Consider the following 132,220-nt stretch of genomic DNA (forward strand, 5'->3'; position numbering starts at 1 on the left):
TTTTGTTTCTAGAAAACACAAAACTCAAATGTCTGAGGGGACTGACTGAGTAATGTTTGTTTTTATACCCTCTGCCCTGTTCTCTTAGGTGGAGGGGGATCCTGTAGTGATCAAAGCAGATGGTTTTCCCACCTATCACCTTGCCAACATCGTAGACGATCATTACATGAGGATCAGCCATGTGCTGCGGGGGTCTGAGTGGCTCATCTCCACCTCCAAACATCTCCTCATGTACCGTGCTCTTGGATGGCAGCCGCCCACTTTTGGACATCTGCCACTTCTGGTGAACAAAGACGGCAGTAAGCTGTCCAAGAGGCAGGGGGATATATTCATTCAAAGCTTCCAGAGAGATGGAGTCCTGCCCGAGGCTCTGCTGGACATCACAACCAACTGTGGGTCTGGATTCAACAGTGAGTGACGGAGGGGTTATCAGAGAAATGAGTTAAAACATAAACCATGTGAAGTAAAGAAACTGCTTTAAACTGCACTCACATATTGCGTTTAAAATGACATCTGGAAACAGTGACTTTCAAATAAGAAAATAAACTAAAATTTACTTATGTTGGGTTACAGCCAATCGAATTGGGCGCAGGATAGATGAACTGATCTCTGAGTTTAATCCGTCGAAGATCACAACACATTCGGCTCTGTTAGACCTGGAAAAACTACCAGAGTTCAACAGGTAAGTCAGAGCTCCTTGTCTCTCTTGTATTGTTATGCTATGTTTCTCACAATAATAGGACATACTGCTCCCTTTTCTGAGCATATCTTTGGCTTTGAATGGATACGTTGGATTTAGCTGTGTTGCTCTGTGAATGAATTACCATGGATTATAGACATTCATTCTCAGACGATGAGTTGTAATTACTGATGATCCCTTGGACCTCTCATCAAGTGCCACCGCTACAGCCAGCACATGGTTAGCTTAGCTTAGCACAAAGAATGGAAACATGGGGAAACAGCTAGTCAGCTCTGTCCAAAGGTAACAACATCTGCCTACCAATATCTCTAAAGCTTTGTGAGAAAACCAGGCTCGCTGTTCCCCCTGTTTTCAGTCTTTATGTTAAACTGAGCTAATCAGCTTCTGGCTGTGGCTTCATATTTACCAGAAAGGCGTGAGAGTGGTGTCAATCTTCCATCTACCTCTGTAAAAACAAAGTAAACAAATAATGGCATTTCCAAAATGTTAAACGGAGGGTGGTAATGTAGAGCCTCACAGGACTGCTAGCTTGGCTGTAAGTTTTCCCTTATGATGGTCACAGTTCATACATCAGTAATCTCTCTGACTGTGGCAGAATTCACCTGCAACGTCGTATTGAAGATGAGGAGCAGTGCCATTTGCTGATAAAGGATCTGCAGGGACAGATCCAGCAGGCCTGTACAGCTGAGATCCAGGACAAAGAAGTGCTACACGAGGATTATATCCGGCGGGTGCTTCATCATCGTAAGGTAACTGTAACAGCATACTTATGAACAGGGCTGCGACTAACAATTATCATCGACTAATCTACCAATTATTTTCATGATTAATCATTTAATTGCTTAGTCTCTAAAATGTCAAAAATAGTGAAAAATGCTCATCACAATTTTCCAGAACCCACATTTACATCTTTGATTTGTTTCTTTAGTCCAACCAACTGTCTGAAGACTCCTCATTTACCATCATAGATGACAAATTCTCTCATTTAAGATGCTGGAACCAGCAACTGTTTGACATTTTTGTTTATGAAAATGACTGATACGAGTAATAAATGATCAAAATAGTTGGCAATTTTCTTTCAATCAACTAATCGTTGCAGCTCTAGTCATGAATATGAATTGAAACCCTGTTACCATGTGGTCATATCATGTTTTAAACATGCTAAATCTTGAATGCTAACGGTTTGTTAGCATGTTAACATGTATTCGGTAGATGTAAGCATTGTGAGCCAAAGCACAACGGAGGCTTACAAAGTATAGCTCAGACTGAAAATAGTAGTGTAGCCGCTTTACACAGGATTTAGGAAAAAACTGCATCTTCCAGCATTCAGACAGAAACCTATTAGAATAAACAGTAAATACAGTCACAGTTTTTGTGAAGAAAAAAAGGGAGAAGTATGAAATGTTTGTGTTTGTCCCCTTGATGATGCTGTGTGTTTATTTTCAGTTCAGCACAAAAAGGAACATGGGAGGATTTTTTAAGTCAAGCTAATAAATTACTTAAAATGTTTTGTTATGTTGAAACCACAAAACCGATTAACATCAGTGGGTTAAATGTGAGGGGAAGGGAAAGAATGGATATACAAATGCCATGTATCCCATTTTGTTCATATATAAATTGTTAATACAGCAAATATAAATGAAGCATTTAATAGAATAACAAAATCAATCACTTTTTCAGTCCACTAGATACATTTTGCGGCATAAAAAAAAAGATTGAAGTGAGATGAACAGCCTGAAAACTTTTTCCTTTTAGATAAAACTGACATTGTCAAAGTTTTACTTTGTGGATATAATTTGCAGTTAAAAAAAAGGTAATATATTTGTTATACATTGTCTTTATTTTTGAATAATTTCTTAGCCCAACAACCTTTCATTTAGGTTTTACCAGCTGTTTCCTCCTGCACGTGACTTCTACTCTTTATTCTCAAAGCTGCTCCCTTGTCTCTCCACTAACACTGAACCTATCTTCTTCCCCTCTCTACAGGGCCACATAACCTCCCTGAAGGAGCTGTCAAGTCCTGCTTACTCTTACCTGTGGGTGCGTCCTTCCTTCTCCAGCCAGCAGGTGGCAGAACTCACTGCAGAGGCACAGCACATCGCTTCATTAGTGCTGAAGTATGAAGCTTTATTAATAACTCTCTCACTGCATGTTTCATGATAACTTACAAGTTCAGTGTGTTAACAGTTCTGTGTGTCTGCACTTCAGATTAATAGCTGAGCAAGGTGAAGAGCTGAAAATGGATCAACTCAGTAAAGATCTGAAGACCCTGGCTAATCAGGCTAAAGCCACCAAGTACAGAGAAGTGATGAAGCTGTTACGCCTGGTTCTCAGTGGTCTGCAGGTACCTGAACACATCGTGTTCATTTTAATGACTGATATTAATACAAAAACACTACACAAACACTACACAGATTCTTTGCAGTGTGTGACTGACATCATGCCTCAACAGTCTCTCTGTAGGTCTTGTGAAGTACTAAGAAAGCATGTGGGGGAAAAGTTGTATAAAACCTTTTGTGCATGGATGGATTACTGAATGGACCTACAAGGCACAGGCCCTGGGGCTCAAAGTGTCAGGGGGCCCCTGGTTCTTCACCTGCAAAATGTCAATCACATTAACATGTAGCAGCCAGGAGGAGACTCCAACTGATCTCAAAGAGGTGCAAAAGAACTGCAGAGAGACTCAAAATAATTACAAAAAAGTGACACAAATAACCTCAAAGCAGCACAAAATGGCTACAAAGAGACACAAAACAACTACAAGGACACAAAATGACCACACTTTGATACAAAACCACAAAAAGATGTATAACAACTATAAAAGGATGCAAAAGACAACCAAAAAAAGACAAAACCACACCCAAATGTGAGTTAGTGTGCTCCTAGGAGAGAGAGGTGGTGTGGCTCTTGGCTTACCTGTGCCCAGGGGTCCAATGTCTCTTGACTCGCACATGTTTTTGTGGCTCCAGAAGGAGCTGTGAGAACTCTGACAAACTGATCAAGCGATGTCACTTCAGTCAGCGCTGGTTTGCTAAAGACTACAAGTTTGAAAATGAAAAACAGTCTGGGGCTGTGTAGTCAGAGAGAAGTGAGCATACATATATATGATTGCTCTTTATAGAGGTTACTGTGTGTTTTCTCACTGTGTGGTTTGATTGCATTACTTCACTGACCCCTGATCCTCTGTTCACCTCTGACCTGCAGCAAGGACCCAGTGTAGCTGAGATGATGGTGTGTTTGGGGCCTGCAGAGATCAGCCATCGATTCCAGAAACTTCTGCTGCTTTCAGAGACAAATTAAAGACTGGACAGCATGTCAGATCACAGATCAATAGGAACATGATGAAGATAAGCTGCTGTTTAAGGCATGTATGTTGACAGTTACGTGCAACCACCTGGGGATTCTGCCAAAACGATCTGGGACACATTTAACGTGATCTGCACCCCACCGATATAATTTAAACAATACCTGAATTATTGTAACATTTTTTATAAAAGAGATGAAAACAGATTTTTCCTACATGGTCTGTTTGTGTTCATCAGCACTGTTTAGTAGAGTAGTAGAAACCAGAGTACCTAGAGAAAATCCACGCAGAGAAGGGCTCCCCTAGGGGTTGAAACTTTCACCCTGGATTCGAATGCTAACCTTGTTGTGAGGCAACAGTGCTAACCACTGTACCATTGTGCTGCACCATACCAGTGCGCATTGGTATAGTTGGGTACGGTGGTACCACGGTGGTACTGCACTGCAGCTACTCCAACTTCTTCGCCTTCTTACACATTTAAATCAGCATTGCAGTGTCACATCAGCTTTTCAGCAACCCTCACAGTATTCTACATTCTGAGTATCATTCAACTTTTCATTGACATTCATAGTAATTAGACCCCTTTCAACTTTTTAAACTGTTCCTATCACTAGACCTCCTCTTTAATCACTAAACCAGCATTGCAGTGTAGTGTCAGCTTTTCAAGAACCTTGAAATATTCCACATCCATCATACATTAATGGTATCATCAATGTTTGAAACCAGCCTTCAACAACCTTTACGTATTCAACAATATGAGTATCGTTCAACTTTTCAATGACATTCATATTAATTTGACCCATTTAAAGTTTTTCAACTATTCCTATCACTTGACCTTATTCTGAAACATTAAAACCAGCATTGCAGTGTAGCGTCAGCTTTTCAAAAGCCTTGAAATATTCAACAGAATTGGTATCATTCAACTATTCAATGACATTCATTCACATTAAAACAGCATTGTAGTGTAGTGTCAGCTTTTCAAAAAAACCTTAAAATATTCCACATCATTCACACATTAATGGTGTTATTCAACGTTTAAAGACAGCATTTCACTGTTGTGTCAGCTATTCAGGATGCCGCATTCACACCCGCAATTTCTTCAGCAATTGGACTCCCTAGTTATTTTTACTATTTTAAGGGCTTTTATTGCCTTTTTTGTAGAGCGGCTGGAGATTGACAGGAATGTTTGAAGAGGACTCATTCTACATGGTGATCTAGAGATCGCCCCGGGTCAGACCCACATTGAGGGTACTAAATGTCTAAAAGGTGACAATATTAATTTGTACAGAATGTATTATGAAATTGCAAATTACTTCTGTTTTAATTACATACATTTTTGCATACCAGCAAACATCATTGTAGAATAATGTCATTCAGTCGTGAGGTATGGCGAACAAACGTTTGCAAAACATCATAATGTAAACATCCACACAACGTGAAATTCTAACATTGGTAGACAGTTAAAATATCGTCAACCCGATGTTCATTCCAACCAAAATTTAATGTCTGTCCAACATAAGAGTCCGATGTCTTTCTGGTGTCAAATTGACATCCGGTCATAGCTGTGATAGTGCAGTACTTTAATCAGATTTTGAGTTATGTCGTCTGTTCAGAACAGTGACAAAATGATACATGCTCGTAAGGTCATTGTACTCTTAAAACATGGAGATGGAGGAAATGGAAAAGCTGTCCTCCCAGACCTGGATCAGGGCATCAGTGAGTTCCTGGACAGTCTGTGGCGGTACTTGGCGGCGTCAGATGCACCGATACATAAGGTCCCATAGGTGCTCAGTTGGATTTAGATCAGGCGAACAAGAGGGCCAGTCAATGGCATCATGCCTTCATCATCCAGGAACTGGCTACACACTGTGTCCACATGAGGCAAGGCATTGTCCTGCACCAGGAGGAACCCAGGGCCCACTGCACCAGCATAAGGTCTGACAAGGTCGGTACCTAACAGCAGTCAGGGTACTATTGGCTATGACACTGAGGTCTGTGTGACCCTTCAAGGATATGCCTCCCCAGACCATCTCTGACCCACCGCCAAACCGGTCATGATGGATGATGTATTATATTGTGTATTATATTCCATGGTCAGTGATTAAGCTTCAGGCTGAATTTTCATAATCATTTGTTGAATGGATTCCATTAAAAACATACAATCACTTTTTTATAGTGTAAGAAAGTAACAGCATGAAGCACGATACTGAAGGGAATATGAAAACAATTTTTCTTTACTCTAGTTAATGAAACACAGATGGATTACAATGCGCTGAGCGTTTATTGATCTGCTAATGTCACTGCTGTAATGTAAGTTGTAAATTTTCAAATCGTGTGGGATTTTTAATACTCACTGAAGTTCAAGGTTCTCCTTTTCTATGTTTCCTTGTCTTGTTTGGTCAGACTCATTTTTGATGATGTGACAGAGCAGCTCTCTCTAGCTTTCCTGAGAGTGCTGAACAGGGAGCCACATCAGTGTGTTTATTTTTTTTTGTGTGTGTTAACGTTGGCAGCCGCAGCATGTGAGGTTTGTCTTGGTGAGCAGATGGAAAAACAGGATGGGCTGAAATACTGTTTTTGACCATTGCTTTCCAACCCATAGCAGGTAGCAGGTTCAGTGCAGTGTGTTTAATGGTATGTTCTGTTCTATACTGTACTGCACATGCTCCAGGTGTTTCATCAGAATGTGTGAGACACTGAGTGATTAAGATGTATTTGAATTCAGAGTAACCACAGTTACTGTATCAGCAAAATTAGTAAACATGGCAGCACTCAGCTGAAGCAGGGATGATCCCAACAGTTGAAATCATGATCAGAGCCTGGAATCAAACATCAGTCCTGGATTATGAATATCTAAACTCTGTGGCCCATTAGATCCACAGTACTTCCAGAGTACAGATGGCCGCCTATTATCGACAAAGTCCTCATTCGTTCTTTTTTATTTGTGTCCTAATTAAAAGATTCAGGAGCAATAAAAAGCCTGAGAGGAAGGTAAGCTGCTTAACTTCTGCGTTATTTTTAATGAAGTCCCACATTTTAGAACACACAGACACACAATCCTCCTTAATCAGGGCACCACTCAGACAGGATGTGGTTTAGAGATTACGCTGGAGAATAATTGTTCCCACATTGCAGCAGCATCTTGATCAGACTAAGCTTAATTTATCACTCCGAATGTTTCCTTAAATCGGTCGAACGCCTCACTGCAGGCCAGGAACAATAGCTCCAGGGAGGCAACAGCACAGGGCCAAGATCAGGAATTAATTTCTAATGCTTCAGCGCATGATAAATGCGATCAAGAAAAACATTTGGCTTGACTGTACAGATGCACACACCTGCTAAACTGTATAGCTAAGGGAAAGACTGTATGCTGGTGTACTCTTAGAAGCAGCTAACAAAGGCATTGGGACTTTTTTGCGTTACTTTCTTTTAAACACTGACTAATAGAGATTGATAGTTGCAAACAGCCATGAATGAATGACTAAACGACAATCATATTACTCAGGTGTTTCACTCTTAGAGGTTCAGGTTGTGGTTATGAGTCCCTCTGTTCTGACTGTGAAGTTCGTCCAGTTCCTTGCTCTGCACATCCACAAAGTCTTTTGCAAATATTCTTTTGCAAAAGAAAATATTCTGACTCACTCTCACAATCAACTCATCCCTTCCTGCACCAAATCAGCACCACATGGTGATGCTGCAAATCAAATGTGCAAACGAGCCGAGTTACTGAATGTGAAGGTCGTGACTGCAGCTGTTTAGATCTGTGATCAGACTGCACTTGATTTTGTTTGGACAGAAATGCCAGACATTAAAAAGAGAACAGGGAGTGTGTAAGAGTGTCTGGGGATATGGGCATGACTGGATTTCCCTGATTCATTTAGTTTTGGGAATTGTGCATACTTGACCTTTGGAGAGACTTTGTGGTCATTGCGATTTATCTTGTGCAGCAACACATGCAGACGCACGGTGTGTTAGCAACTGAAGGTGGCGGCATGTTGACAGGGGCCATTATAAATGGAAAACAAAAATGGAAATGACGTTTTATTAGCAGCATGGCCTGAGGGAGGCATTATCAGTCTTTCTTTCATTTCAATACTTTGTCAAGGGCAAGAAATCTCCATGTGAAGATATGTTGTGAACTACAAGCCCAATTTCTATGATCTCAGGGGTCAAAACTTTTTGAGCAGTTTGATGTGCTGCTAGGATACACAGATGGATGACTAACAGCATAAAAGAGAAAAAACTGAAAGTGAAGTGTTAGTAAGGTGTTGGGCCGCCACATGCCACCAGTAGAGCTTCAGTGCTCCTCAGCGTTGATTCTACAAGCTTGCGAAGGGATGAACGCTGCAGCAGGACAGTGGCCATGTGCCAACAAGGTGCTTGGACAAAATGGGACCATGCATCTGCCTGGAAGATCACCTAGACAGTACTGTGGAACTAAGAACCAGCAGGACTCAAGTTTCTGACCCAGCCAGTGTATGATGTCCTCCCAAGCCCATCCAACCTGCATTGATGGGGGCTATCAGAAATCTCGGCATGTCCACTGTGCCCAGCAAAAGGTTCCCAAGAACACATCCTGAGCTGCTGCCCTAAAGCCCTGGGAGAGGGGAGGTACACCTGGCGCCATGACCAGGTGCTGAAGGCAGTGGCTGACACCACCTGCACTGGAATCCAGCAGAGCGTATGTCAGGTCTGAGCAAGGCACAACATCGCCTCTGTCAGAGCGCAAGGTCTCAACTGAGCTGCTAGCCTCAGCTTGTGAATGGCAGCTGAAAGTGGACCTTTGGAGGCACCTTAAGTTTCCAGAGCATATGGCAAGGACGTCTCGCAGGACAGATTTGGTCTTAACATCTGACTCCACAAAGCAAGTAGTGCTGCTGGAACTTACAGTGCAAAAGAAGGCCAAATACCTTGTGCTGTTAGAGGCCTGTAGAGGGAGTCGTTGAAGGGGCCTGCTGTGAGCCAACTGAAGTAGGCAGGGGTTTCCCAATCTGTGCACCGTGCACTCAGGCTCCTTGGCATCAGAGGGTTACAGGAGAAGAAAGCCACCAGAGACATCAGTGAGGCTGCAGAAAAAGCCTCAAGGTGGCTGTGGATCAAGAGGGCAGATCCATGGTGTAGCGCGCTGCTTGGACTCAAGCTGGGGACTAATCATCCTCAGATCTTGTAACTGCAAAGGTCATAGCACATGATTCAGATCATTTTCATATTCATACAACCATTCAGTGAGCCCTCTTGCTCTGTGGGTGGGGGCATTGTGATGCTGTCATCTCATGTATTTATTCAGGTTTGTCACATGTCTTAAGAGCAGTATGAGGTCATTTTCTGTGAGAGAAAAAGAAGAAGTGGTGAAGAAGGGTTAGAAGAAGTCATCCGTTTCCTTTCTTTAGAGAGGAGTCAGTTGCAGCCGTCTTCAGTGAGAGCAGCTGCTGTAATGTTTGTCTGGATTACAGAAAAGCACATACACATGGCAGGATATCAGCTGTTACAGTGCAACACCTCAACAGTAATTACTGTAGTGCAGCTGTTGTTTACAGTACTGCTTCTTAGAGCCTGAAGTGTGCTGATTGTCGCTTTGCTTCACTAACAGACATGCATTTGTATCCATTTTGTATCCCAAGTGTAAGACAATCACTTAGGACTGAAAAGCTTCAGAGAACACCTGCAGGATGCAGAAACGGTCACAAGTTGTGTCTGTACTACCATCTAGTGGCCAATGAGTGAAATGGGTCACATCAACTGCATCTTCTCTTCAGCACTAACAGTGTCAATTAAAACTCTCGCCCTGCTTCTTGTTAATGTTAGTGCGTGTGTGTGTGTTTGTGTGTGTGTGTGTGTGTGTGTGTGTGTGTGTGTGTGTGTGTGTGTGTGTGTTTGTGTGTGGCTTTCTTGGTGGACGTTTGTGGACGATCAGAACTTTTAATAGCAATTTAAATTAATTCAACCTGTGATGCTGTTTCTGGTAGCCTGTGTGTGGACAAAGAAAAAAAAGAAAGACGCTCTTCAGCCACAGCCTCACAGAAATGCTCACTGTGTGGACTCATGTCTCTCATTTAAAGCAGCTATAATCAATATTCCTATAATAACAATGTGTTGGATGACAATGTGAAAACAATGTGACACATGAGAGGGAGCTAGTGATGAGCCTACACAGAATTACCACCTGGACCTGCAGCATCCCTCGGCTTTACGGAGCTTTAGAGCAGTTTTAGCTCATTGCTTTTGAACTCAGCAGGCAGCTGTTTTCAGCCCAAACCTCTCAAACCCTCTGTACACTACCTGCTCAGCAGCAAATAGCAGAGAGACACATTTAGTCACTAGCTTCAACGGTTAGCAACAGAAGAGCCAGATATTACTTTATTAGGTGGTAGAGACCAAAGGCAGAGCTAAAAGGTGGCCAGAAGCACGACTCCAAATGAATGATAATGTTGCTAAACTGCTGGATGTTTATTTATTTTTCTGTAACTGCTTATCCTGTTGGGAGTCGCCAGAGTTCGGACACTGGGCCAGAGGCAGGGTACACCCTGGACAGGTCACCAGACTATCACAGGGCTGACACATAGAGACAGACAACTATTCACGCTCACATTCACACCTATGGACAATTTAGAGTCACCAGTTAACCTGTATGTCTTTGGACTGTGGGAGGAAGCTCGAGTACCTGGAGAAAACCCACGCTGACACGGGGAGAACATGCAAACAGAAGGGCTCCTCCACCCTGGGGTTCAGACCCCCCACCCTGGATTTGAACTGGGAACCCTCTTGCTGTGAAGTGATAATGCTAACCACTGTCAACTAATGGTGTTTTCACTTGTACTGCTAAGTAGCCAAAAACGGGTTTAAAGAAATGGAGAATCATGGAAGGCTGGGATGTTGCCCAAGGCCTCACCTGCCATCAAAGAGGAGGATTTTTTTTCATGTGTTTTATTTCAGACACCCCATCTACCTTTAAAAGTCCAATGCACACAATCTATAGTTAAATAAACGTAATGGGCATACTGCAATAAACACCTGATTTTGAGAGGAATCTGCAGGCTATGCTCACAGTCATATCATGAACTCAGACTGCTGGCTGTCACTTACTTTGAGACCCACACAGTTTATTTGTTCAGACTGCTGTGTAAGAATCAGAGACATGGATAACCAGATTGGTTACTCATGTGTCATTATATCCCACATGTCAAGGGCTTTTGGTTTGGTTTTAGAAGTGCGAAGAAATTATCCAACTAGTATGCAAGTGCACAAGTATGCAAGAAAGCAGGAAGGCCAATGAGCAAGTAAGCAAGTATGCAGGTAGGCAAACAGGCAAAGTAAGCAAGTGAGCGTTACACAAATGAGCATGTACACAAGTGGGCAAGTGGACAGGTAAACAAGTATGCAAGTGAGTGACTAAGCAAGTGAGCCTGAGAGCAATTAAGCAGGTAGGTAGGTGATAACGCAAGCAAACATTGGGATTTTTAAAGGGATAGTGTACCCAAAAATGAAAATTCAGCCATTATCTACTCACACATATGCCGATGGAGGAAGTTTCAGAGTCCTCACATCCCTTGAGGAGATCGGTGGGGGGAGCGGCCAGCACACCTAATGGCTGACGGCGCCCCAGACTAACATCCAAGAACACAAAATTGAATCCACAAAGTATCTCCAACGTGCTCATCCGTAGTGATCCAAGTGTGCTGCAGCCGCGACATGAAAAGTTGTTTCGAAAAACGTCATATGAACTCTGTTTTATCCTCACTGTAGCCTGTAGCTCTGACTGCTTTTCTGTGCTCCGCGTTCATGTGTGCGCGCGCTCAGGGTGATCGGTGATCTATGAAGAGCAGCAGTCTCGTCAGTACTGATGTCCAGATTCTCAAGTGCAGGCATCGCCAATTCCCAGTCTGAGCAGCAAAGACTTTCCTCATCCGTTGGCATTGCTTTGCATTTGAAACAACTACACCGCCAGGTTTCCAGTGCTCGACTCCGGTATTCTGCGGCTGGCTGAGGGTTAGGCTCATGAGCTGCGGCGGCTGCTTCGTCCAGTAGTCTGAGTTCCGTGCGTATACTCGTATACTCAAACAAATACGGCTCAACAAAGAAATGCTGTTCCTCCTCAGTTTCAAAGTCTTCAGACATGTTGGGCTGTCCTTTGCTAAAAGACTGTAGTGCAAATTATCTTTTAGCTCTGTGGTTACTGTTGTCTCTCCCTGCGGTGCACGTGTCACGTGATGTAAACACGGGTGAGCAAAGCTCATGCTTTCGCTGGTCTCACGCAGGCGCGCACACGTGAACGCGGAGCACAGAGAAGCAGTCAGAGCTACAGGATACAGTGAGGCTAAAAACAGAGTTCATATGACGTTTTTCGAAACAACTTTTTATGTTGGGGCTGCAGCACACTTGGATCACTACGGATGAGCAGTATGGAGATATTTTGTGGATTCAATTTTGTGTTCTTGGACGTTAGTCTGGGGCGCCGTCTGCCATTAGGTGTGCTGGCCGCTCCCCCCGCTGATCTCCGCAAGGGATGTGAGGACTCTGAAACTTCACCTGAGCCTCCGTCGGCATATAGGTGAGTAGATAATGGCTGAATTTTCATTTTTGGGTGCACTATCCCTTTAATATACCTGATACTTCTGATAAATGCTGATGTATTTGCATTTTTACTATAAAGGGCTTTGTGCTTTACAGCTTCGTCTGTGACTCATGTTCAATTCTAGTGTCTTTGTTTCAAGCACACTGGGGCCTTAAAGTGAGACTATGTAACTTTTGCTGAACAGCGGCCAGTGTGGCAGATACCTGTGGCTGCATGCTAAAAGTAGCACAACAGTAGCACAAGTACAAAGGAGTCCTGTCTGAACATATATTGCTGCACATAACTTGACATCGCTTCTTATACAGTGTGTTTTCACTGTAACGAATGGGGGAAAAAAGAATGAATAACTCATCAATCAATCATATCAACGCTTGAGAGATTATAATGCAAACACCATTCATTTATTGGTATAATATTTCATAATACTTTATAGGTATCATTCTGTTAAATACATATGTACGAAGCCTGTGTGTATCTATAGGCAGGCATTTCACATTCAAGTCCAGGTTCAGTGCAGTGATGACCAAACGTATCGTCTGTTCCTAACACCGAAAAAAAGGAGGAGCGGAGTAGATGAGCTATTGCTCAATACATCAGCTTATCATCTGTAATCATTTTTACTTTATTTCTATTCATCTTTCTTTTACTCCTCCCCTCTCCTTTATCTATTCTCATCATCCTTCACTTTAATGCTCATATCTGACATAAAATCATTAATCTCCCTGTCGTTTTATCCCTAGACAAATGCCTTTCCATTCACTAATTCATTTGAATTTCACTGGAGAAGGGACAGAGCGGTCTCCCTGAGGTCCTCCTTCATGGCGCCAATATGAACCAGCCAGGAATGCATTGTGGGTCAGCTGTAGAGACAGGCACGCGGGTCCGATAGGGTACAATCAGTAATCAGTTTAGGTCCAGATTGAGACAGTAAGGATAAGCTTAGGCTGGTTTAGTCCAGTTTTGATTCCACCTGAATCATCTTGGGGTGACTACGACAAATAACGTAACTAACTCAGGACCAGATGCTGTTGAGCTTGCAAGGTAACAAGGCAATGCAAAATAGATATCATCATGTATACCGTGTGTGGGAAGGAATACCTGAGTCAATTAGTTCTTGAACAGTGCTGATTGCTGTCTTGAATCTAACAGTAACGCATTTTTGGGCTTTCTGCGGTGATTCATTTGTGCCAACAAAGCTCAAGATACAATTTGACTCGTCAGAAAAAGAGGATTTATTTGAAGAACTCGCCTCAGGTGCTCTGCAGAATAGAATAGTTTGGAGTCTTGGGGGGTGGGATGCATTCATGCTTTCGTCGGTGAAGCAGCAGAGGTAAGGATCCTGGTGAATCTTGGTGGACAATCAAAGTATGTGGCTTCATCACGATCTTCTAAAGGAACAGTTCTGGCTCTGTGGGTGCTCAGACTTGTCACTGTGGATGGGGCAAAGGCATCGAAGGGACTGTTGAGATACACCCTGTTAGTTTGGTGGTGTGTGCATGTTTGTGTCTATGCACCCTTAAGTGCGCCTGAGTGCATGTGTGTGTGCGTATGTGTGTGTTAGCTTTTCTTCAAGAGTTCAGGTTATATAGCAGCTGATGTGTCATTAGACAGACACAAATACATCCAGTCCGAGTTTTATCCGCTTCAAGTGTGCACAATGACATCAGACCAGGATCCGCAGTCCAGTTCAGGCTCATTTAAACTAGTCTCATTGTAGTCGGCATAGATTAATCCAAAAAGAGTCCATCCTGTTGTCTCCCTCTGCAGACCAGAGCTGGAAAGATGCAAGAGGTCTCAGAGGAAAGGGTTGTGGCTGTGTGTCTGTGATTGAGTGCGCTGTGCCGGTCGTGGAGAAAGGGGGAGCAGGGGCTGCGGGAGGTTGGAGGGAAGGTCCAGGAGTCCAGCGGGAGGTTGTGTAAGAGAGGAGGGGAGAATGGGTGGCTGGTGGGGCAAAGGGAGAGGCAGCGATGGGCTGTAGGAGAGCATGTGGGGGGGTAACGGGGATGTAGACGATGGTCGCATTTGGTTGAGGGTGAGGCGAGGCTGGTCGCAGTGGAAGGGGTTGGTTGGAGACGGAGCACTCAGACCTGAGAAGACAGAATTGGGTGGAAAACTTTTTAGTAATTCCTCAATAATGTGTACGTACAGTGTGTGAGTTTTTGAATAGTTACCTGAGAGGAAGGGGTTGTTGTGCGTCTTGCTAGGGGGGTTGGAGGGTATCAGAGCATCTAAATTGACCAGCGAGGCCCCGGTGGGTCCTAGGAAGGCCTCCGGGGTTCGACATACACGTGTAGGTGGGGCGCTGAGCGGGGGTGCTAGCCGGGACAAATCAAACATCTCTGGGCTGGATGACTCTCGCCCATTGACCTGGGGTTTTACTGGTGGGTCGCTCCCAAATGGATCTGGCTTGGAATCTGCTCCAGCAAACAGGTCAGAGTCTGCCTTTACACCAAACAATTCTGCATCTGCATCAGGAACAGAAAACACAAGGTTTTAAAAAAATGATTATTGAGAGGATATAATGCAATATGAAGCATGGCTGATAGAGTACAGGAAATCCCAACATGAGATGCACAATACTCCAATATCAGTATCGATAATCTAAGGTTTTAATTTTCATGAAGGTGATACGGGAATTTGTTACAGCGTTATAGGATTAGATTATATTATTATTGTACAAGTGTCCTTGTCTCTGGGACATTTAATGCATTGTGGTATAGTGCAAATGCTGAATGTGACACAATCAAACACCACAGTAAACTACCTTTGTTTTCCTTCTTTCCTCCTTTGTTATCTTGTGTATTCTATCAGTCTACCTGCTGTCTATGAGCTCATGCTGGAGCAAGTGTTTTTTTCCATTCCATCCACTGTCAGTGCAGAAGACTAATTGCTTTGGTAAGATGAAATGTACAGTCAAATCCACAGTACTTCTGTCTTGTACTCAGTACCTGTGGGACTAGCAGGTATAGGAGAGGACACTTGAGGAACATCTTGTTTCTCCTCTTCCTGCGCAGCAAACGGATCTTTTCCATCACCACCTGCATGTCAAATTAAAAACAGTAGAATCTTAGGCAGAGTGCAGCGCTTATATTTTCTTTGACAGGTATTATGAAGTGTGTAAGTTTTGATGAGGCTGGTGTTTCTGAAAAACACCTCCGTCTGTTGGGCTGTCCCATGCATGATTGACAGGACTGGAGGAGACAGGTGCCGTTTCCCAGGGGTCTGTGCGTGAGTCCGCACATGGAGCCCAAGGATTGGACACGTTGGAGGATGAGGGAGGGGCCGTCCAAGGGCTACCGATCACAGGTGTGCTGGAGTGGACCGCTGTGACACAGACACAAAACACAATATTTAGTGTGAAGTATAAAAACACACAAACACAGAATGGGTGTGTCTGTGATAAACCACCCACCTACAGAGTCCCAGGGGTCAGAGGTGATGTCATTGGTGGGTTGGGCAGAGTTCCACGGGTCAGTAGGCTGAGGTGCGGCCTCAGATGAGGGGCCAAATATGTCCACTAGGTCGAGCATTGCAGACTACAGAGGGAGACAAAACCTTTCTGTAAATCTGTGCCAAACATTCTCAAGTCTGTGTTACTGGGTTACTGTGTTTGTGAAACATGCAAGACTCTCAGTAAGAGTAAACATATCAAACCCTGTCATGATCTGTGGAGAGGAGTATGGGAACTGCCAATTACTTTTTATAAAAATGGGCTGTCTATGCAGTAGAGTGATGCAAATACTTTTAACATTGGTGCGACATGATCTGAGAAAACAGAGACAAAGGGCTGTGGCATTCGCTTTTACTCAAGAGGTAGAAAACATACAACTACCAAAATGCACTCTGCTGCACCGAACCAATAAACGCTCTTGCTGGTGGATGACACAATGCAAGCTTGTCTGTTCTGACACAGGAAACAAAATGGCGGACAGCTTGAAAGTCAGAAGTTTGAATCATCAGTCTGAGACCCCTCAGTCGACTGAGATTGCTTCAAGTCAAGTAGGCTAGTGTGTAGTGTACTTATGGGGACGTTTTGGTCCACAGATACTTCTGCAGCATGAGCACTCTTTACTTTCATGCTGCTATTTGGTACAGACAGCTGCAGACACAGTGCAGCTGTCTGTAGGAGGAGAGGCTTTGCACCATAAGGCTCTGAAATAACATCATCCTCTGCCCTCTGCTTAGAAGTGGTGATTTACAGCTCAGAGTAACTCAATATGATACTGCCTCTGGCTTTTGTTTCACATCTAGTGTCAGCAAAAAATGTTGCACATTTCAAATCTGTCGTTAGCCTAGTTAGCTTGTTTACTATATTACTTGAATGTCACTGTCAGCCTGAACATCCCGCTGAAGCCTGTTCAAACTTTAAATCTCTATATCTAAATAAAGGAACAAATAGTTAAATATTTTGATTAAACAGCAAAATCTGATCTGCCAGACGTAATTATGAGTTGGGTACAGCCCTACTGGCTTGCAACAAATGCAACGCAGGAACATAATATTGGTTCATATTTGATCAGCACTGTGTAGTTGTAGTGATTGAGCTCAGTATTTTCAGCCTCTGTTTTTACAATACAGGAAACAGTATGGTGCCTACTTCCTGTTTCTCAAAGCCTCGTATTACAGCCAAACAGTGCAAACAAATAATGTTTCTGAAGATATTTTAGCTGAGAAATAGTAACAGGAACAGAAACTTTATAATTTATCAGCGCTGCTTAGTTTACTGTTGGAGTTTGGTCTGAGTTTGAGTAAGAGGGGCGTCTTTCTCTCTCTCTCTCTCTGCTTCTGTACTCTCTGTGCCAGTGGTGGCAGGTGTATGAAAATGAGAAGTACAATCAGTAGTTGGAGCAACAATCCCATCTGACACATTTGAGCTGGGAGATGAGCAAGGAAACCTGGGCGCTGGTAAGACGACGGGAAGTTTACCACAGTTCATTTGCACATACCACTCACACTGTTATGATACAGAGCTGGTTGAAAATCAGCAACGTATCCCTTTAAATGAAGTAGCTGAGACAGAACAAGTGTAACTGTCTTTAAAGTTACCTCTCTGGATAGTTATCTGCTTCTTCATGGGTTGAAGAACTTCTCATTTCGACTATGGATTCATCACCCTCCTTAAATCAAACCATCTCTACGGGGTTCATATGTTCACATGTTAATAAATATTCTTTTACCATAAAAACGAGTCTCCCCTGATTGAACTAATATCACACTGACAGTGCTGTCTCTGTGCACCTACCAGGAAAAGGTTAGCTCACTTTAAGAGCTATGTCGCTTCCTTTGAGAATTAATACGCACAATATTTCACTGGTGTCCTTGTGAGTTATCTAATCACTCATTGGGCTGGTTAATATATTAGAAAGCCAATATTAGGTAACATAGATGTGTACCATACCATTATACTTTTTTTGTTTGGTAGTGCGTGTATGTTAGCATGAGATTACATGACATAGTGCAAAAAGTAAAAATTGCTTGAGGGGATTCAGAAACTGTTTGTCAGGCTGCATCTGGACTCCACTCTTCAGATGACTGTGCAGTAGTTGGCAGAGCAGCATCTCACAGCAGAGTAGATAGCAGCGCAGTCAGCTGATCTTGTTTACTGTTCAACCTGAAAACACCCTGCGCATATGGTAACAACACTGACATCCGATTTGTGTACATACAGCACAGTATATACAAAATGTTGATATAACTAAAACTATTTTATACGGCAGCAGCCTTTCTTTATCAGTCGTAAGCCTTTGGGTGATTTAAACACAAACTAGAATTTTCACACCATAAAATATCCTTCTAATGTCACACCATACGTCAACATATGAGGTTGGCATTATCAAGTGAGGGCTCGTATGAGAGCATTAAACCCTTTTATATAACAAAAACCCTTTTCATATAAGATTATCAAGTAATTTCATTTTAGCACATAAATAAGTACTTAAAAGTGGGCACCTAATATTTTAAGAACTATTGTTAATTTAAATTATATCTATCACATTGTACATACACAGACATGTAGCGTGTAAACATCATGATTACAACAATGTGGATAGATCCATGCTTCCATTCAGACGGAAGCAGTAGTTCCATGTACTGTATACAGTATCTCACATAAGTGAGTACACCCCTCCCATTTTTGCAAATATTTCATAAGTTAAAGTTATATCAAAGTGTCATTTCTATAGTGTTGTCCCATGAAAAGATATAATGAAATATTTGCAAAAATGGGAGGGGTGTACTCACTTATGTGAGATACTGTATATTTAACAGCAACAACCACATATCACCACATGTATCATCTCTCTTGGATCCATCTCTGATCCCTCAACTCTGCACAACTACAATTTAATATAAACCTATTAAGTTACAGGAGGAGGACTGTCAATATTAGTTGTTCACATGTGAAACCTGAAAGTCTGTCTGACTGAAATGTCCATTTTCATGAGAATGATCTGTTTCTTCTCAATATTCGGTTGAATGTTAGCTATTTAAAGTCCCCCTTCAGTCAAAATGTGTTCTGCTTTTTGTTGCTTTACTTTGATGTTTGAGCTGAGTGTCACTGTGCAGTTTGTTTTCACATCCATCTGCTGATGAAGGAAAGTTTCTCTCTGTTCATCTTAATTATCAGTTTACGATGTGTATGTATCAGAAAAATTTGTGACATCACAACTTATTTTGAAGCCTATTGTGGTTCATTATGAAGCTTACACAAGTGTGATGTGGAAACTGAAACATCCAGTGAACATACACTAAGAATAGACTTTTCAGTGAAGTAAGGGACAGCTTGTGTTCAGCCATAATAAGCCATAGAATATCGTGACGCCTCACAAAGGAGATAACAGCACACAGTTACAATCCAAAGACTCCCTGTCCACCTGTCAACACTAAAAACAGAGTTTTAAGTGACCTAAAACACAACTTGTGTATGGACAACAGGCTAAAATGCATAGAAAAATATCTGTGTGCATGTGGACCAGGTCATAGATTCTGGATTCAATGAGGGAGAGCAAGTACATGTCATTTTAAGAAGCAGTGGACACAAACTGTTATTCCAAGTGGGGCATTTTTTTTACAGTTTTTAGGGTCCGGGCAGCTAAGCTGCCAGGACACTATTGTAATCCTAGGTATTCTTCTTCTTCTTTCGTCTTCTTCTTCTTCTTCTTCATATTTCCCATGGGTGAAAACTCACCAAACTTTGCACAAAGGTCCAGTCTCATGCCAGATATCCTCAGCTGTAAACTCAGCTTATTGCTTAAAATTGCCTGAGCATGACTGATCACTGTGCAGCATCTTCAAGTCTTTTTTCTGCTAGAAAATCTGCCTTCTCATGCTTGAAAATAAACCAAACTTTGCACAAAGATCCAGTGTCAATGCTTCAGTGTGAAACCATCTGAGGCTTCTCACTTTGCACATAGCTCAACTAGTTAAACATCAGTTTTTCACTTATGAAGCAAATCAATCATTGTTAAAATAAATTACCAACATCTTCATGCTGTATGTGTATTTTCAGATTTTTGTTTCGATAACTGAATTTTTTACAGTGATTTGAAATCTGCTTTTCCATGCTTGTTCGGCTGCTAAACCTGCACGTCTGGCTCAGTCAATTTGTGAAGCTACACATGAATTGTCACTGACTAATTAGCTCAATGAGAAATTGATTCATAGTCTCAGAGGTTGTGAGTTCAAGCCTCAGCTGATGCAAAAGGCAGATTGTGTTGCTAAATTCCTAAATGTCTTCCAATTCTTCTGCTTGTTGCTCAGAATTGCCTAAAAATGCCCGGACCCGACCCATGGCTGCACAGCAGCTATAATTTATTTCTATATCTCTTAAACCATATCCAGTGGGGATCTTTAAGAATTTAATCTTGCTACACCCTTTGCAAATTGTACACTAAGGCATCAGATAAAAGGCCATAAATTAAATGTCACATTTGAATGTGTGGTGATACAAGACACGATGATATATAACATCTATCTGACTTGTAAATATATCAGGAATTACAACAGTCAGAAAGCCATTTAGAAGCTCGCTTTCGCTGTTTTTTCCCTGGTCTTTATATCCATGCTTTTTCTATGGGGCACCTGAATGTACCAGGATTTCTGCGATAAGCAGCGTAATATGACCAATTACCAGCCATGAGGACCTTTACATAAGACAGCTGGTGACTCTGATTGGCTTGTTGACAGGCCAATGAGTAAAGGGGCTTGCGTGCAACACGATAAGGAGTATGCTTTCAGGGAAATGTCATGCTGAGCTCAAGGTTAGACAAGACAAAGTCATTATCATTCAGCAGGCACCTCTTTCTCCTCTCTCAGCTCTTCACCGTTTCTCTCTCAAACCTCCCTCATTATGCTGATCCATGTCTTTTTGTCTCGTTTCCCTCCATATCCCACAGTCCACACTATAAACTCCACTTCATTCTCTAAATGCCTGCCAAAAAACCACCTACAAATGCACCCGCCCACCTCTCCATGCACACACAAACACTCATGTAGCACGCATGCACCCACACTCATACTGTACAGCACACACATTTTAAAAACTCACCTCCTGTGTCCCCGACTGACTCTCTCTCCTGCTCTCATCCAGGGCCTTCTGTAACAGAGACTCGTCTCCTTGGCGACAGCACTGCTCCTGCAGGGGCGGCATCGTGACATCATCAACATTACCACCACGGCTATGAGCGTGGACGCACACGCACTCATGCACATACACACCAGCGTTAGTGAGATAGTCTTTGGTTTGGCCCAACAAAACGAAGGCAGCGCTGGTGGCTTTTTTGTGCTGTTGAAATATTTAGTTGACAAAGAGCAGAGGCTGGTTTAGAGCAGGAGAGGATGCAGAAGATGGTTTTTATGGAGAAGTTTAAACATATCTTGTGAGAGAAAAGAGAGATGTATGTTTGAGAGCCAGTGGAAGATACAGCAGAGGTCTTGGAGTGGGGGAAACTGGCTCAGGAAGAGGAAAGTTAGGTAGAAAGTCATTGGAAGGCCACAGAGAAGCATTTTAGTAAAGCTGTAAGAGCCATGTCACGCACTAGAGGGTTAATAAATGCTGACACTGAATGGTAAGGAGTGAAGTGGGTATCTGAGTGTGTGTGTGTACCTGCTCATGCTCCTTTTGGCTTAAGGCTTAAAGCAATCTGTGGTTGTATGTCTTCATCCATCTCTATGGTAACAGGGGAAGGAAGGGCTAGCTAGATGAAGGTGGGTGAATGTTCAGAGCGTTTGTAACAACATTTTCATTACTGGAATCATCAAGAGGCAATAAGACATGTGTGGCTCGATTGCAGGGGAAGAGCGTCTGTGTGGAGGGAGGGTATGCTGTCACACGCTCAAGGAGATTACCATAACATTATCATAACGTGTGTGTGTTGTTTTACCTTCTGACTCTCCTCCCTGCTCATGGCTAGAGCCAGCTGGAGCTGCAGCTCCTCCTCGCCGCTTGTCTGAGGTCGAGCCTGCTCCAGGTCTGAGGCGGCACGAGGAGACGAGGATGAGGCTGCAGAGGGAACAAGTGAGGGAGTTTGAGGGAGGAAGACATGACAGTGCGTGCGGAGAAATGGTCAGATTGACGTGGGGATGCATGAGCGGACGCAAAGAGACACAGAGCACAGGAAGTGTGGGGCCGATCCGATTTGAATATTTTCAGGCCTACACTGCAGTATTGATAATCTATGTGGCGGATTGTCCAGAGTGCTGAGCTACAGCGCAAAATGCATTTCATTAGGGATCAGCCTGAATACAAGTGTGTATTTTTAACACTTCATCCGTTTATTAATCGCCAACACATGAAATAAGCTGTTCAGTGCTCCAGATAACTTTAGACTTTAAACAGGCTTTAATATTTTTTCTCTATAATATTAACATATCAAATAACATCATGAAAACCAGAATTACCACTTTAAGGTTGTATGTCTCTGTGCACCTGTCAAGTTGCAGTTACAGTTTACATCCATGTCTGTGACAACATGGATGCTTCACACACATCTTCCCCCCGGCAACACAGAAGATCTACACAATCAGCAGAGTTTAAGGTGGGCACCCAAGATTAGTCACCAATTCAGTATCTGACCAAATGTTTCCCCATCTGTTCCTGATTTATGATGTTGGATAATGTCCAGGAAAGTATTTTGTGCAGAACATTATGATGTCACATTTAAGTTGACCCTTGAACTTTTAGATTTGAAATTTTATCACTACATCATTTTATCCTATTAGACATTTGTGTGATGTGTTGTCCTTCATCCTGGCCATAAACATGTTTTGTGAGGTCACAGTGACCTTGACCTTTGACCACTAAATAGAATGCCCAAATAATAGATCCTAAAACCTGGAAATGAGTTAGCATTTTAGCACTCATGGTCCCCTCGTCTCCAAGTCACTGGGTTGTCAGATGCCTGAAATTAGGTCTGCGGTTAACATAAGCTTGTGAGACTTTCATGTGTTGTTCAGCAACATAAAATATGTCAGTAAATATGCCAGCCAGGTATTTTAAAGCTCTTATGTGTCTTAAAAAAGGCGGTTGCTGACAAGTAGTGAAATGAAACTACAGACTGTCATCATGTCGTGCAACTGTGGTGTAGTTCGTTTATAGCCTAATGCTAGCTTTATTACTTCTGGGGTTTGCATTAAGCCCTCAAAAATCATAAAGTGATGTTCATTTATGAAGATTATATTGCTGAACAAAACGTGCAAGTATCATAAACGTTTGTTTGCCACAGAGCTTATTTTCTGCATTAATCCAAAATCCAATGGAAAAACTGTGTCCGTTTTATTCGGATGTTACGCATAGAAACGTTGCACACTGATTCCGATGTGTTTTACTGTTCTGTGTGGTCCACATCCTCCACCTCTTCTTCATCATCCACCTAATTATTACTATCTGACCTGTTGAAAGTGAGCTAAGTTATGAAATGATTCTGTGCGCCACGTTCCTCTGTCTTGTCGCTGTGCTCTACCAACACATTTTGTTCACTGATTCTTGGTCAAACAGGCTTTTGACAGATGCGAAAAACACAGATAATCAAACCTTTCGAACTCAGTGTGCATACGTGATTGACACAATGTGAGATCGTTTTTATTTTTTGATGTGCGATGAACAAAAACAGACTCAGTGTGCAAAGGCCTTAAGAGTCATAAGAGTGACTATTCTGGTCGTAGGTTTTACTTCGTCAACAGTTATCTCCTCAATTGTAGTTGACAACTATAGAATTCTGGTGATAATCATATCTAACAACCCAAATCTTTTCGGATGGAGGTCCCTAAAGTTAAAATATTATCACATAGGGGTCTGTGACCTAATCTGCATCACTTTAGAGGTCTTTGACACAAAAAATGTTGAGAACCACTGGCTTAGTGCACCACAATGAGGCGAAGAAGATACTGCACCAGAAAACGAGAAAGTGACCACAGGTGAGATTTAAGCTTCATAAGAAGTGTTTTCAAACACATGGAGTTGTACAAATCCACTGCACACTATTGTCTCAGCGCCAAAACAGCAGACAGACATAGTTAGCGACTAACTTAGCCAAAGAGAAAGATATTTCCCAAGTTGGGGAGATTGAATATTGGACTTACATTCATCAGGTGGACAGACAGACACATGACTCCAAATGAAAACTAATGCTCTGTAACTGCTGGATGTACAAATAAGTAATTGTTTGTTGACAAATTCAACATACTGATCCAAAAGGTGATAATGTATAAATATTGTATTTGCAACTTGTTTCTGCTGCCTCCAAGTGGCATAAAAAGAAATCAGTCATTGCAGGTTTAAATACTCAGAACACTCACAGTTAAAGGAGGATGGAGAGCCTCTGGAGCGGCTGAATTCCTCCCCGTACAGAACAGCCATGCTGGGCTGGCTCGTTCGTCTGCCAGGGTGATAGGATGGCGGTATCCCTCCGTACACCCCTCCGCCCCCACCACTGCCTCCCCCAGCCATTCGCTCCTTGGTCTTCAGGGCTTGACTTCTCTCCTGGCGGAGCCGCTCCTCATCCCGGAGGAGACACACCAGTTGGCGTGCTTTTTCTCTCACGTTGGCCCCCTGATCTCTGCCATCACGGTCCACATACTGGAAGTCTCGTAGCGTCTGAACCACACATAGACAAAAAAGATTTTCATGATCTTTTAGAGATCAACTTGAACTTTAAGAAAAAAAGTACTACTCAAGTTGTGGTTAAAAAGTTGCAGGAAAACATCAGTAACCTGGTCCTCAGGAACATGACAGTTTGTTTAGAAATTATAACAGACATTCAGAATATATATATATATATGTATATCAGGAAATGTTTTATAGTAATTTAGCATTTGTTGATTATACTTTACTATACCCCAGAAATAGAAGTGGTTGCCAAGGTAACACTAATGACAATCCAATCTCTGTTCCTGAGGCATTCAGATTGCTGAGGTTCACCTCTTGTTGCAGTCCAGTACCTGAATAGTGAATGCGTTCTCACGGCACTGTTGGGCCACTCGCTCTGATCCTGTCTTCAGCAGGTAATCCAACAGAGTCAGGGCCTGGAGTCAAATGTTAATTACCACACTGATACTCCAAAATTAATCTACACTCTACATATTGTAGAAAAATACATTAATATAATCAAATACATCTACTGTGTAGGAATACATGCAATGAGATGGATAGACGAAAGACAGAATGTCCACAGCCAGATGTAATGTTTACCATGTTTACCATGGCACAAAGTACAGCTGTGGTTGGCGAAAACATCATTCAGAAGTAAAAAGTCAACCTCATGAGGGCCAAAAAGGAAAAGTCAGAGGATCACCAAAGTCAGCAGGGTACATCATCTGTGCGCCATGGATATCTGTACCAAATTTTGTGCCAATCCATGGAGTAAATGTTGAAATATTTGACAGGATAAGTGAAACTTTGACCTGCTGGTGGCACTGGAAGAAAAGTCAACAGACCAGCACACTCATTAACATATATATCCTCTAGAGACCTTAAATATTTGTTGTACATTTAATGGAAATTCATCAACAGATGTCAAGATATTCCACTCTGAACCACAAATGTTAACCCAAGAGAATACAGTTAAATAAATTATTTAAGATGGGATGGAAGTGAAGGGAGGGAAATGGTGGTGAGTGGTCAGAAGGGAGCTAAAGAAATAATTAAAGTTAAGGTAAGCTGACAGAAATGCAGAGAAATCTGACAATTTGACAGAATTCTTTCACAAGGTCACCTTGTAGACATGTCTCCAGTTCTTGCCGCTGTCGTTGAGGCGTTTCCACACCATGCCCATGACCTCGGCAAACGCCACTACATTGAAGGTCAAGTCAGCAATCTCTGACATGAGAGACGAGGACGGGCCCCATGGATCATTCGAGGTGGCCTCTCGAACCTACACATCACCAAAGAATTTACACATGTACAGTTCATGAATTTAATGTTTTTTCTCACGCAGAATATTTGTATCACAAAAAGTGAGCAATTACTAGCATCACACTTAAGACAGAGAGGAGGCAGTGGAGAGTTTTGCTCTCATGTGTGTTGATCTGATATGACGTCAGTGTTCATTTAAGTGACTTTACCCTTCCTCAAAGTCTAACACATGAAAGCTACGGCATAAAAAAAAAAAATAAAAAAAAAAAATACTGTTCATTTATACTACCTTGATCTCTGCTTCTGAATAGTTGTGCACAATATTCTTCACCTGCCGGCGCAGGGCTGAGGTTGTCATGGTGACAGGTAATCGGAGGATGTAGAGGGATAGCAAGTGGAAAGCAAACAAACACTCAACAGGTGAAGAGAGGGAGTGAAAGGGGGAACGTGGACCGGAGGAGAAGAGGAGAGGAGAGGTAGCTATGGCAATGACGGCTCCTCTTCTCTGTCAGGACTTAAAGGATGCCCCTGGAAGAAAGAGATGGAGACAATATATGATTAAATATAAATATATCAATTCTAAAATCAATATAAAATCTCGTAGTTACTTTACGTCATTCTTGCCATTTTAAATTTGATCTAATTAGCAAATTCAAAGTCCCTACCCTGCCAATGGGACATTCTGAGTCTCTGTGTAGCTCAGGCTTTGGGATGTAAACAGTAAGTGCAATCCAGTAATACTATTAACTACTACCAGATTACTTTGATACTTAAGAAAACTTTAAATTGTGATTATTCTCAGGCAAGTTATGCAGTTTCAAGGGGTATCTTTGATTCTCTGATTTCTAACTTATGATGTTTAGCAGGCAGGCTATGATGTTTACCATCTCAGTTTAGCTTGTTAGCATGCTAATTAGCACCAATCACAAACTACAGCTAAAGCTGCCATTAGTTTTACAGGGATTTGGTCAGAAACCAAAGTATCAGACAAGTTGAAATTTTGTCTCCATGCGACCCAAGCTATTACATTTCATCCTGAAGACAACACTGTCATTTACAGGGCCATATTGCTAGCATGGCTAAGAACAATAAGTCACTGTAATGGCTGCACTCCATGATTTATTTCTTTGCTATTTACGTCAGTATGAACACACTGAGCAATACAAACAATGACTGATGATAGTGACTGAATGAGTGGCTCACAATTGGTGCCCGCTCAGGAAGTAGGTCATACAAAAGCTCTGGCACTCAGGTGTCTGATGAAGCTTCTTGGCAGCTTAATTTATTCAGGCCAACACACACACGCAGCAGCCTGTGTGTGCACGCGTGTGCACACACACACACACAGACACACACAACCTATTTTTCTCTTCCAAATTCATATTTCAGAGAGGACACAAGGGAATCGATCATTAAGGGTTCCTGTGATACTTCTCCCACTGCCTGCGACTAAGCCTTCACCGACACAGAGCACCCTTTACTCACTAAACCAAAGCTGCACTGGGGTGATCAACCCCTCTGATCTTAACCTCCTCTCATCAGTCATCGGCTCACTAAACTAAGTTACATGTTGACTGACAAGGTAATGTTCTGTTTCTGAGATTTTTTCCCCTGGGTGCATCAGGGCATCATCTGCATCAACAAAACCACCACAGAGAGTTTGTCTGTAAACCTAACGTACTTCAGTTACTGATCATTTCCTACATTATGTACGAATCACAGTATAAGAAATTTAGAAATTTTTCAAAGGGTACAGTATATTTTTATTTGATGATCTGATAATATTAGCTACAAGAATGAGGAGAATGGAGACTAAATCCCTTTTTGAAGTCATAGTTATGCAATGCTGTGATAATCTGATGCTTTTTCACTTGGTTTTTATTTTTATTTTTTAATGCCACATTTGGATTATGAGACAAAAGGACCCATAAAAGGCCCTCTGCCTTTCCTGTGCTCACAGTATTCGTGGCAGCATTTTCTGACGTCTTTTCCCAGCAGCATTTTGCAGCCTAACCACAATTTGAAAGTGCTGCTGCACCTGACATGTTCATGCTGGGGATGGAGAAAAAATCCTCTCCAAAGTCACACATTCAAATTTATTTTATCAGTTGTTTGTTATATTCTGTGTTTGTCTGTGTGGTTGTATTAAGATGGAAATAAATAAATAAATAAGAAAATAAGAAAATACAGTGGATAAGAGTAAGTATGGGTAGATGCTCTGTGTAAAGGAATTGGGATCAGATAAAAAAGCTGGGATTAGGACACCCCTACATTTGACTGAGCACTCTGACAGTCAATCAGTTCAAGAGCTCTGACTTAAAAGGTCCTGAGCTTGTGCCTAGTAAGGCCCCTCTGTGATCCAACCACGCCTTTGGCTCTGAATGTAATTATTAAACGACTGCTATAATCATGACGACTAATGATGATCATATTTAACAATTACTGACTTTTTAAAGACTCTTGTGCACCACTTTGATCAATTTAATTTTAACATCACAGTCCACTGCTGCTTCACAGCAGTTTGCAAAGGCTGTCAGTCTGAAACATGTCACAGGATGCCTCATCCTGCTGAAAAGGCAAACATCAGCAGAAGCACAGAAGAACCGAGATGCACACATCAGGGACACAGAAAACTCAGAGCGGAGGACAAGTCTGAGAGTGTGTGCATGTGCGAGAGAGCGACAGAGAGAGAGGGAGAGAGAATGAAGGGCATAAAGAAGAAAGTGAAGCTCAGCAACTTCATCCAGTATCACCTTTCTGCAAAATCATCTTCAGCTTTGTGTTCGGGCATAGACGCACATACAAAGGTTATCAAGGGCTGCTGCTGTTTGAAGCTATTGCTCTTTCCATCCTTTTATTTGACCCTCACAAATTCAGTGTGCTAGTAATGGGTAGGCTGACAGTCGCTATGTGACAGTGGTGATGGAAGAAGTCAAATCATATGTAAGAGCAACCCTACACTTCAACAATTATCCACTCCAAAATTAACTTATGTAAAAGTATGGAAGCATTAATAGCAACAGAATGTAGTTAACATATCAAAAGCAAATTTATTCATAATGAAAAGTGGCCTTAGTCACTGTTAAAACATTAATAATTACTATCACTGCATTGAGATGTAAGCTGCACTTTAAAGTTGTAGTTGGTTTTAACCACGTCATGTACTGAAGTTTAATCTATAACAATGCGTGATATTTTATGAAATGATTTCTGTCATGTAACATCTGAAAAGTATGGAGTAACTACAGCTGCTAAGTAAAAGTAGGCTTCAACAATCCCCCTGAAATGTATTTTAAAATTTTATTTTAAAATGTATTTTAATGTGATTACTGAGGTGTCGAAAGGCTACTAAGGAAAAAGTTCAGATATTATGACAAATTGTCAGAGTGCAACAATGAATGTGCCCAGTTCCACAAACACCAGTCTGTGTTCTTTAACCAGAGTTACATGAGTAAAATCCATCTACAAGTATCATTAATAAGACTTTTCTTAAATATTGTGCAGCTCAGTTTTAGTGTTTGTATTTGATCGAATCTCACGCAGCACAGAGACAGACAGTGGTTATGAAATCATCCAGGGACAAACTGTGGAGCTGAGGGTAACGCAACAACTTGACTACAATGACAACAGCTATGAGCTCTACGTTCAAATGACTCATTAATTCACTCTGAGCCACAGTCACTATATCAACATGGAGCAACTCAAACAAGAGTCAGCTGGTGAAATCATCAACTCAAGTCGTGATGCTCAACTCCAGGGACACAGTCATCTGTGGGTGCTATCATTTGAAGAGGACCAAGGGCACACGTTTTGATTCAACACTGGGGGGATCTTGTGAAATGGGGGTTTGGGGGTCCTCCACCCAAAACAATTTGAGCATCAAACACTTAATTATCTGCATTTTGGTGATTTTTTGTGCACCAATTGGTGTCTTTTCTGCATTAAATTATGTCTTTAATTTTGTTAAAATTAAAGTCCTGTGTCACGTTCATGTTTTTATTTGGGTGGGTTGGGGTAAATATTAAGGGGGACCTGTCCCCTGCACCCCCCGAAATCTACGCCTCTGAATAGCACAATGCAAATTCTACTTTTTCATTTTAAATATTACACCTTGATCACACCGACTTAGGAGCCGACATGGCCCGGCTCTGATGCGCCAACATAAAACCTACGTCACCCCGTCGTCAACATTTAAGGATGCGCATGCGTGCTGTGACGGCAGGTGTAACGGTAATTCAGGTGGCGATGGAGAGGAGGAGGAGGGCGCACATTGTGGGTCTGCATAATGCATTACCCAGCCTCCCCCTCTCCCCACCGCCACCCCCACACACTCACACACATACACACTCTTGCGGTGGATTCCCTGAGCGGGCTGCCATGTGTAGCACAGATTCCTGTGCAAGGCCAGCTGCCACTGGAGCTGTTTGTTACATGTATGAACGCAGCAAAGCTCAACATACTACAGACTGCATCTCGCAATATATATACCCGCTCATTGTGAGAATTATTGGCACAAAAAAACCAAGGACCTGACCCCCCCGGTCATTTCAGCGCGCCGCTTACCTTGCCCATTGCTCATCTCTCGCCGTGTCCACAGAGCATCCTCGCCTCCTCGCTGTCTCCTCTCCAAGTCCCGATAATATCCCCTCCGCTGGGATCTGCTAAGCAGGGCAACCACAATTATCCCCTCCGCTCCTGTATCCGGAAAACGTGAGAGAGCAGCCGAACAGTGAGTGTTTCCTTGAATGGGAAAGTCACCGTTGAGATTCCGGCCTACCCTGGATGATGCGAGCCGCTCGGGCGGGCAGTCAGTGGTGAAATCCGCATAGGACAAGGATAAGCCACAGCACACGGCTCACTCACTCCCTCTCCCTCACCCAGGCAGCGCCATCCACACACGCATACGGCACCGGCAGGCCACGCACGCATAGCACACACGATCACAACGGCGAGCGTAAAAGCAAAGGCATGGACGGGGGCGCGTCGTTTGCAGAGTCAGCTGTACTGTTAACCTATTATGATCCGCTGATGTGTGTGTGTATGTCTGTGTGTGTTTGTGACAGTGTGAATGAGACGGGATGAATGTAAGTCCACGGAGGAACAAACACTTTATTGATGTCACAACAAAATAAAAGGTATAAAAACGACAGAATTAGGAATAAAACATTCATGTGTAGGCTCCTGAGCCTGCTCTCACATGTTAATATTGTGTGTGTAGTGCTTCTGTGTTTCCCTCATTAAGGTCATCCATCAGGTCACACAGGTTATCCACCAGGTCTTCCATCAGAGCATAAACCTGCCAGATAGATAGAGATGAATAACAACAACAACAACAATAATAATAATAATAATAATAACTCATTTTATTTATAGGAGCCTCTTGGAGCACTCAAGGACACCTTACACGACACAGTTAAAACAAACAAGCAGCAATGTGTCCATGGATCATAAGGTTAAACAATTAAGTAATATACAGTAAAAGTTAATAAAATGACTCGACAATAATCCTAATTATAAATATTAGGTAAAAAATCATCATCAGAGCACGATGTGTGTGTCTCCATTCAGACCGAATATGGCAGCTTGAAAAGGTGTGTTTTCAGACGGGATCTGAAGGTGGAAAGGTAGTAAATATTGCGAATGTCGCGGTGGAGAGTTCTAGAGGCGGGGGGCAGAGCGGCTGAAGCCTCTAGAGCCCATGGTGGTCAAGTGGGGAGATGGTGATGTGAGCTGGACTGCAGAGCAGGATGTTAGAGTACAGGAGGGCGTGTAGATATGGAGGAGTTCAGACAGGTAGGAAGGGGCTTGATTATGAAGGGCCTTAAAGGTGAGAAGCAGAATCTTGAAATTGATGTGGTATCTAACAGGAAGCCAGTGAAGCTGCTCGAGAACGGGAGTGATATGATCTATGGAGGGGGAGAATTATTCATAGGATGTACATACGACTGTTGAACAACCTTTAAGTTGTTTTGTATTACACATTCACAAAGTTGGGGTGCTCATGAGAAAGAAAAAAAGAGGAGTCAAAATTAGCAGAGGTCCAGACGCTTTGACTTTTACAGTAATCACGAGTATGGAGCGGGCTCCACAGGAAGGAACACAGTATCCTACATTTCCCATAATGCAATTGGATAGTGTCTTTTGTTAGATATTCCCCTCCTAACTGTCCACTTCTTCCAAACCCCACACCTCTAGTTTGTAATGCATGATATCTGTTAACCTAATGATGATATCTGACATCATCTGGGTTATTTTCTCTAACTTGAGAAAACTCCCCCACGCCAAATTGTCTGCATGTGCCGTACACATTGTTTGTATGATCTGAAATTTGGAAAAAAAAAAAAAAAAAAACTCCACCAGATTCAGAGCAGATTATACAGCTGTCACAGGTTGAGTTGTGATCCTCATGACAAGTACACTGAACTTGGTGTGAGTGGCTGTTTAAAATACAAACTGTCAGATAATTAAAAGACTTGCCTTTACGTGCAGGAGTCTTGTATAAATGTCCATCACCTCCGGCCCTACACCTTGGCCATCAGGAGGTTGTTGACTGATGCTGTCTGAAGGGATATCAATCAGAGAGGCCGAGTCCTTCCCTTGCTTTTCTCTAGTGCGTTTCCCCACTTCCTCCCTTCTCTTCCCTTTCTTTTTGCTTTCCTGTACAAGGGACAGACAGACAGACAGACATACTGATTATTGATGAAGCATGCACGCTTGTCGAGTTGGCTGGTAAGTGGCTGTAGGCAGCTTACGTCATGAAAAACTACCTCCCCTGTATATCATGGTGTTCAACATGTTGGATGTCAAGTATTGGTTGAGTTAACGTATAGTTGCGTGCGCCACAGATGGCTTGGACTGGTCCGGGTGCTATTAATTCACACCCTGGCCACCCAGTTGGAGAGCAGGTGCACATTTTCACACAGAGTCCTGTTACCATGGTACCCTGTGAGTAATACGCTGTACCTTACCTATGACTCAACCATCATACAGGGGAGAAAATCACTCAGCAAAACACACAGACATACAGACAAGACTCAGTCTTTGGTCTATATTTTATATTACGTCTTTTTTTTGCGTGCTTCTGATGGCTGACAATGGAGACCAAACCATCAGGAGAGCAATGTAACAGGTCCTGGGGCAGACTCACACCCAGAACGCTGTTTCTGTGATGACTAAAAGCGCCACCAGGATGCAGCATCTAGTCTATGTTTGAACAACACAGTCAGCGTCCTCATTAAGGCTCTCAATCCCAGTGCCGGAAAGTTGCTGAAATTCAGATTTGTGAATAGGACAACGCAAAGTGGCTGAGTATAATGAGGACGGGTGCAGGAAAATAACTATCTGCCCAAAAATGAATGGGAACTAAATGAAGGTTTCTGCTCGTTATCTCACCCGACCAGTCACACTGCAAAAACATGAATAGCCACCACCATATTATTGCTTAGCTACTGTACAATAATGACTTTTCTGGGGGGACAAACCACTGGATGGTGAGCATTAGCTTTCTACATTCAGTGGGAGGACTGAATGTGGAATGGCTGGTTAACCACTACATATCAGATAGTTAGCAAACCATGCACACATGTGCTTACTTAGCTCACATTTGGGGGAATAAAACAGACTTAAATTCATTTGCTTAAGACTTACCTTAAAGCTGTAGCTGGTAACTTTTTAAAGAAAATAACTTTTGTTATACTTGCTGAAACTGTCATTATATTCACACAGCACTAACTGAGACGGATAATCTGTGATAAAAACATATTCCTCTGCCTACTCTCTTGCCTTGTAGCATTTCTAATGGCATTAGCACAAGTGAACAAAAACAACTAATCAGAGCCGGTGAGTCTCTAACGTAGCTGTTAATCATGTCAATTACTGCTTATGAACTGTGGTCAAACTGCCAAATGTGGCAGCACTGACCAAATATGAGTCAATATCCTGTAACTGCAATGCCTATGTCTCACTTTAAATGTTTCAGAAACATGTTTAAGTGTACTGTTTAGCTGTAAAATGATTCCATGTTGGAATCAGTTGAGCCGAAACAAAACACTGCTGGAGCAAACTTTGACATTTTACATCTAAACAGTGCACTGAAATAAGTCACTGAAAATATTTAATGTGAAAAATAGTCATAGTGGAAACAGAGTCTTGATTCATATTTGATCAGTGCTGCCATGTTTGGCAGTCTGACCACAGCTCATGAGCAGCGATTGACATGATTGACAGCTGCGTTAAAGATTCCTCAGCTCTGATTGGTTGTTTTTGGTGCACCACGTGAGATTCTAGCAAATGCCATTAGAAGTAGTAGGAAGAGGAGGACGGACTTAATTTTTTTCACAGATTATCCGTCTCGTGCTTTTTTCGGAACACAGGGAAAGTTTCAGCAAATACGACATAAAGTTTTAATAGAAGTTACTAACTGTAGCTTTAACCCTAATCATAACCACTACTTGCCTAACACTGACCTAACCACTGACCCAAAAATCTGCTTTATCCCTAACTGTTCACACACTCACACACACATACATACACAGAGGGTTGAATTAGTCACCAACACTAAAATATATACCAGTGGTTACACAGGTGTATTGGGTGGCACAGGTGCTCCTCCTATACTTTAAACCAACCCCAAAGTGTTATGGAGAAACCAGCACACACACACAACGTGACACACTGTTTCAGAAAACTAGCCGACAGAATAATACTGTAGGTTTGTGCATTACTGAGAACCAGGCTGTAGGTGGCTGGGTTGTGTGGATGAAATCAGCATTAACAAGAAAACAAGAGTTGTCTCATTGAATGGCAGATAAATGAATGATAACCTGACAGCTTGTCTGAAGTAGTGAAGGTGACTCATGGTTGGCTCAGCTGACAGTCAGCTGAAGTGAAGTGTCTTGATACTTCATTCATGCTCATAATTAAAACACTTTTGAATCTGCTGCCCCTCAGTGGCAAGACATTTTATAGGCGCATATTTCTGTATTGACAAAGGCAAAATAAACACATATACCTTTCGTCCCCTCACCTCCACTGATTTTTCAGTTGTTGCTGACTTGGACTCCCCTTTGTTGTCATCTTTAAATATGGACCTTGACCCATTGCTCTGCTCTTCAGCAGCTGCTCCTTGCTTTGTCTCACTCCTCTCATCTATGCTGTCAGCCATATCTGTGATGTTATAACACAATAGTAAGCAGCAGTGTGAATCCTCACCAATCTATGTCTGAGTGAAAGTCTGTGAGTCTCACCGGGATCAGAGACCAGGAATTCCTCCTTTTTATTGATCCATGTGTCTTTCTCTGGAAGGCCCAGCAGGTTTCTGAGCCACATGGCCTCACCAGCCATCGTGTCCAGCAGTTTCCTCCACAGCTGCTGCCTGCAGGGGGCACCATGCACCACCATAACCTACAGGCTTACTATACTGAGTGTGGTGTTTGTCTGACTGAGTCAAGATGCTGTGATAGAGATGGTGCATGACTCATGCGTGTTTATGCCTCACCCTATAGCTGTTGCTGTTAGCTGGCGGTGTTTCAGTTGAGAGGGTTCAGAAAGCTGCAGAAGCAGAGAGTTGAGTTGGGTCAGGCTGTTTTCCTGAGCTGACTCTTGCTTGGGCAGAGACAGCACAACCTTTAGAAAGGGAACAATTGAATGGACAAATATGTTATGTTTTTGATGTAACATCATGGTATGGAATTTTACAAAAGGGCACAGTGCATTCAAAAAGTCCCTTGAGATTATAACCGCAGATGAACATGCTAAATTCACTGCTACATGTATTTTCTTAGTTAGTTACTCTGCACCATAATGTCTCATAATGTCTCTACCTGTTGGAGTGTATCGACAGAGAGGTCCCAGGTATGTCCTGGATGAACCTCTTGCCACAGTCTCTTTAGATCCTCCACTGGCTGATGAAGGTACTGCAACTACAATGATGTATGGAACAGTAATTTAAGTGAGAGGTATAAACATGTGACCACAGGACTCCAATGAGGTAAAATTACTGTCACGCCACAGGATAATAATCATCACTGATAGTAATCCTCCTCTAATAACTATGATGAATGTCATCATAGTTATTTACTGCTCAACGGAGAATGAGGGAAATGCGTGCCACCCTTTGTGGTGATAAAATGTGATCACGTGAAAAGTTAATCATCCTAATATTTGGTAATGACAGATGTGATTTGGCAAGAAATGTTCTCCATTTATCCCAATTAGATGGCCTACAATTAGAGATGATATTTAACTTACTCTTTGCAATGCTTTTTTCAGTAATTTCCTCCCATGTCTGTTGATATTGTCTATTATAGCAAACGAGACCTTTAAGACCGTCATGCTCTATATTCACTAAACCAATCTAATCGGCCTTAAAATTAACCCAGTTAAAACCAGGTTCCTATTACACTGCCATGGCAACATACCCTCTTTTTTTACAGTGTAGAGGTAAGAGTGACTGGTTTAAGATATTAGCAGTTTGGATCTATTATTAGTTAATGAGCTACTATGAGTTAAGGTGACATTATTATAACAGTGGAGAACAAAATGAATGGGGACTAACATGTTGGAAAGGGGCAGCCATAATGGGTCGATCACACCTTTGCTTCCAGTCCGTGAAATGTCAGAAAAAACAACATGATGAATGGGCCCATTAACAGTTTATCTCACACTGAATGAGGTGGTGTGACTAGACTTATGCTGAACAAAAAGACTCTGTGCAAAGAAAAAGGCTTTATACATCTGTGACAGATGAAATAAGGTCACCCTGATGTGTGATGAGCAATGTGTCTCAAACTATACATGAAAAAAACTGACATGTTTTTTGGGGTCATTCTCTGGAGGCAACACCTAAGTCCCGAGGAGGGTTTATTCCCCAAAAAATAAACTCCAATGACCTGTAAGAAAAATGTGAATTGCTTTATGGACATTGCTTCCACTTGGAGGATTTACCTTGGGGTTTTTGCTTAAAAACTCCTGCTCCTCAGTGACATAAAGCTCTGCAGGAGAACTGGGTCTCTCTGGGGTGCGGACTCCCTGCAGCATCTCATACACAATGGACCAACACATTTTTACCTTCACTGTCTTTTCCAGCTTTGTCTGCTTGTGCACACACAACAGAAACACAAACAAAATATATGGGTTTCTCATCATGAAAACCTTATTTCTATCAGTCGATGCATTTTTCTGTCTCACTTTCAGACACAGTGTAATTGTACTTCACCTCTATGAAAAGCTTCTGGTCTGCACTTTTGTCCTGGTACAGAGCCACTCCCCTCAATGTGACCTGCATGGAGGCTCCTTGCAGCAGCAAAGGGTGGGTGAGGAGCTGCCATAGTTCAGTCTTTATGCCTGGCTCCTCAGACTTAAATATGAACTCCACCCGCTGGGTGTCACCTGGACGGATGACACCTGGATTGGGAGGGGAGAGCAGACAGGTGCATTGACTACTGGTTGAAAACCACAATATAATGGGCTGTCACAAGGACAAACAGCATATGACGTCAGGTTAATGTTAGGCAGCAGGTGTCTCATTATGTTTGTGTGTACCAGAGGAGGAGTTGAAGTAGAAGTGCAGGTTCTTTGTTTGTGATCGTAGTTTAGGAAAGCTGTGTGGCACTGGAAGCTGCTGCCAGCTGTAGAAGATGGCTGTGCTGCCCTCATTGTGCAGCTCCAGGTGGGATGATGCTCTGTCTCCAGTCAGGGCCTCAAAGAATATTGTGGCACTGATTCCTACTTCTCCCTGTTTTGGAGAGAGAGATGGTGTATTCAGATAATGTCCCAGTATCACATAACAGCCAACACAAACAAATAACAGCTGGTCGCTAATAAAGACCAAGTAGAAAACATGTAGATCAGCTCACACTGTAAATACAGTATAAAGGCCAGTCAACACAGTGCAGCTGTCTATTTTCTATAGAAATAATGTTGTCATACATGCATATATAATTCCAGATGTGGTGTTTTTCTTGCATGTAAAGCCTACTTAAAATGGGACAGCTGAAAAAGTCTTGTGAAAGGGTTTCATTCATGGTGGAAGGTTTGGGAGAACAGGCAAAGTACTTGTGGAATTATTCCCACAGTAATGGACATTATAATGCATTTACCAAGACAACAGGTGCACATGGAGCACGTGTTGAGTTTGCATTAACTTCGGAATAAAATAGTATCCCTACTGTAAGCCTTGTTTTCTCCGAGGTGAGTAACCATATTTGAGAATTTACCCAGGTCACAGCTTGAAATTCATACACACTGACCAACCTGCTGTGTTAACTACCTGGTTAGTTGTAGAGTTTCCAGTCCAGCTAGCAAGCTGACCACAGAACCTTAAGGCAGGAATGTGCAGAGCATCCAACCGAACATCATCATACTGTGTCTGTGGATCACTGTGGAAGACAATGAGAACCTCTCAGTTCATGGGTCCATCGCTCCAGAGATTGCTGACACAGACTCAGAAAGACTTAACTTCTATTTATAAAGAAATTATAACATTCACCTTTGTAAATTTGTAAATGTAGAAAGTTAATGTAAATTTAACCAGAGCTTTATATTTTTTAAAAGTTGTACTTGCGTAAGTCTATTTATACTGCTATTACTGTTTTTTTTAACTTTCTTTTATTTCATTGTTTTATTTTAACATTGCTGAGAGAAGCCTTGCAAATGTTTGTTGTATCAGAGTATAATGACAATAAAGATTATTTATTCATTCTTGAGTTAGAGAATTAATGAATGAATCATAAGCTGTGTCCTGCTTCCGGGGTCGGATGCTTCAAATAACACAGCCCACGAGCTGGAAACCAGACTGAGCCCTCTCCACTTCCCTACAGGAGACAGTCTGTCCATTTAAATGCCATGATGTATTTAAGTGTTTCTTGTCCAACTTGAAATTTCTAACCATAGCATCAGGAAGCTGGCCTCAAATGGGCAGCAAACTGAGAAGACCAGCGGCAAATAGAGAGCTTTTATGACACAGGTGTTTTTGTACGTGTTGGGACATTTAACTTTAACTCTTCAACATTGTGGGCAATGGAAATATATCCATATGTTTTCTTTCTGAATTATAAATATCTATAATGTTTACATAGTAGAGTTTATGAGTTGTTTTCCTTATGTCCATTACACTTTAAACAACATATTTAGCAGCAATTTACCAAACACCTGATGAATACAACATTCTCAGCTTAATTAATGCACCATTAAATTAATGGCATGTGGATACACTAATTGCATTTTGTGCCTTTTAATAAAGGGCAGCATTGTTGGCCTGATGTTGACATAGTCAGTCGTGAAAAAGCTGGACTTTAGCTAGGAACTTTGACAAATTGCTATCAAATCAGCTAGGCACAGCTTACATGTTCTCCTTCTTCATCATCTTGTGCTCTGCCTCCTCTTCCTCCTTGTCCAGTAAGGGACTGGGACACACTGTGACAGAAGTGAAAGGCTTTCCAGAGCCAATAACTTCCAGTCCATTGATGTCCTGTAAGTGACACAGAATGTTGGTTCTGAAGGAAGTGGCATGCTCTGTACATCCATTTAACATTCTGGTTCTTGTTAGTGAAAAGCAATACCAAAAGTTCTCTGCAGGATACGCATGTCTTTGTCACTCACATCCAGAGAGAGCAGCCAGAGAGGACAAAATGAGGTGTCTGAAACAACCAAATCGCAGAAATAAATGTTGGCATTGTACATTTCTGCACTAATAAGTGTTACATTTGTAGGGTTCATATGTAGTGCATACGTTGAAACTTTACGTTTTGATTTTCCATTTTATGTTGTGACAACGCTGTTGTTAATGTGTTTAGGTTTATTCACAAAAACAACTTGGTTAGGGTTAGGAAAAGACCATGTTTTGGCTTAAAATACCCAGTTTGGTTGCCACAAACACACAGCTGGAAATGTCACTGGTCTTGAGGAGTGGTGTGCTGCTTGGCAGACGTCTTGCCTAGGTTTCACGCCATCTGCCCACTATCCCCTCCTCCTCCTGATGAGAAACTCAGCTCATATACATGTAATATGCGTCACATTAGAAATGTTGATATAGGTACGAAATGTAGAAATATAACACTCCGGTGGCATGCAAATATGTACATGCCAACATTTTATTCTGGCGACTGGGCTGGATGAAACAATGTGACAGGGAGAGATGCTCTGGAACACACTGTGCAGTTATCAGTGGCTAAATTATAGCTTATCAATGTACACATACACTGTCCTTCAACCTCTTCCAACTTAATTGCAGCAGTGAACTACTAATATTACTGTAATTCCTTTACCTCCCCACTCCAAACGATATTACGCAATACTACACGTCTGTATGTTGCCATGAACTGAGCTCTTCCACTATATTATGTAACTAGCAAGGTGAAAAAAACAAATACAAATGCAACCTGCCGATCTCCCTCCTCGCCCGAACTTCAAACTTTTTCCACATTTTTAAGTAACACTGGAGGCTTGATTTTCCTCCACCACCTTCTCTTCTTCCTCCCCCTCCTACTTCCCTTCATCTCTCTTCCTTTCTCATCTAATAATCCCTCCCTGTCCCAATCATCTCTCTCTCCCTTTACACATATGTCACGAAGCCATGTCAGCTGCTGACAGGATGATCTGATACTGTCTGTGTGTTTGTCAGGAGGTACTTCAGACCTGCAAATCACCTCAGCATCACAACAGCCACCAGCACAACAGAATGCACTGCTACCATTTTCTCTTATGTCATGGGCACAATGTGTGTGTATGTGTCCGGTGTGTGTGAAAAAGGGGGAGGAGGATACTAGGCGCAGCCAGAAAAAAAAAATAACAATTTGAATACAATTTCCCATAATCAGCACATGTAACTTACAATGTTAATGAGATTGAATGGGAACTGGCTGTGCAAAGTGTTTACCCCAGAACCTGCTGTCCCTGCTGATGAATTCATTGTCATGCAGAGAGAGCAGTAAGGCAAGTTTGGTCAGTTTTCTTGTTCTCTGTTACCCCATTGATCTCAACAGTGCTACTCTATGACTGAACACACTCTAGATTTCATAACTGTGCTTTCTGTGAATAGACACGACTGTTTATGGAAGAGCTCCAGTGCCTCATTAATATCATTATGCATGTGTGTAATGAATGTCTATTTTACAGGTATTAAAAGGTAAAATGTACATGTGTGTGTTCATGCCCGTGCGCCTGCATGCATATGTCCATTTTTGTGGTCGTGCGTGTGCATGTGCTTGACTGCTTCGCTGATGTCCCGTTGTTTGTTCCTTGTACAGAAAACCCAGAACAGAGTGCCCCAGGCTTGATGATCACAGGCTGTTTGTGAAGATACAGACTGGTCATGAGCAGCTTGCAGCTCCAGCAGCTGAAGACAGAGTGTCCTGTGGGTGTGAGCAGCTTCAGTAGGCTGTGTGGTTGGACAGCAAGTGGTCAAATAATGAAGACGAAAGATGTGCAATCTGGATCTGCGCTGTGTATGTGAAATTAGGTTCTCATACATTGTTTGGGAGCACAGAAATAAAGTGTAAAGTAAATAATGTGTAAGGTTTGTCATTGTAGTTTGGACCACTGATTTGGCTGACTCAACAACATAGTCAGCAGTTGGAGCTGCAGCAGTGGTGGTGACAAACAGTCCATGGAGGCAACTGCATCAAAAATCGACATGGTACACACATCTTTTAGGTTTCGTGGGACTTGCGGGCATATTTTAGTGGTGCCAGCGTGGAACTTTGGATCTGCGTCAGAAATCGGAACATTTACTTGTTAGCATAGCCTCAGTTAGCATGCAAACCTGCTAATATTCTAGTCTGTCAGCCTAAATGAAAACTAAGTGTCCCCCACCCGTCCTCCATGTGTCCCCACCTGTCCCCCATGTGTCCCTCCTCAACCCCATCCTGACCTCTGTCTCTCCTCCGTATGTATTTTATTACAAAGATCAGAAGACTGAGGACGTGTCCATGAGGGACTCCATGTGTCCACTTGGATTTCTCTGTTTTAATGGATTAGACCATTACTCAAGGAGTTACACTGGAGGCATCAAACATTACAGATTCAATGATGTTGCATCAGACAATCAACCCAAGAGTACCAAAGAAATCCAACTTTGACATGTTTATATGTTTAATTAAAATCCTAAATAGAGCAGTTTGACTTGATAAAAATCTATGTGGGACATTTTACGGTTGAAAAACTAAATATAAACCTCAAACATACATTATCTGTGGCAATTCGGTTGTTCTTGTTACTTAACGGCCGGCATATACACTGATATTGATGTATCTGCCTATTTATTGGCTTTGCTCTAGTTAAAAACCTTTGACCATTTTACTGTTTTATGAGTTGTAAACAACAAGTCAGACAGAGCAGAGGCCCATTGCAAAGGTACAATAAGACCAAGTGTATTCATTTAAAGTTCTACTGAGCCAAAGCAGCATTCAGTGTTATAATTCGCATGCTTGTGTTACCGGCTTTTTGATGTCCATGTCCTGTAGAACTTCTCCGAGCTCCTGGCGCTGGTGCTTAAGGTATAAGGACTGTTCCCAAGTCCGAGAGGCTGGACGCAGAGTCTCAGCAACAAATATTCCTAAAGGATGAAAAATTTCCCACAGAGAGAATACTGTCACCATCAGTTTATAGTCGCGGCTCCTCCTGATCTTTTGTTGTGTTAAATTGTTTTTCATGATGTTATCTAAAGATTTGATGCCAAGTGTGGTTATCAAAATTTGAGAGCGCTTGACTGTCACTTCATAATTGACAAAGCAATTTCTTTTTTTTTTGGGACACCACTTGGTTTCAGGCGAGGGCACAATCAAAAGGAACATTACCAAGAAAAAGGCTGGGGGAAAAATTGGGACACAGTGTAAGTGTCTGTGTGTACCTGATTCCTGGCGTATGCTGCTCGGTTGTCCTATATGTGTGACAGGCTCCCATCTGCCCTGCTGTGTCTGAGTCAGAGTGGCTGTGATGCCACTCATTTCATCTCCATAACGCTGTGGGAGACTCCAAAACTCACTGCCCACACGGTAACCCTAAGACATAGGAGTAGAGACATGCATGAATAAAGAGGCTACAGAGAACAATATTATTGTAGCGATATAAAAAACATAAGATATGATTCTGACTGACAACTTAAGACACAATAGACCAGAGAAAGCAAATGTGTGTCATACATATCCAGGGTGGATGAGTGGCATGACTTGGCTTAGAAACTCCCTCTTCTCCTGAGTTTCTCTGAAGTGGTTAGCTTGGTTCATCAGTAAGTTTTCAACTGGCCTGTCGAGATGGTCTTGAAGGAGTTGAAAAGAGCAGCAGATGAATAGAGAGATAACTAGTGAGAGACAAGACGTTAATGCGTACTTGGGAAATCAAACAGTTGTTTTTAAATAAGAAAACTTCTCTTTAATTTACTTAAAATGAGAAAGCTCATTTGAGAGTATGCACAGGGTTTAAGTATGTTTTCTTTAATTATATAATGCCTGTTGTCGTACTGGTTTATTGTTAATGCTAATAAAAATGCAGGTAAGTCAGATTATTGTGGCTTCTCCCACATCCCTGCAATTGTATACAAGTTCAGGCTGTGATGATGACGCAAATTTTCTGTCTCTCTGGTGCTGGTTGCTGTCCAATCAGCTCACCAGATAAGAAGTCCTGCTGCCGCCTGCGCTGCGTCATCTGTGTATGCCAATGCTGCAGAGCATTACTTTGGATGTTTCTGTGGCCTGAGGAGATCCCACGCTCATTCTGCACAGCTTCGGTGTGATGCCTCCGTGGGGCCTCAGATGGATTATGTCTCTGGGACTTTGGTATTCGCTTCACCAACTGAATGACGGAGGGAGGACAGAAGGAAACAGAAAAGACAAACACAACACAGTCAACATATTTCTCTTGTGTTTGTCAGTTTACAGAATGTGAAGGGCTTTTGGTTGACAGGTATTTAAGGTCCAGTGTGTAGGATTTAGGAGGCTATATTGACAGAAGTGGAATATGATATAATAAGTATGTTTTCTTTAGTTTATAATCACCTGAAAATAAGACTTGTGTTTATACTACCTTAGATTGAGCCATTTATATCTACATAGGGAGTGGGTCCTTGTCCATGTAAGCCACCATGTTGTACCTTCATGTTTCAACAGTAGCCCAGAATGGACAAACCAAACACTGGCTCTAGAGAGGGTCATTCACATTTTGGTGTTGGCCACTGCTGTTAACAACACCTTTGCGTCTGGGATGAGCCAAACAGCATCAAAGAAACACTGATTTGTAAAGTGAAACTGCATTATTCAATGTCTTTATTGGTTTTAATCACCTGGTCCATGTGTTTTGAAAAGGAGGAGACCTCTGTGTATAATTTGAGTCATGATAAAAACCTCTTAAACAATAAACACTGAGAGAATCCAAACTGGAAGATCATACTTGGCACATGGGAGAAGTCTCAGCTGGTTGCAATCTGCAATCTTCACCCCCAAGATAGTTTTTTTCATGTACCTCTGTCTCCCCTTTGGCCTCCAGATAATCTCTGAAATCCTCTAAACTACCCAGGATGCTGTGTGGAAGAACCATCCCTTGGTCATCAAACCGCAGCCCTTCCATTTCTGAAAAAGAATAGGGACAGAAAAAAATCCTTATGGATGCATATTGTGACTTGGGGAATGTCTCCTTTTAGCTACAGGAAATATGAAATTGGCTATTGTGCAGTATTGTTCATGAGGGCAAAGGATTACAACTAACCTGTGTAGTCCAGAGGTTCAGAGTCAGGATCTAGATCCACTGGTTGAGTCAACGGCCATCGCACAGCATCTGTAACTTCCTCAGCAGGCTTTGTCTTACGCACACAAGCCATGGGCACTGGTTTTTGATGTCCCTTGGGTGGTTTTGGTGTATGAATCTGCAATCATATTCAAAGACTCGGTTACACAACTGCTTCAAAACAAAAGTAACATGATTTGTATTTTAATTGGGCAACAAACTAATTTTCCAACTACGGGTAAATACTGTATGGGTGAAGTGGGTTTACTTTATCGAGGTCCCGTGGGTGAAGGGTCAGAGGCTGAATATCCCCGCCTTCAAGAGAAGAGCTCTTGGACTGGTCAACATCCAAGTAGTACAACTCCTCTGATTTTGTTAGCTTCTTGTTATCTGGAGGAGAGGAGAGGAGAGGAGAGAAACAGGCAACAAAATGGTAACAGTTTATGTGTGTATGAGTAATGCTGTTATGTCAAACTGGATGCTACAATACTTCAAAGTCTTTCTGTAATCATGAAACAGATTATGATTCATGCTGCTTATTAGTGGGCCCCTAATTCTAAAATTTTAAAAAGCGAAAAGAGGCTCTACTTTATTGTGCACAAAGTACATCAGTGCTCTTGCACACACACACACACACACACACACACACACACACACACACACGTAGAGAAAAAAAGATTACCCTTGAACACTGCCATGGTTATGCAATGCTGTTAATTTCTCTTTATCCAGCAGTGCCTGGTTATAGTTTCCATGACCACAACAATGATTAATCCTTGACTTTTTATGTGTTTCACTCCATTCCTCCTTTTTTCCATCACAGACTCAATACAGTTTTTTCAGGTAAGTTATTTGCTGTGCCAGAGGCAATAGATGCCCTTTGCTCTTAAAGGAAATAAATTAGTGCAGTGCTTTTCAATGTCTCTGTAAATTCATTTATCAAAAGCACCAGTGATACTGACCTATTTTCTGACAAAGATCTTGTGTATTTCTTCCTTGCCTTTAGGTCATCAGACCTACACAGACTCATTGCTTTTCACTGAAGCTCTATAAAAACAGTTCTACAATGGAGCAGAGTTACCCAGGGACCGTATACTAGAGTATCTCCATTTTATTTACACTCCACTCCCCTGACACTGTATGTACTAGGTTACCTCATCAGGGTTTTTTTTTGTTTGTTTTTTTGTACAGAGTAAAATTATTGATAGAAATAAAAAGCAACATGTACAGAAATGATGTATCATTATTGGTTAAGATCAGATTAAACTTACTAATTGATTTCTGGAGGGAACATGCTACCAAGGAGCATATAACTAACTAATGAACTAATAATCATAGTTCAGTAACATGTTCATAAAATCAGTAGCCTACAACTACGAGTTTTGGTACTATAAACGTCAGCTCATTTTGATGCTCATAGTGCTGCATACGTTAACTGGTGTACATTTTTAAAGGCAGGACTTTAACTTGAAACAGAATATGTCTACACTGTGGTAACGTTGTCGCCACTTTTACTGAAGTAAAAGGTCTGAGTACTTCTTCTAACACTATAAACGGGGGTAATAAAGTTTCAGAGTAGAGCAGGCTATGTTATTCACCGTCACCAACGAGCTCCTACAACAGGCTGACAGATCACAATGCGACAAAACACGGCTAGCCGACAATTAGCTGAGAGAAGAGGGGAAGAGACGACATAGACTTTCTTTGAAAGGGAGATAAGTAAGGCTGTAGCTGACCTGCGTGACTCAGAGGTCTGAACTCCTTCCTCGGTGACCCGCCGCGCCTCATTTGGTCCGACTACCGTACCGTGAAAGCGATACTTATGTAGCATCAATTAGCTAACAGTGCTAACTAAGCTACCCTAAGCTACAGGTATGTTTTCTTTGACGGTAACCATGGCAACGGACGCCTCAAAGCCACGGAGCGACGGTGCTTTCTTTCTTTCTTTCGTTCTTTCTTTATTTATTTCTTTCTTTTTTCTTTCTTTCTTAAAACAATTTCCTTAACAAGAAAGGGAACAATAAAAAAACAAATGAAAAAAGAGGCACAATATATAAGCCTATACTGTATGAAGCAAAACAAACAGGAACAAGGCAAAACATATAAGTTATCAAGTGGGTTATCATGCAAATAAGAGACAATAATAACAATAATAATAATAAAACAATAATATTTTGACTTGGCCTTGGATCAGTAGGCTACACGGTTTTTAGGTCGTCGACGATGACATAGCCTACAAAATGTGCCAGTATTGGGGATTAAAAAACAAAACAAAAACATACTATGTAGCTGACCAAATGCATCAGGCTATAGGCTAATACTGTAGTGCCAAAATAAATAAATAAATAATAATAATCATAATAATAACAATAGCAAGTTATAAAATTTTGTTGTTTAAAAGAACAAAGGTGCTTTATTGAAACATAACATAAATTAAAAAAATATTGGCTGACCTACAGTGCCCATAGAAGTCCAATCCTTCCCACAAAAAGAATATTAATAATAAATGCACTTAAAAAAACTACAGAAATGTATTTAGAGAAATAGATTAATCACCTCTACTAGTCAATTATTTGCTTATTTGTTAAATTAAAGTTATGAGTTTGTAAAGTAAAAAGTAAATGTAATAATAATGATGATAATAATTATTTATTACATATAAAATCATATTGGACATACACTTCATTTATCAAGGAGCTTCAGAGAATCATGCAAGCAGACCGAAATGTAGTCATGCTCAGTCGCCCACGTTGTGTTTTCCTAAACACACAGTATTCTCCTGACGAACACAACAACCCTTTCTATCAATCAGCATGACGCAGATGCATCATGGGCTCGGTGATGGAGTATATAAAGACAAGTGGCATCAGCCACCGCGCTACAGACAAGCTTTAGCAGGCCTATGAAACGTCAGATCACAGATTCTGCCCACTTCGTTGCGCGGAACCCACGGACTAAACTCATACTAAAACGATGGAAAGAGGCAGCATCTCCACCGGCGCACAGACAGCATCCATCTCTGTTGCGCACCAGCTCAGCTGCTCCACCATAGATGGCCCCCAATTTCGTGGTAATATGGACGGACAGTGCGCGGGGTCCTCCAAAGTATTACTGGCTTACAAGAACGCATCGCAGCACCTGAGTTCATCGGGAATTAAAGCGGGCTTGGGGATACTTAAAGTGGCTTCGTCTCAGTGGAAGCAGGAAAAGAAGACGCGCTCAGGGGCAGCCGTGAGGCAACTCCCCACCGCCAACAACAGTCACTCCTGCAAGAGATCCCCACTGGACCAGCTGGCAGCTCTGGTTCTCCACGGTCAATCCCGGCAGCGCCAAATTGGCCAAGAGCCAGCACCGACCAAGCCACAGAACTGTAAGCGCATCGTAGTTCTTGGTGCGCCACGGGTCGGCAAGACCTCCATCCTAAGAAGATACCTTCGGGACGGATTTGTGGAAGAGTACAATCCTACCTCCGAGGATTTCCTCAGGAAGCTGTTTCGTATTCGCGGAGAGACCTACCAAATTGATGTCCTGGATGCGTCCAAGGAACGGGATTTCCCAGCCAAGCGGCGGCTGTCTATCCTCACTGGTGCGTAAAGGCTCAGTCATACTCTCTGTCCAGCAAAACTTTACAATTTCTTGTCAGTTTTTTATTTGTTCAAAGAGAAAAATCACTGAAAGCGACGGGTGCATGCGTAAATGTTTATCCTCTCTCCATAAGCATGGGGTGTCCATAATAATATCAACTAATGATTGATTTTCTTTCTCTTTTTTTGCAGGAGATATTTTTCTTTTAGTATTCAGTCTAGAAGACCGGAGCTCCTTTGAAGAGGTGTGCGCCCTGCGGTCGGAGATTCTAGCCGCTAAATCCAAGCTCACCAAATCCTCTGTGCCAGAGCAGTGCGCACAGCGGCAGGTTGCCCTGGTCGTCTGCGCCAACAAGGTTGATCTCCTGGAGTCCGAGAGACAAATATCCAAAGCAGAGGTGCTCCAAGCCCTCGGTGATGACTGTGCATACTTTGAAACGTCTGCAAAGGACAGCACGAATCTAGAGAAAGTCTTCGAGACTTTGGCAAAGCGAGGTGGGCTTCCTACTGAGACTGGCCCGTCTCAGCACCGCAAAGTTTCCCTCCGATCGTACCAGGCAATGCGTACAGGCCGTGCGCCGGGGACGGGCAGCCAGACACCTGGGCGCGATGATGCCTGTGGCGCCCTGTACCCACTGGCCCGCAGGCCGAGTTTTAGCACGGATCTCCGACAAGTCATTGGGCCACACACTGCAAGAAAACCCGGCAAACCACTGGAGAAATGTCAGATTCAGTGAAGGACTATTTAAATATGAGGGGAGCGAATAAAACAACGATTTAAGCACTGACATTCAAATGCGTCCTATTACAGAGATGATGTTTTCAAAATAAAATATTTTTTAATAGCATAATGGCTTTCTGATTAATACAAGAAACTGTGTAGTGTGCGTGTGACATCACCAATTAAGTTATTTACAAAAGATATTTTCATATTCCCTTTAAATTTCTATCTATCTATCTATCTATCTATCTATCTATGTGTGTATGTGATACCCATTCACGTAACTTAAGGAGAAAGTAGGAGGATGTTGAGTCAGGAGCTTGTATATTATTGTATGACTATTGCATAACCTATATTCAAAAATCTATTACATAGCAACTCTCTCACCCACTCTTTGTTTTATCTTCCTGTGTGCCAGTGTGTGTGTGTGTGTGTGTGTGTGTGTGTGTGTGTGTGTGTCTGTGTGTGTGTCTGTGTGTGTGTATGACTCTGTGTTATCCTGGAGTCGTGATTGCCAGGAGTCCACAGCCCGAATCCCACACAGAGTGAACAATCAGATTACAGCTGGGGGTTTCCAGTGGGCATATACCTTCCCATCCTACACTACTCTATAAATGGCCTCTTAGATAGATAGGCCTGTCACTCGGTCGGCTCGTCATGCCCGTCAACTATGAAATCAAGTTATTTAGCTTTCATGTGCATGATGACTGTCAGCTCACTCTTGATTTTGTCAGGCTGAGGAGGCCTCTGTAAAAGGTCACTGGACGAGGTCATGGCTGTGGAGGGAGAACGGATGTGAGGCAAGGTGTTGGTCTCATCTTCCCAAAGTGACGCAAAGAAACAACTAGGATGTAACTCCAACTACATGAAATATTGAGTGAAAAATAACAGTTGCATTGTAATAATTATTACCACGATAAGAAAGACATGTTGCTTCTTTATCGCTGTGAAAAAGATGGATGCTTTTGCTGTGTGTGCTGCACTGATTGAAGGTTGTTCGCTCCTCGTGCTGGAGGTACAGTCGATGAGTTTCCATGGTCACTGCTTTCCACTTCCTATTCAGAATCATTTGTGCAGTAGACAACAGACCACTCGGGCTTTACATTTACAACAGACTGCACATGATCCCTACCTACGAGCAGCATTTTTAACAAGCAAAACAAAATGACATAGTGCAGTGATGAATGGGTTAGTAACACCACACCCACACTGTCACACACTATAAAAGTGCTAACTGTCAAACCTCAAATGTAAGCGTCAAGGGTGATTATCAATGCCATGTGTCTACTGAGATCCAGTGTGTATTTTTCTAAAAAAAATAAAATGAAAAGAAAAAGTGTGAGAGTAGTTTCTTTATCACAGAGTGCTAATTGGGCGCCATTGTAAAGATGTGTGGTGCTGACATGTTAGTGATGCCCTCTGAAAGCATCGGGACAATGCTTGCTGTGGAAAGGTGCAACAAGGCTCTGAGAGATTTGGGGACCATAAACAAAACTTTTTTTTTTTTTATTTGGGAGTAAAAACATATTTCTTATAACACATGCAGGGAAGACTCAGGCTAATAGGCTATTCAGTAAAATGTCATAATATTCAGTGGACTAATGAAATGTCTGAAGACCTGTAACAGTTTCTTCTCTTATGTCAAAGGATGAGCGGTGAAGTTGGTTCTTCATACCTGCTGCTCACTCATCATCTGCCCTAAGTTTGCTACACTTCCTTGCTACACTGATCGGGCTTTCTGCCTGATAGGCCTGCTATATGTAGGCTCAGCAGCATACAATCATAACACTTCATAACAAGCATAACACTCACAATTCTTTCTTTTTTTTAAACAGTGGGACCTTGATGTCAGACAAAGGTGGACTGTTGACCTCATCACACAGTGACCTCCAGCACACACTGTGACGGTTTGCAGCTGAGACTGAAATGGGTGAATGGGTGGTTTGGTTACTGGGCACATCCAACTGGTAGGTGGCCCCGGGGAAGACCCAGAACACGCTGAAGGGATTATATTTCTTTTTTTTGTGACCAAGTTTTGTTGTTTTTTTTTTCCCTTTTTCATTCATCTTGGAGGTAACAATTCATATGAAAATGCCACAACGGAAGTTGAATTTACATAGCTCATCTATTCAGTTTGGCAGACCCATAAACCTTCTGTGCATTGCTTTCCATTCACATAATGGCTTTAAGGTGAAGGGAGAAGCATGCGTGTATACAGTATCACTGTAATCAAGCACAGACATAATTGCAGATTGCATGATTTAACTTTGACTAGCAGAAGAAAAACAGGATTTCTAGATACAAAACTCCAATTTTGACTTTCAGTTTGCTTTCTAGGTATTCCACATTTGCCTTAAAAGTGTCCCAAATATTTATAACATCAAGCATTTTCAATTGCAGACCCTGATATGCCTTGGATATGAGCAGTAGAATGGAAAGGCTACTCTTAGGTGACCTAGAGAACGGCAGCAGTTAATGTTAGCCTGAACTCTGATAGCATTAAAGGGATAGTGCACCCAAAAATGAAAATTAAGCCATTATCTACTCACCCATATGCCGAGGGAGGCTCAGGTGAAGTTTAAGAGTCCTCACATCCCTTGTGGAGATCCAAGGGGAGAGGAGGTAGCAACACAACTCCACCTAATAGAGGCTTATGGCGCCCCAGATTTAAACGTCCAAAAACACATAATTGAAACCACAAAATATCTCCATACTGCTCGTCCTTAGTGATCCAAGTGTCCTGAAGCCCCGACATAAAAAGTTGTTTGGAAAAATGTCATTTGAACTCTGTTTTTAGCCTCATTGTATCCTGTAGCTCTGACTGCCTCTCTGGGCACCGCGCTCATGTGTGCATGCTTGCGTGAGACCATGAGACATGGGCTCCACGTTCATGTTTTTGGACGTTTTTATCTGGGGCTCCGTAAGCCTCCATTAGGTGGCGTTGTGTTGCTACCCACTCTCCCCTTGGACCTCCACAAGGGATGTGAGGACTCTAAAACTTCACCTGAGACTCCATTGTCATATGGGTGAGTAGATAATGGCTGAATTTTCATATTTGGGTGCACTATCCCTTTAAGGACAGCTCCACACAGTGGAGAAATAAAACACATGTGGATGGATAGCCTTTGATGTTACCTCTAACCCCACAAATATAATGCGCTCTTTGGCATTGGAAGTCCTCAGTTACTGCTGTAGGTAGTAAGCTAGTACGCTGAACATGCCAACCACTGCACAAGTTAGAGCAGATAGACTAATCAGATTAGCAAACAGTCAATTAAATGAGATAGATGTCTCACATTTTAGATTCATACATATGTTTCTTATCATAATTAATTTGTGTTTATTTGAATTATCCTGAGTCAATGTTCTGTTTCTTGACAATAGTTTATCTGTCACATACAGTGCTGCTGATGTTGTTGTCCTTTATTTGTTTACAATCACATTTTGTAATCATACAATTCAATAAAGCTAATTTGAATTAGATTTAAGCAACATATGTAAAAAAAAAAAAAAAAAAGGTAGCAGCATTAAAGGACTTACAGTGAAAGAAACTGTTGCAAGTGAAGATATTTCTCAATGAAGTGATTTGGTAAACTGTGTAGTTTAACTGACATAAACGGCTGATGGGTCATGTTTTTCTGCCTCTACAGTGAAGCTGTGTGAACTTTGCGTTGCAGCTGTCGCGTGATGGGAAGTTCACATTGCAGGAAATCTGAGCCCTTTTCACTCCCCAATGACTACATTGCACGTGCGGTGACACTTGTCATCTCGGTCTTTGTTATTGCGATCACTGCACACAAAACACACACCTACAGCCAAACACTTCTGAACAAATGCTTCTGTCTGTGACTGCACGTGGGGAGGATTCACATATGTTCTCGTTGTTCTGTGTGTTTCTCTGACACACAGACACACACACAGATACACACACACGCACATGGGGTGATGGGCCTGCATCTAAGCACTACTGAAACGTGATGCGGTCTCCACACTCGGCCATGTCCTTCGCTGGAAAAATTGTTACTCAGGTGAGGTCGCTCACAATCACAAGTCCCCCAGTTCTACAAACCAAATGCATTGCTCTGCATTTTGTTATTCACACACTGTGGATGCCGTCTAGTTTTACTGACTGTTACAGATTTCTGTTTAGTTTTTGTGGCAGTCTACATCTCTTTAACGCTAATAGTCCATTTTCACTGATGCTCTGATGTGTTTGGTTTTGTTGAGAGCTTGGACTGGGTTGGACACACAAAAACACGGTGTAAAGTTGGGAACTGATGCTGATGCAGCCCACTGAGACTCGCATATTGGGATATGCATAAACATGAGTTGTCTCCTCATCTGGGAGGAGGCCTGTATGTATGTATGTATGTATGATTTCATATCTCCTGATGCACACGAATGATATAGGACCAGAACATCTACTGTTGTCATCACATCATTTCCGGATGTTCTATGACTGCAAACATGAGGTGGGAATGTGAGTTTGTCTACACCTAGTGTACGGAAAGTTGTGCTTGTCAACAGTCCAATCAATCTCTAGTTCACAGTAGCTGGGGAGATATCATGCCACAGAGATAAAGATGGAGGGAGGCAGGCGGCTTGTCACGCAAGTAGATGACAGGGAAACGAAATGATAGCGACGGAACAAGCACACACACACACACACACACACACACACACACACACACACACACACACACACTCCTCTCTATAATTAACCTCTTCTGGTTTGGCCTGTTCAGTGAATGTTTGCCATCATTACTCTGGAAGTACTATTTTCCAAGGAAATGAAACTAAATTACAAATGCTAAAGTGAAACCTGAAGCTAAAATAGTTCATCATCATTGTTATTTGACAGTTGGGTGTGTTCTGAATGTTGTGCTACAAAAGGCTCTCTCACCCACAAACATATCAGAAAGCTGAGGAAACACCTGCAGGTTATACACATATATCACCTATATAATGTATTTATTTATTATTATTATTTCATGATTTCCATCCTAATTGTAATGTTTAATTGTGTTTTGATTGTTTGCTGCCAATATTCCATTTGCATTCAAAGTTAAACTTTTCGGTTCCTAATAATTTTTTAATTTCACTATTTTTTCTTTTAAGAGAGATTACAGTCACAGAGATGTCACAAAGACAAGTTTGGATCTCAGGCTGCACCCTGCTTGTGCTGGTCACACTATGCAGTCAAATCCTTGGTGCTCACAGCCAAAAGCAAAACAAAGGTACAGTACATATTATTCACACATGACGTACAGATGGAGACTTTGCATCACCTTGGTACATAAATTTTTGGATAGATGAGCCATGGAAGGGCACAATAGGTCAGACAGGGGAGCAGAGTGAATGAGTGAGTGCCCCTGGTTCACTGATACATGTTGCCATGTTTCATAATGCTCACTAGAGGACCAACAGAGTTATTTTCTGGAGCCAGTCAATGAAAGTTTAAGTTGATCAAGTGAGATAATGACTAATTCTAATCAGTGACCCCATTGTTCTTTCAGTGGTTCTCAGAGAATGTAGTGGAGGACGACTGCAGAGGAAAACACTACACCAATAAGATGTGCTGTAGATACCAGGAGAAGTTTGAAGAGAAGGAGACAAGGAAGGAGGAGGTGGAAGAGGGAAAGGAAAAAGAAACTTTAACACAGAAGCTGTTCCAGTGGTGGCCTGACAAATCGAGTATCATGTCTTTTGTCCATAGTGCATCGGCATATATTTCTTCAAGGGCACAGTCATATCTTCCCTTTAAATATCCTGGAAGAAGTCAAAATTATTGTGATTGCGTTAAAGAAAGATGTAATACAAAATGGATCTCTGCAAGGACAGTCTTTGTTTCATGCAATTTCCCATCTCATTCTGTCCTCATTCCCTGTCCTCCCTCTGCTGTATTTCCATCCCTATACCGATGTGGTTAAAAGCAAGTGCTTGAAAAAAATGTAATTAAATGCCCTGCAGCAGACGCATGTTTGAAAAAGCAGACCTCTAATGATTTTTATTCTTCAAGATTTAGTTTCTGCGTAAAATTGATTGTGGTCTCATAATATAATTGAATAAAGTGCAATAAGTTCAGTTCAAGTGTCTTGGTATTCACTGTCTGTTTATTATTTAATACATCAGCTCTGACAGCTCTTTGTGTTTTTACAGATTAAACAGATGCAGCTGTAATTTTACAGTAGGAAATGTAATATACATTAAACTTCTAAACATACAAATTTGCTTTTCAATGCATTATGGGGATGTAGCTGTTGTTTAAAAATCTCAACAATTTTTTTTTTAAAAAAATATAAGAGCCCTCTATGTCTTTTTATTCTATTAAGATAAAGGGGAAAATCTTCATATTAAAACATTTTTAAAAAAAAAAAAAAAAAAAAAAAAAGGCATTTTCATGTTTGTGTCCATTGGAACTTTAACAAATAATTTAAAACTGTCACCTGTAGTTTAGTATAATCAAGTTGCTGTACCAGGTATGGTCTAACATCAGTCAGAGGTTATATACTTCAGTGTAAGGGAGAGTTTCCACAGCTGAAATTCCTTTCTTTATTTATAAGCGTTAAAATCTTTCATCAAATCTGTAATGACTAAAAAGTTTGATTAAGACAGAGGGTTGCTGTACTGATGATATGACAAACACAACAGGTCAGTTAATACAAACCATGAATTTAATGCAGCGGCACAAGTCCTGCACCTGAGAGAGGACATGAGAACAGTTTGTTAGTAATGTGGGCATGCAGGTGAGACTTGTGACTAAATAGTTCAAATAAACAAAAGAAAGTTTGTGCTCCAGAGAAAGGATCAGCACTCAGTGAATAACCTCCTAAGCCCTATGATAAGCTATTATGGCAAGGCTTAACTATACAGACCAGTGAGCAGTGATAACTAACATGTCTTTGGGGTCATCAGGTGGGAACCTCCTTTCACCAGTGTTTTGTCTAGTTGGTCCCACGACACCTCCAGGAGGCTAGACAGTGATCTCTGGCATACCAGAGACACGCCCCTAATGCCAGGTCTCACTGCTCCCCTCACCGACCCAACAACCTCCTTTACCTTACCTTACACATGGCTTTCTCAGCCCAAACAGCACCGCCACCTTCAACAAACTGACCTCGGATAGTTCCCTGAGACTAAATAAGTAAATGTATTGTATATGTCTGCGCTAATCAAAAGTGCAACTAGCATGTAAATGAAAATACACAGTGTATAATGTTATTTCATCTGTAAATTCTTTCCTTGGCAGTTACTATATACTATATAATACACTGGCTAAACTGAAAAATCAGACAGCTGATTGTTATATGTTTTAGGATAGAGGCACATTCATGTGTTCCGAATGGGGATCCTTGAACCAGCAAACATTATTTCCTTATATTACCTTTAACGGAGTGAATGTACAATGCTTTCATGTGACATTCATCTGAATCATCAGGGCTGCCCTTCAGCTGCGGTTTAGCTGAACCTGGGCTTGTTTTGACACTGCAATCAGGTCCAAGTGCGTTTCAACCCCAGCACCTGAACCCACTAAGCTAGTCAGATGTTGTACTTGGAAAAAATAATTAAAAAGCTATAATGATAGGTGAATTAATGAAATTGATTTTGATACTGTGAATAGTGTGATCAAAATAAAGAGAATGTGCTGTTTGCAATATTTAAAAAAAAAATGGTAGGATGAAATGTACTTTAATTAAGTTGTGACTTTGAGCCAGTCTACCCATATGTTTCTTTATAAAGTTCTTAGGTTTTGGAAACCACAGCTTAAATATAATTTTTTTCCTTATGATCTGAAACAGTCTGGAAATGGGAATAGTTGCCGGGCAGAACTGCAGAAAGTTACTGAGTCCAGGGGACTCAATAAAAACATGGGGTTTCACCCAGATTGTCATGGTTTTGCAGGACATAAGAGTGCAGACTTTGGCAAGCTCCATGACCGCCTCAACCCGCGCTCTGAGTGCACGTTCACACTTTGTACGATAACCCATCTGCAGCTCTGTAGGAATGCAGAGCAAAAATCCTGAATTATTTTGATTTGATGAAAATACTATACACTCCTACATAGTATGACTAATTTTTTTTTGTGGTTGAACATAATTTAGTCAATCTTTACATCAATATATTTTAGCACTAGTTAGTTATACACATTTTCCAGTATGGTTAGTTTGGTTAGTTATAGCACTCAGGTAAGTTATTTAAAGGTATGCAGGAAACCTAATCACAGCAGTAGCCATGCCAGCAAAGACCAAAAATCAAGTCCATGTTCCACACTCAACTTCTTGACCGTTTTGTAGTGCACCATCCGGGTACTCATAGTGCACTGCATTTTTCCATACTTCTCAGTGTGTGAACACACTTATGCACTCAAAATATTTAGTGTAAGTACAGAAGTATACGTTCTGAAAAGTCTGGCACACTGTTGTCCATAAAAACGGCTAATTGACGCTTTTGCACAGATCAAGCAAACAAATTATAACCTGTTAATCAGCGGGCTTTAAATGTGCTGGGAGCCAGGCTGCTGCCCCCTTGTCTTCATGCCAAGCTACTGCTGACCAAAAATAGTAACTCCAAAAATAATCATTTTTTCCCATAAATATCTGGATTAAAACCAACAACTTGTCACCCCTTGCATGACAAAATGTTTCCATTGCTTTATGTTGAATTTCACATAAAACGTTGAGCTGTTTGGGCAGAGTTCCTACATGCAAATGGTAGGCCTACATTTCACAAATCTTTGAGATGAATGAGTGACAAAAGAGCCCAGAAAAGCCCTGCTTTGACTTTCAATTATTTTATTAACTTGTGCTTCTTATTCTTGTAATCTTAAACAGTTCAGTTCCTCCTGCCACCAGTGGATGGCTCCCTCCTCTTCAACTGCAGTGGTGAAACTTTCTATTTCCAGGAAAATGAAACTAGATCCCATGATGTTCAAGTGATGCCTGAATCTGATGCATAACCAGCTCAGCATTGTCTTATCTGACAGTTGGGCGTGCTCTGATGGTTGTTCTATAAAAGAATGCCTCCAACTGCAAACATATCAGGCAGCTGAGGAAACACTTATTGTACAGGTACGTGAAAAATATCTGCTTTAATGTAAGAAGAGAGCTTTGTTTACATGGTTGGATTACACAGCCAGACAATTAAGAGAACCATTAATTCAATCATGTCTGTCTTAATTAAAATGCTAACCTGCCACATGCTTTGATAGATAGTTTTGTTGTTTGTTTAGCTGTCTTTTCTCATGTATAACCACCTCCACTGAACATTGTGTGATTGTATATATTTATTTCAGTCTAAGTTCTAGTTTTATTGTAAACCTTGATGCATATACTTCCATATTATGATGCACTTAGTTACTTTAACCGGAATTAGCCTTGATTATGGGTGGGATGATGTGAGGGAGGGGAAAAGGGGAAAAAATAAGGGAGAGACACCATATCTGTAACTGTAGCTGTTGGCCTATTCCTGTGCTGGTCTCTAATGTAACAAACATTTGATTGCCACCTGCTGTAATAGATGTTCTTTAATCTTTTTTTCTTATTTTCTTAGGTTTCTGACAGAGATTACTCTGCTCTTAGAGATGTTGGAGGGAAAAGCTTGGATCCCAGGTTTCATCCTGCTTGTGCTGCTCACATTATGTGGTGAAACTGCTCGCTGCCAAAATCAACACAAAGGTATGTGATGTAACAGCAAACAAGGTCACTGTCACTACAGGTTTGTCATGAACTATTAAAACAGTGGCTAAAGCACATCAGCTGCCAAGCTAGCCTTGTACATGTGTGATTTAACCCCTGTATGATGTTCAGGTCTGCGGGATGAGAAAAATGATACGATTAATTATTTTTTCAAACTCAGACTCATTGGCCTTGGCTCTTTTTCTGTGAAGAACATATATCAGAACATATTTTCTATGACCACACACTATCCCCTCCCTATCATTTATATTACATACAGGATGTTTGGGTCTGCTGGACCTGGGGCAAATAATAGTGTGCAAATTGTAGGCCCTGTGTACCTTTACTCTGTCCTCCTCCTGTCTGGGCCTGCTGTTAGTGTGTGTGCTTTGTGTTGCCCCTGCCTTTCCCACACAAGGCTGCAACATTGTTGAAAATTCAAGCACCAACACCTTTCTCCTCTCTCACAGTCCTTTTACCCTCTGTCTTGCGGGAACCAATCTTTATTTTCTCATACTCTATCCCAGCTGCAAACTGGGGTCAGGACACAATACATATAGCTTTGCCAGTGTGGTTCCTTATCACAACTGGTCAAGATGGCCAAAACATTCTCTGCTCAGAAGGCCTTGCAATTGATTTTGGAAGAGAGAGACAGCTTTGGTAATGATGTAGAGGTAGACTTACATGGCTACTGTCTGTGTTCAGCTTGTGTTGTGTAAACTCACCTGAATGGGTTCAATTTCTAATGAAGTTCAAAAAAAATAAAAATCAACACATCAATCAATAGTTATGAAAAACCTTGCTTCATTTGTAAATTTGGTGATTTTTTTCCCACTCATATCTTGATTATAATTGATTTTCTTTTTTTATTACGTTTTATTAAAAAACAAGTAGCACGTGTGATCTGACAAAGGTGAAGGGCAAATATTAACCATAAATGCTGTTTATATTGCTTGTAATTGAGATGAAGTAAACATCCATTGAGTATTTTCACATTAAAATTGTTTGATTGTGTTGAATTAAAAACCTAAAAATGCAGCGGGTCCACCAGACCCACAAACACTGGCTGAACAACAAAAATACCGTCATTCCGTCGCATATCTCTTAAACCGTTCGCCGGACTGACCTAATTTTTGGTACATACCTTCCTCAGGGCATGTGGGTGTGCCTTTTTTGACTTTTAAATTGTTGGAATGAGAAATGAGAAACGCGCAAATAAAAGAAGCAAAAAGTGCAAATCATTGGACACTGCCTGCGGTGGCCACACCCCCTGACAGTTGTAAACATTGCAACAAATAAGCTGAATGACTATGACAGTGTAAAGTAGATATGTGACACATATGTGGGACACACAGTGGGAGAGCACTGGTCACGCATCACGGTGTGTAAGTTTATACCGTCCTATGTGGGAGAGACAGACCTAGCTTTTCTTTTACAGATCTTCACGAAATATATAGTCATGACGGGCACTGCACTAGTTAAACAAATGAACAAGTCTCCGTCAAATCCAAATCTAGAGTGCAAAAAATCCAATTTTTGATGTCATCAAGTATAAAGTCTGGAGCTGCTCCATAGACAATGAATGATAGAAGATGTTCTAGACAACACGGAGAACACACAGGACAATGTTCTGAGTATATGGATATAATTTCTGTTTTGCAACTGAGAATAAAGCTCATTTGGGTATAAAAAACAAAACAAACACTCTGTGGGACAAAGTCAGTCTCCCACAAATACTACAAAATTTGGTTTCGATCCGATATCAAATCACACAGGGCCAGAATTACTGATATTGATACCAATACCATCCTGTTTATTGTTAAAAGTGGCTTTTTTGATGTGGGGGAAAAGCAGTGTGTCATGATTGATGAGGTGAATAATCAGTCTGCTTAAGTAACATTAGGTGATGACCTGTTGACCTTTCGCTAAGCCCCATCTTTTGTGATGGTCTGTCAAACTGTCAGAGTAAGCATGGAGCCCACACTGTCACTAACTGCACTCCCTGAAGAAATATTATCATATTTTTGTAAAACTGAAAGAGTGATTCCAGAGAGAAGCAGACAGAGGGGTCTACAGTCTGCGTTTGAAGGATATATCCAGGATGTCAAACTGACTCAGCAGCAACAACAGGTTAAAAAGACAAAGATAGTTAGAAGCTAAAGCCTATATATAACTATAGGCTACAGATCACAGTTTAAAGTGAACCACCACATCACTGCTGATCGCCACAGAAGACAATGAATATAAAGGGAAACTTTGCTGATATTGAACCAGCTGTGTGGCATCACAGTGTGCGCAGATGAACAGTGTTTGGCTTCCCCCCGTGCCGCTGCCAGCACCCGGACCTCCACTGCTGGATGGGCAGGGATCTCTGGGGGAAGTCAAACAACATTCATCTGCACACACTGCGATGACACACAGCTGGTTGAATATCAGCAATTTCCTGCTTCCCTTCACTGGTTCCTGTACAGCAGGATCGGTCTTTGTTTCAGTACAAAGCATGTGTATACATTCAGTAGGCTATATCTTCAGTAGCTAGCTAGCTAACTGTACACTTTCCATGGTTTGATTTTGGCTTTTGAAGAAATGTACATCTTTTTCCAACCTCTCCAGGTAACGAGTATCATTAATACACGACGTGCCCCAGGCACAACATTTAGCTCCAAATCCACAAAACCAGCCTGAAAATGAGGGAAATCTGAAACGATTGCCTTAGAGTCAATGGAGCACAGCTGTGTTGTTGTCAGACCCTGGTCTGAGCCGGCCCGATGCTCCATGATTGGCCAGTCTGCATCCAGGGCAGGACATAATGACAGTTTGAAAATGTAACATTAACCAATACTGAAGATTTGACTTGACTAAAATTTGAATTTTGCTAGGCTACTTTAAACCTGTTTATTCCTTGTCTGAGCCTCTCTGAACAGACTGTCAGTGAACTCTGTCTGTGTCAGGTCTGGATGCTGAGGCATTTCCTTCCTTCCTTCTTTTCAGTTGCAGCTCCAAGGTGTCTTTCTCATGATTTTTCCTCTTTAGCTCATCACTGCTATGATAAAGCTAGTCAGGCTCAGACATACTATCCACACTGAATATCAGCGGACAGCTATGGTCAGGCAGATGTGCATGTGGTTCTTTCATAGTACAGTTGAGGGTCCCAGCTCCCAGCAGTAAACGGAACGGATGGGAGGTGGCCTTACCGTCCTCTTACTGCCGACATCTGGTGAAAGTGAAACTAAGAAGACGCTGCTGGAACTAAGTTGTATAAGTACAGACTACACAAAAGCAGGGGAGAAGCAAAGAGCACACACACTAGATGTGTTCATGACAAGGGAGCATTGTTTGCACAGACAGTTTTACTTGTGAAATACAAATATGTATGATTAAGAAGAGACAAACAATGCCTTTTTTGATATTGATCCTGTTGAGGGACTTAGTATCAAGAGTATCAATATTTTACGATTGATCCACCAACTCCTAACCAGACTTTCTACTGGATGACATCACAAGTTTGAGACTTACTTCTCTGGTTTCTGGCTTTGAGGGAGTAGCTCATGTTCACAAATACTGATTGAACTTTCCTAGACCATGGATATTAGAATTCTTAATTTAGTTGGGGTTTCTCTTTAATGTCTAACACTCTAAACTTAAAACCTCTAAGTAATGTGAGCTAGCTAACTTTGTAAGCCTATGCTTGCCAGCTAAAACGCCTTAGAGACTGTAACCATAATTTCTAGAGTGACGCTACAGCAGATAAGTATGTTCATGATTAACACTGGCTGGTGTTGCATTTATGATTTAAGTTACCTTCAGCCAGGCTGATGCTCTATGTGTACTCAGTATTTTAACAGTTAGCACAAAGCTAGCAAATATTTCGGGGCTCCTAATGACCATGAATGGGAATGTTGTATAGGCTAAATAGAGTCACATCATGGATCCAACCACACATTTAATATTTTTTAAAATCAAAGCAGTCATGTAGTGTAAATTTATCAAAAATTCTTGACAAATGACTGGATATGATTTAACAATTAAACACACACATCTCATACACAGTGTTGGAAGGGTGAGCCTACTTTTGAAATGTAGCCTCATAGGTTACAGTGTTAACTGTTAAAAATGTTTTAAGTAATGTAAATATTTTAATTACTTCATCAGAGGGATGTAACTTATTACATTAGATTCCTCTTTGATTACAAAAGTTGTTTTAAACTGGGCAGTAAAGCTGAAAAATCCTTAAACTTAAGTGAAGAAATATTGAACGCAGAGTTGCACCAATAACTTTGCTGACCTACTTTGTCTAAAAATGGAATGGATGTTATATTCTACTGTAAGCTTTTTACCAAAAGAAAATATTTGGGTGTAACCCCTTTGTAATTACCAACATTTTGATTAATAAATAATTTAATTACATATTTTTCTTCATAACTGTATTTATTTTGTTATTTAATTACGCAACTCTGTTACATCTCCAACACTGCTCCTGAAATCAACTATTTTAATTACTGAAACTAATGTTTTATGAACTGTTGACAGGTTCGACACATCTGACAGACCTGAGACTCATTCTGGTTGGAAAAACGGGATCAGGAAAGAGTGCTTCTGGAAACACCATCCTGGGGAGAGAAGATGCCTTTAAAGAGGAAGTCTCACCTGAGTCTGTGACTAAAGACTGTCACAGAGAAGAGCTAAGCGATCATGACAGGAACATCGTTGTCATTGACAGCCCAGGACTGTTTGACACAAACAAAACACAAAAAGAAGTCAAACTGAAAATTGAGGAGTGTGTTAAGCAGTCAGTTCCTGGACCTCACGCTTTTCTGTTAGTGATCAGTCTGAAGTCAAGATTCACTGATGAGGAGAAGGCAGCTGTGAAGTGGATCCAGGATAATTATGGCAAAGATTCTTCCATGTATACCATAGTCCTGTTTACACATGCGGACTTGCTAGAGGGTAAATCTGTGGATGACTATTTGGCAGAGAGCAAACATCTACAAAGACTGATAAACGAGTGTGGAGGACGATACCATTCACTCATCAATGACCAGAGAGAAAGCAGAAACCAGGTCAGAGAACTTCTAGGTAAGATAGAGAGAATGGTGAAGTCCAATGGAGGAAAACACTACACCAATGAGATGTACCAGGAAGCTCAGAGGAAACTTGAGGAGGAGAGGAGAAAGATGGAGGAGGAGGAGAGAGAGCGAAGAAAGCGGGAAGAGGGGCAAAATTATGCCTGGTTTAAAAAGATAGCTGCCGCCGCTGGAATTATTGGAACAGCAGTGTTTTACTGTAATAGGTGGACTACTTGGACTAACTCAAGGTTATAATTGCACAATAGATATGTTCATGTAGTTGTGGGACCTGTGACAAAAATAAATATGGAGGAGGCATTAGAAAATGGCTAAGCCTATGAAACCCGTTAACTAAATCTTTAAGGCATACTATGTAGTATTTACCACTGTTGTAAACACAACATTCAGACAAGCTAGAGGGCGAATCAAAAGAGGGAGTAGTAGTGACAAGAACAAAGCCATGAACCAGAAACATGAAATGCTCTTTTCTGATTGTTTCATGGCGGTTCTGCTCCAAAGCACAAATGAACACATCGACACCTCATGCACAACCCTGCACAAAGGTGCTGTGTGGATTTTGTGTGAATTCGGCTGAAGCGCAAGTGTGACCTGGTAGCTACATTTTTACAGAATCTGCATGCTGCTGTTGGCTGGGGGCTACACAGCACTACACAAAGCTTGACACCCAGAAATGTCTTGAACAAACCAAAATGAGAAAACAATGTGAAAATACAGGCAGAGGGCGGGTTCTCCACATATACACACAGCTAGCATGGGCCGATTATGAGTCCATGGGCCCCTGGGCACACATATCCAAAGGACACCACCACCTCTCCTACACAGGAGCAAGGCACACAGATTTCTGGGGTACATTTGTGTATCTTTGAAGTCATTATGCATCTTTTGTGGGTTTGTGTCTCTTTGTAGTCATGTTGAGTATCCTTAGAGTTGTTTTGTGTTTCTTGCAGGTAAATTTGAGTCTCTTCCTGGTTGATATGTGTTAATTTGACATATTAGGCTGGGGGTGGACCCTGACAGTTTGGGCCTCTGGGCCTTTGCCTGGTAGGCCTGTTCAGTAATCTATTCATGACTGCTGGTGGATTATAAGTGATGGTTGAGAGGGAATACCTTTGTGTCAGTCTATATATTGTGTTCTTGTTTTTTTTAGGAAAATCCTGCGTGGTATGCCGTTAATATAACAGTGGGAATTGGGAACTTGTTATTCACTTATGTTTCATAGTGTGATTGTGTGGGCTAAAAAAAATCTCAATAAAGTCTTAAATTCAGTTTACAGTCTCCAGGCATTTATTGCTAATTTCATACATTTACTTTTTGGCTTATTTTGTTTATGCCATAGCTTTGATGGCTCTTCATATGTTCATCATGTAGTCGTGTGTGTCAGACCAGAGACATGCTATGCTATATGCAATATTTAAATGTCTAGTGTAGGATTTGGCAAGGCTGTAGCCATGGAGTGAACACTGGGGGGGACCAAATCTGCACGCCCCCCCCCAAACACACACACCCTTACTTCCTACCATTGAAATTCTAAAGTAAAATATGTACAAATTCACTAACACATGAGATACGTTTATGTTTTTTTAATGTCTAAGTGCATTAGACTGGGGATTAAGGATTAATAAAGTACAACTTCACCCATAACCATATTGAAGTGTTTTGATCCATAGAAAGGTAAGTGAACATGGAAGAAATATTATCAGATAACAAGTGGTGTCTCTTGTGTCTCTCAGATAGCTGACAAACCATTTCTGATCTGAATGACACTACTCATACTCATACTCATAACACTACTCATTTTCTCACTGCTCTTAACTTGCTTTGCTTCTTTTCTGAGACTGGCCCAAAAAAAGCCGAATGTCTCTGCCACCCTTCCTCTTGCTCATGACGACCCACTGTGAAATTACACATGCAGCGCTAATGGAAGTGTCTTTAATGAGAGACACTTCCAAGTTCAAACTTCATGCAGGCTTGTTGTTAGCTAGCTAGTTAGCTAGCTATCCAGCTAGCTATTGTAACGTGGTTACATTTGGTGGAACATTGCAAAGCAATAACCATTAACGACATCAAAATTTCACATCACTTTACAAAATCACAATAAACAGTTACAATATAGCCTACATAACGCTCATATTATATTCTCGTTTTCCACTTTTATTCAGTAATGAATAGAGAGACAAATTTACATTGCCTGCCTGGAACGTCATACAGCAGTCTGGCAACAACGTTGATTGCAACCATGGCAACCAGCCTTGGCATTCTAATATGGCAACTCCACTTGGACCGATAGTAATAATAACGGGGATTTGTTATGTTTAGTTATAATTATGATGATTACATTATTTCGGATGGTGGTATGTGGTTGCCTATCGTAGAATAGCAATGAAAAAAAAACAACACATTTTTTTTTGTTGTTTTTCAGTTTCAGTTATATATGGGGGGACATTTTGGGCATATCTGAACATTTGGGGGGACGTGTCCCCCTCAATGTATATGGTGACTACTGCCCTGGTATTTGGGGGCATCTTGTGGTGAGATTGCAAAACTGAACCTTCTCCCATGTGTAGTGGCTACTGTGGCTGACCAAATATACTAATGGCCATATCTCGAGTCTGTATTTGATTTGGTCCATTCTGCGCTTTTGTAGAACAACATGGCGTACTCTACAGAGGAGGACCTACCCCATATGTAGATATAAAGGCTCATTCTAAGGTAATGCAAACACAACAAAGCTTATTTTGAGATGGTTATAAGCAAATGAAAACATAGTTATGAATAATATATACCATTTCTGCCAATAGATGCCTCTTAATCCTACGTACTGGACCTTTAAAAAATGGTGGGATTATATTTATTTTAATCTGTGACTTTAAACCAAGCATTTACCACATTTGTATAACTGATGGCAAATAGATGTACCTGTTTTAAAGGATTACGATAAAAATATATATTGAAGATATTTAGGTTTGGTTTTTTTTAAAGATTTATTTTGGCTATTTTTGCCTTTATAGATAGGATAGCTAAGCGTGAAGAGGGGAGAGAGAGAGGGGGAGTGACATGCAGCAAAGGGCCACAGCCTGGAGTCAAACAACAGCAACAGCCTTATACATGGGGCGCCTGCTCTATCCACTGAGCCATCAACGCCCCAAGATATTTAGGTTTTGATGGAAGATTTCAGCAATGGAAGTATGTGGTGTTGTTCATGTTTCCTCTCTTTTAAACAACCAGGCCTCGTTATATGGTAACAATAAGATAATCTAGTAACAGTTAAAGAGCCCGAGTTCTCATGTTGCTCATGTTATAAAAGTACCAGCAATGCCCACACACAAACCTGTGCAGCACATTCACAGAGCTGCGGACAGCCTCTTCAGGGATGCAGGTTTTCAGATGTAAACCAAAGACAATACAAGGAAATAGGAAGCCCCCTGTGCATAGGCAAGGCTTCCAGAAGTTTCCCAGAAAATCAATGTCTACAGTCAAGCCACAGAGCTTCTCTACGTTCACAACTCAGTCCTGGAACGTATTTGGTCACCTGGGAACTGGAAAAAGTGAATCCGAAGTAATGGCTGAAGGTAAGACGATTTATCTGACCTGTGATAAAAATCAAAACAGCATTGATCTTCTGATTACTGTGATGTAACACCTGCTGTGATACTGTGACACTGGAAAGAGGACAAGAGGGAAACTGTAAAAACGTAGACCTTGATAATGATGTCAGTGACTGATAGTCTATTTTTATTTGTGTCTCAATGGTATAATTTCACATCGCAGCAATACCACTCCGAGAAAAGAAGCAGAGAACTCTCCCTCGGTCTGATGGGTGTGGTCTGAATAACTTTGACGGTATGCTCACTCATTGTCTCTGTAATGAAACCTCTCAGTATAATTAAGACATACTATATCTGTACCAACCTCTAACAAGGAACACTTTCTTTAGGCTTAAACTAATACATGTGTTATTACTGCTTTTAAATCAGTAACACATTTGGGGTTGCCAGGTTGTGAAAAATTCCTTTGTCTGGTGTTTTTTCTTTTCTAGTATTACATCCTCTGTCTTTGTAGCTTCTCTTTTCTGATGGTATATCAGAAAAATACACACAAAACCTTAGTTAATGACATTCTAACGCAACTGCAGACTTAATTGTTTAGCAATAACTTTTTGACTTATGAGTTCTTGCATCTTAAAACAAGTATCAGTGTCACTAAGACATTAATAAAGGGTTCCTCCACTACAATAACACATAGAAGTCTGCAATTGTGAATGTAATAAATGATTTATAAACAGATTTTGGTTCCAGCTGAATGCTCTAGCCACATTTAACGTTTTTCAAAACAGTCTGTGTGTATCCCTGAGGTCTAGGAGACATGCTGAATGTGTTTCCTTACTCATAAGTCACGCACAACACTAATTTTAACAATAGTTTTAATTGTGAAATGTTTATGTTTTGTAAGAACTGGATACCTGACAGCACAACTCATTCTCACCTGCAATTTGTCAAATACAGATACTAGGTCATTGGCCCTACAGGTCAAACTATTACACTATTGGTAGTTATAATCATTATTATAATAATAATTAGAATTTATTTATTTGTTATTATTATTATTATCATTATAGTAAAGATAATACACTTTGGTAATAATAACACACTTTATTTAATAGCAAATTTCAAAACACAGTTACAAAGTGCTGTACAATAAAAATATTTCAAACACAAGGAGAATTAAACAAATAACATGTCATAAAATGTCACCAGTAAAAGATAATATAGGGAAGGCCTAAAACAAAATCAAGATAATAAATGGGAAATAAAATCACTAAGACAGACAAACGGACAGCTCAGACAAACTCAGGATATGCTTTTCGATAGAATTATGTTATAAGGAGAGACTTATTTGAAGCCAGTGACTCAGACAGCCTTATCTTTTCAGGCAGGTCATTCCAGAGTCTCGAGGCCCTGATTGCAAAAGCTCTGTCCCCTTTAGTCTTCAGCCTTGACTCTGGAACAAGCAGAAGACCTCTGCCCGAGGACCTCAAACTACGCATAGGTTCATAAAGGACTAACAGGTCTGACATGTAATCTGGACCCAGGCCATGAGGAGCCTTAAAAGTAATCAATAAGATTTTAAAGTCAATCCGAAAACAAACAGGGAGTCAATGTAAAGCGGCTAAAACTGGTGTGATGTGGTCATATCACACGTGGTTCCCCTCCAGGGTCAGTATTGGATGCTCAGGGGCTCTGTGTCAGTTTACGATTGTTACATGCAATTTCCAAATAAACTCAGAATTTTTAGGCTTTAGGTTGACTTCCTTCGGTGTAGGCAACAAAAGCATGTGGTTAGGTTTAGAAAAAAACATTATGGTCTGGCATAAATAAGTGTGTTTGTTTGTCATATAATGTAACTTCAAGTATCATGACATACGTAACATACAGTATGTCATTAGTGCAGTGACATTACCTTGTCATTAAAATGAGTCAGTTGACTTTTGGTTTCACACAGGACATGAACAGTGGTTTCCTGGGTGAAAGTCCTGAGTTTCTTGCTCTTTATACTACAGCAGATGCTTGGAGCATTAAAACAATAACCACCGTCCAGTGCATCTCAAACCTCTGCTAAAAGGTGCCTCAGTGCATTGACGCCAAGTGCCACTGACCGAGCGTTGGTATTTGACCATTAGGGAGTTAGACTTTAAGACAACACCCTGCTATCTGAAGTAAAATCACTGAGCCAAGTACATGTGCTTTAGTGTTTTTGCTGCTGGCCCCGTCCACGTTGCCCCACTTGCCCTGTAGACCTTTAATAGGCTCAAATTTCTATTTTATCTCCATGATTTTAAAATCACAACAGAGTAATGATCAATCTTATTCACTGTTTAAGGTGTCCTGTAAACGTTTTAACAGACATCTCTTTTGCAATGCTTTTTTGGCTACTGGAGAACAAAAACATTGCTCCATAGCACGACTAGTGGTCAAGAAATCAAGTTAGAGCGAGACTGTCACCATTCAAAGAGGTCTTTCACAACCTACGCAACCCAAGTGGTGCCAATAAGGCAGAACGCTCACTGCAGACTAATGTGCCACAAAAAAAAATAAAGGAAGACAGGAATGAATTCCCTTTGCCTTGTGCTCAACTTTAATTTTGCTTCTGCTGTTACAGCTGTGGATTTGTCCGGAGGGTTAAGGATCATCCTGGTGGGCAAGACTGGATCAGGCAAGAGTGCGTCAGGAAACACCATCCTTGGGAGAGCTGCCTTTAAAGAGGACCCGAGCCCCGTGTCTGTGACCAAACACTGTGAGACACAGAGTGGGGAAGTGGATGGGACTATGGTCCAGGTGATTGACACTCCGGGTCTGTTTGATACAGGCATCACAGAGGAAGAATTAAAAACCAGGATAGAGGAGTGTGTCAAGATGTCTGTGCCCGGCCCTCACGCCTTCCTACTGGTGATCAGGCTTGGAGTCAGGTTCACCGAAGAGGAGAGAAATGCTGTGAAGTGGATCCAGGATAACTTTGGAGACGATGCCTCCATGTACACTATCATGCTGTTTACATGTAAAGATCAGGCCAAAGCTGACAATGCTCTGAAGGAGTGCAAGGAGCTGCGGAGACTCTCTATTACATTTGGTCGCAGGTACCATTCCTTCAACAACAACAACGCAGACGACCAAGTACAGGTCAAAGAGCTGATCACCATGATAAAGGAAATGATACAGGAGAACGGAGGGAAACACTACACCAATGAGATGTATGAAAAAGCCCAGAGGAAGCTGAAAGAGGAGGAGGATCGGAAAAAACAAGAGGAGGAAGAGAAGAAAGAAGAGGAGAGGAAAATATGGGACGCAGAGAGGGAGAAGAAAGAGAAGGAGAGAGAAAAGGAGAAAAGGGTTAAAAGAAAGAATATACGGGTTGCCTCGGCTATTGCTATTGTGTTGGTGTTAGCAGGGGTGGTTATAGCAGTGGGAGCCAACACCTCAGTGGCTTTGGCACTAGGAGCTCCTGCGCTCTTCCTGGGGGTGTTATGTGGTGTAGTTGCCTTTTGCATATGGAAGGGCATTAGATGCAAAGGCAAAGCAAATGTTCCAGTATAACTACGTGGAGGCTAGTGACGAGGATGTGTTGATCCATCTGCAGTATGTGACACTGAATATATAGTCATAGTACTGCACACATTACTATTTAGAACTACTCAGTGAATGATGTTGTTTTGGCCTATTCTCCAAACTTTTTAAGTTTTGACACAACACTGCAATAACAGCTGTGAATTTAATGCTGACAGTAAACAAACGGTATGAAATGCAATACTTTTCTTTTTGGTTGTTTTCTTTTCACTCATTTATTGTATGGAGCTTATATATAAAACCCACGTCATGAGTTCTACTTGGAGAGATACAGTTTGAATCCCCATAAATAACAAAACCATTGCCAGAAAGAAAAGTTGGCATTGTCCTTTTTCTGCAAACAACAGGTGTGTTACATCTGCACATTTTCATGAAGCGGATACGTTGAAACTTTACATAATGCGTGGTAAGGTATAGGCACAAAAAGCACTTGGTTAGTGTGTAAATATCATGTTTGGGTTTAAGATAACCACTTTGGATGGCACAAATAAGGCCAGAGCTTTTTGTGGCACTGTACTGGCAGGAGAAGAAAAACAGCCGCTTTACGCAGCACCATTCCAGCAGGAAAAGCAGTGATGTCTTGATAAAAAAAACCAACCACTTTTCACGCTTAAAAAGCTGCTGGAAACACAGTAATGAAATCACAACCTTTTTTTGTTGTTGTTGTTTGTTTGTTGGTCTCTAGCAGTGGTCTGCAGCTTGGCAGGCGTCTCGCCCAGGCATCACGCAACCCACCATCCCCTCCACCCCCAAATGATAAATTCAACAATGTGACGTCATTTTAGAAATGGTAATATGATATGAATGAAGTGTGTAAATGTAACATATTCATGGTTTGCAGACACATACAATGCCAACATTTTCCTCTGGTGACTGGGCTGTAAATAATGTTTGAATGTATTGACATATTGTGCTACTTGTTTACACAATTTATACTCTCATAACTTATGCAATAACTGCTCAGATAAAATGTTCATGCAGGTTCATTACTGTGACGTGCAGTTTCCCTCGCTTTATTCTTAGCAACATTATGAGCTCACTTCCCTAAAGGAAATGAAAGACAATGGTAAACGTCCGGCTGCTGATCACATTTCACTAAGGAAGCATTCTTAACAGAGCGACCCCCTCACTATACTGCTGCCACATCCCTGCCGGAGCATTTCATCTACGGCAAAATGACCAAGAAAGGCCTAAAAATCGTGAACTGTGGGCCAGTCTGTGTCAGCCACATGTTGACTGGAGCAAGGGCACTGTAGCTTTTAAATGTAGCGATGAAGCTGAATCCCGTTTCCTCACAAACTGTTTGTACAATGAAAAAAGCGATCACAGAGTTCCATTAGCTGCAGTAAAGTAGTCCAAACACTGATCCACTGATACTTTTGGGAATATGAAATGGTTGTAAAGTGACATGTGAGTGTAGCTATCTCTGTTTCAGACATTTTGCAGGTCTGTCACATTAAGGCTTTATACACAAACGGAAAGAACAAATAAATTAATAAAAATGGATTCTTCTGAAGATTTACAGTTTCCACATAATTTCAAACTTTCCATTTTTGCTAGCCTCTTAATGCAGTGTATTTTCATTACATATGGAAAAGTAATTCTGATTTTTATCTTCTATATCTATTTCTTTGTTCAGTAGAAGAAAGCTTTGCGTGATGTTTTTAATGACTCACTATCAGAGGTGTAAAATATTCAACACTGGCATTTCCTCTTCATATTAAAAAATGTAACATTTAAATTATGTGACAGGCCATATTTCCCATTTGATGGCTTGATATTTATGTTTTATATTGGTTAGCACTGTCGCCTTACAGCAAGAGGGTTCCTGGTTTGCATGTTCTCCCCATGTCAGCATGGGTTTACTCCAGGTACTCCAGCTTCCTCCCACAGTCCACAGATATGCAGGTTAATTGGTGACTCTCCATAGGTGTGAATATGAACGTGAATGGTTGTCTGTCTCTATGTGTCAGTCCTGTGGCGACCTGTCCAGGGTGTACCCTGCCTCTCGCCCAATGTCAGATGGGATAGGCTCCAGCAACAAATGTATCTGAAGGATTAATGCTGAGCTTTGTTGTCATTCTACTTTTTTTTTGTTAGATTATTTTTTGGTTGTTTTGCCTTTAATTGATAGGACAGTTGAGTGTGAAGGGGGGAGAGAGAGGGAGTGCCACGCAGCAGGCTGGAGGGAACCTGGGCAACTGCAGCAAGGATGAAACCTTTGAAACCTTTGCACATGGGGCGCTCTATCCACTAAGCCGCTGACGCACCATCATTGTACAAATTAGTATGTGAACAAAATGCAAAGGTTAGATATGAACTATTACAATTGCTCAAAAAAAAGTAAAGTCCTTTGTGAGTTCAGACAAAAAGCTGGGCTGTAGCCTATCCCAGCTGACATTGGACAAGTTGCCAGACTATCACAGGGCTAACACAGAAACAGACAACCATTCACACTCACATTCACACCTACGGACAATTTAGAGTCACCAATTAACCTGCATGTCTTTGGACTGTGGGAGGAAGCTGGAGTAGAAAACCCATGTTGACACAGGGAGATCATACAAGCTCTAACTTGGAATTTCATGTGATATAGATTTTGGTACAACAACACAACACTCTTTTTGAAGTTGTTGTCACATTGTTTCATTTTATTCTTAAAAATCAAACAGAACAATTACACAATTGTTTTGTTCTCCACACAAAACAATATTCAGGACCAGAGTGTGCAGCATCAACATTTTAAAGATTTCTCACAAAAGGTTAACTTTGGCAAGCTGTGATTAATATATATGAATGTACATGAATGACATAAAGAAATACAATAAACTTTACACAAAAAACATTTCAGATCTGAATTTGCACTCATGTATGAAAGCTTGTTACATTATTATTCGGGGGTGGAAGTAACTCAATCCATAGAGAAATAGGTTGGGAACCGGAGGGTTGCCAGCTCAAGCCCCCGTCCACACCAAATATAGAGTGTGGACTGGTAGCTGGAAACTGCAAGGTGCTTCTGAGCAAGGCACCAAACCACCCGTCCATATATGGACAGCCCCCTTGCTTTGACATCTCTCCATTTAATGCATGTATAGGTTCTATGTGCATACACAGGCCCATGTGTGAAGAAAAAAAATTCCCTTGGGGATTGATAGTACTTCCTCATCACAAGCTTGCCTAAAGGATTGTGGATTGAAATGACTCAGCTGTCTGTTGTCGGTTTCATCCATCGACTGATGGCTTTAGAAATTCCTGCACCTGCGACCATTAAAACTGGTCTTATGGATGTAGCTGCAGCAGCAGCAGCACCAGCTACAGGGGCATTAACTACAGCTGTGACTACTGCTGCCACAAACAACTGATTACCCACAGTGTTCATATAGCCTCCAAACCTGCTCCACCGTTCCTTTGAATTCTTCTTTCTCTGGGCCTCTTCATACATGCTTCTGGTGTAATAGTTACCATTTAACTGCACTGTCTTGTCTATCAGTTCAAACAGATCAGCCACCTGAGTGCGATTTTCCATAGATGTGTTGTCAAATACAGTGTACCCAGCTGTACAGCCACTTATGACTTCCCAGAGGCCAGAATTTTGGTCTAAGTAATCCTGGATGGATTTCCCCTTGAGCTCATCTCCCCTAGTGAAAAGCACCAGCGTGTATTTGGAGGCTTCCTCACCGAAGTTGTTCTTGATCCACTTTATTGCATTCTTCTCCTCTTCTGAGAACGGTACATTCAGTCTGATCACCAGCAGGAATATATGGGGTCCTGGGTCAGACAGCACGATACATGTCTCTATTTCACCTTTCAGCAGGCCATCCCCTATCGATGTGTCAAACACACCGGGGGTGTCGACCACACTGACAGTTCTGTTATCAAAGTGGCCAGTTTCTTTTTTACATGTCACTGTCACAGAAGATGGAGAAATCCCTGAGGTAAAAGCTTGTCGTCCCAGGATGGTGTTCCCTGTTGCGCTCTTTCCTGATCCAGTCTTCCCCAGCAGGACAATCCTCAGGTTGTTGACAACTGGAGAGCTGTGTGAGTCTGTGGACAAAAACACAAAGAGACAGTTCATTTGAATTCATGAGTTTTTGGCCAGCTTACATCACTAGTGTGAAAGTCCTGCATATATGCACACACAAGTAAAGACACTCACCTTCAGTTGAAATTAAACCCATGTTGCAGAAAAAGAAATACCAGGAAACACTTGTCAAACCTGTCTTTGAACCACAAAATCTGTCTGTGTTTCTCAACCCTTTCTTCCAGATCACAGTACATCCGTCCATCTGTGTGCTAGTTACTACCCCCGCCCCCCTTCCCTCCCTCTGTCTCTCTCTCTTTCTCAACCTCAGTGGTTTCCTGGAAAGTGAAACTACAACTTGCAGAAGGCCTACATGGAAACTTCGCTCATGCCAAAGGAGGTGACACCCTTATCTCAGCTTTGGCACACACTCTAAAAGGAGACTTGGCATCATAACTCATTTGCATTGCCGTTTTGTAGACAGAAACATTCCTCCCTCTCTCTCTGTCTCCAACTTAGTGTTTCCAGTGAAGTGAAACTCTCCCTCTCTCTCTCTCTCTCTCTCTCTCTCTCTCTACCAGCGGTTTCCTGGAAAGTGAAACTACATCTTTCAGAAAACTGTTGACATGAGGCTCAAACCATTATTAAAATAATTCAGATGGACATTTCTTGCATGCTAAAGCAGGCAACCCCCAAACTTCAGCTTTGGCACAAATTCTTAAAGGAGTGTTGACATCATCTCTTTGTAGACAGAAAATAGAGATCTAGTTGAATAACTTCTCTATGGATATGCCACTTTAATCAATGATCAAGATTCAAGGTTTATCTGTATTTGCATTACACAACACAGAACTGCACAATGAAATGCAGCTGTCGCCGCTCCATGTTGCACACTGGGAAGTTGTGTAAATTAAATTAAAATATGAAAAATAAGTTAAAAAAAAAAAAAACAGAGGAAGGTAGAATAAAGACAAGAAACACAACACAAGCTATTCTTCATCCATCAAGTATGCACACTTATATTTGTTTAGCCTCTTTTAGTGTCCTTGATTTGCATCTCTTTGTAGCCAGAATGCATCTTTTTTTGTGGTTTTGAGTCTTTTTGAGGTAACTTTTGTAGTTATTTTGTGTGTCTGCAGTTCCTTTGAATTTCGTTGCGTTGATTTTTAATCTCTTCCTGATCAGCACATGTTAATTTGAGTGACATTTTCAAGTTCAACTTTGAGCCCCTGTGCCCAGTATACCCGTTCAGTATTCCCGCCTTGACAGGGAAATTCGCCACGAAAACAATACGTAATTATAACAGAACAACACAATGCAGATTCACAGATAAAATGTCTGTATGTTTATACATACTACTCCCTGTATTGAGTAGAAATAGACAGTTAAACAATTGCAGAGCATTTTGGTGTCCTTTTTTTGTAAACGGCATCCCAGTTTTTGTGTCTAATCATCATGCACTGTCAGAAGTTTCCATTGAAATGTCTTACTACTGAAGAAATAGTCTGTACGAAAAGAGTAAAGTGAAGTCTTCTGATTATACTGACACTATCAACGTTAGACAGTGGTTTCCTGGAAAGTGAAACTACAACTTGCAGAAGGCCTACATGGAAACTTCGCTCATGCCAAAGGAGGTGACACCCTTATCTCAGCTTTGGCACACACTCTAAAAGGAGACTTGGCATCATAACTCATTTGCATTGCCGTTTTGTAAACAGAAACATTCCTCCCTCTCTCTCTGTCTCCAACTTAGTGTTTCCAGTGAAGTGAAACTCTCCCTCTCTCTCTCTCTCTCTCTCTCTCCCTCTCTCTCTCTCTCTACCAGCGGTTTCCTGGAAAGTGAAACTACATCTTTCAGAAAGCTGTTGACATGAGGCTCAAACCATTATTAAAATAATTCAGATGGACATTTCTTGCATGCTAAAGCAGGCAACCCCCAAACTTCAGCTTTGGCACAAATTCTTAAAGGAGTGTTGACATCATCTCTTTGTAGACAGAAAATAGAGATCTAGTTGAATAACTTCTCTATGGATATGCCACTTTAATCAATGATCAAGATTCAAGGTTTATCTGTATTTGCATTACACAACACAGAACTGCACAATGAAATGCAGCTGTCGCCGCTCCATGTTGCACACTGGGAAGTTGTGTAAATTAAATTAAAATATGAAAAATAAGTAAAAAAAAAACAAAAAACAGAGGAAGGTAGAATAAAGACAAGAAACACAACACAAGCTATTCTTCATCCATCAAGTATGCGCACTTATATTTGTTTAGCCTCTTTTAGTGTCCTTGATTTGCATCTCTTTGTAGCCAGAATGCATCTTTTTTTGTGGTTTTGAGTCTTTTTGAGGTAACTTTTGTAGTTATTTTGTGTGTCTGCAGTTCCTTTGAATTTCGTTGCGTTGATTTTTAATCTCTTCCTGATCAGCACATGTTAATTTGAGTGACATTTTCAAGTTCAACTTTGAGCCCCTGTGCCCAGTATACCCGTTCAGTATTCCCGCCTTGACAGGGAAATTTGCCACGAAAACAATACGTAATTATAACAGAACAACACAATGCAGATTCACAGATAAAATGTCTGTATGTTTATACATACTACTCCCTGTATTGAGTAGAAATAGACAGTTAAACAATTGCAGAGCATTTTGGTGTCCTTTTTTATAAACGGCATCCCAGTTTTTGTGTCTAATCATCATGCACTGTCAGAAGTTTCCATTGAAATGTCTTACTACTGAAGAAATAGTCTGTACAAAAAGAGTAAAGTGAAGTCTTCTGATTATACTGACACTATCAACGTTAGACAGTGGTTGACAGGAAGTGACTTTTCTGAAGTGATGTCTGCTCTCCTGCAGAACCAGTTTTCCTGCTCACTTTGACATCTTTCAATAAGGTTGTGCTTCCACTCTCTCTTTGTTGCACCTCTCTCGTTAAATGTCTTCACATACCAAGTACACTGAATGTAGGTGTGGTGGTTACCAGGATCAACTGCGATCAGTATGTTCTTTTCGCTTGAACCAAACTACAAATCATCATAAAGGCATTTTGGCAGCTTTAATATTTCCCATTGTGCAGAGAGCACCATGATGTTCAGGAAACCGTATGACCTTTTGTGTAAAACAAACCTGGTATTATAAGCATACTTGCTATGCTGTGTGAGTGTTATATGACACTATAATATCTGCGTTCAAAGGCGTAGATTTCAGGAGGGAGGTGAAGCACATTTCCCCCTCAGTGTTTAGAACATGGGCATTTGCCCAGCCCACAGAGGTTAGCATTGTCATCTCACAGCAAGAGGGTTCCTGGTTTGACCCTGGGTATGGGGGAGCCCTTCTGTGCAGAGTTTGCATGTTCTCCCCATTACCCTTAGGTTTGAATGCGAAAATGAATGGTTGTTCATCTCTATGAGTCAGCCCTGTGACAGTCTAGCAACCCATCCAGGATATACACCCCCCCACCCCCACCCCGCCCTTTCATGTACTATAGATTTTTGTACAATGACCTAAGACACTTGACACTGACAAGTTGTTGTCATATTTCTTTATTTTATTCTTACAAATCCAACACACAATATGACGTTCAGGATAAGAGTGTGCAGCATCAACATTTAAACATTTGTCATAAAAGGTTAATTTATGGTTCAAAGCAGACAAGCTGTGATTGATATGTATGAATGTACATAAATGGAGCAACATTAAATATTTACAAAAGGGCAAATATGAATGTAATGTGTGAAAAGGAAATCAATGGAATGACTTTACACAAAGTATCATGGCTTGACATGACTCAGCTGTCTGTTTTAGGTTTCACCCACCACCCCATGACCTTAGAGATTCCTCCACTTGCAGCCACTGAAATCACTCTCATGGATGTAGCTGCTGTAAACAAAGCACCAGCTACAGGGGCTGCTTCCTCTGCCATTACAGCTGCACCAGCTGCAGGGACAGCTGTGGCTGCTGCTGCCACAAACAACTGATTACCCACAGTGTTCATATAGCCTCCCACCCTTTTCCACCATTCCTTTGAATTCTTCTTTTTCTGGGCCTCTTCGTACATGCTTCTGGTGTAATAGTTACCATTTAACTGCACTATCTCGTCTATCAGTTCAAACAGATCAGCCACCTGAGTGTGATTTTCCATGCATGTGTTGTCAAATACATGGTACCCAGCTGTACAGTCATCGATGAACTCCCTGAGTTCAGAACTTTGGTCTATATAATCCTGGATGGATTTCCCCTTGAGCTCATCTCCCCTAGTGAAAAGCACCAGCGTATAATTGGAGGCTTCCTCACCGAAGTTGTTCTTGATCCACTTTATTGCATTCTTCTCCTCTTCTGTGAACCGTACATTCAGTCTGATCACCAGCAGGAATATATGGGGTCCTGGGTCAGACAGCACGATACATGTCTCTATTTCACCTTTCAGCTGGTCTTCCTTAATCGATGTGTCAAAGACACCGGGGGTGTCGACCACACTGACAGTTCTGTTATCAAAGTGGCAAGTTTCTTTTTTACATGTCACTGTCACAGAAGACGGAGAAATCTCTGAGGTAAAAGCTTGTCGTCCCAGGATGGTGTTCCCTGTTGCGCTCTTTCCTGATCCAGTCTTCCCCAGCAGGACAATCCTCAGGTCGCTGACAACTGGAGAGCTGTGTGAGTCTGTGGACAAAAAGATAGATGGTTCGTTTGAATTCTTGAGTCTTTGGCCAGCTCACATCAGGAGTGTAAAGCATATATGCACACACAAGTAAAGACACTCACCTTCAGTTGAAATTAAACCCATGTTGTTGCAGAGAAAGAAATACCAGGAAACACTTGTCAGTCCTGTTTTTGAATCACAAATTCTGTGCGTGTTTCTCAACCCTTTCTTCCAGATTACAGTACCTCTGTCCTTCTGTGTGCTTGTTATTCCTCCCTCCCCTCCTCCCTCTCTCTATATACCTCAGCGGTTTCCTGTAAAGTGAAACTACAACTTGCAGAAGGCCTGCATGTGAACTTCCCACATGCTAAAGGCGGTGACATTTGGCACGCTCTTAAAGGAGACTTGGTATCATGAGTCACTGGCATTGCCTTGTTGCAGACAGAAACCAGAGATCTGAACTTTTCTATTGAACATGACTCGAGCATTGATAATTAAGTTTAATGTTCAGGGGTGCACAATGAAATGCAGTTGTGGCCACTTTCATGCTGCACACTGAGAAATTGTATAAATGAGACACAGGCATTATATTACCATACAATTAAACCTGCATCAAATGATTTTCTGGACTCTTGGAGGGCACGGGAAACAAACATGGAATGCAAAAAATGTCAACAGGTTTGGCCTTTCAGCCTGCATTGCAGCAATCAAAGCCAGATGCACTTTGATTCCAAACTCTCCTGTCAGGCCTCTTTCTGCAACAAATAATGAGCATGCTTTGCTCAAGCACCCGGAAGAGAGGATGTTGAAGCCCAGTAGGAGAATGGTGGCTGTCTAATGCCATCTAGTGGCTATGCAGAGCAACTTCACCCAGCATGCCATCAAAATGTCCAAAAATAGTCACTAAATTCAATATATTTTCTTTTTAAAGATATTTTTTGGGCATTTTGCCTTTAATTGACAGGACAGGTAAGCGTGAAGGGGGGAGAGAGAGAAGGGGGGATGACATGCAGCAAAGGGCCACAGACTGGATTCGAACCCAGGCCGCTGCGGCAACAGCCTTGTACATGGGGCGCCTGTTCTGCCACTAAGCCACCGACACACCGAAATTCAATATATTTTCATGCCTCTGTGCCGGCGATAGCTGTGCCAGTGCCATTATATTTTCAAATTGTTCGCCTGTCCGTCCATCTGTAAGTCTGTATAGCCGTCCGTCCATCCCATCCTTGTGAACACGATATCTCAAGAAAGCCTCAAGGGAATTTTTTTTCAAAGTAGGCACAAACGTTAACTTAGACTCAAGGATGAATTTATTAGATTTAGGTGGTCAAAGGTCAAGGTCACTGTGGCCTTGAACCCTCTTCTGAATGCAAAATCTCAAGAACAGCTTGAGGAAATTGCTTCAAATTTGGCTTAAATGTTCACTTGTACTCAACAATGAACTGAATGGATTTCAGTGGTCAAAGGTCAAGGTCAATGCGACCTTGCGTCTGTCTCATTGTCATGAATGCTATGTCGTAAGAACACCTTAAGAACATTTCTTTAAATTTGACTCAAAGATCCACTTAGACTGAAGAATAACCTGATTGGAATTTTGTGGTTGAAGGTCAAAGGTCAAGGTCAGTGTGACCTTGCAAAATATGTTTTTGGCCATAACTCAAGAAGTCATGTACTAATTATGACATAACTTCACACAGATGTCTGATAAGATAAAATGATGACGTGATGACAGTTTATATCAAAAAGATCAAAGGTCAGGTTCACTGTGACATCATAATGTTCTGCATAAAATACTTTTCTGGCCATTATTCAACATTATATCTCAGGAACAGAAGGTGAGACATTTGGTCAGATGCTTAATTGGTGACACTCATCTTGGGTGATTGTGTAGATTTTCTGTGTTGCCGGGGGGAAGATGTGTGTGAAGCCTCCATGTTTTCACAGACATGGATGTAAACTGTAACTGCAACTTGAGAGGAGCGCAGAGGCATAAAATCGCAGGGTGGTAATTCTTTTTTTATCTTTTTCACCAAAAAAAGTTACAATTTCCACTAGTTTTGGTAGATTTACACTCTAGTATGACATAGAGGTTGTTTCATGCTGCGCTTGTCAGGTCTCCAGTCAGCTCTCTCCTCCTCGGCTCCATCCATTGCCTCATTATGGCCGCTCCAACTTCAAGAAATGACAACATGGTAGCAATCAACAACGTCTATAACAAAGTGTCCTTGTGCTGTCATTTTTTGCATAACTAGCTATGTGTGTGTGTGTATTTAGTATGCAGTATTACACACTGCTGCCCTCCCACACCCCTGTGTATGAGTTTCAGAGAGACAAACCGGCCAGTCATAACAGAAGAAAGACACCAACTACTCACATCACACGACTATACTGCCAAGAAACTCACTAAGGATCATCAACACGGTATCTGTGGACATCTGGTTCTTTGATTACTAATTGAAAGGTGAGTTTTATTTTGCTGGGACTGTGAAAGTGAATGGATAGCTTGAACCAAAGAAAACATGTCCAGATGGAGCGAGTTTAATGCTCTCATTCTTGCTTACTTTACTATTATACTGCACAATTTCTGTATATGTTTTACTAATATTAAGTTCATTTAAATGTGCCTCTATAAAGTTACACTATCATCTTAACAGCGTTAAACAAGAAAGGATACCGAGGAAAAGAGGGGACTCCTCTCAGCAACTCAATCACTGGACTGAATGTCTGAGAATATACTCTGGGCAGCACTGGCTTTTGTCTACTGAGTGCTCACTATCCTCCTCAGGAGAAAGACAAGAAAAAAAACTGAGGTTTATCTGAGAGACATTTTTGTTGACCTTAAAGTTTCCTCAGCAACAATGGCATCAACTGGTCTTCAGCTGCTGGGCTTGGTCTTGGCTGTGCTGGGTTGGGTGTGCGGGGCGCTGGTGTGCGCGGCTCCTCTGTGGCGTGTGTCGGCCTTCGTGGGTGGAGAGCTGGTGATTGCTCAGGTGCTGTGGGAGGGACTGTGGATGAACTGTCTGTCTCAAACCACAGGCCAGATCCAGTGCAAGACCTATGACTCCACCCTGGCCCTGCCCGTGTCTGCCCAAGCCGCCCGAGGCCTCACTGTTCTCTCCCTGCTCCTCTGCCTTCTAGCCCTCATGCTTGGGGTGGCCGGGGCCAAGTGCACTCACTGCATGGATGACGGTAACCAGGCCTCCAAAGCTCGGCTGGCGAGGATAGCAGGGGTGCTCTTCCTTGTAGCTGGCTTGGCCTACATGATACCCATCTGTTGGACTGCCCATGCAATCATCAGGGACTTCTATGATCCGAATGTTGCGGCGCCTTTAAAGAGAGAGCTGGGGCCAGCGCTGTACCTGGGCTGGGGGGCCAGCTTGCTGCTCCTGGTGGGCGGCTCCCTCCTGCACGCAGGCTCCTCTCCACCAGGTGGAAGAACGCTGCCTATTTTGGGAGGAGCAACCAAAGATAACCCACATACAGGGGCAGCAGGAGAGGTGAAGCAACAGGAAAAATCTTTTGTATGAGATGATTTCATTGGACATGTGAGGTACAAACAAGTACAAAGGTCACAATCTCATCAGACAACCTTCTGGAAACTACAAAGTCACCATCGATTAGAGGATATTCAGCAGATATTATGTTTTATATTTTTCAGACTTTGTATCTTTGTATATGCTTCTTCAAGTAATAATATGGATTTAATTACACTTTAATAAATATTTTTTTAGATTTATTAATACATTTACATGATAAACTACATAGCAAAGGGTTTCTAATATAATTTATATCATTATCAGATTTCGGTCAGAGTGGGAGTTGACATGAATTGTGGGAGGATTTAAATGTTTAGAGGTTTAGTAATGTGTGTGACTTACATTTCTTAAATTCCACTCTGCCTCTGCTTCTGTTTGCGTGTGTGGGTGGTCTGTGTACAGAAGACCAGTGTGCATAGTATATCTTTGTGTGCTGGTGTGTTCACTGAAAACGCGTGGGCAGTCGGAGCAACGCTTGTTTATTTACTTTTTACAAATGTTTCTGAGTATTTGGGGTTTTCAGCAAATTTACTCTACATTTTATTTTTCCATTTGGATTTATTTATTCTTCTTCCTCTTGTTTATATTCATTTTTACTCTGCAATATGTATTTCTACTGTACCCTTTTATTGATATCAGCTCAAACACCCCTGTCCAAGTTTTAGAGCTTGTTTCTTTTGCCTACACTGGATGAATTATGACTAATGTTTATGTAATATTATCATTTCTAGCATGAGTAGTTTTGTTATTTAATTTAATGACAACCATTTGTTGCTGATCTAAATAAAACTGCTATACTTTTTGACCTATATGTTCTTTATGTGTATAGTTTACACATTTTCAACATCACTGATCATTAACTGTGTGTCTTACATTACCTTGACATGTAGCAAGACTTATGTTTTATCTAGCTTTTGGCACACTTGACTTAATAACACCATACAGCAGTGATACTCATGGCCCCTCATAGGGTGCAGGGTGTCACTGGGGAGATTAAATGATTCACACTGGGATTTTTTTTGTGTACTTTTAATATACAATAAGCTGCCTTTACACTGCTGTACAGCAACCATCCTGGCAACCGCCTACCCACAAGAGCGTTTCCCCCCAAAACATGAAGTGTTCTTAAAAGCAGCTGCTGCACTACAATCCAGGGCTGTGCTGACAAGGTGGTGCTTCAGTGAATGGCACCGACAGAAGTAGCATGGCGCCATGATTTCTACATATATGGACAATTTGCCAGCCATCTGAAGTTTGATGGAAGTGTTATTGCAAGCCCAGTTTTTCTTCTGGTTGTTCTTATAAGTTGCTAGTGCTGTGTTGCACAACGCCGCATATTCAGACACCATTGTCAGCCCCTCCATCTTGTTATCTTCCTGCTTCTATAACACTGGGCTCCTTCTATTTGATTGTCCAGAACTAAGTGTCTACTGCCAGAACTCTGCGTGGCACAGCAAAATCTATGCGCAGTCATGTCGGTGGCAACTGCTTCAAACCCCGAAACCCCCATGTTCGAAATCACTTCCCCTCTGCTACCTTCCTCTCATTGAAATGACGAGGCTGAGAGTTACCACAAGACTGTTAGAGCAACTTAAGGTGTCAGAGTGCATAAAAAAGCATCAAAATAGAGCTTGTTCATGAAAAAAAGTGGCCCTTGGACTATGCAGGTTGAGCATCCCTGTTGTATACATTAGTGTGACACGTGGCATCACATTTTCCACCTTTAATCTTTTCTATTGTCTGACTTTTAACCACAATATGCACAATAAACACATGTGTTTTCATTCCCCGACTACTGTTCTTCATTATTAGAAGTATGACCCATGTGCTGGGATGGGTCATGAGTTTATGTGCAGAATAAACAGTGTCCCGTGTTACGTCTTTCACTTTACTCCAGTCTTTTTTCAGGACACTTCATGGTCACAGAGGAATGGGTCAGGAACAATAAATGAGCGTAATTTCACACAGGTCAGCTGTGGGAGCAAGGCTAGTGGATATCAGCCATGACTGTGCACTTACTTCACTTCTTATCAGTGTTGGATCCCAAACCGTTAATTCTAACCACTATGAGTGGTGGCAGCAGAGATAGTACACTTGGGGGCAGTAAACACTCAGTAACTGATGCACTCTCTAGCATAAACTGTCACATGGCCCTGTGGCAAGGCTCTGTACAAGTAGCCTAAACATCTGTCTCTGACATGCCACACCAGCTGAAAAAAAAACTGCCAAATTATTTCTTACCTTTCCTCAGTAGAGTTGCAGCCTCCTTATTATCTGGTCCAGTCCCTTAGAGAGACAGATCACTATAAATCAGCTTTGTAGCTTGTTGCGATCTACACAATCTAATGAGTATGTGTTTGTATGTGTGTGTTTGTGTGTCTGTTACTGGTCGACCAGTTTCTCTTGCTCCTGGGTGTATTTGTGGTGTATTTGGCTTTCTGCATAACTCTTCTGCAAATATGACCTCGGGCTGCAGTAATTGCTCTGTAAAACCTGGCCTGCTGGCTGGTGGTAAATGTGTATGGCAGGCTAATGTTTTATGGTGATGTTATATCTGTAACTAACATTACCATAAATGCACTCAGTCAATCTCTTCCTCTGCTGTTCGTTCCCTCTGTTGCTGAGTAGACTGCTTATGTGTGTGCAGTGGCGTAAGGAAGCTACGACCGCCCCCAGTGCACACTATCATGACGGGCCCTCAAGGCCATAACTACCATTGAGGACACCGAGGTCATGACCTCGGTATTTTTTCCCGACCTAAATGAATGAATAAAATGAAAATAAAAATAAACCATTTCATTTGTGCGGTGAAAGTACGTGGGAGGACCGATGGAAGGTGATTGAGCGACTCTCTCTTCTCTATAATAACAATTATTTAAAAAAGAAAATTCTGGTACTCTCGTTTGATCGACGCAGCTTTCATACAGCTTTGCACACACATTACTCTTGGATGGATTACTCGCGAATGCAGGGTCGCACAGAAATGCCACACATATCATATGAAAGTGCAGGACCAGAACTTTCCGAGGATACCACACACATCATTGTGCCGTCATCCCATCACGCTATAAATACAAATCAATTGTCTACAAAATAAAAACCTGATGAATTTCTTTACAGCCCATTATACAGATCTTGTTATCAGTCACTTCATATAGTGAGGAATATCGTATCTTACCACGTCTCAGGCTTGTGTGTGTTTCTCCCTGTCTATCCACATTTGTAGTCCGGCTTTCAAGATGCAAATATCTCCATATTGTCCAGTTGACACTCCATCAAACTTTGTATGACAAGACCAGCCACTTCACCTTTGCGCACCCAGACAACAGTAGCCTAATTATGCATGCGTGACAGGGCCGTAGTCACCATATACATTGAGGGGGACACGCCCCCCCCCCCAAAGATCATGTCGACAAGAAAACGTCCAGAATTTTTTTTTACTGCAAAGTGGCAAATATTATCTTGGAGGAGATCATTGCACTTGGTTGACTATTTTTCTATTATCTTAGATGTAAATATTGCATGTTTATTTCAAATGAAACACGTTTTTGACTTGTGAAAGAGTCAATGGAATTTCTTGCAATAATGAAAAAATACTGGCAATCATGTCCGCCTGGCACAAACCACATGTTTTGGACAGCTGTGAAGTGACAGAATGTCCCAGCATCATGGTTCTTATATTGCCAGATTCCAGAGAGTCTCCCCTCTTCATATATGGCAGAATATGTCAACTTCCAACTTGCTATGGTGAGATACATGTAAAAATGTAAGAATTTAGTAACACGGATTTGTTTTTTTCATTGATATAAAATTAATATAACTGACAACTGACAGATGAAGAGAAGTACTTCCTGCTAAAGTATAAACGGTTCAAACATAATTATAAATACCCACAAACAAAGTTTGGTGAAAGGCAATTACGCTATAGTATGAAGTGGAAAGAGAAACATGATAAGATGGGATTAATCTAATATGATGTGTGTAGTTCAAGTACACCAGATTGAAGGCTTTTGATATATAATTGACAAAAATTTCTGACCCCCCCACATGCACCACGACTAAATGACCTCGGTATTTCAAAAATCCTGCATACAGCCCTGCGGGCCCTGGTGCATGCTATCGTGCATATATTGTCTTGACACTAAGGGAGACTTGCAACATCAATATACATATTACCCAGCAATCATCAATGCATATCTGACAAAGATATCAAAGTAAGTAAGAAATTAGTCATTTTAATTGAATAGTTGTTACAGTATATTATAGATTTTATAGTCGATGTAGAAAAAGCATATGATTTTGTGTTGTATAGCTACTGATTATTTAAAAAATAAAAAATAAAAACCATGACGCAGATGGGTTTGCCTTTTTGAGGACAATGTGTGGCAAATGGCAGGCTTCTAGAATTATTATTTTTTTTATCATTTCACTTTAAACATAAGTATATTTCCGGCGTGGCAATCTGAATCACTTGCAAGGGCCCACTCTCTCTACGACCCCTCCAGCCCAGGGGCCCCAGTGCAATCACACGGCCTGCACTGTCTGTATTTACACCCCTGTGTGTGTGTGCATGAGAGTTTAGACATTGAAATAGAATCCTGTCGGCGCTACTGCTCAGTTTCATTATGTTTTACACTGGACTTTCGTTCACTGAGAAGTCAAAACCTTTTGTTTATGCTGCAATGGCCCGAACTTTCAGCGCCTTTTGTGTCGTGCACTAAGTGCCTCATTCTGCACTGCTCCCTCAATGTCAAAACAGCCTCCCATGTAGGAGATAAAATCACGTAGGTAGGAGATAAACTCTGTTTCACCTCGCTTCTCAGGGCTTCTGTCAGAATGACATCTGCCTTAGACACAATCATAAAACAACCGGTGTAATAAATCTGTTTCATTCTTAAACAAGACAAAATACTCAAAAATGAAATATCCTATTCTGGATTTACTTGACCTTATACTTCATTCTACTTAACTTCGACCTATTGTCCTCGTTTGTGGACACTTTTCTGTGCCATCTAGTGGTTGTAAAAGCACAATACACTAATCCATGTAAAAACAAGATGGCAGCCATCTCTGCCAAGTCAGTCTGCAGCTGATCCAGACACAAATGTGGACAAGGTCCAAAACCTGATCACATTTTAGGGTTGAAAGTGGTTTATTTTACTGTTGTCCCTCTAGAGGACATTGGGACTTAATTATTGTTAACAAGATTTCATTTTTTTTTTTTAATAATTATCGGGTCCTACTGATCCCACATAGTTACGAGCTTGGTCTGTTTTACACCTCTTTTATTTTGTCTCATGTGTTTTATCTCCTCTTTGATCATCATTTCCAAGTGACACAGTTGTTTGATCAGATACAAAAACCTTGGTGTCCCATGTTTGTTGACTGCCTTACAGACTTGATTATCCTCAACCATTTCTACACTTACTTAAAAAAAAAAATTGCTTTAGGGCTCGTGGATGGCACTGAACTGAGCTCCATCACATGTAGACACATGTTACAAATAATCTCACCAGCACAGGGGTTTTTGGGCTGTAGTCTCTGCTTGAGGATGACAGCTAACGTTACTCCACGAGTCCTCTTAAAGAGACAGAGTGTATTTCCACTGCGTACAGCTGCAGAAAGGATGCGTATCGCTTTAAAGCCCGCATGACAGTCTGTAAGGGGTGAAAGTGGGCTGTGTGTGTGAGAGTCGGTGCAGTTCGGGGTTTTAGCATTCTCATACACCGCAGTCGACCTTTGGATCTCAGACCCCGGGGCGAGTAGGCAGCTCCGCCGTTCACGGTGCCAATTGGCTGCTCTCCTCTCCGTAGCTGCTCCCTCCTCCTGCATGTTGTGGCCCTACACAGCCCCACGCGCACGTTATGTGGCACGAGTGTGCGCGATGCTGCTGGAGCCCAAAGTCCCCTCGGTCCGTAGCGCAGTCTCTTATCGGAATGTTTGAAGATTAACGAGGTTATCCGTGTCCTGTAGACCACAAGCTACTGCCAGCTGCAGGCGAGGAAGCCGACAGAGCAGAGCGAGCGGGCAGCGTGTCGAAGGCGGACCGACAGGACGGAAGTCACCGCGGTAGCTGCATCAGACAACGGCACATCACGGGACCATGACCGAGAAACGGATGTCGCGGTGGTATTTCGGTGGGCTGGCGTCATGCGGTGCTGCCTGCTGCACGCATCCTCTGGACCTGCTGAAGGTGAGCGGAAGGGGTGCTGGACAGTGTGTAACCCTCCGCCTGTGTGCAGAGGAGAGCAGGCCTGAACACCAGGCTACAGCTGTTTCCAGCAGCAGCAGTCCCCCAAAACAAGCATGGTCACTGTTATTCGCTGACATCGCGGCATTAGACAACCCCTCTGCGTGCTGTGGCTGCAGTTAGCTTTTAGGGGGCATGCCATGCCATGCTCTGAGGTATCACATGTCTGCTATGGCATCACTGCAATGTCTGTTAGGATGTGCAAGGCTTTTGAAATATAGGGCACAGGTTAGGACGAGTTAAAGCTGGTCAACTGCTTATGATGAAGGAAAAATAACTGAAAATAGTTGCTGGAGTCATTGCAGAATAAACAGAATGACCCAATGTAGCTTTAACTCTACATTTAATTATGTTTTTTTTTATTTTTTTGAGAATATGGTAACTGTAAGATCACACTGACTATAGGGAATATATGCTTTCCCCAGCCTGTCATCACCTGACAGCAGATGTGAGTCTGCCGCCAGTGGGGTCATGCATGTTCACTCTTGTAAATGTTTGCCTGGCTATGCTTCACAGAAGAGTAAACCAGTATTACATCTCTACCTGATGTCAAAATCCTTCCTCGCCTTACTTGCACCTCTCTTATGGTTGCACTGAAGACAGCAGCACATGACCTTGAGAACACTAAGTTGCAGTCATGGGGTGTGTAATTATGTAGGCAAAGCCAGTAATCAGGAGTGCTTCATTCGGGCCCTACCTTGTTTGGTAGCTGGTGATGCCATATAAAATTATAGACCTGGTAGTGGAAAACTAAGGAATTCAACTTTGAATGTGGTGATTCTTTTGCTTCAATTCTCATAAAGTCCTTAAAGTAATTCACCTTTTCCATTTTCTACAGACATTATTTTGTCTACACGTGTAGTAATACTGCTGTACTTGTACTATTGAGAATATCCTTACTGATAAAACTTGATCCCAACCTGGCCATAGAGACCAGCAGACACGGGCAGACCCGGTGGCCTCTAGAAGACTGGTTTTATCAGCTGTGTCCTCAGAGGCAGATGGAGACCGAGCAACATTTCCTGCTACAATTTGGCACGTATAATGACAGCAGAACAAAGTTATTTACAAAATCAAATGTAAACTCCAAGATTTTAATTCACTCTGAGATCAGGTTAAAATGCAGCGTCTACTTGGTGAACTTAGTGTCAGTGCCACAGATGCAGCAAAATGTGTCAGTGCATGTCACCAACACATCAGCATGTACAGACAGATCACACTCTGCCTTTTTATTTACTTATTCACCTAATATTTTTTCTTTAAAATGTATGCCTGTGATTTTGTATCAGTACATTGTTTTTAATTGTTTCTATAATGATTTAATTACCTATTATATTCCAACACAGTTCATAGAATTCACTGTCTTAAATTGTAGTTGTGCTGTGGCAACACATGAAATGTCAAAGAAGCTTACTGAATTGAACTGACATGTTTTCACATATGACCTCTACCAAAAAACATACAAACTACGGCCGTAACGGTACATGTATTTGTGTCGAACCGTTCGGTACGCGACTTTCGGTTCGGCACGACCCTGTACTGAATTATTGGGTGCAGGATATTATTTTATTTTATTTTGTTTTATTTTCATTCCATTTTTGCGAGCCGAACCATTTAAAATATCTAGTTCCCCGACGGACATAATTGAGTGACGGACCGACCGTAAATCTCCGCTTTCACTTTGTGCATTCTCGCATTTTGACAACATGGCAAGTGAGCCTGACGAACCTGACGACCCACCTGCAAACCTTAAGTCCTCCGTTTGGGAACACTTTGGTTTCAGGGTAAAATACGAAGATGGAAATAAACAAGTGGACAAGACAAAAGCAGTGTGCTGACACTGCAGAACAGTGGTCGGGTATGTACTTGGAAACACGTCTAACATGCTAACGCATCTAAAGCGACACCACCCGAGTTTGAACGTTAACCGGCACGACTAGAAAAAGCAATCTGGTGCAAACTACGATATCATCGTCGTTTAAAAAGAAAGAGCGTTTCCCTGACCATCGCGCTAAAGAAATAAAGTTGAGTAAAATTGTTTAAGCTACACTTTAGATATAACCATGTTTTGTTTACTGCACTTTAACAACAGGATTTTATATATATTTGTTTCATTCAAAAATTGTGTAAAAAGAGTTAACTGCTATGGTGGTATGTTTTAATAAGGTTACCAATAAGTAAAAGATATTTAATAGTTGTCTATTTTTTTCATTACTGTACCCAAAAAAAAACCGAACTGTGACTTGTGTACCGAGGTACGTACCAAACTGAGATTTTTGTGCACTGTTACACCCCTAATACAAACTATGAAAAAGAAAAACTAATCTCATGTACAACGCAGTTAACAAAAATGTGTTTCTGTATATGTATGTCAGTATTCAAAGAGGAAGAGAAGCCTGTTTTGTGACTGTTAGGAATCTTAATTTCACCAAGACTTATTTTCAAAGTCAGTTTTCATCTTCAGTGTTTTTGCTTTGTCAGGACTAAAACTAAAGTGAGGTTAACCATCAAAAGACCTAATGACCCAACATGTTCTCATTGGTTTAGGACTAGATTGAGTGCACATGATGTGGGTCAACATGTGAGAGTTCTTTAAAAGTCTAGTTGTTTTTCATGGGAAACCTTAGAGTGAATGTGAGACTCGTCAATTAATCTACAAAACCACAAAATGTGATATTCTCTGCCAGTCCGAGACACAGTAGGTGTGTACTTGCTGGAGTTCTGATCAAATCTATTGAAACAAAACAAGCAGAATCTCTTGGGGAGATATCAGCATGAAGAACAACCTTGTCTGGGTTGCAGGCATGCCTCACTTTATCTATTCACTTATTCATTTTGTGTGTAGGAAAAAAGTTTACCTACAGGTTTTTAGGGTAAAAGCAACTGTTACATTTCCCCCTAGGCTACACACAGTGTAGACAAACAGCATCCAGTGACTCGGGTGTGCAAAAGAGCCAGTGTTTATTGGCTGTTTAATTTGGAACCAGTTTTCAGCTGTAACTGGTCAAAAATCTGCTAAGCTTGCCTGCGAGGCACTGATGTTGGTGTAACATAAGCTATTTACCCTTGGTAATGGACGGTTTGCTCAGTTGGGAGGCAGTGGCACTAGTGTTTAGAGTTTTAAATACACTACACTTCTGGAATTTAACTCCATGTTTTTAGTGTACTGCTGGTGTTTTCACCCTTGGTTACAGACATTACAAGCAGCACTGTCGTCATCTGTGTATGTGAAATGAAGCCACACTCCAGACCATTTCTTCCTCTCTGCCATGACTCATGCTAGTTGCAAATTTCCATCAGCATAGGCGCACGAGTTTGACATTATTGTTTTGCAATGTGCAACTGTCAGAAGAGCACGCCAGCAGGCCTGGAATTTCAGAATTTAGGGGCAAGGCCACTTGGCCTGCTGTGGAGCAATTTTTTTGAGGGCACAAAGGCCACATGCAAGGACATCAAGGCCTTGAGTAGGGGGAGTTGAGTCTATAAGGATATGTGTGTGTGAAAGACATATACACTGTATGTACTTTACATACTTTGTCAGACTTATGTATCGTATTGTTCTGTTTCATTTAATAACATTCCGAATTAAACAACGGAGTTGATGATGGAGGGAGCTTAGCGAGCCATTGTGCTTCCTGTTGGGAGTTGCACATGGGCAGTACCGATCGGTCAGGGCGTGTGGATCAGGTAGCAATCGAACTGTCACTTTTCCCAGTCCTGTCACGTGTCGATCATGTTACCATAACCAATCAAGTACATGTAGAATGAAGAGTGGGGTATCAAGGCCACAGTGACTGATGGGCATACAATTTTCAAAAGGACATCAAAGCCAGCTGGTGAAACTCCTGCCCTGCATGCCGGTGTCAATGGAAGGAATTGATATGTTCGGAGGCATAAAATTCTGATGGATTAAACAATTCTGAATTGGTTCATAGCTGGAACTCATTTACCACCCCTACTGGTGAATGGTTTCTATCCTTGGGTGGGTAAAAACTACTTTAAAGAATTGTAGAATGAATGTTTTCATCTCTATCACTGAGGACGTCCTTTAGACAGACTCAGATTGACTTACAGAAAAGGTTAGCATTGAGACAACTGCAGCTTGAGCCGTGAATTGAAAAAGCGAAAATGCTGCTGTAACTTGAGGCCTCTTGTTTTTTTGCCTATACCTGCCAAATTGGCACCAGTAAAGGTATGCGGACCTACCTTTTAGCAGTTCCTCATTGCAGTGCATCCATGTCTTTACAGACAACTATCACTGGATTACTCTGATACTGAGGAAAATCTTAAAATGTAATGTTTCTAAGGCATGTTCAGGAGTTTTAACGAGCAGCTTTTTTCGGTGCCTCTGCTGCAGCTCTAACTGATGACCATGTTGCTAAGTGGGTCAAATCTGTATTCCAAACTACAATAACTAACTGCCCCATCTTTTCAGAACAACATCATGCGCCTGTGCCCTTCACCTTACGGAGATTCCTAAAACTGAGAGTCAGTATTTGAACCTCAAAGTCATTCAGGTCCATTGTGTGAGTACAGAGGCAGCAGAACAAAAGAATGCGTCGCTGTCCAAATACTCACATACTATGCCGCATGTAGCTATGTGGCTTTACACCAATCAAACTGCTAAAGTGGCAGACAGGTGAGGCGTGTTACTGATGTTGGATGAAGGTGAAACCATATGTGGTCAACTATCAGGACTGGTGCTTTCATAAGGAGGTGCTCAAGCTTTTTTCTCATAAGATTCTAGAAAGTGTTGTTGATTAAAAAAGTGCTCTAAAAATCTCAGAGAATTGGAGAATATGTTAAAGAACACAACAAAATGTTTTTAGAAATCCTTCATACATGCTGGAACTGAATCATTATGGATATGGGTGTGAGAGCCCTGTTTGGCCCATATTTAGTGAGATCAGCTGCAGCACAGTGAACATACAAACTGTTGACACTGCAGTGATAACACTGTGTTAGTTATGGATAATTTCATGACTTTCAAGGACAGCTAATGTTACAAATGATTAAGAATGTGATGAAAACTGCAGGTAATGCTGTCTTTATCACTCTCATCTACTGCTGCATTTTGGATTGGCGCTTACATGGTGAACATTGGTCACTTTTATGAATCATGAAGTGAATTTGAACAGCTATTGCACCCTTTTCTCTGTGCTGCAAGCTTGGTCTGCGTGAGGACTGGGCTGTATATCAATATATCAATATTGTGATATGAAACTAGATATTGTTATTGATTTTGGGTTTCATGTTGTCTTTTCCTGGTTTTCCTGGTTTTACAGTGAGGGAATGTAATTTTCTGAACTAACTAGACTGTTGCAGCTGCTCTATTGTTGGCCTTTACCCACTTAGTCATTGTATCCACATTACTGATGATTGTCACAAATTTTATTGTGTAAATATTTTGTTAAAGTACCAGTAGTCAACCCTACAATATCGTTGCAATATCGATATCGATATCGAGGTATTTGTTCGAAAATTTCATGATATTTGATTCTCTCCTTATCGCCCAGCCCTACTTACGTTGCAGTGTCTCCCATCACAGCTTGAGCAACAAAAGCTTGAATGGTACGCAGAATAAATGGAGGTAAATGGCAACAATAATTGCTTGTTTTTGTGTGCTGTGATACAGTAGAAAGTATTCTCACAATAGTAATAAGGATTTTTTTGAGAAGGCAAGGCACAAGGCAAAGGTATGAAAAATCCCCTGGAAAATAATTTCATCTGATCTGTGCTGCACTGTAATGTAGGCTACTACATGAGACCAAGCTTTTCATATGTTTAAAACAAAGACTTCAGTAACTCATTTTGTTATTTTGTAATTAGGCCTACATCTTGCGTAGAATCATTTATTCAGGAAACAGAGATTTGTTAAATGGTAACATGTCAAGATTGCTCAACACCAGATGAGTCTGCAGAAAGTTGTTCAACAGTAAATATCAAATGATTGACCCAGTTTTATTGTGCAGCCTGAGTAGCACATCTGTATTTTACTCTTGGATGATTTAACCCTGGATGGTCTGAAATGCTAGCCTGACATCACCACACTAAATTGTAAATGTAAATAAGTCTGGAACCTCTAAGTTCATTTTTTTGTTTCTAACCGGTTATCAAAAGATCGACGAGGTCTGCCTGTTTTAGACGGCCAATCACAGCACAGTAGTTAGTATGCGAACAGGCTACAGCATGCAGATATGAGTTGTTACATTATGAGTTGGTAGATAAAACTTCTGCGAAACCCTTTTGGAAGTACTCCAAACACATCTTTCTTTTCAAGGGAACTTAAAATGCAGTTGATTTTAGCGACTATACACCACCCAGTTTGCTCAATACTAAGGTGGTAACAGCTTTAACAGAAAGTTCCACGTCAGCTTCAACAGCATTGGTTTTTTGAAAATGTCAGAGCAGTGCACCTCTTCGTCTCAAACACGCCCCATATGAGATAAGCTGTTGTGATCGGCCTGGCACGTTTCAGGCTGCTGGGAGTCTGCCCAAAGTGGCGGCGGACCAGACACATCTGACAGAGTGGATGCACCAGTTGAAAAATGTTATTGCAACATTTTGTTGTGATTGCCCTGAGAGCTGCCATTGCAGAATGAAATTAAACTAGCAAACGGTCCACCTCCAAGCTGAGCTGCTCCAGATGATGAATATCCCTCCTTACTCATAAAGCACTTTTAAAAACTTTTCTTTTTACCAACATAGCATATAAAACACACACACACACGTGAACCCAAAGTTTGCTCTGTTCTCTGTCAGCACATTGTTGATTTTGTTGCAACAGCTTATACAGCTTAAAAAGTGAATGGCCTCATAATGCTGCACACTCAGCAGAGCATCTAAATTTAGGACTGAAGTGTAATTTAGAGTAGAGAATATGTGAATGTGGTTTTGAGCAGGGAAGTAGGGTTTAAGCAAACACACATATCACATGAGCAAAGATTGCCTAGTCATGTTACATTGATTTCCTCTTTGGTGTTAACCCAAGACATCCATTATATCAACAGATAGACTGCTCTATTGTCCCAAACAGGATTTACCTGACCTCACCCTAAAAGACTTTTTCAGCCAGACACTTATCAACTCATCTGGGTTTAATATTTCACCATGTTGTGTGTGTACTTGTGTGCAAGGGTGTTTCTGTGCACATTAGCTTGCTGATGGCTCAACACACATTTGCACAACACTCTGTGGTTCACTTTATCAGAGCTCTAAGGAAAATACCAGAGTTACGTCTAGATTAAATTCCCTGAAGTAACTGTGCAAGTATTTTGATTTTTCCCCCACACTATGACCCTGGCTCAAAAGTAGACTGTGTAGTGTTATCAAAGACAGTTTTTGAAAGAGTTAAGTTTGTAAGATTTTCTACGTCATGTGAGCTCCCTGGCTCTATAGATACCAATGCTTATGGTTGGTCCACCACTTTGGACGAGCGATTAGTCATCTAAACAAATAAATGTCCACCTCCTCGCTAGTCGGCACCAGAAATATTAGTCGGTTATACCAATCAGCATTTTATTCATGTACAAGGCTGCTCAACTGTCATGCAGCCGCCCACCACTAGTGGGTGCTACAGAGCTGTCAGACAGCAGTTCCTATCCCCGTGGTAATGCTCGAGTAGACTGGAGTTTTAAAACAGCACAGTGGGAAATCCGAGAGATGTCCTCTCATCGCCGTTTGGCAGTACTTTGATCTAGAAAATGAAAACAATGGAGGCTGTGTCAGAAAAAACTGGCATATAATCACTCGACTGAAGCAATGTGCAATGTTAGCATGCTAATATGATAAACATGGTAAACGTCGCCTTGTAAAAATTGGCATGTTAGCGTTGTCATTGTTAGCATGTGGATGTTAGTATTTAGTTTCTTGTGGGGTCTTGTTTTCATTCTGTCTTGTGATGATGGCACCGTGTGCACGAGTATAACATGGCAGAAAATGTAAGAGAAATTTTAAAGAAGAAATTGGTAGTTTAGGCCAATGTCTCGTCACCTGAGGCATCATTTTATGCTAGGTTTGTAATACATATACAAACATGTTAAAAGTTATGAAAAGGTAATAAATACAAATATCTAATGACCTATGACCTGCAGTAAATGAGGGTATAATTTATGTAAATTTAATAAAGGATAGTAAAATGTGTTTGCAGCGCTTAGTAGCCTTGAAACTCAAATACTGATTAGAACAGAGGACAAAGGCCATGTTGTAGAGCTGCTGATGACCTCTGACAGGGACAACACACACACACACACACACACACACACACACACACACTCTCCTCCTCCTCTTTACTCATTGTGGTCAGTATTACTCAGCTTGTGAAAACAGTTGCATGACTTCTTCTGTAACTTGGGAAACTTTTTCAAATCCGAGAAACTAACCCAGATGATGTCATAGTAATGTCATCAGGGACTGAATCAAGTTAATAGAAAGCCTGTGTTGTAAACTGGAAGGTTGGAGTTTCAAAGACTCGTGACAGCAAGGGACTAATTAAAGAAGTGCAGGATCCAGTATTTTTGGAGTTTGACCTACAGTAAAGACTGAAATTAAGGATATCTCACCCTCTCCTGACTAGATTTTGGCAACTGGTCTTACAGCTTTATGGAAGTGCGATAAAGTGGTTCAGGGATGACTTGTTTTTTTTGTTTTTTTTTAAAATTCCAACCCGGAAGTTAGCATCGCCCTGGTACCCTACCCCCCCCTTGGATTTTGGATCATTGCAGACAATAAATTTTGTGGCAAACAAAAGTTTATGATACTTACACATTTTGTTGAGCAAGATAATCTTCACAAGTGAACACCACTTTTATGATTTCTGAAGCCGAAATGCAATTGGCACAAGTACGAAGCTAATGTAAGGCTATAAACGAACAACACAGCAGTCGGTGAAGTCACATGACTTCATCGTCTCTACTATGACAAGGCTGTAAAACTGTGTTCAGCATGATGTTGCTCTTAAGGCTCATTTAGCTACTTGTTAGCAACTGCCATTTTTTATGACAGGTAAATATGTCAAAATTCACAGGGGGGGTATTTACAGATGTATTTTATGCCGTAGAACAAAATGTGAGAATATTTTATCCTTTCAGGCATGCTAATCAAAGCCCTTTTTTAAAAAAAAAAACAAAAAAAACAAAAAACCCATCGTCTTCAAGACAAGCAAACCAGAAGAGCAAAAATCTGGGTTTCTGGGTTTTGAAACTAATTGCTGCACAACCCTTCAGCCTACTGTACCACTTAAGTACCCCTTGACACATGTAGCTCTTTGACACATTTAGTTGCCCTTATATGTAAACTTGTGTCTAAATTGCCCCACAAAAGAAGTTGTTGCATCTGTGTTTTGTCAAATGTTTTCTTTATCATGTTGTTGAGTGCTAATTCATGACGGTCTCTCCAGGTACACCTGCAGACACAGCAGGAGGTGAAGAAGAGGATGGTTGGGATGGCCATTCATGTGGTGAGGAGTGATGGTGTGCTGGCTCTTTACAATGGCCTCTCTGCCTCCCTCTGCAGACAGGTATGTGTTTCTGTGTGCATGCACAAGACTGTTCTTGAGCCTTTGTATGTTGTTGTGTTTATTAGTTTGTACTTTCTGTTTGTTTGTTTGATTTTTTTTTTAACCTGCAACCGGTAAGTCACATTTAGAGTGGTAAGCTAGCTAAGATGATAGCAATAAAATGTTGGTAAAAGACAGGTAAAACTATACTGAAACAGACAGTAATGCTAAAATAAGGCTAAAGGTGGGTGAAGAACAGACACAATTACCACAGAGTTTATAACAGTCTTGACTTCGAGCAGAAACATTGACGCTTGTCACTGTTTACATTTGAATTTGACCCTTTTCTTTATCATTATCCCATCTTTTTAAAATAATCATAATGATGAACTCTATTTATACAGCACTTAAAGCTTCAAGCTTTTCAATACTGCAATAAAAAAACAGACAAGTGAAAATAAGTTAAGAATACAATTGAGTAAAGCATCCACCAATAATGACAGATGTGTTTGAAATAAATCTGTAATACTAGCATTAATAAAAGGTTATCTTCAAAAGAAAAGTTTGGAGAAATTATTTTATACTACCACTCTGCTTTCTTTTGTGTACATGTAAAGTCCAAAAAAAGAGTGTTTTTTTTCTCAGTTGTTTCTCTAAACATGATGTACTTATTAAGCATGTTTCTGGTTAGAGAAGAGAGAGTATGGCAGACCACATTAGAACAGTTTATGGGTAACTTAACTGTGACAGGTCTATTCTAATGAGATTCAAATACATTCATTCATTCATAAATATTGCATCCTGTTTACTTTTAATAATAAAACTGGTAGATTTGCCAAAGGCTCCTCCTAGTGGTTGAAAGAAATAAAATGTTAGATAGTGAGGACAGTTGAGGATACTCATCCTTTTACCTCTCCTCTGCTCTCAGATGTCCTATTCCCTCACCAGATTTGCCATCTATGAGACAGTGAGGGACATGATGGGGAGCACAAGCCAGGGCCCCATGCCCTTTTACCAGAAGGTCCTGCTGGGAGCTTTCGGAGGTGGGAACACACACACACACACACACACACACACACACACACACACACACACACACATTCCTGTAATTCTGTCTTCGTGAGGACCCTCATTGACATAATGCATTCCCTCGCCCCTCACCCTGACCTTAACCATCACAACCAAATGCCTATCCCTAACCCTGACCTAAACCTAATTCTATCCTAAACCATAAAACCTAGTCTTAACCCTCAAAGAGACCTTTGAAAAAGTGGGGACCAGCCCAAATGTCCTCACTTTGCAAAAATGTCCTCACTAAAATACATTTTGTTGGTCCTCACTGTGTAGCATGTACAAGTAAAGATGCACACACGGATGCACACACGCAGGCACGCAGGCACGCATGCACGCATGCACACATAAAATTCAAACAATATTCAAGGTGGTAAATTTCTATGGCAATTAATAGAAATTTATGGGAATTATCGGAAAATAATGAGAATAAAGCTCATGCTGGCTTTAAAATCGAACATTTTACCCCATCATAAGCGGGCATAATCCACTCATTTGTCAAATAAATCCCATGTATTTGTCAGAAAAATAGCCACAGTGTGAAATGTGCCATGTGGTGAGTTAGCTAGCTAGAAACGCAAATTTGCGTGACGGAATGACTCGTAACTAACACAGAAAGATACTGTGAAAATCTGAGCGCACAGTGTAGGCTGTGTGCAAACTTTAAAGTCAACTAATTTATAAAAAAATGTTTTGGCATAAAGAATGAATAAACACAGTCTACACTCATCAAGTAACATGCTAAGTCAAGCTACATTCAACAGGGTGACAGCTAGCTCGCAAAAGCTAAAAGAGGGTGTCATAAAGTGAACTTTGCTTTAGACTACTGTATGTTGGTTGACTGAAATATATGAACTGTAAGTGGCACCTGTTCAAAATTGTGTGCTAACAAAATTTCTCTGCTCACAGGTTTCACTGGTGGGTTTGTTGGCACGCCAGCTGACATGGTGAATGTCAGGTAACATGCTGTGATGTCTCATTAATCTCATGAATATGAACACATTTAAAATCATTCCAAACAAGCAAACCAGTCTTAACCCCTTTAATTACCTCCAGGATGCAGAATGACATGAAACTACCACCAGAACAGAGGAGAAAGTGAGTGTTGTAACTTTCTGTAGCTAAACTTGTTCAGTTTAGATGCTCTAAGTCTCTCATTGTAATTTAATTTTTCTTTCTTGCAGCTACAAACATGCCGTTGATGGGCTCTTTAGAGTCTTCAGAGAAGGTAAATCATAGTGGATGTAACTTCATGTGAAGCACATAGCAGCATCATGTTTGACCTCTGACCTGTGTCCTGTCCCCCAGAGGGTGTGAGGAAACTGTTCTCAGGAGCCACCATGGCCTCCAGCAGAGGAGCGATGGTCACTGTGGGACAGGCAAGTCACAGATATAAAATCTGTAGCTTTAAAAACTTCCTTTGAAATGTTTACACCAGTTAAGAGCAATGTCTGTTTCTTTATCTTTGTATTGCACTTTATTCCACCTGAGTTAACACAATCACAATTTAATTAATTCTTTCTCTTCAATACATTAAGAGGGTATTTGTTAATAATGTGAAATGGTATGTCAAGTTCAGAATCCATTAAGTCCTTTTAATAAGATAATGGAGTTAAATTGAGTTAAATTAAAGGTACATTCATTTATCAGTGCTGAATCAATCTTGGAGATTACATTGCAGCTTGTTCAGATGATTCCATTTAAATGATGCATTATACATTAATCCATATAACCTCAGCCTCAGTTAACTTTCTAGAGTCTGTGTTGGCAAGCATATCCAGGAACCTCAGATTGTAGCGCTAACACAACTGAGCCCAAAAATGCCCACGTTTTTTCTCTAAACCAAGCGCATAGTTTTTTCATCCAGACCGAAGGAAGTAAACCTGAAACAAAGCCTTTCACCTACATACTAAGTTTATTTTGAAAAGAGACTTCATGCATTTAATGAGTTAAAACTCTACATTTCCTGTGACAGCAGGAAGAAAGAAAGTCACAATGTATGTAACACACATACATTAACATGCCGTCCCTGAGCGTACAAAAGTGACATTGCAGTTTGACGTGTAGGGCCACTAACCAAGCTTCAGTATTTGATGAGATGGGAGTGAGAACGTGTCAGTTGATCCTGCATGTATTTGTGAACCAGTTAAAGGCCAACATCAGTCGCATTCACCCATTCACACACACATTCACACACTGGTGGCCGAGGCTGCCATACAAGGTGCCACCTGCTACTCAGTTATTAACACACTCACACACCGAACAGGCATCAGGAGCAATGTGGGGTTCAGTGTCTTGCTCAAGGATACTTCGACATGCAGACTGGAGGAGCCGGGGATCGAACCACTGATCTTCCGATTAGTGAATAACCCGCTCTCCCTCCTGATCCACAGCTCAGTCACAGCCAGTGATCCCAGTATGTACAAGATTTTGGTGGATTCCAAAAGTCATGGTGAAGGTGAAGGAGTGGAGGATTGTGGGTATTTGAGCCTTTGTTAATAATAATAATGACACAGGGGTGGTACACAGTGAGGTGATTTCATTCATTCTCAGAGCTGATCCCATGTCTAACATGTGGCCAGTTGCTTTATTATCTGTGGCTCATTACTCAGTTATATAAGTTGTATTGAGAATGACAGATGGGGTTTCGATCAGGAGAAAAGAGATGCATCAGCAAACTGATCGCTGAAATGACACAAGTTTTTCTTCTCTTACTTTCCCCGCCTTTAGCTGGCGTGTTACGACCAGGCCAAGCAGCTCGTGCTGGGAACAGGCATGATGGGAGATAACATATTCACACACTTTCTCTCCAGCTTTATTGCTGTAAGTATCAGGTTTTATTTGTGTGCGAGTCAGTGTGAAGTCTAAAGGGCTGTTACGTAAACTGATGGTCTGCTGCTCTGCAGGGAGGCTGTGCTACATTCTTGTGTCAACCTCTGGATGTACTAAAGACGAGGCTGATGAACTCAAAGGGAGAGTACACAGTGAGCGCCCACTCCCCTCCTCTTCCCTATTCGTTTTCTTTTCTAATCCTGTCATTGCTTTGTTTCTCTCTGTCCATCTTCTTCATTCCTCAGTGTCCATTGTAACCCAGTGTGTCCTCTCCTCAGGGGGTGATCCATTGCTTAAGAGAAACTGCCAAGCTCGGTCCGCTGGCTTTTTACAAGGTAAAAAACAGCTTTACACATGATAGATTAACACCACTGTGGTTATTTAGTACCACTTCTTATTTTTGATAAATGTATGTGTTCATTTAACAGGTACAGTTGAATATAATGAACATGGAGGACTCATCCCTCATAAAATTTCTATGACTGCAATTAAAAAGATAAAAAATCATAATTGAATGAATGTGTTGTACTGCTATATTTTTTTCAAACAGGAATAAAATCCCTGTTTTTGGTTTTTATTTTGATCAGTCTGTTTTTCATAGAACATACCAAGATATATATCATGTATCACCAGTCAGCTTGTAAACACAGAGATATTAATTTTGTCCATATCGCTCAGCCCTATTCTCAAGTTGAATTAATTTTTCTCCAGTTTTAAAAACATAATGAGATGTTTGAGCCAAAATGGCAACTTCCACTCCCATAATATTCTTCTATGTGCTAATAAAGATGCAAACGCAATACTGTTCCTTGGTTTCCTCCATTTAGTGCTGCTCCTAATCAGATCTTTAAAAAACATGTTATCGGAACAGTATAAATAAATCTTACAGAATATTCCCAAACATGCTATTGCATACTGTAATTGTCCAAAATCTAAAAGATATTGACAGACAAATTCTGGTCTGAACAGAATGTCTCCCTTTTATCTACATGCATGGACACACGTCTCTTCTATTGCAGGCTCTATAGCCAGTCAGCTGTTCCACTTTTAGCAGTTTCAAAACATACCTGCCATCGTCATGATATTTTGTGAAGCTAAATGGTGTGGTCCTTTTGCTCCAGCACCAATGTTAACTGCCTGCCCATGGCTTGCAAGCTACAGTCAGCAGTGCAACTTTATTTACATTGTCCCACCCGCTTCTGCTAGCTCAGCTGCTAATCCAGCACATGAACAGTAGAGACCCGCCCACTCAGAGGCATGAAGGAGCATCTCTCTGATGTAGCACCAAATAATTCTATTCTAAAATCAAACCATGAAAAAGTATTAAAAATCTGTCAAATTACTTCATCATGATGTTGGACAGCAGAAGTTTTAGTTGACATTTAAAGGCACGCTGGCCGCACGTCAAGTGTGATAAATTACCTGCATTTACAGCCACTGGCAATCCATCTTAATGATGAAGTACCTGTTTTATACTAAAGTACTTTTTAGGCACAGTAGCTTTAAATTGATTGATGTAGTGGCAGAAAACCACAAATAGTAATCTCATGCCAATTTCTGTTGCAGGGTCTCGTCCCCGCAGGGATCCGCTTGGTTCCTCACACAGTGCTCACCTTCATCTTCCTTGAGCAGCTCAAGAAAAACTTCGGCATACGCATCATCTCCTGAGAATGCTGTTCAATTCCCCCCCTCCGACACTGCCACCACACTTCACCCTGTCATGACTCTACTTTTGGCATTTACAAGAAAACAAGGGAAGAAAGGGACTCATGTACAGTGTATTATGGACCTGTACATGTTTTCCTTCTCCTTTTTCTTCTACCTCTATCTCACGGCTAGTAATGATATTGATTATTTTGAGCACAGACTTTTATCAGGCAATTTATTCTATCAGCATAGATTATCAATATGATGTTAAGAAAGAGCATGCTTCATATAAAAGTGCTTCAAATTGGATGTTTAGGAAGGGGACTGTCCATTGTTTCAACGTCCCAAAATTCCAAATCCCCATTAGTCTGAAAAATGTCCCAGTGGACAGAAAGCCCATTTCTTCGACAGCCCGTTATCCCACAAACAGATGCCCATTGCTCCGAAGTCTCGTTTGTCTGAAATGACACACTCCCTGTAGTAAAACAACCCAATTGCCAGAAAAAGTTTTCATTGTATGTTTATGTAAATCACAGATATTTGTGAACAACACTGTGGATATTGTGGACATCGGTTTTGGTGCAAAAACCATGTGGATATGGTTTGGAAAGGATCATGTTTTGGCTCAATATACCCACATTTGATGGCACAAAAGTTGCTGGAAAAGCAAGGACGGATTGATGATCAACACCATGAATCAGTCGCTCACGCTGCTGAGAAACACAGCGAAGACTTGGTAAAAACATGGGATTGGTGGCTCAAACACCGCTGGGAAATGTGGCGAAGGACTGATAAAAACACCCAGGCTCAGTGGCTCAAATGTAGCTTGGAAACACTGCAAAGGGTTTGTAAAAACATTTGGGATTGGTCGTTCAAACATTGCTGGAAAACTGAAAACTGTCTGCGGGGAGTGTGTATTTTTGGGGAAACTGGATTTTGGAGCCATTGGCATTTTGCGGATAACAGGCTGTCGTAGAAAAGGATTTCAGTCCAATGGGACATTTTTCGGACTAATTGGGCTTCGGAATTTGGTGCCAAAACAATGGCATGGCACCCATTGGAATGACCTGCCAAATATAGAGAGAGGATTAAAGTTAGCTGTAGCGGATAGTTATTGTAGTTGTCCAGTGTAATTTCAGGTGGGGTTGGTTACGTGACCGGCTGAGACTAATTGAGATTAAGTGTTCATTTTTGAGCAATTGATCTGTCATGTTGACAGACCAAATGCTGACTTTAAACTTTATCTAATTCCAGGTCAGATTTTGTGATCTATGTTTTATTTTCAGCAATACTTTAAACCCGTTTCTCCAGTGGTGTGCAGCAGCACCTTCAGAGCTCACACCAGTGTGTAACCATCAAGGCCCAAAAAGTTAGTGCCAGGAATGTGTTTCCTATTAGTCCTCTGCAAGACGTGTCACATTAGGCCAGAACAGAGTTTGTGATATAACAGGAGTGCAAAATGCAAACAAACACAGCGTAGCCTTGTCATCAGTGCCATTCTTCCCAATCTATACCATTTCCTAGAAGCCATTGCTAAAACATGACTGAACACAACTGTTATGTAATTACACAGTAATCATTCCCAACAGCGGTGACCAAATGTGATGCACCCTGGATTTAACAGTTCGTTTGTTTGCTTTTTCTTCATGACGTTGATGTTTTATGACTGGAAATCAACCACTTGCAGGTTAACATGTGGTTAACTTTGACCCGATTCTCCTTTAATTCATTCCTCTGCCATCGTGTCACTCTCAAATCTCTCAAAGGAGAAGGGGACCAAGTTTTGTCTCGTGTTTTTAAGTAAGAAAATGAGTTTATGGGCAGGCTGCTGAAACCACGATGAAGATGGCTCTTTTTAGTTCTAGTTCTTCTAGTCTCAGTGAAATTCTGTGTGACCACTTGATCTCTTAAAAGTTCTTACTGTTAGAACAGAGATGCCTGTAGAGAACTGCTGGATTGTACAAGTGTACATGTAGCATTTCTGTCCGTATTGTTACTGTTTCTTTTAGGACACAGGATGCTACTCTGTTTCATGAGGCACTTTATTTCCTGGACTCATACTGACTAACCTGCTGCGTAGAAACACACATGCTGCATACTGTAACATGTTCTGAAAGTAAAAATGTTTCCAGATATTTTGAATTTACAATGTTAATGGTTCCAGTTGAGGTCAACTTGTTGTGTGTTTCGTGACTCTTGACAGTTGTTGGTTCAGCGACATAATACATAATACTCTATGTGTTGTGCCTGCTCTCATGACTGAGACCTTGTCAAGTTATGTTGCCTTACAATATATGTCCTCCAGGGGGCAGTATAGTAATGTGTGAGTGATACAGACGCCGTCTCTTTGGCATCCTGTGGAGCCCAGGACCTTCATTCAAGAATGCATATAAAGAATAGTAGCCAGATAACCACTGTAGATCTGCATGTTGTAATGCTCTAGTGTCCCTCAACAATGTGAGGTACTGTAGATCAGCCATACTGAGTAATGTAAACCCCAGCTTTATTTAAAATGCACAGGAATGAATCTGGAGGGACCCACAGTTCTGAGAGTTGTGAATTTATATTTTGTAGATTACTAACTAATGAATTTTGGAATTAAAATACTAATGGAAAATATGTGTTGTGTTGTTTCACCATCTACTTTAAAACAGCATCTCAGGCTATTAACTTTATCTTGGTCATAAATCAGATTTGCTATAAGTCACACCACATTTCCTTGGCCATTTCATAAATTAGCTGCAGGCCCTGTGGTTAGTGTTATTTAAACCTATGTCATAAAGCAAACAGGGTGATCTTTAGGCACATAGTACAAGGATGCTGGCTGCGATTGTGAATCAAGCTTCACCCTCTGGGGATCTGCCCTTATCAGAACAAGGACATATTTTAATGAGAGCTCCGCTGGTCTTGCACACCAGCCCACAGAGCTAAGATCATTTCTTATTTTGCAGAATTATGGCCTCCCAGCCTACACCACGTGGCAGCACCATCTACAATTAAGCAATGATATTCACCTGTCATGATGAATGGTGTCAGTGCGACTGTTCCTGCACCTAAATGAACATTGCTGTCTAATACATTATTAACACTATCCATCACATGCAAAGCATTAATGACCATGAGTACTCACCTCTATCATTACATGCATGTGTGGGAATTTGTGAGCTTTGTGCCTGTGTATGTACCGCTGTTTTCACACAGCCGAGGCATACGTTGACTGCATGAAAAGGATAATCAGGCTGTAGGCCTGCGCATTGTGATGATCTTATTTCAGAAATGTGCTTTGATTTCAGGAGGAACCATCATCCTATCAACCACACTCACTGACAATAAAGCAATGCAGGTTCTGTTTCTATAAATATCTGACGCTTTTCATAAACAATAAGCAGAAATTATGATCATTACAGTATGAACACAAGAACTGAAGATTCAATTTAAGACAGCTCGGGTTCGGTTCATTTTTGCTATTCTAAAAACGCAAACCATAAAAACATGTACAGAACACTAAATAATGTCAGCAACATTCAGAGATACATCTACTGCTGACGACTGTCTTCAGTTTCTTCTTGGCCAAAAACAAAGAATTCTTTGGTCCTATCTATTTTTCCATTTAATGAACACTGACATTTTTCTGAAGAATTCTGTATATTGAAAATACCAACACTAATTTGTGTTCTGTGTTCTCTAACTGAATTTCCTCACGTCATGGCTGTGTTATAACTACACCTGCGCAATCTGCTTTTAGCAGGTAACAGAAAGCAGTTTTTTGCCTGCTACATGGAAGTTAGTTGTGTTCGTAAGCAGCATTTCATCCATTCATGTTGATAGAAAGTAAAGCTACAGTAAGACGCAACATTGATAAACAGATGCAAGTTCTTTACATCTTTATATTTCTCTTCAGCATATTTGTGTGAGTGGGTGTAAAAATGTGAAAGAGTGCTGATGAGAGCAGTTGTGAAGGTGTTTTGTAACGTTCTCAGGGTAACCTTCTAGCAGGAGGCAAAACGAACTAAACAAAATTTGCCAATAGACCATTTCAAACTTGACAACACACAGTGTGCGGCCCTGGCACAGTTGGTGCCCCAGGTGCACTCCTCTCTCAGTAGTGTAGTTGAGTGGGCACCAGAGAGCTTTTGTTGTTTGACATGTGACGTTGGAGAACTTGCCCATCTCCCCCAGAGAGCAGGTAAAGTGTAACAAGCTGGGGTGGGGGGCCTGCGGGCGACAGGAACCCAGAAAAAAGGACCTTTCTATTATTTAGAAGGCTTTGCTATGTAGTTATGTTGTTGTGGCCTTATGTAATATTTCAAAATATAAGTGTTAATAGTATTAGTAAAAATAGTAAAAGATATACATTTTGATTTTATTTTTTTTCCCCCATTTATTACGCCCCCTATGAATGATGATGCTGTGAGCATTCGCCTGTAGCCTACTGCCTATGCCACTGGCCAGCACTGACAACATGAACACTCCAAATGTGTATTTCCTGTTGGAATATTTGTTAATGCAGTAGCTGAAGAGGAATCTATATGATGTTATAGGTTCCTTAGTAGCTGACAGACATAAACAGGGACCAGCGCTGTTCCCCTTTTAACAGAATAATGAAATGGTCTACACCAAACGTGTGTGGCAGAAATAAAGTGTAGCATTTGTTCAGGGGAGGCAGTGAGGTCATGCCTGTATTCACTGATTAGTGTTTCCAATATGCTTCATAATCACTGATTCATTCACAACTGTGTGGCTAGCAACATTAGCTATATCTGTGGACATCAACATGCTAGCATTGCTACACGTGTATTATCATGCTGTGCCTAAGTACAGTCTCTCAGAAGTAGTAGCCAAATCTAACTGTATGACCATTTGCTATTAAAATGGTTAATTCCTTGACATAGTGTCTGCAACTGAGAGTTAACTGATATTTGATTAAAGTCCACATTCGGATTACAGTTTTGTTTCCTTGGATACAATAGGTACATACAGTGAAGTATTTTCTGGGATATTTAGCCTACAACCAAAAATGACTTCCAAGTAATGCTAATATTGCTCAGTGTCTTCTGGATGTGTAAATATGCAACTGATATCCATTACAACTTTACAAGACAAAATGTCAGGCTGAAATTAATGCAGCTACAAATTTTACTGTAATTATAATAATAACATAATAATGATAATTTTATTTGTATAGCCCTTATCTAAACATGGTTACAAAGTGCATGACAATAAGACAGCAATAACAATACAATATTTTTTAAAAAAATTTAAGAGCTGGGAAAATGGTGTGTACAGAGACAAAAATAGGACAAAAGGAAATAAAACACAAACGTACAAATTTAAAAAAGTACAAATTCAGCATCAAAAGGGAAAGCTTTCCAATAAAAATATGTTTTAAGCTATGATTTCAAAATAGGTAATGTGTTAAAGCCAAAACACACTGGCGGCGTCATATGACGGCAGCGTCATTGACGCGAGTGAAGTGCCGCCCCCATCACACACAAAAAGTGTTGCACTGCGGGGCGTCAACCGGATTTCTATTGCACACTCCAGTCTGCTAGGCTTGGAAATACAAAATAGTGCTTTTTCAAGGATGGCGACGCTGGAAAAATAGGACAATAGGACAAAATAGGACGCGCGGCACGTTGACGCACGTCGAGCCGTCGCCGGTGTGGGTTTGTAAATAGCAAATAATGGGGGCGGCTGTTTTGATGCATGTCGTATGGCGCCGGTGTGCTTTGGCCTTTAGCCAGCCTAATCTTCTCAGGTCGAGAATTTCAGAGCCTTGGGGCCTTGATGGCAAAGGCTTGGTCACCTTTAGTTACCAACCTCGATCTAGGGATGACTAGCGAGGGTAGGCTTGAGGATCTCAGGTCAGGACCTGGAGCACAGGTAGTCTGAAGCTGTGCTATATAACTGGGGGCTAAACCATGTTGAGTCTTAAAAGTTAATAACAGATTCTTAAAATCATTTCTGAAGTCAACTGGCAACCAGTGGAGGGAGGCAAGAATTGAGGTGACATGTGACCTACAATTTGTCCCAGTTAAAATACGAGCTGCAGCATTCTGCACTAGTTGAAGCCGAGCTACTGAAGATTTACTGACGCATGTAAGCAGTGCAATGCAGTAGTCAAGGCGCAAGAATATAAAAGCATGAATACGCTTTTCTAGGTCAGGAAAAGACACATCTGATTTATTTTGGTAATATTTCGTAGGTAGGAGTAGCAGGATGTTAATGAGATTATTGATATGTGGTTCAAAATCCAATGGAGATTCAAAGGTGATGCCCAAATTTCTCCCTGTAGATTTTATATTAGTTGCCAGAGGTACAATAAACAGTAATTTTCTTGCCAGGTGACCAGGACCAAAGACTATTACATCTGTGTTGTCTGAGTTTAGCTGCAGAAAATAACAAATCATCCAATTCCTAATAACAGTGAAGCACCTCATTAAAGTGCTCAACAGCTAACATTACCAGGCTTAAATGACAGGTAGATTCGGGTGTCACCAGCCTAACAGTGGTAGGATACCCCATCAAAATGGCTGATTACACATCCTTAGGGAAACATATAAAGTGAAACCAAATAGGACCAAGAATAGATCCCTGTGGCACCCCACATGTCAGTGGAGCTGAAGGTGAAACAAAATTACCAATGAACCCAAAAGCTCTCTGAGAGATATGATTCAAACCATTTAAGAGCAGCTCCAGATATACCTACACACCAATGTAGTCTATTGATGAGAATGGAATAATTGCCAGTGTCGAACACAGCACTGAGGTCAAGAAGCAGTAAAGTAGAACACTCCCTAGCATCAGCACCCATCAGTAAATCGTTAGTGATCCCTAGGAGAGCAGTTTCAGTGCAATGTCGTCGCCGGAAAACAATGCGTTATCTCTGGTCTGCTGCCATCTCCATGGTTTGGTAGTATTATGTACAGCCTTGCCCGCCAATTAAATATGTGGCTTAACAAATAAGAGTAATAACATCCATTCACTCTGCTCTGTAAAGGTTGTGGGTGGGTTTGTTTTCACTCAGAAATGTCATCTGCCTAAGAGAGACCATTGATAGTACTGGATGGAGTAGGAATAATAAAGAAATTCCTCACTTCAGTGGCCAGTATGTGATTCTAAAGGCCAGCTACAGTTCAGTTTAATCTGAGCACGGTCGAGGGCTCAGAGAAAAGTGATTGTGGGCTTTGAGCTGAAGCTGATGGAGAAACAGCATGTTATCTCAAAGGCCACAGTGAAACCCTGGAGACAGTGAAGGTGGGCTAAGGATAAAGTTTTCTGCCTGTTGCTAAGCATATGGTAACTGGGCTGTAAACAGACAAATATGCAATATGATTTACAATTGATTTAATTATTACCTAAAGTGAAATGATTCCCTCTCATTTGTGCACACACTTAATCTATACTTTTATATTAACACTGGATCAAATGACTGTATGTAATGTGACAGGGGTCACAGCACTCCTGTTGACAAACCCACAGGGAATAATTTGACATTCCCTGGTGCTTTTTAAAGAAACATTTGTTGTAGAAAGGTCAGTGGAGTTCATTCAGGAGGGCAGATGTAATCATTTGCCTTTTCATGCCAGCCTGCTACCGAATTGATTTAATTCATCAAGATGTTTGAGGTCACCAGTGAGAGTAAGCTACCAGCAGGAGCTAACTGACATCAGACTGGTAACTAAACTAGCTGACAAACTGCTGAGCTTCGGAAAGATATCAAAAACTGTTGGATACTTTTGCTAGCTATTATATCACATGCAGATAAACATAATGAAGTGATTATCCCTCTCCGACTCACTTCTTGTTCCCAGCTTTGCTTTGCTTGACAGGGAATTAGCACCCAAGTCTGCAGCTCCCCTCAACTCTATGGAGCTTCTATATAGCAAACACTGACACATTGAATGACCACTGTTAGTGTTAGTGTCAAGACGGCCTGTTCAGAAATTTAGTTCCAAAATGAAAGTTGTACCAATGTCCGAGACGTTACATGGCCATCAGCTGGATGTCCTTTCCTGGGTATCCTAGCAATGTCGATATATGACATAAACACAGATGGGTCTCTTCAGCTATTCTGCTAAAGGTTATGTACACGGTGTGCATTCAGCAGCTTTGTACATCCTTTAAATTAATGCTTGACCCATGCATCCACCATAACTCCCTCCCTACACGTGACATTTTGGCAGAAAGCCCCGAAGGCTTTTCCCATGTGTGAGCAAATACAGCTTGGATAAAGACTTTTGGCTCTTACAAACACGACAGGCTTAGGACAGACAGTAATGACAGTAGCTTACAACAACATTAATTTAAATAATAATTATGTAATAATAATAATAATAATAATAATTAATTATGTGGTACAATATGTTGTAGGTAGCCTATATATTAATATATGATATTCTATGTATGTGACAATAATCATATGTATCATATATAATAACAGTACCAGTATGACTAATAATAACAGCAGTAGTAGGAGACATCAGGCAGGACCACGGCAGCAGCACAACCACGACACACAATCCAGGCACAGCTGCGATACGAGGTAGCCAGACAGTGGAGCACAAAGGCTCCGGAGAAGAAGCCGAGTTAGTGATATGCAGTAGAGCCGCACATAACACACGCATTTGCTTTTTTCATGACAATAATATGATCAATATCTCCTGGTTTGTAGGAGAGGCCCTGACTGGACCATTATTGAAAGTGGAAATAACGCCACCATCTGGCTATCTGCAACATATTTACTTTGCTTTTGGCGCCCGACTAGGACCTAGATCCTTTAGGGCCATTAGTCGACTAGTCGCCCGCATGTTTATGATATTAATTTAATTATTAGATTATATTTTGGGGCGGGGCAACACAATGGTTTGAGTTCAAGGTGTGAGAAAGAATAGTATCAGTAACATTGTTAACACTGTGCTACATTACAGAGAAATACAAACTGTACTAACGAACCTTCATTAGTGTAGGCCTATATTTTATCTACAAGTGCACGTCACACACTGAGCGAGTCGCCTGTTAATGACGCTGTCGGCAAAGCAGTAATGATTGTGCTAAGTGGCTAATGGGCATGTAGCTGCTGACATGTTTCAGATGATATGTCATGTTTGTAGTCGACCAATGAAGATGAGTTTACATATCACCTTGGGTTCGTCCTTCACCTTCTCAAAATGATCCCACACTTTGGATTTCCTGCCCGACATGTTATTAACTAGCCTGTGTGATAGCTGCAGGTACCAGCCCTGGAAATTAATGTGACTCCTGTCTGACTAATGAGCATGTCCACTTCTTGTGTCTTTCCTTTCAGATTAAATTCCCACATGGTGCAGTCACATAGGTTTTGATTTATTTTGACAAGGTGCAGCTCTTAATAGAGTTTCATGTTTGTTTTTATTGCTTTTTTTCTGTGACTAAGTGACCAATGAAATCTTGCCAATTAATGAGCTTTCTGGTCAATGTTTGGTTGACTAGTTGGGTGCAGCTCTACTTGCATTGCTCTCATAGCTTTGCTTTGCGTCACTGTAGGCAGCTGTTTTTGGCTAAAAATCTCTACTAACTCACTTTACACTACCTGTCCAGCAAACAGACAAAAGTTAATGACTATCTGGCAAACGTAGTGGAGCATTTAGCAACTAAAGAGACACTTTTTTCCCCTCAGGATTATGTGGAGCCTAAAAACAGCTAAAAAGAGAGAAAACATTGGAATTAACTTCATCAGATCATGAAAAAAGTGATGAATACTAATTTTCCTCTATGATTACTGGACGTGTAAATAGGAAACTGTTTGCTAACAGCTGTATCAACGTAAAAGGTGATGATATGTCAGTTTTGTGTTCACAGCTTGTTGCACTGCCCAGAGTGGCCAAAAAAAGTGAAAAAATCTTTTGTAGGTGTGGGGATGCAGGTGTAGAGGGTTAGAAAAAAAGAGTCACATGTGATAATGAGGCATAAAAAGGAAATACTTTCATAACTAAAGACAAGGATCAAGAGAACAAATGAAATAAGATAAAAATATTAGTGCTGAACAGACACCAATGAGAGATAAGTTCCCCGCTGACAACTTTTATCCAAAGAACATTTAATCGGACATTTTCTCGTCTTTCTCTCACGCACTGAGACCGTCTCCACAGATACCATGTAATGGTTATTCTCATCACAATCAAACCAAATCTTTTTAAGTCTGCAAAGACTGTCGTTTTAATTATCTCCGCCAAATGTAAGCCAGGGGGAGATCATGTGTTTGGTCATGTGTGTGCATGCATTTGTATGAGTGTGTGTGTCCCTCTGTCCACAGCTAGTCTCACAAACTACCGGACCAATCAGCGTAATATTTTGTGTGCACATTCATGACTGTATATGCTTGACGACCTCCTGCAGCTACGGTGGCTCGCAATTGTTGAATTACCTGTTTTATAATCTGTTTTATATCATCGGGTGCCAGCTCCTCACTCCTCTTACCAGCAGTTAGGGGTTGCAAGTTTTACAGAAACTGGCTCAGCTGAAAAACAACAAGCCTACTGAGTCTGTTATAGGCCACATTTTGACCTTTTGCGTGGCTTAAAACTTACATCCATAGAAAAGTTTGGTCTTATTTTGTACTTAAGCACATGATGCACTAAATGCAGTCACAAAACAAGATGAATAAATCCTGGCTGCCATGCGAACTGTTTTTGTTTTGCTCGCTCTGCCACGTCTGCTGGAAGTGGCTGTAATCAGACTGGATGGCTGCTTCGCTGCCTGGTGGAGATCTGCAGTCTTCTGAGTGCACTTTTCTAGTTTACTCTAGTATTCATGTATCACTTGTGTTCACCAGATTGTCTGTAACACTTCAAATATGGCGAGCCTGATTTTTTTCCCGCTATCAGTCATCACTCAAAGTCAATAACAACCAGGTGTTGGTTTCAATGTGGTCTGATTGAAAGACTCACTTGCATTAGTTCTCATCCGGAGATAAAGTGGACTCAGGAGAGTAAGGAGCTCAAAATGTTTTCTTTTTTCTTTTTAATCGCGTCACTGTATACTGTGTACACTACACACTCAAAAACAAACTAACCATTTTGCATTTTTGCACAGGAGAGAGGCAGAACAACACATCAGGGCTGGACCTTAGCTGCTGCAGTAAGGTCTCAGCCTTAATGGTATACCGTGTGAGCTGCCACTGCAGCCCAATGTTATTGGTTATTTTGACTTATATACATAACATACTTCACATCATGTTGTTAAGTTAAGCACTTAATATCACAATGTGATGTAATGTTACATAAAAAACATACTTATTTGAACCCAAACTATGATTCTTTTATTAAATAATAATAATAATAATAATATAAAGCACTTAGTTGCCTTTGTATATTAAATGTGCTATTCAAATAAACAGTTGTAGCAAGAAGAATGTTGTTATTGAACACACATGTAACCTGTTTTATTTTGTTTCACATAAAAATATTAAATATAATGCTGATCATGTTCACTGTGGCTCCAAATGTCACATCCAGCATTTTCAGTTTATTATTTTAGTTCATCAAAAGGAATAAATCAATGTCCTGTTTTATGTCACACTCTCTCACTCTATTTGACTCAGCTGCCTACCACACACCATAATATCACCCACACACACACACCCACATAAATCCCAAAGACACTTGTGAAGACAAACAGAGTTGAGCACCTGCTGTCAGTTCACATTCTGCACTCATTATTCTGCTCACGAGGTCATGACCTCGCCACTGCAAAGAGTGTGCAGGCATAAGTGATCAATAGATTACATGACATGAGAGATGTTATGTCTCTTTGGCCGGATTTCCTGTCTTAACAGTAAGATGGTTGATGAGGTCGTTTTGTACGTGCAGGCGAGCAGTCACATCAGTCACCAGGAAATGTTTTGCAGCCAGATGGGAGCAGTCAGGTCCTTGCAGTTTGCTGCTAAGAGCAATGTTGAGACAACCAGCAATTTGAAAAGAGGATATAAAACTTTAATGCAGTTTTAATCATGGCAATTGTTGAAGCGCTGCCCAAAAAAATACAACATATTGCAGCCTTTTATATATGTTTTAGATAGAGGGCTGAAATACAGCACTCACAAAACTGAAATCACACATCACCTTCATGTGTGACCCTCAGTGATTAGGAAGGAGGAGGATCACAAAGGTATACATGTAGAAGACGATAAAAACAATGTGCTCCACCAAACACAGACAGCGTCCTGTAAGATTCTGAAGACAAACCCTGTTGTTTTTCCTAAACATAACCAGGGGCCTGTATCACGAAGCAGGATTAATGTCTTAGCGAGGTAACTTCAGGGTTAACCCTGGGTTTTCAGTCTCACAAAACCGGTTCAGTTCTTATCGGGGTAGATCACTATGGTAACTTACTCTGAACGGTTATCCTGCTCCGGAGCAGGGTAAGTTCAGGGTTGAACCTTATCCTATAAAAAACACCACCCACTGGCCAATCAGCTGTTCGGAAAAAAATGACTCCGCTGACAGAAATGCAGCCCAGTCATGACGGGAAGTTTAATTCATTTGATTGACTTTGATTTGAAAGTTTATTTTGAATATTAAAAAAGAAAAGAAAGCAACAACAACAGACAATGAAAAGATTGTTCAAAAAGGAGTGGAAAGAAGTCAAAATGTCATAAGAAAGAAACTGATCATTTGCAGACACTTAATAGCACCATTAATTAGTGCCAACATTTTGTTTTGTTGGAGGAAATGATCCCTGTTAAAGATAACGGGCCTAATTGACAGCTTTGCTGCTGGAAATGTGGAAAGTAGCCTATCATGTCTACACTTCATGGTGTTTGAGGGATTTTCCTTTTTGTTTTTTAAAGAGGGAGACTAGGTATATTTTTGCACAGCTGTTAATTTCTAACATGGAAATCTAGGATGATTTTATTCAGACTATCAATTTGGTGTTGATATGATTTAATTGTGGCGTCAGCTTTAAGCTTTATTGTAGCATATATAACGTTATGACAAAGAAGAGCAATTTATCAGATGCAGTGATGTTAGACGATAATTGTAATACACGCAATTCATCTGCGCAGCATTGATTTCATGGGATTCAAGGGTGTGATCAGTGTCAGATGTACAGGTACAGGTACTGTAGCTACTTGAACCAGTGATGAGTAATTTAACCTACACATCATTTTATTTGCTGCCTTGTTTTGTCTTGATTTTTCCCTCTCTCCTCCTCTATTTCTTCTTTCCTGACCCATTTTTCTTTTTTTCTTCTCTATTATGTGATTTCATTGATGTTTTGACAGGGGAATTTCTTTGAAAAGCTTTTGGTGGCTTCTAACCTCTTCGGCACTTTTCTTTTTTTAATCTTGTAAATGTTATACTATCTGTTTTTAACATTATGTGCAAATAAACTAATCTAAACTAAAACTAAACATTATTCATCCCGTTATGTGTTGCCACGCATGTTTCCTCCTCCTGCAGCTGCCACGGTGTTGGCCTTTTCTCTAATGTTGCTTTTCTCCTCCTCATATTTTAGTAGAATTAATCTCTGATCCTCACGAGAAATACTTTTTTCCCCTCACATACGGCGCTCTGTGAGGACGCTCAGTGACGCTGCACTTCTCTCATGATTGTGATTTGTCCGCTGCGTGCGCATTCACGGCTCTTGATAAAGCAACTCTGGGTTGAGTTACAAAGTTGATATCCAGCGTCGTGATACCGATTATTCTGATTGCCATTGTTAGGGTTAGTCAACCCAGGATAGGTCTGGGTAACCCAGGAAAGGTTGATCTTGCTTCATGATACAGGCCCCTGGTTTTTTTGTTGCCTAAACCCAACCATGTGTTTTTGTTGCCTAAACCCAACCATGTGTGTTTGTTGCCTAAACCCAACCATGTGTGTTTGTTGCCTAAACCCAACCATGTGTGTTTGTTGCCTAAACCTAACCATGTGTTTTTGTTGCCTATACCCAACCATGTGTGTTTGTTGTTGATGGAAAAAAAACATCAATTTGCAGTGTCATACCAATGTAGTGTGTTCTTTTTTAAAGAGACTGTATGTAAACGTTAAATTTCCTGTGAAAACTGAGGTGTATTTTGAAAGAAGACGATTAATGTTGCAGGCAGAACTTGACAGTGTCCCAGAACGTCAACAACCAACACACCCAGGGTACCTTGCACATCGTATGTGGATGTGGAAAGTCCATGACCAAAACAATATGTGACAAGGTCGGAGTGAGAATGTGTTGTATCAAAACACCCACGTCTGGTGCCTAAAGAGCTGCTGGAAACACAGCGTCATTTGGCTAAATCATGACCGGATTTATTGTTTGTTGGTCTGCAGCTTGGCAGGAATCCCAGTGACATCTCCTAATGACAAAGTCCGATCACACTAAGTCACCTTAGAAATGTTGTTGTGGTACATATAAAATGTGATATGATGTAATATAATCATGGTTTGCAGAAACGTACAAAGCCAACATGTTCCTCCTGCTACAGGGCTGCAAAAACACAACTGTGCTGGGGCCTGTATCAGAGGTATTTATTGTTAGAGAAGGGTATAAGAGATGCCAGAGGGCTGTGTGTAACTGAGTTGTTTCTCTCCCTCCCTCTCTCATGCACACAAACCAGAACACATATGTCACCTCACACTGTCATGACTTTATCACAACCAATTCGACTGATGCCTCGAGCCGAAAAACAGTGTTATAAATTGGGTGTACACCAAGAAGAGAGTTCTCTCTCTGACACACTCACATTACATTTCTGCTGGGAGGAATATGTGAATGATCATAACTCACCCTCTGACAAACTGTGGGACAAACAGAGGGAGCTGCAGATGTTTGCCGCCGGCGTTAAGAGTGTGTTGTTGTTGTGTGAGTGTGTATGCAGGCAGGGTGTGTGGTCGTTAGCGTGGATCAGAATGAGTTCTCCTCTGATCAGTGGCATTAAGAAAAATATCAGGCTTCATGGTTTATGACCTGGGAGATAATCCCCCTTGACCCACAGCCTCACACACAGACTTATCGCTCTCCTGTCACCAAATCAAAAACAACTGACAAGGGGGCTTAGAGACAAATAGTATCTGTGTGGTGTAATTACCTAGTTTCTCTTGTGTGACACGTATAACTCAGTGTGTGTGTGTTGTAGATTTGGGTGAGTGAGTATCGAGAAGGATTAGAGGGATTGGGAGAAAAGACGAATAAAGCAAATTTATGTCTTTGTGGGCGTGATGTATGTATGTGCACATGTCTGTAGCTGTGTGAAAGGATATCCAGGCCTGATCTATGAACACAAACTGACTTCAATTAGATTTCCGTCTTAAGTGTAATTGCAGTGATGTGTGTCTGTGAAACTCCCATTAATAACTTCATGATGTTGTTTTCCTTTCCCTTCCTGCTCCATTTTACTCACATTTTCTTTATCTTTCTCTATCTTTATCATTTCCACTCATGCGTCACAATTATTTTCTTTTTATTGTCTGTGTGACAGTAATGTGAGGCGCATTTGGGGAAATGTGGACTTGGAGATTGTTGCCACATTGTCTCACAGGGCATTAAAGCATTACAGGAAAGAGCTATTAAAACCATATTTCTTAGAAATGTGAGGAGAGGGGAAAAATAAACGCCAGTTGGAAAAAGACAAGAAGGCACAGATCATTTGCATATGTGCATAATGATTTCCATTCATGTCTGTTTTGTTTCAGATTCAGATACTTTACATTCAAGGCAAAAATAATCAATTGGATCTGTGTTAAACTACATGGCAACAGCCTGAAACGATGGTTTAAAAGCACTGTTTGACTTCCCCAGGGGAGTCCTCAGATGAGTGAGGCATGATTTTTTTTAAAGCTTTACTCAGGAATATTCATTTATCTATCCAGCGCCAGCCTGCTTACTCACTCCCACTTCTGTGACCACATCCAGTGGTGCAGCACATACATCTGGGTTCTGTATATTTGCAGTCTCACTTGGCCCTCTACCTCCTATATTTACAATAGTCACTGTCATGTACAAATGATTGAATCAACAAGTACACACATCTGTAGTGGTTTCTACTGTAGTAATTAAGTGTTTATTATGCATTTAAGGTCTGCATAACCTGAAATCTCTGCATGTTTCAACCCTTTTCTCAACATACTGCTACAAAGTTTATTACATTATTTCCATCATGTTTTTTTAGGTCTTCATCACACCCTGAGCATAAGACAAAGGTGGAAAGCCGCCTCACTTTGGCTGCTACACTGAGAGAGGATTTCTGTGTAAAGTAACCTGACTGATGCCATGTTTACACAAAAACGATCTGCTGAAAAGGGAATCATTTCTCATTTTCATTTTGGAAAAAGTTCTGCATTCAGACGACAACTTTTGATAACAATCACTGTGCACACGGAGCTGCAAAAATGACCAAAAACGCTGTAGTATACATGCCAGGCCAGCAGTTGGCAGTGTGACTTTGTGATGAAACAACATGTGCGCATGTGCTTCCTTCTACAGAGCAGTGATGTATTTAAAATGGCAACCGCAAGAATGTTTGTCTGGACAGACAACGAGGTGGAGTTGCTACAGTAAATCTACACTTTGCTGGGGAAACATTGATAAATTCAAAAGGGTGAGCAGCACAAACAGAGCTCGGCAGTCCGCCATTGTTGTTGTGATGGTCGACTTTCTTGCGCATGCCTAGTGACCGCAACCGTAATGCATGTGTGGAAATTCTCTGCGTAATGCATATTGGAAGTTTAGACGGTGCTGTTTCCAAAAAATATCACTCTGATACCCATTTTCAAAATATTGCGTTTTCAGGCATGTTGCGTAAACGATCAGCCAAAACGCAACTTAAAGCCCCTACAAGGAACTTTCATTTTGAGTTGATTTTGGCGACCCTGTGGACAAAAACGGTAGTGTTTTGCAGGAATGAAGCCTACATTTCCCATGAGCTCCAGCGCCTATTGTCATAAAGATGCTTACCTGGCTCGCGCATGTGTTTGTTTTGGGGATGAATGAAACAACAAGACGGGAAAACTTTGCTCCCGCTCCGATGGGGGATCCCAGCTCATCTCTGCCGCGCCCCAGCTCCACCTCTCCAGCGTAAGCGCCACTGCCGCCGGGGTAAACACAGCGGTCAGTTGGTAAAGCTTTATCCTGAAGAATTTCCTGACTTCGCAAGGATTGGATATTCTCTGTGTGACTGAGACATGGCTGACTGTTGGTGAGTCCAGTGCTTTCACAGAAGTTTTACCAGATGATTGCTGCTATTTTAATTCCCCGCGGACGTCGGGTCGAGGAGGAGGAATATCGACTATTTATAAGAGTCACTATAAACGTAAGCAGCTAGGTAAGATGATGTGTGCCGTCTGAGTGTCGTAAATTGTTTCGCCCTGGAAACGAGACAGTTTCCTAAAGGTATGGATATACCTATATAGAAATATCTTATCTTCACACAGGAACAGCATTAACATATAAGCGAAATGAACCACAACATAACCGCATGCATGTAATTCTGAACCTGAAATGTAAACCTCAATTTCAGCTCTACAGGAAAAAAATAGACATACTTTGCTCAAGTGCAATACCTGTTTAAATGGTAAGTTTAGTTACCTTCATGAGTCAGATAGAGTGCATGACACATTTGCATTCAAATAACCACACATAAAGAGCATACATGAACAAGAGCAACTATCATGCTACAAATAGAATGAATGAAAACGAATGTAAGAGTCATAAGTAGTAAAATCTTCAAGGTGAACAAAAGAGAAGGTTTGAGGGCAGTTTGCAGTTCATTCCATTTAAACAGTGCATGGTACATGAAACTCTTCAGAGGTTAGTGTGTATTGGATATATAAGGTTAAGTAGTTAATAGACTGTGTATGAACTACAAAGTGAAAATATTGCACAAAAAGACATCAACACATGAATAATCACACAAAAACAATAATTATAATGTTCAGGGCCATGGCTGGCCATATGGGTGCCTTAAGACCATTGCTTTGTGGTGCCTTAGTGGTGTGATATATTTTCTGTATCAATGTTACAAATAAAACCAGTACCGGTATAAACTGTATATTACATTACAGGATCAAGTGAAGGACACACACTGCAATGCACTTAAACGAAAACCTTCTAGTCTACTGACCACTCAAGTGCTTTTCCACTATGAGTCACAGTCGTCTATTCACACACACATTCACACACTGCCGGCCGAGGCTACCATACATGGTGCCCCCTGCTACTCGGTAACCATTCACACGCACTCACAAACTGATGGAACAGCCATCAGGAGCGATTTAGGATTCAGTATCTTGCCAAAGGATACTTAGACATGTGGATTGTACCGCCTGGGATCGGACCGCCAATCTTTCAATTAGTGAACAACCTACTCTACCTCCTGAGTCGCAGCCGCCCCTGGTCTCTACAGTCTCACTTGCTGATAAGGTTGATACCTTTGCCAATGTCTGAATGAAGTGGAGGAGAGAAAGACATAACACGTCACTTGAGCCTTGCTTGTTTTTCCTTGTTTTAACACAACTCTTGACCCAGTTTCTTTTCTTTTTTTTCATTGCAGCAATCCACAGAATAATGATATAGGAGTGAAGTTTGGGTCAATGAAGGAGAGACATACAGAGTGAGAGAGCTGCATGACATGAGGACAAAGAGCCAAAACGATCTGATTTTTTTTTTCTTAATGACCCTGACGCATAATTCATTTTATTTCAAGCAATTATGTTTATTATATAGCCTATGATGGCCTAATAGTGCCTATTGTAGCTGTGCTTCATCTTAAATTTAAATAGTTCATCATTATGATTATGACTGATGATCATTAGCTGTTTTGGTGCGCCCTCCAGCACTTGATACCCTATGCACAGTGCATGATGGCAGCAGCACTGATAATATGCTTAATCTCAATAATGACCATAATCATATTAATGATGACTTCAGATCAGCCACGAGGAGGTGAGCTCTAAATGTGGAGATGGTTTATAGCTGGAGAAAGCATCACTGTAATAAATCATCTTTGAAGGCCAAACTGAATGGCACTTCAAGATTCCAGCTGTGGACCTAACACAGAGAGGTTATAAGGACTGAGTAGAATGAATAAATTTGTAAGGGCAAAAAACAAAAATGTAAGTTTTAATCATATTAAACTGGAGAAGCAGAGGTGGTCCTGGCTAGTTTCACGCCCTGGGCGAACCATCCCTCAGCCAGTCCCTAAAGTGCGGTGAGGTTTGTGGGCCGTTACCTGTCACAAAGAGAGAAATGTGAACGGCTCGTTTCTCCTCTGACACACCACATACCTGTGTGCCACCATGGCTCGGTTGTCCAGGTACTACTGGGCTGTCATGACACCAACGAAAGAGGAAATTACTGGACCTGGAGTCAGACTTCTCTGTCGCCGGTAAGCTGTTATCTTGCGCCACAGAGCACTATGATCCTCCACCGTATTCCTGTCTGTGACCCCCGTTCAACCCACAACCGCCAGGATTTGCCTTTACTTTCTGCTGCTGGTTGAAACATGATAATAGGGGCGCCCCAGCGCCCACTCCACTAACTTGACGTGGAAATGAGCAGTAGTCTAGAAAGCTGGCAAGTTTTGTTTTTTTGTTTTTTGTTTTTTTTGCAGGGCACTCGTGCACATAGATAGATTGTGCCCTGGGCGGTCGCCCACATTGCCCATAGCAAAAACTATCCCTGTGGAGAAGGTTTGAGGACATTCAGCATTAAATAATGAACAGACAACTCCAGGCTTACTGATACATATTGTTGAAAGTCGTCAGCATAGAAGTGTCAATGGGTTTTATGACAGGGGAAATACATCATTTTGGTCTGCTTGATAGTATTGGTCCTGGTGGAGACAAAAAATCAAAAGTGCTGAGGAAGAAAAGCCAGCAGGGTGTGGCTGATAATGACCATTTAGGATGATTTAATGTTTTCCATTTCCCCAGTATAATGAACCAGGAATCTTTTACAGTGTAACCTTTAGATTATCACTGGTTTGAGGGGGAGTATAGATCCTACATTTTAGAGCTGCTCTATCAATAGTTTTGTGTTGACAATGGATAAAATGACCATGTGTAATGCAAAAGGTGACTCTCACAGACACTTCAGTCCTTCAGCTTTATATCATTTACTTTAGCGTATTTCAGAACCAGAAATTAGTTGGTGGAGACCAAGCAGGGTCTACATTAGACTTTTATTTGTCAGGTGGCTGGAAACACAAGTCCAGATGAACACTTGTGTTAAATCACAAGTCTCCACCCCACCTGTATCACCTGCAATCCTGACTATACCACTCTCCCAAGATTTTAAAACTCCACCCTTCCAACCTGTGACTCTCCCTTTTCCTTCCAAACATGCTAAGTGGAACAAAAAGAGGACTGATGTGAGTGCATATGGACTTTTTACTTTTATAATGTTTTACGTTGTTAATCCTGTATGTATTATTTAAAGTAAGAAGATTGTTTGTGTTACTGTTCTAAGATTCCTAAGTTTAAACTGTTATTAAAAGAACAAGAAAGAGTAGCACCTTAGTGGACGCATCTATGACATAGGTTAAATGATACCTAATTTACTAATATTATTTTCATTATTATTATTGTTTTACATTATGCAGATCAGGAACATTTCCTTTTAATATTCCTTGTTAAAGAAAAAAATCATCTGACAACCACTGTTCAACTACCGGCTTCCTGGATCCTGTGTGTTTGAATGTGCACCCCATCATCAGATGTTTTGTGAGCCAGCGGCAGCAACTATATAGTCTTTACAACTAGTGTTGAACTGTATTTGCTGGATGTGTGTAAGTTCACCATTAAAATTTAAATTTGTAAATTTGCCTCTTTTCTGAATTAGGTACTTTCTTTTTAACGCTTTTGTTTGTGTGTGATGGGTTTTGAATGACACTTCCAGCTAGAGAGTTTTGAAACTGTTTTCAGAGCAAAATTTGTATTTGCCAGATAGTTTTGTTCAACTTGCTGTTTTCTAATTATGTTTTGAAGTTTTAATTTAAGAAGCACGACTGGGACTTTGACTAAGATGACAGTGTCTTTTTTATCCATCTCTCCCCCTTTGTCACACACATTCACAGAATAAAAGAGACAAAATATAAAGGAAGATTTGTCTCAATTGTTCAGGGAAATTAGAAATAAACTAATTGAATGGAGCAGATGGTAACAAAGAGTCTTGTTATTATGAAGATCTGCACTTGCCATCTGCACAATGTTTACAAATTAATTGCCCAGATAAATCTTTATGAACTCAAATCATTACTGCCAACTTCAGATCACAGCTGTCAGTCTGTTCAGAGCAGGAGAAAAGATCAACTTAGGGATTTACAGTGATCACTTTAACAAATTAGCAACAAATGATTTAAAGGTTGGGCGGAAAAATGTTACTTTTATTCTTGTGAAGTTGTCACAAGAGTGTTTGACTGTAATGTGCAGTTTTAGTTTTTGAGACGGAAGCTCTGATGTCAATGGGCCTTTTTTTCAATGAGCTCTTAAAATATGTCAGTGTTAAATTTCTTTTTTAATTATATCATATAGTAATTAATAATAATAATAATTTAGTAAGTGTGTGTGTGTGTGTGTGTGTGTGTGTGTGTGTGTGTGTGTGAGAGAGAGAGAGAGAGAGAGAGAGAGAGAGAGAGATTGGACTAATTCAATTATTTCTTTGTTCATTCAACAAAATTCTGTCAGCTGACTGGAAAAATTTGAAGACATTCTCAGAGTCTTCCTGCTTTCAACTCTTTCTGAACTTTGAAATTTAATCTGATTTTACTTATCTGTGGTGTGGTGTGTGTGTGTGTGTGTGTGTGTGTGTGTGTGTGTGTGTTTGTACATCTGTGTGTATACCTAAATGATGGCAGACATGTGAATGTTGTTGCTGTGTTTCCGTGCTGTACTGTGTGTGCTGTATAGTCTGTGTCAGAAGATCATTCTTTAAAGCCTCTGGTCTGTGTTAAGCACATACGAGGCTGCGTCAGCTCAAGTTCAGAGGCCACTCTGATATTGAATTGCATTTTTCATAAAGACCACTGGCAATATGACAGAGAGTGTGGCAGAGGCTATACGACAATAATGCCGCGCACAGAGACCATTCAGCATCTGACCTGAGATCAGATTTCATCTGAGAATGTTCCGCTAGGCTGCAGATTAATGGAGTCACATTTACATTTCCAGGTTCCGGCAAAAATGATATATAAAGAATCCTGAAGCTTTTTTTGATTCTTGTTCTCAGACTGTGGCAAATATGATGGCCTCATTGATATATAGTCCTGGCAAATCCAAAAATGCCTCACTAGTCACACCCTTTCCACAAAAAGGATTATGGTGCTCCCTTAAAAAAAAATGTTTCTTTTTTAGATGTTATTTTTACTAAGGCCTGGCCCTCTCTGGATCTGATCAAGACTGATCAGGATCTCCCCAAACATAAAATAAACTCCTAAAAAGACGACTGTGGGTTTTTACAACACATTCTCACTCTGACCTTGTCACATATTGCCTGTTACATGCATTGTCTTCTTTCAAGATACACCCAACGTTTCCACAGGAAATTTAACATTTACCTACAGTCTCTTTCAAATAAACACACTTTGGTGGTACACTGCAAATTGACTTTTTTTTCAACAACAAACACACATGGGTGGGTTTAGGAAAAAAGAACAGGGTTCGGCTTTAGGATCTTATTGGACGCAAACACCGCTCTCTCGGGTGAATGTCGGTGTTTGTTGGATCCCATCCACCACCCCTCTCACCCACCTCAGCCGGACATTCGCCACCTTAACTTTAGTCCTTGTTCCACTGCGTTTCCCACTCACGCCGCTGGGTACCGTTAAACTACAACGGCAACCGGATGCATATCATGCTGATGCTGCTTTTTTTCGTTGGAGTCTGATGGCACGAGTCATGGCCCAAGCGTTGGATTTCGACAACTTTGGAGTGAGACCGGGCTCGCTTTTACGATCACGTTCATTCAAGTCACATTATGCAGAATTAATATAAGACCAGTGCATCCTCATAGATGATATGGCATGCTACGGAAATGCACACACAACAACTTGTATGATATCCTACGAATTAGCGCCCCATGACTGAGGTTAGGTCCTCAAAGTACAGCTACGTAATTAATATGAAGTTAATATGAAGTAAGCAAAGTTACTGTGGTTAGGTTTAGGAAAAGAAACATGGTGAGGACGTACTTTAAAATGACTCAAAGTTCACATGTTTCCAGTTTGGGTTTTGTGACCCATCCTGCACTCCAACCTATCTCCATACAAGACCAGCCAGGACGCTATATTTTTTTTCGTAGGATGGTAGGGGAAGGTACCACCTTTTCCACCTCTGATTGGCTAGAAGGGCTCTCCTCCGACTGGTTATTTGATTTAGCCATGAAATGTCATCTCACGTTCATGGCATGCTGTCGGCTAGTCTGTTTTGATCGTCTTTACCACCAACAGAAGTAAATGAAGTCAACAGTGTGATAAGTGCGTGCCATCAGATTTATATTAATGGAAACCACATCACTTAATTTAAGGTTGACACCTAAAGTGTATGTCCACATCTTAACATATGTTCTCATACCTCGGAAAAGGCGGTACCTTCCCCTACCATCCTACGAAAAAAAATATCGCAGCCAGGACTGCTTCCTTGTTTACTCCCATCAGCGTCAAGTGATCCAAGCCTTTTAAACAGAACAACCTGATTGGACACATACAGCAGTCAAAGCAAGCAGCTGTCATGTTTAATACTGTTATTTGAACCACTTATGTGGAGGTGAAAACACAGCCAAAATGTGCATTATAATCATGTGTTGCACTGGAAACCTTTGTACTTTCAAAACTAACATGATATTAAGTAGAACCCGAAAGGCAAATCTGTAAAACGTCAATAGATAATTCATGTACATCTTTACATAATAATTTTATTTTAAAATGATGTTTTCTGAGGGCTCACTCAGGCGGACTGTTTCATTCACTCTCCCTTTCTGCTTCATTCATCACTCCAGTCAAGCTGTGCCTCGTGGCTCTTATCCATTCATATTTTACATCCTTTAATCTATCCCATCACTTTCTCCTGGTCAGTGAGGTTATGCTGCTAATGACGAGGCACTGACCCTGAATTAAATCTGTCTGAGCGATGATGAATCACTTTGTCTGGTTAATAATGCCAAGTAGCATAATAATGGAAAATCGCATGGTACAGTGCTGTTTCGTAAATATTTAAAGAACTCAGCTCCTCCATCAAAATATAAACCAACAAGAGAATGACAAATGGCATTGGGCTGTGCTCTCTTATATTTATATCCTTTAAAAAAAAAAAAATATATATATATATATATATATATATATATATATGTGCAGATAAATGCAAGGTACACTGATTACAGGGCATATCAGGGCACTAAGATAACTGTCATCCGTGCTGTAATTTGGTCAAACTTTTGTAATTTTGTCTGTAGTTTTATTGTAGTTTTTTTGTGTGGTTTTTTTTTTGCACAAAAGTGTCAGGTTCATCTTCTGCTTGACTGAGTGATTTCAATTTAATCTTGGCATTCCTTAACCTCCATATATAATGACCTTATTTTACTTTTTCCATTGGCTGAGCATCTTATGATACTAAGATGTGCAGCCAGTTTACAGAGCTGAAAGTCATGGGACTGTAGACAGAGAATAGATAACAAACTAACAAGGTCACTCCCATTTCCCTCACAAGTCTCATTGCTTTATCTGCATGTGTGTCACAGATGTGTACAAGGCAATAAGACTGAGGACCCAAATGAGTACAATGAGGCAGAACAGGTAGAAGAAAAAGGTCCTTACTAAAGCAGTGTTCAAATTAAAAGTCAAGCACGAGAAAGCAGTCCAAACAAGTAAACAAAACCAGAGGAGTAGGGTAGCCAGCAGTTCTAAACATAGGAAGCAGATATCAGGCAGAAAATCAGGAACAGGGAAAACAGGAATAGTGCACAGCCGTGACTAGACATACATGCACACCAGTATTTCACTGTCATTTTCATTTATTTAATATTCTGAATTTGATGTGGGTCATATAAACTACATACTCCATTTAGAAATTCTGAATAAAACCTAATTTTCAATGTAGCATTTTCTGGTTAAAGGCCCAGACACAGCAAACTGATTTCAGAGAAATAGCTGCAACAAAGGCCCCCTGCTGCGTCACTTGACATTGCAGTGTCTCAGCCAAAACATTGCTGATGAGCACACTGCAAACACTACAGCCAACGGGCAACCAGCACATATGTTCTGTGCCTGCGTGAGAGGAAACAACCTTCCATAGTAGCAGACGATGGTAGTCTGTATTCATCACTAAAAAGGGAAGCTGGAAGACTGTCTTTACACTAGTTAGCCAGTTAGCACATTAACAGCAGAATGTTGAAAGAACAGAGCATATTTACTGTGCACCAGTGAACAATAACACAAACCATCCCAAAATGTTTCTGCTTAAAAGCTCAATGGCTAAATAAAAATAATTGTACTTTATATAACAAGTTTGTTTTGATCTCACTCCCTCTTGACTTTAGCTGTTTGTTTACTTTCCTCACTTCTGTTTCTCTTCTCGTGCCCTGAGCTAAACTGCCAACAAGAGTGATTTTATTCACCAACAGTCTCTACTACCATCATTGCCTTTTCTGATTCAATGGTCCAACAAAAAGAAAGCCAATGAAGACCGATAAGGGACAAACGTGCGATACACACTGCACCGACTAGGGTGACAGACAATCAATGACAGCCCAACACTGACCAATGGCTGATCGTACGTTTGATGTTTGATGCTGGTATTTGTCCACTCTTAGGAGCATTTTTTAGATGTGTACACAGCACATTCATAATGTACGTCTCAGTTGGGGTTTTTACGGCAGTTTGTGACACACACCTCTTGCCTGTGTACAGTTGAAGGGTTGAAAGATGAAGGCTGTGTTCGTACCATCGATCAAGTCCGCCACCAGTGGAAAAATACTATTTAGATGGAAAGAAGCAAAATGGCACAAGTGGCTTCAGCTGTTCCACTTTTTTACATTTTGATGTGATAAACGATGTTAAAACAACTACGGGAATATGAGTGATATATTAATTTTCATTAGTGTAAACGGCCTTGTAGGAATATTGTCTTTTTCAGAATAAGTGAAAAAAATAAGCTGGTCTCACTCTGAAGTCATTGAAATGTGATCCTTGGGCAGGGACTTATAGCGTCCGAGGCTGATCAAAAAAGTCCTTTAATGTCGGCATGATATGCCTCTGGTTGCAATTATAGTTTAATGGTGTTAAGCAATGTTGGGGAAAGGCGGTGGGACAAGATTGAAAGTTTAGACGGCCCAAGTTCGAGTGGGGCAGGTGGAAGCAGTGGTGGATGGGTCCCACAAACACCGTCCCACACCTGGGAGAGCGGTGTTTGTGTCCTGTAAGAATCTAAAGCCAAACCTTTTTCTTTTTTCCTAAACCTAACCATGTGTTTTTGTTGCCTGAGCCCAACCACGTGCATTAGTTGTCGGAGGAAAAAAAACATGTCTTTATTTTGAAAGAAACTGTATATAAAGTTAAATTTCCTGTGAAAACATATGAGTATTTTGAAAGAAGACAATGCATGTAACAGAACTTGACACGGTGTCCCAGAACGTCAACAACCAACACAACCAGGGACCTTGCACATCACATCTGGATGTGGAAAATCCATGACTAAATGTCGATAATGAGAATATGTTGGCAAAAAATGCAACATTTTGTGCATGTAAGTGTAGTCATTGACAACATGACAGACTAATAACCTAGTGAGACAGTGAACAACTAATGAAATAATGTGAGACAGGCCTGTCAACAGGTGAGGATGATTTGGGAATGTGAACAGATGGGTAGGTGGATCTGAGAGTCAGGTGACCAGGACTGGTGGAAGGTCACCTTGTGTACAGGTGGAAAAGCACAGGTCTGGAAAGTTTCTCAGAAGTTCCTGGGCCTGGGGGAGAGAGAAGATGCTGGAGGCAGGGACAACAGTACTGATCAAAACATAAAGAACTTAGGCAGCTACCTGCTGTCATACTTCAGCAGTCTCTCCAGCACACAGCAAAATAGTTGACCTCACACTGCAGTACTGGGGAAATTGCTTTGGAAATGAAACCAAAAATACTATATTTACTTATGGACTTATGGAATTTTTTTAGACAATTATTCTGCCTACCTTTTTCTGACTGCAGCCAACACCTGGCTGAGAGTAACCTTCAATTCCTCCTGCTCTTCATCTCTCCTCTGCATCCTTTTCTACACAGATTCTATGGTGTCCTTACTCATCACAGAGCAGTCTGTTTCTTCATAACGCCAAGAATGATCCAAAATAAAAGCCTACACTTATCACTTCCTATAAAATTCCTCTGGACTCATAGGAGGCCAGCACTGTTTTCCATTAGTCAGTGAGGAAAATTATTCAGTGACTGGTTGGGACAGAACAGCCCTGGATAATGCTGACTGCATTTAGGGATAATCTCACTGGAAGTCAGAAGAGTGGTATTTCAAAATAAAGGCATTAAAGCAAGATGACACAAAACACTAATCAACACAGTGATGAAGACAACTGGGTGTTTTAGTCCTCCGAGACTGTTTAAGGGCTAAGAATGATACAGATGGTCGAGACAACAACTCTCAAGACCAGTTTCACAGATGAGCTGCATCTGACATCTAACCTGCATCCAACCATGCTGCAACATTCACAGTATAGAAGGGAAACCTGACCTCTTCAGAGTGAACTGATGATGATTTGAACAAATAAACCTCTGCCTCATCTCTCCGAGACTCAACAGCAAACATCAGCTCACAAAGTCAAAGGTGCTTGTGAGGGATTTGTACATTGCTGTGCTCTGGACTAATCTGTTCTGCATTTGTTTGCACTCTCCCTGGTTTGTTTTCAAACATCAGGATTGCTTTATATCTTATTAGTATTTT

General features: G+C 41.1%; 8 protein-coding genes and 1 long non-coding RNA gene across 16 annotated transcripts in view; 6 read left to right on the forward strand and 3 right to left on the reverse strand.

The window, feature by feature from the left end:
* ears2 (glutamyl-tRNA synthetase 2, mitochondrial) overlaps positions 1-4,210 on the forward strand; it is a 6,953-nt gene extending 2,743 nt beyond the window's left edge. The window contains exons 5-10 of the mRNA XM_049568533.1: positions 89-410; positions 574-682; positions 1,296-1,449; positions 2,687-2,817; positions 2,909-3,044; positions 3,905-4,210. Coding sequence (XP_049424490.1) covers positions 89-410; positions 574-682; positions 1,296-1,449; positions 2,687-2,817; positions 2,909-3,044; positions 3,905-4,000 — 948 coding nt within the window. The 3' untranslated portion in view covers positions 4,001-4,210. The remainder of the gene's footprint in view (positions 1-88; positions 411-573; positions 683-1,295; positions 1,450-2,686; positions 2,818-2,908; positions 3,045-3,904) is intronic.
* Positions 4,211-13,016: 8,806 nt separating this feature from the next.
* On the reverse strand, positions 13,017-30,805 carry epn3b (epsin 3b). The gene is made up of 12 exons (XM_049572773.1): positions 30,488-30,805; positions 26,214-26,452; positions 25,785-25,943; positions 25,012-25,095; positions 24,370-24,667; positions 21,957-22,075; positions 21,122-21,208; positions 15,989-16,112; positions 15,730-15,900; positions 15,525-15,614; positions 14,748-15,041; positions 13,017-14,663 (listed from the first exon to the last, which is right to left on the reverse strand). The coding sequence occupies exons 2-12, from the start codon at positions 26,280-26,282 to the stop codon at positions 14,371-14,373; spliced, it is 1,788 nt and encodes a 595-aa protein (XP_049428730.1). The 5' UTR covers positions 26,283-26,452; positions 30,488-30,805; the 3' UTR covers positions 13,017-14,370.
* Positions 30,806-31,020: 215 nt separating this feature from the next.
* On the reverse strand, positions 31,021-46,565 carry LOC125885620 (mycbp associated protein). Of its 5 annotated transcripts, none has more exons than XM_049571295.1 (19): positions 46,375-46,565; positions 44,907-45,028; positions 44,621-44,777; positions 44,378-44,484; positions 43,528-43,711; positions 43,063-43,178; positions 42,771-42,921; positions 42,358-42,476; positions 39,268-39,392; positions 38,193-38,301; positions 37,466-37,658; positions 37,140-37,327; positions 36,869-37,015; positions 35,746-35,844; positions 35,421-35,548; positions 35,170-35,297; positions 34,950-35,089; positions 32,402-32,581; positions 31,021-31,220 (listed from the first exon to the last, which is right to left on the reverse strand). In XM_049571295.1, exons 1-19 carry the CDS (start codon positions 46,424-46,426, stop codon positions 31,125-31,127), a joined length of 2,541 nt encoding a protein of 846 aa, XP_049427252.1. In that variant the 5' UTR covers positions 46,427-46,565; the 3' UTR covers positions 31,021-31,124. The 5 variants fall into 5 exon arrangements, with proteins under 5 accessions (XP_049427252.1, XP_049427251.1, XP_049427250.1 ...); XM_049571294.1 differs by having other exon boundaries at positions 34,935-35,089; positions 43,063-43,220; XM_049571293.1 differs by having other exon boundaries at positions 34,935-35,089; positions 44,306-44,484.
* Positions 46,566-47,478: 913 nt separating this feature from the next.
* si:dkey-27j5.5 (dexamethasone-induced Ras-related protein 1) lies at positions 47,479-49,005 on the forward strand. The gene is made up of 2 exons (XM_049571543.1): positions 47,479-48,224; positions 48,415-49,005. Exons 1-2 carry the CDS (start codon positions 47,612-47,614, stop codon positions 48,957-48,959), a joined length of 1,158 nt encoding a protein of 385 aa, XP_049427500.1. The 5' UTR covers positions 47,479-47,611; the 3' UTR covers positions 48,960-49,005.
* Positions 49,006-53,809: 4,804 nt separating this feature from the next.
* On the forward strand, positions 53,810-55,033 carry LOC125885770 (uncharacterized). 2 transcript variants are annotated; one of them, XR_007448934.1, is made up of 3 exons: positions 53,810-53,883; positions 54,062-54,180; positions 54,460-55,033. It is a non-coding gene; the product is annotated as an uncharacterized LOC125885770 (long non-coding RNA). The 2 variants fall into 2 exon arrangements; XR_007448935.1 differs by having other exon boundaries at positions 53,869-53,910.
* Positions 55,034-57,858: 2,825 nt separating this feature from the next.
* LOC125883701 (uncharacterized) lies at positions 57,859-71,003 on the forward strand. Its single transcript, XM_049568179.1, has 6 exons — positions 57,859-58,011; positions 58,493-58,617; positions 63,148-63,907; positions 67,041-67,273; positions 67,473-67,544; positions 69,861-71,003. The coding sequence occupies exons 2-6, from the start codon at positions 58,524-58,526 to the stop codon at positions 70,790-70,792; spliced, it is 2,091 nt and encodes a 696-aa protein (XP_049424136.1). The 5' UTR covers positions 57,859-58,011; positions 58,493-58,523; the 3' UTR covers positions 70,793-71,003.
* Positions 71,004-71,440: 437 nt separating this feature from the next.
* On the reverse strand, positions 71,441-79,784 carry LOC125886604 (GTPase IMAP family member 7-like). 3 transcript variants are annotated; one of them, XM_049572929.1, is made up of 2 exons: positions 79,607-79,784; positions 71,441-74,866 (listed from the first exon to the last, which is right to left on the reverse strand). In XM_049572929.1, the coding sequence occupies exons 1-2, from the start codon at positions 79,626-79,628 to the stop codon at positions 74,025-74,027; spliced, it is 864 nt and encodes a 287-aa protein (XP_049428886.1). In that variant the 5' UTR covers positions 79,629-79,784; the 3' UTR covers positions 71,441-74,024. The 3 variants fall into 3 exon arrangements, with proteins under 3 accessions (XP_049428886.1, XP_049428884.1, XP_049428885.1); XM_049572927.1 differs by lacking the exon at positions 79,607-79,784 and adding an exon at positions 74,979-75,120; XM_049572928.1 differs by lacking the exon at positions 71,441-74,866 and adding an exon at positions 78,359-79,504 and having other exon boundaries at positions 79,607-79,773.
* A 1,271-nt stretch (positions 79,785-81,055) lies between these two features.
* On the forward strand, positions 81,056-83,829 carry LOC125886606 (claudin-9-like). Its single transcript, XM_049572932.1, has 2 exons — positions 81,056-81,945; positions 82,139-83,829. Exon 2 carries the CDS (start codon positions 82,343-82,345, stop codon positions 83,009-83,011), a length of 669 nt encoding a protein of 222 aa, XP_049428889.1. The 5' UTR covers positions 81,056-81,945; positions 82,139-82,342; the 3' UTR covers positions 83,012-83,829.
* A 4,937-nt stretch (positions 83,830-88,766) lies between these two features.
* Positions 88,767-106,937, forward strand: slc25a10b (solute carrier family 25 member 10b). The gene is made up of 11 exons (XM_049572930.1): positions 88,767-89,213; positions 98,668-98,787; positions 99,695-99,809; positions 100,747-100,795; positions 100,894-100,935; positions 101,022-101,065; positions 101,146-101,216; positions 102,568-102,660; positions 102,744-102,821; positions 102,948-103,004; positions 104,236-106,937. Exons 1-11 carry the CDS (start codon positions 89,124-89,126, stop codon positions 104,335-104,337), a joined length of 861 nt encoding a protein of 286 aa, XP_049428887.1. The 5' UTR covers positions 88,767-89,123; the 3' UTR covers positions 104,338-106,937.
* The last annotated feature ends 25,283 nt before the right edge of the window (positions 106,938-132,220 follow it).

This window comes from Epinephelus fuscoguttatus, linkage group LG3 (genome assembly GCF_011397635.1).
Source record: "Epinephelus fuscoguttatus linkage group LG3, E.fuscoguttatus.final_Chr_v1".
NCBI classification, from domain to species: Eukaryota; Metazoa; Chordata; class Actinopteri; order Perciformes; family Serranidae; genus Epinephelus; species Epinephelus fuscoguttatus.

What these genes read in the sequence shown, in the direction of transcription:
- epn3b (XM_049572773.1), bottom strand. Translation starts at nt 26,282, where the DNA reads ATGACAACCTCAGCCCTGCGCCGGCAGGTGAAGAATATTGTGCACAAC. An exon ending in ACTGGAGACATGTCTACAAG is followed by an intron (nt 25,096 to 25,784) that starts GTGACCTTGTGA and finishes ATTTGACTCCAG; the next exon opens with GCCCTGACTCTGTTGGATTA. An exon ending in GCAGGGAGGAGAGTCAGAAG is followed by an intron (nt 21,209 to 21,956) that starts GTAAAACAACAC and finishes CCGCCCCTGCAG; the next exon opens with GAGCAGTGCTGTCGCCAAGG.
- LOC125885620 (XM_049571290.1), bottom strand. Translation starts at nt 46,426, where the DNA reads ATGAGGCGCGGCGGGTCACCGAGGAAGGAGTTCAGACCTCTGAGTCAC. An exon ending in TGAACCTCTGGACTACACAG is followed by an intron (nt 44,485 to 44,620) that starts GTTAGTTGTAAT and finishes ATTCTTTTTCAG; the next exon opens with AAATGGAAGGGCTGCGGTTT. An exon ending in ACCAGAAGCTTTTCATAGAG is followed by an intron (nt 37,016 to 37,139) that starts GTGAAGTACAAT and finishes GTGCACAAGCAG; the next exon opens with ACAAAGCTGGAAAAGACAGT.
- si:dkey-27j5.5 (XM_049571543.1), top strand. Translation starts at nt 47,612, where the DNA reads ATGGAAAGAGGCAGCATCTCCACCGGCGCACAGACAGCATCCATCTCT. An exon ending in GCGGCTGTCTATCCTCACTG is followed by an intron (nt 48,225 to 48,414) that starts GTGCGTAAAGGC and finishes CTTTTTTTGCAG; the next exon opens with GAGATATTTTTCTTTTAGTA.
- LOC125883701 (XM_049568179.1), top strand. Translation starts at nt 58,524, where the DNA reads ATGTTGGAGGGAAAAGCTTGGATCCCAGGTTTCATCCTGCTTGTGCTG. An exon ending in ATCCGAAGTAATGGCTGAAG is followed by an intron (nt 67,274 to 67,472) that starts GTAAGACGATTT and finishes TTCACATCGCAG; the next exon opens with CAATACCACTCCGAGAAAAG. An exon ending in TGGTCTGAATAACTTTGACG is followed by an intron (nt 67,545 to 69,860) that starts GTATGCTCACTC and finishes CTGCTGTTACAG; the next exon opens with CTGTGGATTTGTCCGGAGGG.
- LOC125886604 (XM_049572927.1), bottom strand. Translation starts at nt 75,108, where the DNA reads ATGGACGGATGTACTGTGATCTGGAAGAAAGGGTTGAGAAACACAGAC. An exon ending in GGGTTTAATTTCAACTGAAG is followed by an intron (nt 74,867 to 74,978) that starts GTGAGTGTCTTT and finishes TTTTGTCCACAG; the next exon opens with ACTCACACAGCTCTCCAGTT.
- LOC125886606 (XM_049572932.1), top strand. Translation starts at nt 82,343, where the DNA reads ATGGCATCAACTGGTCTTCAGCTGCTGGGCTTGGTCTTGGCTGTGCTG.
- slc25a10b (XM_049572930.1), top strand. Translation starts at nt 89,124, where the DNA reads ATGACCGAGAAACGGATGTCGCGGTGGTATTTCGGTGGGCTGGCGTCA. An exon ending in GCTGACATGGTGAATGTCAG is followed by an intron (nt 100,796 to 100,893) that starts GTAACATGCTGT and finishes AATTACCTCCAG; the next exon opens with GATGCAGAATGACATGAAAC. An exon ending in ACTCAAAGGGAGAGTACACA is followed by an intron (nt 102,822 to 102,947) that starts GTGAGCGCCCAC and finishes TCCTCTCCTCAG; the next exon opens with GGGGTGATCCATTGCTTAAG.